This window comes from Danio rerio, chromosome 4 (genome assembly GCF_049306965.1).
Source record: "Danio rerio strain Tuebingen ecotype United States chromosome 4, GRCz12tu, whole genome shotgun sequence".
Lineage (NCBI taxonomy): Eukaryota > Metazoa > Chordata > Actinopteri > Cypriniformes > Danionidae > Danio > Danio rerio.
In genome coordinates, this window is record NC_133179.1 from 41,695,341 (window position 1) to 41,839,519 (window position 144,179).

The 144,179-nt window shown below is 38.1% G+C and overlaps 4 protein-coding genes, 3 long non-coding RNA genes and 9 other non-coding genes across 25 annotated transcripts in view; 11 read left to right on the top strand and 5 right to left on the bottom strand.

The window, feature by feature from the left end:
* Nucleotides 1-3,067: 3,067 nt before the first annotated feature.
* LOC108183675 (NACHT, LRR and PYD domains-containing protein 3) lies at nt 3,068-37,914 on the top strand. 2 transcript variants are annotated; one of them, XM_068219912.2, is made up of 12 exons: nt 3,068-3,164; nt 3,338-3,445; nt 4,666-4,773; nt 4,910-4,964; nt 22,777-22,972; nt 23,059-24,835; nt 30,722-30,895; nt 31,016-31,189; nt 31,299-31,472; nt 33,783-33,956; nt 34,784-34,830; nt 35,847-37,914. In XM_068219912.2, the coding sequence occupies exons 1-12, from the start codon at nt 3,121-3,123 to the stop codon at nt 36,371-36,373; spliced, it is 3,558 nt and encodes a 1,185-aa protein (XP_068076013.1). In that variant the 5' UTR covers nt 3,068-3,120; the 3' UTR covers nt 36,374-37,914. The 2 variants fall into 2 exon arrangements, with proteins under 2 accessions (XP_068076013.1, XP_073803457.1); XM_073947356.1 differs by lacking the exons at nt 31,016-31,189; nt 31,299-31,472.
* Nucleotides 28,123-29,420, bottom strand: LOC141381739 (uncharacterized). Its single transcript, XR_012402389.1, has 3 exons — nt 29,196-29,420; nt 28,990-29,113; nt 28,123-28,900 (listed from the first exon to the last, which is right to left on the bottom strand). It is a non-coding gene; the product is annotated as an uncharacterized lncRNA (long non-coding RNA).
* An 11,199-nt stretch (nt 37,915-49,113) lies between the features above and the next one.
* Nucleotides 49,114-60,065, top strand: LOC103910556 (uncharacterized). Its single transcript, XR_660958.4, has 5 exons — nt 49,114-49,161; nt 49,857-50,003; nt 53,045-53,111; nt 53,970-54,120; nt 59,366-60,065. It is a non-coding gene; the product is annotated as an uncharacterized lncRNA (long non-coding RNA).
* A 12,915-nt stretch (nt 60,066-72,980) lies between these two features.
* On the top strand, nt 72,981-80,681 carry LOC141381709 (uncharacterized). Of its 5 annotated transcripts, none has more exons than XR_012402326.1 (5): nt 72,981-73,025; nt 74,595-74,675; nt 75,242-75,326; nt 76,422-79,617; nt 79,994-80,681. It is a non-coding gene; the product is annotated as an uncharacterized lncRNA (long non-coding RNA). The 5 variants fall into 5 exon arrangements; XR_012402323.1 differs by having other exon boundaries at nt 76,422-79,671; nt 79,994-80,183; XR_012402324.1 differs by having other exon boundaries at nt 76,422-79,671; nt 79,780-80,012.
* Nucleotides 80,682-93,397: 12,716 nt separating this feature from the next.
* On the bottom strand, nt 93,398-93,479 carry trnas-gcu (transfer RNA serine (anticodon GCU)). The gene has a single exon. It is a non-coding gene; the product is annotated as a tRNA-Ser (tRNA).
* Nucleotides 93,480-93,820: 341 nt separating this feature from the next.
* trnas-gcu (transfer RNA serine (anticodon GCU)) lies at nt 93,821-93,902 on the bottom strand. The gene has a single exon. It is a non-coding gene; the product is annotated as a tRNA-Ser (tRNA).
* Nucleotides 93,903-95,725: 1,823 nt separating this feature from the next.
* Nucleotides 95,726-95,798, top strand: trnak-uuu (transfer RNA lysine (anticodon UUU)). The gene has a single exon. It is a non-coding gene; the product is annotated as a tRNA-Lys (tRNA).
* Nucleotides 95,799-95,913: 115 nt separating this feature from the next.
* Nucleotides 95,914-95,995, top strand: trnas-cga (transfer RNA serine (anticodon CGA)). The gene has a single exon. It is a non-coding gene; the product is annotated as a tRNA-Ser (tRNA).
* An 11,602-nt stretch (nt 95,996-107,597) lies between these two features.
* On the bottom strand, nt 107,598-118,366 carry LOC137487296 (uncharacterized). Of its 2 annotated transcripts, none has more exons than XM_068219936.2 (3): nt 118,311-118,366; nt 117,833-117,982; nt 107,598-109,538 (listed from the first exon to the last, which is right to left on the bottom strand). In XM_068219936.2, the coding sequence occupies exons 2-3, from the start codon at nt 117,915-117,917 to the stop codon at nt 108,418-108,420; spliced, it is 1,206 nt and encodes a 401-aa protein (XP_068076037.1). In that variant the 5' UTR covers nt 117,918-117,982; nt 118,311-118,366; the 3' UTR covers nt 107,598-108,417. The 2 variants fall into 2 exon arrangements, with proteins under 2 accessions (XP_068076037.1, XP_073803824.1); XM_073947723.1 differs by having other exon boundaries at nt 118,261-118,366.
* Nucleotides 118,367-121,373: 3,007 nt separating this feature from the next.
* Nucleotides 121,374-133,405, top strand: LOC137490933 (uncharacterized). 4 transcript variants are annotated; one of them, XM_073947765.1, is made up of 3 exons: nt 121,374-121,520; nt 122,556-122,708; nt 130,741-133,405. In XM_073947765.1, the coding sequence occupies exons 2-3, from the start codon at nt 122,624-122,626 to the stop codon at nt 131,787-131,789; spliced, it is 1,134 nt and encodes a 377-aa protein (XP_073803866.1). In that variant the 5' UTR covers nt 121,374-121,520; nt 122,556-122,623; the 3' UTR covers nt 131,790-133,405. The 4 variants fall into 4 exon arrangements, with proteins under 4 accessions (XP_073803866.1, XP_073803865.1, XP_073803864.1 ...); XM_073947764.1 differs by having other exon boundaries at nt 122,559-122,708; XM_073947763.1 differs by lacking the exon at nt 121,374-121,520 and adding an exon at nt 121,927-121,980.
* A 4,185-nt stretch (nt 133,406-137,590) lies between these two features.
* On the top strand, nt 137,591-137,663 carry trnaa-agc (transfer RNA alanine (anticodon AGC)). The gene has a single exon. It is a non-coding gene; the product is annotated as a tRNA-Ala (tRNA).
* An 83-nt stretch (nt 137,664-137,746) lies between these two features.
* Nucleotides 137,747-137,819, top strand: trnav-cac (transfer RNA valine (anticodon CAC)). Its single transcript has one exon. It is a non-coding gene; the product is annotated as a tRNA-Val (tRNA).
* Nucleotides 137,820-138,595: 776 nt separating this feature from the next.
* trnal-cag (transfer RNA leucine (anticodon CAG)) lies at nt 138,596-138,678 on the bottom strand. Its single transcript has one exon. It is a non-coding gene; the product is annotated as a tRNA-Leu (tRNA).
* A 1,327-nt stretch (nt 138,679-140,005) lies between these two features.
* On the top strand, nt 140,006-140,078 carry trnav-aac (transfer RNA valine (anticodon AAC)). Its single transcript has one exon. It is a non-coding gene; the product is annotated as a tRNA-Val (tRNA).
* Nucleotides 140,079-140,183: 105 nt separating this feature from the next.
* Nucleotides 140,184-140,256, top strand: trnav-uac (transfer RNA valine (anticodon UAC)). The gene has a single exon. It is a non-coding gene; the product is annotated as a tRNA-Val (tRNA).
* A 2,438-nt stretch (nt 140,257-142,694) lies between these two features.
* Nucleotides 142,695-144,179, top strand: part of LOC110439475 (uncharacterized) — a 3,276-nt gene continuing 1,791 nt past the window's right edge. The window contains exon 1 of the mRNA XM_073949078.1: nt 142,695-142,880. Within this exon, the coding sequence (XP_073805179.1) occupies nt 142,701-142,880 (180 nt within the window). The 5' untranslated portion in view covers nt 142,695-142,700. The remainder of the gene's footprint in view (nt 142,881-144,179) is intronic.

Consider the following 144,179-nt stretch of genomic DNA (forward strand, 5'->3'; position numbering starts at 1 on the left):
TCTGGATTTCAAAACACGCTGGAACTCCCTATTCTTGATGGTGGAAAGATTTTTAGAGCAGTACCATCCAGGCAGCATCACTTGACCAACGACTCAGGAAGACAATGGAGAAAGACAAGTGATAGAAAAAAAAAGATCAGTTCATGGTTATGAAACAATGAACAGTAAAAGTAGTTTTTAGTAAAATAGTGATAACAGTAAAAATAGCCTTCGGGCTAATTCTGGTGCATTGGCAGAAATGCTAATAAATGTACACGTCCCTGCCAAATAAACAAATAAATTATTCTTATCTTAATATTTTATTTTGTGCCTCAGACTGGAAAGACTCACAAATGATGACTTTCAGAAAGCAGAGGATTTTATTAAAAACATGAAGCTTTTGTACACCTTAACCCTCTGTGTATCCAGTGAGAAGTCTCCCACATGTGGCCAAAATCTTCCCATACTGGCTAAGCTGGAGGAGCATTTTAAATTGGCTGAAGAGGAGACTATGTTCATCAGTTTGAAAGTGAAAGTCTGGGAAGATCTGGAGAAACGATATCAGTTATTTTTCATTTTCATTAAGTGCTTATGCTTATAAAAAAGAAAGGCATATCAAATAATTTAACTATAAAACATTAATTAGTTTGTCATCTATGCTATGTTACAGTTTCTACAACAAAGTATTGCTGTTATTATGTGCGACATCATTTCTCCAGCTTCTAATGGAGCACAACTTTGAGGAAGAATCTGAAGATAGATTGGATGACAATCAGGAGGATGAGTCACTGAATACAGAGGAACATGTAAGTAGTATTGAAATGCTTATATATATATATATATATATATATATATATATATATATATATATATATATATATATATATATATATATATTTATATATAAAATAAATACATTTTGAAACAAGTTAAGTTTGTCTCTTTTTGCCAGTCTCCATATCACAAGATATGTGCCAAGAAGTCAGCCCTGGAAGAGCTGTTTGAGAATGAGGACTGAGAATTACTTAAGGCAACATCAAGAAGTGATCCCGTCACCGTAGCTGAACAGGCCCATAATGAGATTACAATCTACCAAGGTCTACCTTCAATCTCATCAGGACAAGACCCTGTAGCTTAGTGGTGGGGAAAGAGGGACAGTCTTCCCATATTGTCTGCTCTTTCAAACACATACCTTTGTGTGCAGGCCTCATCTACACCTTCTGAGAGGGGTTTTTTCCTGTGCAGGCCATGCAATAAGTCAGGAAAGGTGTCGTATTTTGCCAGAAAAGGCAAATAGCGTGATATTTCTGCAAAAAAAACTACCAAAAATTGAAGCAGTTAAGTTATTGTTGCTGGGTTAGGTGGCATATTTGTTGTTGTGTTTTGCATTTACTTATGTATTTATACATACTTTAAACTTTTAATTTAATGTTCAATTTTAAACATTCAACTTTTTGTTGAATAAAATTGTGTTTTTCTTGAGTCATCCTCATCCACCATCATTTTGTGGCTTTTGTGAGGTAGAGGGGGTTGTTGTTGTTGCGCGCGTACTGTACAGCGGGGGTGGGGGGTGGGGTTGAGCGTGCGTACTCAAGAGCGGTGTTGTTGCGCGCCTACTGAAGGGCGGGACGGAGGGTGTGTCGCGTCACGGGGGCACTTTTGATCATTTTGGAAGGGCACTTTCTATCCAAGACTAAAAAGGGCATGTGCACTGCACAGGTTGAGCCCTATGTGTGCACGTGCCTGATAGTGAGTATAGACTATTAAAATAAGAGTTTGAAAACACCTTCAGAAATAGACAGATAATACATGTACATTCAAATTATGTGTTGCAAAGAATAAGTAAATGACAAACTACAACATTTTAACTGAATGTAATACTGTTTAATGGTTTTCTTGATTTTTCCTCTGTTTCAACATTATTCATTTGTGTGAGCTGTTTTTCTTCACTGTGATCTTCAGTTATTTTGTTCAGTTAGTTCCAGTTTTGCCTTTGGTACTGAGTAATCTATTGTATAAACACACTCATTGAATATTAATGCATCCTATAGAAAATAGTAATAATAATAATAATAATAAAATAACAGAGAGATCTGTATGAGGTGTACTCATTTATATAGAAATCTGTAATCTTATTTATAGGTTTAACATTTTTCAAACTATTCTTCAGAAACCTCTCAGATTTCATCTTAAATACCTTCTCTAAATTCTTAAATACTTCCTTTAACACACTCGTGCTCAGAGAAACTGCACAGGTATCTTCAGCTCCAGTGGTTTGTGTGTTGACTTCAGAACACACATACAGTCTGAAGAATCTCATGAATATTCATGTCAGTGTCACTCTGTGGAGCCAATAATATTTCAGGATATACCTGTAGATCACATAGGTGTGTTTTATTGAAGTGAAGGAGTCAAAGAGCTCAGAATGTGTTCCTGCTGCACAAGAGCGTCTGTACTTCTGCATGTGAGTTTAACACTTCTACATTACGCTGGTTTGTGGAGATGATGAAGGGTTTATATGTGTGAGTGTGATTTAAATGTCTGATCCTGAAGATCAAATCCTCAAACACAGATTAAACACTGAGTCAAACACGCTCATTTAAACACTGTCTAAAAGCTTTATTTTTAATCCCTTTAAAGTGTTTGTTCTCTTCTATATCAGACTGACTCAATAGTGTCCAATAATTCAGCATTAAATATAACTCTAAACATTCAGAACCACGACCTTCAGTTGAACAGGAAGAAAAGCTGCTGAAAAACAACAAGCTGACGATCCTTAAACAACACTGCATTTAACCTTTGACCGTCAGAGTAACTCATTAACCGAATAGCCTCTTTAGTAGAGAGACATTTTAATACTCACTAAATCAACAATTGGCTGAACCTGAACTTCTCTTGATAAACTCTATATAACATGCATTTACCTTAAATCAAATGTGAAACAGCTGAGATGTCAGATCAGGGTTAAACCAACTACATTCATGTTAAGGACTATATATATATATATATATATATATATATATATATATATATATATATATATATATATATATATATATATATATATATGTATGTATGTATGTATGTATGATTGTTTCCTGAAAGCTCTGCTAATGTCTGCATTGGTGTTTTAGCTGCAGTATGGCAGAGGAGCGAGTAAAGGACTCTCTCTCAGAGAAACACAGGTATTGACTTTGTTTTTACACCATTATTTCAACATGGCAACAGACAGATCTTCAGTCAACTATTAGTCTGTGCTGAATTAAACTGAACAAACTCATATTTGTCTGATAATCTCTTGTAAATGAGACTGAAGTTTGTCCTGCAGTTTATTCCTCTGGTGTGTTTGTGTGTTCAGTGTGAGATCAGGATCACGTGTGTCCAGCTCTGTGTCTCTGAAGAGTGACCACTCAAAAGATGGTCGTCCTCCAAACTTCAGAGAGAAAACACCATCATCAGTCAAAAGGTATTTAGTGTTTTACATTATTGGTCACACATGGACTGTATTGAACATGTTATTGTGAACCAACAATCCAGAAAATAGAGTCATTAGTAAATGAATCAGTTGTTTGGATGAATCAAATGACTCAATGACTTTTGGTGAATTAAGACATTTACAGACACCTAGTGATGGTTTTAGTTTCTTATTCAGAGTATCTTTTAGACAGGCAAGGGGACAAAACAGAAGCAATCAATCATAATCAAGAGTAATCCACAAAGAGTAATCCAATATCCAGACAGCTAACAATAAACACAGAAGATTAAAACACAAACCAGCGAAACATGCTCTGAATGTACATGAACGAGTAACACACCGCTAATCCACAAGAGTACTCCAGTAAACAGAGCTGATGGCTGATTTTGGAGCGCTGCTTCATGAAGCTTCAATACCTTTACATTTATTTTGTTGTAAATCAGTGGATCAGAGCATTTGACAGATCTATTGACAGCTCAGTTTCGCCAGTTCTAGAAAATGTTTGGTCGTCCCACACATCTTCTATTAAAGGATTGTGGGGCCACTGTGCTCTTAGAAACCTTTATTGCAGCAGAAATGTTTCTGTACCCTTGGCCAGATCTGTGCCTTGCCACAATTCAGTCTCTGAGCTCTTCAGGCAGTTCCTCTGACCTCATGATTCTCATTGGCTCTGAGATGCATTGTGAGCTGTAAGCTCTTATATATACAGGTGTGTGGCTTTAATCAAGTCCAATCAGTGTAATCAAACACAGCTGGACTCAACTGACGGTGAAGAACCATCTCAAGGAGGATCAGAAGAAATGGACAGCAGCTGAGCTCACAGCAAAGAGTCTGAACCATGTGATATTTCAGCTTTTCTTTATTAATAAATCTTCAAAAACGTCTACAGTTCAGTGTTATTCTGTCAGTATGGGCTGCTGTGTGGACATTAATGAGGAAACAATGAACTTAAATGATTTTAGCAAATGGCTGCAATAGAACAAAGAGTGGGTCTGAATACTTTCTGTACGCACTGTAAGTCTAATCTGTTTAACAGACCTGATCAGCCTGACCTTGAGCTAAGAGTTACTTTGTGCTAGTTTTGTGCCGGGTGTGAAATGTTTTTTTTTTTTTTTTTCCAGTGATTTTGTTTTCTCTCAGTTTTAATACACCTTTAAAGGAGACTGAAGTATCTCCTGCAGTTTATTCCACTGGTGTGTTTGTGTGTTCAGTGTGAGATCAGGATCACGTGTGTCCAGCTCTGTGTCTCTGAAGAGTGACTGCTCAAAAGGTGGTCCTTCTCCAGACCTCAGAGAGAAAACACCATCATCTGCCAGAAGGTATATTGTGTTTCACATTATTGATCACACATGGATTGTTTCAGGCATATTATTGTGAACCAACAATTCAGTAAAGATAATTGTTTCTGAATAAATCAGTTTTGTGAATGACTCAATGACTTTGACTCATTTACAGACACCTAGTGGCAGATTTAGTTTCTTATTCAGACAATCTCCAGTGGATCTTCCAGGTAGGAAAAACTCATTTAGATTCATATTTTAATTGTAAATATAACACACAAAATGTTTACTGGAAAATATCCTGCTTCTGCAACACATTTCATTTGTAACTGTTATTTTTGACGTAATTAAAGATGTTAAGAATTAAGAAGTATTTGTCAAGTGAGGAATAATTGACTGTAGTTCATTAAATTACTCAAAAATTGTTCACTCCTGTGATGCACGTAAAGTCGCCATTACACATTTAGCGTGTATTATTTTCTAATAATTCAACAGACCAGAGTGGATTATTCTGCAATTTTTAATAGATGTCTGAACAATGATAGCCAGACCAAAAAAAAGCTAAATTTAAGCTTATAAACCTAAAAATCTAATAAACATCTTACTATAGTCCAGAACTAGACTAGACATCAAATACACAGATTAGACAGATTCACACTGCTGCATATCTGATGACTACATTTACATTTAGTCATTTAGCAGACGCTTTTATCCAAAGCCACTTACAGATGAGGACAAGGAAAGTGATTTCTTCCCTCTTTGGGATGGAACCACGAGGCGACGTTCATTCACAGAACGCAAGTTTGTGAAGGGCACATAGATCTGCAGAAGTGAGAGCAGATAAGAAGGAGCAAAGCCAGAAGTCACTTTGTAGGCAAACATCAGAGCTTTGAATTTGATGCAAGCAGCAACTGGCAGCCAGTGCAAACGGATGAGTAGCGGAGTGACATGTGCTCGTTTAGGTTCATTGAAGACCACTCGTGCTGCTGCGTTCTGGAGCAGTTGAAGAGGCTTGATAGAGTTAGCTGGAAGCCCAGCTAGTAGAGAGTTGCAGTAATCCAGTTTGGAGAGAACAAGAGCTTGAACAAGGAGTTGAGCTGCATGTTCAGATAAGAAGGTTCGGATCTTTCTGATGTTATAGAGTGCGAATCTGCACAATCGAGCAGTTCTAGAAATGTGATCAGAGAAGTTTAGTTGGTCATCAATCGTTACTCCAAGGCTTTTCACCATTTTGGATGCAGTAATGGTTGCCCCATCCATCTGGATTGAAAAGTTATGGTGTAGAGTCGGGTTGGCAGAAACTACATGCATTTCCGTTTTTGCGAGGTTCAGCTGAAGATGATGATCTTTCATTGTCAGGAAATATGGAGACCCAAGCGCAAGGGAGAAGTTCAAAGGATTAATTGAACAGAAATAAATCAACAATTCTGAACTCCTGGGCAGTAAGAAAACAGTCACTCCAAAATAACACAGGCAGTCTGAAATCGACCCTCCTCTGGGCGTTGTAGGACTGATCAAACTCAAAAGACCCTCTTGGGTTAGCAGTAGAAAAGTAGGGACAGACCTCAGGGAGCCGAGAAGATGAGACCTCACCCGATCGTGGACTGTGGGCAGAGCAGAGGTGAGCCAGAGCACAGGTGAACGGATGATAAGTGGTAGAATAAACAACGCAGGACTAGACGAGACGGATAGTAAATGTGTAGATATCTTGAACAGAGAGAACCAGTTGCACACGTAGCTCTTAGAACACAGAATAAATTAACAAGCACAGAATGAGGGAGAAGGGGAGACTAAATAGCTACAATAATCAGGGAGAACAGGTGAGAGGAATGGGGATGGGGAAACAAGCAAATTGATAACAGGTGAAACTGCATACAAATAATAATACACAAGAGGGAGACAGAGAAGTCACAAAAAACCCTGACAGTATTCCCCCCTCTCAAGAAGCGCCTCCTGGCGCACCAGAGGAGAAAGACTGGCGAGAGCGAAGGAAGTCATCGATGAGCGAGCAGTCCAGGATGTCCCGAGACGGTATCCAGCTTCTCTCCTCAGGACCATATCCCTCCCAATCAACCAGAAACTGCTGACCACGACCCGGGCGCCTTACATCAAGCAACCTCCGTACCTTGTAGATAGGGGGACTATCGACGACAATGGGGGGAGAGGGGGAGGGAGGGAAACTATAGGAAGAGTGAAAAACGGGTTTGATACAGGATACATGAAAAACTGGGTGGATGCGTTGCAAATAGGATGGTAGTTTAAGACGGATAGCTGCTGGATTAATGATCTTATTGATAGTGAACGGACCAATAAAGCGAGGTACCAATTTACGTGACGGGGCTTTAAGGGGAAGATTACGAGTGGAAAGCCAAACCTTTTGCCCACAGACGTAACGAGGGGCATGAGTGCGGCGGCGATTGGCAGAGCGTCGAATACGTTCACCGGAGCAGCGGAGTGCGGACACCGTACTCTCCCAAGTGCGCCAACAGCGTTGTATAAACGCTTGAACCGAAGGAACAGCGGTCTCTATTTCCTGAGTAGGGAAAAGAGGCGGTTGATAACCGAGACAACAAGAAAATGGTGATAAACTGGTAGACGAGGACGGTAGCGAATTATGCACGTACTCAGCCCACGGCAATTGTTCACACCACGAAGAGGGGTTACGAGCGGCAAGACAACGAAGTATTCGGCCTAGATCTTGATTAGCTCTTTCGGTCTGGCCATTAGTCTGGGGATGATACCCTGACGATAGACTAACAGAGGCCCCAAACTTGTCTGCAAAACTCTCTCCAGAATTGTGATGTGAATTGCGAACCGCATTCGGATAGAACAGTGGTTCCCAACCTTTTTCTTAGGGGCCCCCCCATGAACATATACAAACATTGGAGCCCCCCCCCATTTAAATACACGCACACACACCCATATGTACTATATATATATATATATATATATATATATATATATATATATATATATATATATATATATATATATATATATATTAGGGATGTGCGGAGCAGCCGGTATTTGTATTTGTTGAGGGGGGAAAAGTATTTGTATTTGTATTTGTATTCGAGTAAAATTTAAAATGGCGCAAAAATATATATATTTTCTATTACACTTCTAATTTACGTTATAGTGAAAGTATTGTTTAATTATACCCATTATATAAATTATAGATATGCAATATTGGCTGTTGTTTTTGAACATGTGATAAGAAATGTCATTGAAAAGAAAATAACATAGAAGCCATTATCTCATCCATGGTTAAACCAACAACTAATAAAATACCATTGTGAATATTATGAACCCCACCACCACCACCGTTCTTGTTGAAGGACACTGAATAGACAGAATAAAAACAAATAATACTTCAAAAAACTGTTCTTCTTCTGAAAGAACTTCTTTCCAATGGACAGAATTCCAAAAACTAATATTAACTAAATAAATCTAAATAAAACCCTGCCCGGGAGATCTGGCAGAACAAAAGTATTCTATATAATACTAAAAGATACAGCCCTGCTATTATCATCTGCCAGCCACAAAAAAAGACACAAAGTTTGTTTGTTTGTTTTTTTTATGTTTGAAACTGACTTGCTGGGGCAGAATGTGGCTGTGTTGATGCTTTTAGGATGCTTTTAGTGCATGTGATAATACATTACATAGAAGGTTGCGCGGTGCTCTGTTCAGTGAGAAGCGCTCTCTATGGCAAGCCTTTTTAGCATTTAAATCTTTGTTTTGACTCCATAAATATATTAGAGATATCTCTAATTATATTTTAACTAGTCATAATTATAATTCCACTACTCAGAATGACAATTAGACATATCTGCAATTACAATTGTACTAGTACGAAATCAGATGAATTTTGACTAGTAACAATTGTAATTGATATCTCTGAGTTTTTACTAGTCATAATACATTTAGAGATATCTTTAATTTATCATATTTAGAGATATTTACAAATATATTTGAAGATATCTCTAATTAATTTACTAAAAGTCTAATTACAGTTGTAGATATCTTAAATTGGATTTTTGACTAGTCAAAATTCATTTGGAGATATCTCTAATTACAATTGTGACTAGTCAACTTATTTAGAGATATCTGCAAATATTTTTCAATGGAAGTCAATGGAGGAATATGACTAGCCTATCAAAATATGTTTGCAGATATTTCCAATCTGACTAGTCGAATTATAATTATGACAAGTCAAAATATAATTAGAGATATCTCTAAATATATTTATGGATAGTCCGAACAAGGTTTAAATGCTAAAACGGCTTGCCATACGCTCTCACCCAGTAGCACAGTGGAGAGTTCTCTAGTTGTATCGAGAACTCACACCCAAGCTCCTCGTAACTGTCCATCGGGTAAGCTCTTTGTCACCAGACCTTTACGCGCTGCTGTCCTCCGTTGGGGACACACTTCTAAATTAACGGCTCATCCAGGCATTAGGAGGACGTTAACGGGTCTATGGGCATTAACCCGGGTCTAACGGGTTAACGGGCAGTAACGGGTCTCCCCCCGTCAAAAGGCAATACCGTTATTCTCACTGTCGTTGATCGCTTTTCTAAAGCGGCCCACTTTACCGTTGCCCAAACTCCCTTCCACCCGTGAAACAGCGCAAGTTATTATTAACAACGTGTTCAGAATTCACGGGTTACTTGTTGATGTTCTATCCCAGTGGTTCCCAACCTGGGGTCCGCTGACGTGCAGTGAGAGGTTTGCGTCTTTAATAAACTACGGCAGTTTGCGATCAATGAACAGTAAGAATGATTAATAAATCCATATGAAACAACCACTTAAAAGTCACGTCTCGCTTTCAGTTTCGTGCTTTGGCGCGTTTTGTCTCTCTCTCTCTCTCTCTCTCTCTCTCTCTCTCTTTCTCACTCATGCGGACATGCACTGTGCTCATGAGGAAACGCTGCTTTTTGATATAGTGCTTTTCTTGCTCCCGAATACAAATAATTTTTCAAGTATTTGTTCGAATCAAGTATTTGTAAAAACACGCTATTCGTGCCTTTCCGAATACCATATTCGGGTTCGGCTCCACCCTTAATATATATATATATATATATATATTGTCACGGGGAGAAGAATCACACAACAAGTGAGAGCTCATATAAGTGCCCCGGAGGGTGGTTTATTTACAAAAGGTTCTTCCAGTGGTGAATTTAGGTTGGTGGCTTGTGTGCTCTTTGTGCTCCTTTCCCAGTGTGACAGTGGATTATTGAAGTGCCTCTGTGGTTCCGGTAGGTTCTCAGCTGCTGTCTGGGAAAATAGAGAGAGAGCGAGTTAGTGCTTGTTCTCCTGGAGAGACTTCTCCCCGTTCTGCTGTGTTGCTGCAGTTTAAATGCAAGCCGGCTGATGGGCTGCAGCTGGGGCCGATCAGTCTGAGTTGAGGGCTTGCAGGTGTTTTTCCTTAGTTTCCTGGGCGACGCTGATGATCCTTTGGGACGCTCGTCACATTCCCCCCCCCTAAGCGTCGTCCTGGTCCGAGGGGTGATGTGAGCCAGTAGGGGTAATTTAGGGGTTGGGAGGGGAATGACCCCTGACAGACCTGCAAAAGCTGCCCAGACCCGAGAGAGGCCATCTGCATTGGCGTTAGCGGCTCCAGCCCGATGACGTACCACAAAATGGAAGTCCTGGAGAGCGAGGAACCACCGAGTCACCCTGGCGTTAGTATCTTTGGCCCGGGCCATCCATTGTAGGGGAGCGTGGTCAGTGACAAGGGTAAAGCTGCGGCCCAGGAGGTAATATCGCAGCTCCAGAACTGCCCATTTTATGGCCAGAGCTTCTTTCTCCACTGTTGCGTAGTTCTTCTCGGCTGGGAGCAGCTTCCTGCTAATATACAAGATTGGGTGTTCCTCACCTTCCTGTATCTGGGACAGGACTGCTCCTAGTCCTGTGTCCGAAGCATCAGTTTGCAGCAGGAAGGGGCAGGCGAAGTCCGGGGCCCGAAGAACTGGCTCAGATGTCAGTGCCATTTTTACTTTGTGTAGTGCCTCTTCTGCAGCAGTCGTCCAACAGATCTTCTCAGGCTGCCCCTTCCTGGTCAGGTCTGTAAGGGGGGCGGCTAGAGAGGCAAAGTTAGGTATGAAGCATCGATAATATCCCGCCAACCCCAAAAAGGCTCGTACCTGGGTTTTTGTTTCCGGCTTTGGTGCATTACGAATTGCTTCCACCTTCTTTTCTTGGGGCTGGATTAGCCCTCGTCCCACCCGAAAACCCAGATATTTGGCTTCATGGAGCGCAAGGTGGCATTTGCGGGGGTTGGCGGTGAGTCCAGCCCTTCTGAGTTCTGACAGCACTCTCCGCAGGCGATCTAGATGGTCTTCCCATGTCTCAGAATGAATGACAACATCATCCAGGTATGCGGCAGCATAGGCTTGGTGAGGGCGAAGGACAATATCCATGAGCCGCTGGAAGGTGGCGGGAGCTCCATGCAGGCCGAAGGGAAGGGTCCGGTATTGCCAGTGGCCACTAGGGGTAGAGAAGGCGGTCTTGGCTTTGGCTTCCTCAGATAGGGGTACTTGCCAATAACCTTTGGTTAGGTCCAGGGTTGAGATGTACCGGGCCCTTCCCAGGCGATCCAGCAGCTCATCCACCCGAGGCATGGGATATCCGTCAAACTCTGAGATCTCATTGAGCCTTCGGAAGTCATTGCAGAAGCGGAGAGTGCCGTCAGACTTTGGTACCATTACGATTGGGCTGGACCATGGACTGCGTGACGGCTCAATCACCCCTAACTTCAGCATTTGTTCTACTTCCTCTTCAATAGCCTGCCGACGAGCTTCAGGGACCCGGTAAGGCCGTTGTCGAATGATGTTGCCAGCTGGAGTGTGGATATCATGCTTGATAATGTTCGTCCAACCCGGGAGTACTGAGAACACATCAGAGAACTGACTGACCAGGTGATGGAGCTCTCCCTTTTGGATAGCCGAGAGGTGAGGGTTGACATCTACAACCACGGGATCGGAGGTGGCGAGGGCTGCGAGTTGGTCCCTGGTACCCACCCATTTTTTTAGAAGATTGATGTGATACAGTTGGTCAGCTCTTCTTTTTCCAGGTTGCCTCACCCGATATGTGACTGGCCCAATTTTTTCCAGAATGGTGAAGGGGCCTTGCCAGGTGGCAAGAAACTTGCAGGCAGCATTCGGGATCAGGACCATCACTCGATCTCCGGGCTGGAACTCCCGTGGTTGGGCTGCCCGGTCATAGTGGCGCTGTTGGGCTTGTTGGGCTTTGACCAGATGCTCCCGGACTAACGGCATGACCCGGTCGATCTTCTCCCTCATCTGTCTCACATGCTCAACTATGGACCGATGGGCTGCCGGCTGCTGCTCCCAGGCTTCCTTAGCCACATCTAGAAGGCCCCGGGGCTGACGGCCAAAAAGGAGTTCGAAGGGGGTGAAGCCAGTTGAGGACTGGGGCACTTCTCGTATGCCGAAGAGGACATAGGGCAGCATGAGATCCCAGTCACGTTTGTCTTCAGCCACTACTTTCCTTAGCATTTGTTTTAGCGTTTGGTTGAATCGTTCGACCAACCCATCTGTCTGTGGGTGGTACACTGTGGTCCTTAACTGCTTCACCTTCAGTAGTCGGCAGAGGTCAGCCATTAACCGAGACATAAAGGGGGTACCCTGGTCAGTCAATATCTCTGCTGGGATACCGACCCGGCTTGACAGGAGGAAGAGCTCCTGGGCAATGGCTTTAGAAGTGGCTTTCCTGAGGGGGATTGCTTCTGGATACCGGGTGGCATAATCAACGATCACCAGAATATGCTCATGTCCCCGGGCCGACTTTGGCAACGGCCCAACCAGGTCCATCCCGATTCGCTCAAAGGGCACCTCAATGATGGGTAATGGGATCAGCGGGCTAGGGGGAGGCTTTCTGGGCGAGGTCACCTGGCAGGTGGGGCAGGCTTGACAGAATCGTTTTATATCAGCTTCCAGACCCGGCCAGTGGAAGCGATCCCGGATCCGCTGTGTGGTGTTCTCAACTCCAAGGTGACCGGCCATCGGGTGGGAGTGAGCCAGGTCCATCACAGTTTCTGTCTTGGCACGGGGCACCACAAGTAGCTGTTTCACCTCCCCCCTTCGCTGTGCGACGCAGTACAACAGGCCATTTTGAACTACAAAGTGCGGGAGAGGATGGGGTGATGGTTGAGTGTCTTGGCCCTCAATGACACGCACCTGGGTCCAACAATGTTTCAGCCGGTCATCATCCCGTTGTTCCTTAGCAAAGGAGCCCCCTCCCGTTACCTGCTGGAACACATCATAGAACAGATTAGAAGATTGGGGAGGGGGCTTACCGTCTCTCCCGCTGTCTGTGGCTACCAGTGCAGGCCGCTGATGAGGTCCTCGGCTGGCTCTCCATCTTCGGCGGCTTACTTGAAGGCTGGCAGGCTGCATTGTGGTCGCAAGCAGGCGGTCAAACCCCGGCCAGTCTCTTCCGATAAGGGCTGGGACCGGGAGGTCCTCCACAAGTCCCACCTCAATAGACCAAGCCCCCGGGGCTGCAGAGATTGTCACCCGTCGAGCCGGAACTTGTCGGGTGTCCCCATGGACACAGGTGATGGGAAGGAATGTTTTTGTGTTTCTACGTGGGGGTAGGAGATGAGTTTGAACCAGACTTACTGCACTGCCTGAGTCAAGAAGGGCCCGAAGCGGTTTTCCATTGACCTTGATGTCGGCCTCAGGAGCTCCATATGGTGGGTCACTGTGAACAATACAGCCTGCCAACCATCCTCGCCCAGGCTGCGGGGGATCCGCAGATGGCATAGGCTCATCTCGTGGAGAGGGTGCTGCTGGCCTGTTGACTGGTCGTGAGGGACCCTCTGGTGTGCGTCGCTCCTGGACCACCCTCCGGGGGAACGGCACCATCCGCTCCCCTCCATCACGTTGTTGGGTTGCATCCGCCAATTCGATGGCCTCCACCAGGTCCAGTGAGGTTACGGGGTTCCTCATACCGACCGCCCGTCGGTGTGAGCGAGGGAGAGCTCGAAGCACGCGATCCACAATCACACGTTCCGCTACCTGTTCCGCTGTGGGACTGCCCTCCAACAACCAGTGGTGTGCCAATCGTGTGAGTTCTGCTATCTGGGCACGGGCTGGTGCTCGGGGTTTATACTCCCATTCAAAGAAACCCTGGGCTGCACAGATTGAGGACAATCCCAACCGGCTCAGGATTTCTCTCTTTACATCTGAATACCTCTCTGCTGAGGCCGTAGGGAGAGAGAAGTAAGCACGTTGGGCCTCGCCGGTTAACAGGGGGGCCAACACCTGAGCCCAGTCCTCGGGTGGCCATCCTTCACGATGGGCTGTGTTTTCAAACATTTGCAGAAAAGCTTCCACGTCATCGTAAGGAGTGAGCTTTGGCAGTATTTTTGTGGCCTGGGCACGGGGGTCTGGTAGCGGAATGCTTTGGGCGGCAGCGGCATGGAAAGCAGCGAGTTCCTGCTCAGTATTGCCTTGGCGTGTGGCAAGGTGCTCCACAATTTGTTGTTGGCGGATGCTAACCTCAGTGAGACGTTGGAGAATCTCTTCCATACTGGGAGGGGACCGGGGGCCGTTCACCTGAAGATTATAGAGAAAAGCAACCAAAATAAATAAATATAATTCTAAATAAATAACTAAATAAATTGTAGGAGCCACACTAATGAATCACCAAAACTGGAAAAAAAAAAAAAAAAAAAAAAATTTATTTTTTTTTATTTTTTTTTTTATAAATACTCCTAATAATAATTATGGTGTGGGGTAGGAGATCGCTTATCTGTGATTCTTCTCTGTAATTGCCCGCATTCTCCACCAGATGTCACGGGGAGAAGAATCACACAACAAGTGAGAGCTCATATAAGTGCCCCGGAGGGTGGTTTATTTACAAAAGGTTCTTCCAGTGGTGAATTTAGGTTGGTGGCTTGTGTGCTCTTTGTGCTCCTTTCCCAGTGTGACAGTGGATTATTGAAGTGCCTCTGTGGTTCCGGTAGGTTCTCAGCTGCTGTCTGGGAAAATAGAGAGAGAGCGAGTTAGTGCTTGTTCTCCTGGAGAGACTTCTCCCCGTTCTGCTGTGTTGCTGCAGTTTAAATGCAAGCCGGCTGATGGGCTGCAGCTGGGGCCGATCAGTCTGAGTTGAGGGCTTGCAGGTGTTTTTCCTTAGTTTCCTGGGCGACGCTGATGATCCTTTGGGACGCTCGTCACAATATATATATATATATATATATATACTGTATGTGTGTGTTTGTGAAATATTGATATATAATATGTATAGAAAATATAAATTAATCAGTTTTAACTTGTCTTGGCCATCAATAAAACCAAAATTTAGGTAGGCTTTGTCATACTGTCTAATCTTTTTCTTCGCCTATAAAGAATCCCTGCATTTACGTTTCTTTGCCGATTTTGTTTTGATTTTGCCTTTACGACACATTGACAAGCACATTGCGTGAGTGAGCTAAATTTAAATAATTATTTAAAGTTATTCATTTTAATTATTTTTACTATTATGTTGTAATTTTAAGCATGTGTTTTGATATATATATATATATATATATATATATATATATATATATATATATATATATATATATATATATTTTTTTTTTTTTTTTTTGTACTTAAAAATACATATATAATAGTAGGGCTGCTCGATTTTGTGAAAAATCATAATCACGATTATTTTGGTCATAATTGTAATCACGATTATTCAAAACGATTATCAGTTAAAGTCAATATTATTAGCGCTCTTGAGAATTTTTTTATTTTTATTTTTTATAAATATTTCCCAAATTATGTTTAACAGAACAAGGAATTTTTTTACAGTATTTCCTATAATATTTTTTCTTCTAGGCTTATTTGTTTTATTTTAGCTAGAATAAAAGCAGGTTTAAATATTTTGAAACCAATTTAAGGTCAATATTATTAGCCCCCTTAAGCAATAAATATTTTTGATTGTCTGCATAAAAAACTACTGTTATACAATGACTTGCCTTATTACCCTAATTAAGCCTTTGAATTGCACTTTAATCTGAATGCTTGTATTTTGACCTGTCATCATAGCAAAGATAAAAGAAATCAGTAATTAGAAATGAGATATTAAAACTATTATGTTCAGAAATAAGTAAAAAAAAAAAAACTTCTTTCCATGAAACAGAAATTGGGAGGAAAAGGGTTGCTAATATTCAGGAGGGCTAATAATTCTGACTTCAAGTGTATACATACAGTTATTTTCCACCCTGCAAAGGAAAGAGAAATAAATACAATAGAACAAAAATATTAAACAAACTGTGCTTTAAGCATATTCACTGTAAGAAAAACACAGCAGTCCTTCAGTCAAGACTAGTGAGGGATTTTCTCGTTGTTTGATTAATAATCATTAAAACAGGCGGCAGCAGGAATATTTCTCGCTGTCTCTTTAGTTTCTCTTTCACGTGTCTTTTGATCCTCAACTCGTTTATTACACAAATGATGGTTAATATAAATAATCACTAAACATCGTGTTTTGACACCTATTTGACCGTTAAAGCGCTCACGTTAATGACTTTAGATGTCTGCGCTCCTCTGCTCGTCTCAGTGTGCGAATGAGAGCGAATGCTTCTGGCTGCGTGTGCGTGCTGCACACACACATAAGCACGCGCTCGTTCGCGCTTTTAAGACCAACAGTGTACAACTGGAAAGGTGGCGGTATATGAGGCAATAATCATTTATCTCGATTAATGCTTTTTTTTATAATCGTTTGAAATCGGATTTTCGATTAATTGTACAGCCCTATATAATAGTGGAGCATTTTTATGCTTTTTTCTACCTCAACACTTATCCTCTCCCGCGCCCCCCTTGTGAACTCTGGACCCAGGTTGGGAACCACTGGGATAGAACATCAACAGGTAACCCGTGAATTCTGAACACGTTGTTAATAATAACTTGCGCTGTACCACGGGTGGAAGGGAGTTTGGGCAACGGTAAAGTGGGCCGCTTTAGAAAAGCGATCAACGACAGTGAGAATAACGGTATTGCCTTTTGACGGGGGGAGACCCGTTACTGCCCGTTAACCCGTTAGACCCGGGTTAATGCCCATAGACCCGTTAACGTCCTCCTAATGCCTGGATGAGCCGTTAATTTAGAAGTGTGTCCCCAACGGAGGACAGCAGCGCGTAAAGGTCTGGTGACAAAGAGCTTACCCGATGGACAGTTACGAGGAGCTTGGGTGTGAGTTCTCGATACCCCAGGATACGGCCCCTACTACCATATCAACAGGTATGATGGGTTCGGAGAGAGGTTTATTTTCTAAAACCGCAAATTGACGGGAGAGTGCATTCGGTTTGATATTCTTGGTGCCCGGGCGATAAGAAATGGTGAAATTGAACCGATTAAAAAATAGTGCCCAACGAGCTTGACGTGCGTTAAGCCTTTTCACAGATCGAATATATTGAAGGTTGCGGTGATCCGTCCATACAATAAACGGGATAGAGGCACCCTCAAGCCAGTGACACCATTCTCCGGGCGCGAGACGGATGGCAGAAGTTCGAGATTACCGACATCATAGTTGCGCTCAGCCGGAGTGAGACGATGCGAAAAGAAAGCGCACGGGTGAACCTTTTTATCTTCCGCGGAGCGCTGGGAAAGTACGGCGCCTACACCTACATCGGAGGCGTCAACCTCCACTATGAATTGTCTCTCGGGATCAGGGGTGATGAGAATAGGGGCGGATGCGAACATCCTTTTGAGACGGTCGAACGCCTGTTGTGCAGAATCAGACCATTCTTAACGAGTTTTGGCCGATGTAAGTGCCGTGAGAGGAGCAGTGATCTGGCTAAAGTTACGAATAAAAGTTGGAAAATCCTGAGAAACGCTTGAGAGCGACGCAAGACTCGGGCTAATCCGTAACGCCGCGAAGCTTAGCGGGGTCCATAATAACGCCCTTATCCAAGATTATATACCCGAGAAATGGGACAGAGCGAGTATGAAAATCACACTTTTCTGACTCGATGAAAAGACGGTTCTCCAACAGACGTTGGAGCACACGGCGTACATGCTGGATGTGAGTAGGCAAATCTGGCAAAAAAATGAGGATGTCATCTAAATAGACGAAGACAAAAATATTGAGCATATCACGAAGTACGTCATTTATGAGTGCCTGAAATACAGCGGGAGCGTTTACCAGCCCGAAGGGAAGAACCCGGTATTCAAAGTGACCGAAGGGTGTATTAAACGCCGATTTCCACTCGTCTCCAGCCTTAATTCGCACAAGGTGATAAGTATTGCGCAAGTCTAATTTGGTGAAAATGCGAGCCCCTTGAGGGATATCGAAGGCAGTCGACATAAGCGGTAATGGGTACTTGTTCTTAATAGTGATCTCATTAAGTCCGCAGTAGTCAATGCATGGGCGTTAAGAGCCATCTTTCTTTTTGACAAAAAAGAAACCAGCACTGGCTGGAGAGGATGACGGAACTATAGTACCCGCGGCTAGAGACTCGGATAAATATTTATCGAGCGCCTCTCTCTCGGGTGCGGATAAGGCGAAGAGACATCCCCGAGGAGGAGTGGTACCTGGGAGGAGATCAATACTGCAGTCATATGGTCTTTGAGGAGGAAGAGCTTCGGCCCGGGACTTACTGAAGACCGCTCGCAGATCGTGGTAAACTTCAGGAACACCTGATAAATCTACAGGCTCCTCCTGTAACACAGAGGGAAAGGAGACGGGAGACACAGCAGATACAAGACAATTTGCATGACAGAACAGATTCCATGAGACAATAGATCCCTTAATCCAGTCTATTTGAAGATTATGTTTAACTAGCCAAGAATGGCCCAAAACTATAGGTGTAGAAGGGGAACAAATAACAAAAAAGGTTAAAGGCTCTCGATGATTGCCAGAAACATGTAAACTCACTGGAAAGGTTGAGTGAAATACTCTAGACAAGACATGGCCATTTAGGGCATACACAGTGGGCGGGTCCCTAAGAGGCTGGAGTGGAACTTTATGTTTTGCAGCAAAAGACTCATCTATGAAACTTTCCTCCGCGCCGGAATCCAGCAGCGCAGAGCAGGAAACTGAGGACCCCTCCCAGCAAGGTGTAATAGGTAACAAGGTCCTAGTCGGAGCGTTAGGGGACTGTGTAGAAGCGTTCACCATGAGGTCCCGACTCACTGGCGAGTGTTGGCTTTTACTGGGCACATGGAGAAAAGATGCCCAGAACCTCCGTTGTCTCTCGGAGGGAGACAGGTGAACCCCTCCCACCTCCATGGGAACTGAGGAGGAAGCGCGCCTCTCGAGAGGTTTGGAGTCCTGCGCTGAGGAAACCCCTCTGACGTCAGTGTGTGGAAAGCGAGCGCGTCTACGCATCGCCAGGCGCTTGTCCATCCGGATGGAGAGCTCAATCAGAGAGTCCAGGTCAGCGGGAAGATCGTGAGCGTAGAGTTCATCCTTTAACAGAGCGCTCAACCCATCCAGGAAGCGAGCAGAAAAGGCGGCTTCGTTTTACCCGCAAGTAGTGGAGAGGGTGCAAAACTCAATCGCATAATCGGTTACGGGGCGGTGACCCTGGCGGAGAGTGGATAGAAGACGTGATGCTTCCCGACCATGAACCGAACGATCAAAGACCTCAAGCATCTCTTCTTTAAAGGCGTCAAAGTGAGTACAAATCTCCGACTCGGCTTCCCACAAAGAGGTTCCCCATTTCCTCGCTCTGCCCGACAGGAGAGAGATGACGTATGCGACACGGGCTCGATCCTCAGCATACGTATAGGGCTGCAGGGTAAACACAACCTCACATTGGGTTGAAAAAGCACGGCACTGTGTTGGCTCACCCGCGTAAGTGGATGGATTATTGACCCTCGGCTCTGAGGAAAGGCGGGCCGGCTGTGGGGATCCCGGGTTGTGACGTAGCGTGTGAATTTGACTGGATAGGTCCGCTACTTGCGCGGCCAGGCTCTCTACAGCGTGTCTTGCAGCGCTGAGCTCTTCGGCGTGTCTGCCCAACATCGCTCCTTGATGTTCGACCACAGAGCGGATTGGAGACTCTTTCGCTGGGTCCATGGTTGGCTTGTTAATTCTGTCAGGAAATATGGAGACCCAAGCGCAAGGGAGAAGTTCAAAGGATTTATTGAACAGAAATAAATCAACAATTATAACAGGTGAAACTGCATACAAATAATAATACACAAGAGGGAGACAGAGAAGTCACAAAAAAACCCGACATTCATCCAGTGTGAAATGTCCAACAGGCAGGCTGAGATGCGAGCTGGAACCGAGGGATCATCAGGAAGAAAAGAGAGGTATAGCTGGGTATCATCAGCACAGCAGTGGTAGGAGAATCCATGTCTCTGGATGACTGGTCCTAGAGATGACGTGTAGATGGAGAAGTGAAGTGGCCCAAGAACAGAGCCTTGAGGTACCCCAGTGTTTAGATGCTGTAGGTTGGACACTTCTCCTCTCCAAGACACCCTGAATGACCTGTCAGAGAGGTAAGATCTGAACTAGAGATGCGCGGATGGGCTATTATTTCATCCGCAACCGCATGACAAAATTCATCATCCGTCCGCCATCCATCCGCAGTAACATTTTTGACCAATTTTTAAAACCGCACCCGCCCGCCATCTTCTGATTGGGCTCTTTATTTGAATGGCTTATTCCTTTTTTTTATTAAATGAATGTTTCTTTATTGATCATTATAGAATGACTTTAATGTAGACATGCAATTAATCCAAACGTGCAAGTCATTAATTGACGACGCTTTGAAGTTACGCTAAAGATACGAGGAAGTGTCTTTTCACTTGGTTCGATTCCTCGGTCCTTCAGTCTTTTTGCGTCCTTCCCTCGTAACGTTATCCCGGTGGGGTGGAAACACGAGGAAAGAAAGCAAGGAAAGGAAACGAGGATGCACAAATAAGAAATGAGAACCACCCGAGCTCTCAGAATATCAGCAGTAAACTCCGTCTCCAATCGGCGCACAGGGACAAAAATAAATAAATAGCCTAAATTAAACGCACTGTACTGTACAACTTTTTTTTTTTTTTATTGTAGCCTAATAGAAAACGCATTGACGCATCATTTCAACATGCTGCTATTTAGCCTACTACTAAATGCCTATTTCACTTAATTTTTTTGTAAATAGATAGAATAATAAGTCATTTACATTATAGCCTAATAATGTTTACATTTGTAGTTGTCCATAGCAACCCCAAAAACGTACCTGCTTGCCTTGCACATCTAATTAAATGGGCACAGTTTTTCGACTACTTTTTATTTTTTGCTGTGGATGTTATTGATCTGAAATCGGAAACAACACAGTTCTGCGACACAGATGAACCTTTATTGATATCTCTATCAGACAATACCTATTTTATATGCCAAAAGAAACAACAGGCAGTAAAAAAAAATATTAACATAAATATCTTAATGTAGGCATAGGCTATAGTCGCATGCTTTGGCAAACAGTTGAAAATTTTTTAATAAAATCGTCATATCGTGCCTAAGCCTTGTAGGCTCAGTCACCCCCACAATTAGAAATTAAATTAGAAAAATAGATATGCCATCCCTCTTTGAGCGAACCTGACCAGGCTAAAGTGCATGTATGACAAGTGCCCCAATAACCATGGACTTAGGATCACCCCCATTCCCCTCAAACTTGAAGCATAACGAAATAGGCTACTACGCCATTAAATTTGCGACAAAGAAATTCTGGCAAAATAACCTTAGCCTCGGAACGTCAAAGCGAGGCCAACATGTCTAGAATAGAATAGGCTAAACCAATATGAACGTAAAATCAACTGACCGAACTCAAAAGCTTATATTGAACATATGTGTAGCCTAAATAACATAGGCTAATTGGTTTAATATGCCTGACTTTAGGTCTAGTTTGATTTTTTCTTGGCACAATGCAGGAATAAAATAGCATCTGTGTCAGGATTCAGACGGGAGCGCCTGCATAGCCACTGCGCCCTGCTGCACTGAAGGAGCGCTCGCTCGCAGCACTTGTTGCTAAAATGCATAGAATTCTCTTGGAAAGGTGCTGTAGTCGGGGGAATGCCTGGCCTTATTTCTCCCAAAAGGAAAGTAGATTTTCCTCTGCTGATCCGTCTATACAGAAGTTTGTAGAGGAATACTTCTGTACACTTCATCCAGAATTAGTGTATCCGATTCCCCCTCCCATTCTGTGAAGTCAGTAGGCTTTTTCGTTGGTGCGCCAGCTATGAATATAAAAACAGTACAACCGCCCGCCACCCGCCCGAATTTAATTAAAATATTATTTTTTCGTAACGTCATCCGCCCGATCCGCGGTTTATCCGCGGAGTCCGCGGCTATAACCGCCAACCGCGCATCTCTAATCTGAACCATTGTATAACAGTACCCGCAACGCCCAGTGACTCCAGCGTAGAAAGCAGGATCTGGTGGTTGACAGTGTCAAAAGCAGCTGATAAGTCCAGCAAGATGAGGACTGATGATTTTGAGTCTGCTTTAGCCAATCTGAGATCCTCCACGACCGAGAGCAGGGCAGTCTCAGTTGAGTGGCCTTTCTTAAAGCCGGATTGCTTGTTGTCCATGAGATTGTCTAGTTGTCTAGAGACTAGTCTAGTTTTGGGCTGTTGTTAAACATCTATTTGACTTATTATAAATATAAATTTAATAATTGAAATCTGTTTGCTGGGATGCTGATGTTCCCATAGCTAAAGCCGCCATGCTGTGTTCCAGACATTTGTCAGGTTTTTGTCCTCAAACTTCTCCTGTGTGTGAAACTAGTTTCTTACAAATCCAAAGCTTTCTGTGTGTTTTGATGTGATGTTTGACTGTGAAATAACTGGAATCATTCAGTGTAGAGATATGGAACTGTCATGTGCTCAAAACCTGCCAAATCTGCTTTAGCTGTGTGTTTATCTGAAAATAACAATACCATACAAAGTTTATCAGCCAATCAGAATCAAGCGTGAAAACAGACTCATATTATAATGTCTTTTTTTCTTTATTGAGTAGTTTTTGGACGTACAACTGTATGTTAATGAATGTTTTATTCAAACAGTGATCTTCTCTTTTCTTCAATTATAGAATCTTGAGAGCAAAATGTTCAGATTTCTGAAGAATCAATTGGAAAACTTTAGGAAAATCTTACAACACAAAAACAGACAAGAGTTTATAAAGGAGTTTAATGAGAACAGAAGTGGAATCACAGAAGCAGCTCTTGATCTCACACTCTTTTTCCTGAGAGAGATGAAGCAAGATAAAGCTGCTGACACTCTTGAGGGTAAGACCTCTGTCAAGAATCTGTCAGACTGTCACTTACAAATAAGTCAAGACTAAACCTATCAGTTTCTTTGCTCCTGTGTTTAGGCGAGCTGTTCTTCATTAATCACTTTAAATGTAGCCTGAAGAAGAAATATCAAAGTGTGTTTGAAGGAATTGCTCAGCAAGGAGCCTCCACACTTCTGAATAACATCTACACAGATGTCTACATCACTCAGGGTGCGAGTGAACAGGTCAACACTGAACATGAGATCAGACAGATTGAAGCTGCTTCCAGACGTCATCAGTCACTAGAGATACAGGTTAAATGCAAACATTTGTTTAAAGCAGCTGAACAAGACGAGCAGATCAGAACTGTCCTGACAAAAGGAGTTGCTGGCATCGGGAAATCAGTCTCTGTGCAAAAGTTTGTTCTGGATTGGGCTGAAGGAAAAGAAAATCAAGACATCAGCTTCATATTTCCTCTTCCATTCAGAGAGATGAACTTAAAGGAGAAAGAAAGACAAAGTTTAAAAGACCTCATAACTCAGTTTTTCCCAGAGACTAAAGGACTGAACCTTACACGAAGCACACGATTCAAAGTCCTGTTCATCCTTGATGGATTGGATGAATGTCGTCTTCCTCTAAACTTTGCTGGTAATGAGACGTGTCGTGATGTATCTTCAGCAGTCTCTCTGGATGTCCTCCTGACGAACCTCATCAAGGGAAATCTGCTTCCTTCTGCTCTCATCTGGATCACCAGCAGACCAGCAGCTGCCAGTAAGATTCCTGCTGACTGTATCGACCGGCTGACAGAGATACGAGGATTCAATGATGCCCAAAAGGAGGAGTACTTCAGAAAGAGACTCACAGATCAGAATCAGGCCACAGAAATCATTGATCACATTAAACAGTCAAAGAGTCTCTTTATTATGTGCCACATCCCAGTCTTCTGCTGGATTTCAGCCACTGTCCTCCAGAACATACTGAAACTGAAACACAGGGCTCATGCTGAAACACTGCAGGAATCTTCCAAGACTCTGACACAGATGTACACACACTTTCTCCGCTTTCAGATCCAGCAGAGCAGAAGAAAGTATGATGGAGAAAACACAGCAGATGTCTCCTGGGATCCAAAGCTCATCCTTTCACTGGGGAAACTGGCCTTCCAGCAGCTGGAAAGAAACAATGTGATCTTCTATGAGAGCGATCTGAAAGACTGTGGCATTGACGTCTATAAGGCATCGGTGTACTCAGGCATGTGTACCCAGATCTTTAAGGAGGAGACGGGAATCATTCTTGGTACCATGTACTGCTTTCTTCACTTGAGCATTCAGGAGTTCATTGCAGCCCTTTATCAACATCTGATTCTAGACAGAGACAAGAAGCATGGATTGTTTTTACAGATAAGCAAAAATAAAGTCATGACAGATTTCCTGAAGACTGCAGTGGACAAGGCTCTGGAAAGTGAGAATGGACATCTGGATCTTTACCTTCGCTTCCTTCTCGGTCTGTCTCTCCAGTGTAATCACCAACTCTTACGAGGCCTGTTGACACAGCAGGATGACAGAGACCAGAGCAAAGAGGAAATAATTGCCTACATCAAGCAGAAACTTGAAGGGAATCTGTCTCCAGAGAGATCCATCAATCTGTTCTACTGTCTGAATGAACTGAACGACCAAACTCTGCTGAAAGAGATTCAGTCTCACCTCAGTAGAGGACGTCTGTCATCTGCTCGCCTTTCACCTGCCCAGTGGTCTGCTCTGGTCTTTGTGTTGTTGACCTCAGAGGAGGAGCTGGAGGAGTTTGAGCTTCAGAAATTCCAGAGATCAGACGAGTGTCTCATCAGACTATCAGCAGTCATCAAAACCTCCAAAAGAGCTCTGTAAGTCAACGTCCTTCTTTAATCTAAGAAGTAGACATTTCCTGAATTTAAATAATACAGTATATTATGTTATTGGTCATGAGATTTAGGTCATGACCGAAAGGACAAGATTTTGGATACAAGCAGCCAAAATGAGTTTGCTTCGCAGGGTTGCAGAGCGCACCCTTATAGACAGGGTCTGGAGCTCTGCCATATGGGAGGAGCTCAGAGTAGAGCCACTGCTCCTCCACATCGACAATTCAATTCATCTTTATTTCTATAGCACTTTAACAATGTAGATTGCGTCAAAGCAGCTTTACATAGAAGATCATAGTACATTGAAACAGTGTCAGTTCAGTTTTGTGTTGAAGTTCAGTTCAGTTCAGTGTGGTTTACTTTTCACTGCTGAGAGTTCAAACACTGAAGAGCAGAAGTCAACTGAGAGGCTTGGGCATCTGTCCCACCGGGAGGAGGTTTCGGCGAAGACCCAGGACACGCTGGAGGGACTATGTCTCTTAGCTGGCCTGGGAATGCCTCAGGATCCACCCGGAGGAGCTGGTGCAAGTGTTTGGGGAGAGGAAAGTCTAGGGTTCTCTCCTAAGACTGCTGCCCCTACGACCCGGCCATGGATAAGCGGATGAAAATAAGAAATGACATGACATCATGTTAATGAACATGAACAATATTGATATCAACTAAACTTCAAAATACATTAATAATTGTTCATTATGTAATGTTTTAGTGCTTTTTAAATAACATTCAGATTCATGTTTTGGCAGTGGTTGTTAAAGGGATAGTTTACCCAAAAAGTGAATTTACTAATTCTTACTCACTCTTTATGTATGTAAACCTTTCTAAAACTTTGTTTTCTCCTGTTGAACATAAAAGAAGATAATTTGAAGAAAGCTGAAACCTGTAACCATTGACTTACACACCAGTTGTTTTTCCTACCATGTAGGTCAATAGCTAATGGTGTTTAGCTGTCATAAAAAGACATTGGGAAGATTGCCAAGGCAGGGACTACTGGACAGTAAACCAGGGCAGATCCTGTGGATCAGGGCTTTTATCTCAAAGGTTTTAGAGAGGATTGTGTCTGTACAGCTGAATGATTTCATGTTTAATAATGTTTTTGATAAATATCAGTCAGTTTAGAGTTGGTCATAGCACAGAGTCCACTCTATAGTGGGTTTTTTAATGATGTCCTGCTGGAGGTTGGTTCAGGTAGCCTTGTTCTTCTTCTATTATTGGATCTCACTGCTGCTTTTGATACAGTGGATCATGACATCCTCATTGATCATCTTAGAAAACACGCTGGTATCCAGGGTCTAGCCTTGAACTGGTTCTCTTCATATCTGAAGTATAGAACTACAACAGTCAGTTTGGGCAACTCTTGTTCTTGTCATTCAGTTAATGTGTGGGGGTTCTGCAGGGCTCGATATTGGGTCCAGTTTTGTTTTCCCTTTCCTTATTTCCATTGGGAATTTTTTTGAAAAGCATGGCATAAATTGCCATCTATATGCTGCTGACTCTCAAATCTACTTCCCCAAAAGATCTGAGGATCAATCCTCCCTTCAGGCTTTGTTAAATTGTTTGGCTGATATGAGAGATTGGAGAACTCAGCTGCCAGGCTTTTAACAGGCACAGAAAAGGAGAGCACATTACACCTGTACTGTTTTTTCTACACTGGCTGCCAATTCAGTACAAAGTACTGCTCTATGTTTTTAAATCCCTCCATGGCCCCTGAGTATATTTCTGAGCTAATTAATATACACCAACCCGTGAGATCTCTTCACACTAAGGATCGACTCTATTTGCAAGTTTCTCGATCACGCTTGATATGTGGAGGTGATAGAGCTTTTTCAGTAGCAGCTTTAAGACTTTGAGCCGATCTTCCACTCTCCTTAAGAACTTCTCCAACTCTTGAGTCTTTTCAGAGGTCAATGAAACACTTATTTTCTTCAGCTTTTACTCGTGTGTTGTGAGCAGATGTATTTGGTTTCTTGTATGTTTGCTTGTATTCTGTGGTTTATGTACAGCACTTTGGTAGCCATTGTGGTTGATTAAAAGTGCTCTAGAAATTAATTGAGTTGATCAGAATAAACAGCAGGAGCACAGAGCTATAGTGGAGCTAGTGAAACCCTCCATGATGATGCGAGCCCACCTTTCTGGAGGTTTCAAACACCTCTAGACTGCCTGGATGTCCTTAAAGGGGGGTCTAGAGTGTGTTTTTAAGGCTTGGTTGTGTTGATAGAATGCAATGCGATGTGTGCTCATGCTTCACTTGTAGAAAATCAGCTTATTTTTCATATATCTGAGTTTGACTATATACAGCTACTCAGCTAACATGAAGAACAATGTCATATGTCTTAGTTCCTCTGAAAGGCCCGTCCTCAAGAGGCTCTGATTGGTCAGCTAATGTATTGTGCTGTGATTTGCAGATCGGCTCCACGTCACCAGGAAAAGTGTCACGGCTCTACAAGCACGCACTTTTGCACTGTGTAAATCCTATCACTCAGAGTAGCTGTTAGCCGTATCAGTGTGAGCCTGAATGAGACAGAAAATTACACAGAGGACACAGCTGAAGCTCACGCCAGCTCTCTAAAATATCATCTGACAAGAATCTGTCACACATATTCAGAATAAGCATGTGTAAGTCATATGAAACATTCTCATATCTTTAGAGTGTTAGTTATCTGAGATGTGGAAGGCAGGGAAAGCGTCCGCATAGAGAGACTCTGCATTTTTTTGCACTGAATTTTTAGCTGAATTGTTAGCAGTGCCAAACAGCATTTCCCGTTGTTGACATCCTTGTTTATGTCCTCGCTACAAGATACCGTTAGCGCTAGAAACTGTGTCCTATGTACTAGAGAAGATTGAAACTGCTGTACTTGAGACAACTGAAATGGTGGACATGGCTGTGTGGCAGGAGGCAATATGGGGGGGGGGGGGGGGGGGGGGGGGGGAAGAGTAGGGATTGACAATTTATCCACAAAGCAAATCCGACTACGCCACCTGAGAGGTTTTCTCCCAGGAAATAGAAATTGGCTTAAACCTTACTCTTAGGCCACACAGGTTCAGTTCTCATATGGATAGGCAAGAGACGTGGGTATAGTATAAAAGTACAAAATTTATTTTCAGAATTTGTGGCAGATTAAAATGGTCACATTACATTCTCTGAACATTTTGCCAGCACCTCCCTCCAACACAACTGCAGTAAAATAAAATAAAAAAAGAAAACAACAACGTTATTACAAAGTAAATATGAAAATGAAATTAACCGGGGAAATAAATTGAATAAACTAACTTACAGGGCTGAGGTCACACATGGGGGGGGGGGAATCACCAGTGCTCCGTTGTGTTCAAAAAGCACACTTCCACACACACACACCACACTAGATCCACACACTCCACACTTCCCAAACCGTCCACAGCAAAAATGTCAAGTGCAGTGACACCACCACCACCTCAAGATCCTGCACCCATGGGACCTCAGTTCCTGCAAGGAAAATCAAAATCAATATACGGGATAAATTATACAAGAGTAAAACAAACAACAAACCAAACACAAGAAAAGAAAAACCAAATACAGCTTCTGTAGTTTCGCTATAGAAAAGCAAGATTCACACAGAACACAAAACTCACTCTTTTGCACACCGAATCACACAACCAAACAGAACAAAAATCACAAATTATATAACAGTAGCAATAGGAGATAGTAGTAGCAGGTCGTAGTAACAACAGCAATAAATAGAGCAGGTAACAGTTAGTCGTAGCAGTTAGCAGTAACTGCAACAGTAGAGTAGCAGCAAGCAGATAGTTAGCGGATAGCAGTAGCAGCTAGTAGTAACTGCAGCAGTAAATGTAGCAGCAGCAGATAGTAGTAGCGGGTAGCAGTAGCAGCTAGTAGTAACTGCAGCAGTAAATGTAGCAGCAGCAGATAGTAGAAGCAGGCAGCAGTAGTAAACAACAGGAGTAGTTCTTTCCCCTAGAGATCTCAGGATAGCAGAATCTTTCAAACACAACCGGAGTAATGTTACAGATGCTAGATCTTTATTTATAAATCGCCCAGGACAGAGAGGGAGAATCCTACAAGAGATATGCACATGCAAAAACGGTTACTGTTTGCAAAATCACACGCTAGCATTCCCCTTTAAATCTCTACATAAGAAACTTACCAAGCCGGGAGTAGTACACTCATGTATTACGAATTAGTCATCTCCATTTATGCTACAAGCGAGCTGAATGGGTGGCAGTCATTAACTCCATGGCAACCAACAGGAAAACCAACGAAAAACCAGGCTAAAAATGAAACCACGATGATTAATCCAAACGTTAATCGAAAGAGAGAGAGAGAGAGAGAGACACACAACCGCTAACATACCTGAAACAGATGTCAACAAACGCGGAACAAGAAAGGCGGGGCTGGAGGTGACACATCACCTAACACAGCCAACCGGCTCTAAAATAGGCAGCACTGGCCCCTGATTGGTTGTTATCAACATCAATCACTACCACTTATCCTATACACGGTCACAGCTGGATAAGGCTGAGAAACTGCAGGCAAGATTACAGGGCAGACAGTCCTGATCACTGACATGGAGGAATCTTTAGAAACAAAAACACACAAGCAGCAAACTACAATGAATATATTTATATATATCTTCTTTATTTCTGTCACATATGCATCTTTCACTTTATTCTGAAAAATGCTTTGAGATGCAACTTTTAAGATGCTACAGAAGATTATTGTCATTAGTTTGTTTGTTAAATAATAATAAATTATTTCAAAAATTCCTGTTTTGCAGTGTTAGGTGTTACATAAAGAGTTGGGCTATTGGAACATCTGAATGAAGCCATTTGTGTTTTATAGTGTTACGGTTATTTTAAGATGGAAACGCTAGGGTTAAAACAACATTTAAAAACTTATGACTCTTTATGAATGGTGGCGGCAATGGAGCAGACAAACAACCAAATTATGTTAAAATAAGTGTTTATTTTACAAAGTGGAAAAAAAGATAAAGTATATACAAAATAAAGAAAACAAGAATAAATGGTTGTAATAAAGGGGAGGAGGAACAAAAGTGGCGCCAAAGAAAAGAAAATAATATAACAAAACACAACTCTAACTAGAACCCACAATCTCTATACTATCTAATAAAAGAAAGAGAAAGAAAAGTTTTCACGCCCTATCTAAACTACACTTCTAAACACAAACGTAAACAAAACTCACAATTAGTGGCGCACACTTCTAAACTAGTGTGTATAATACATTGGTATCTCCTACGTGTAGCAACATGTAGGTCACGTGACATCTACCCTGTTCCTCGAATCCCACTGATGTCGTATATCTGGTAATCAGAGAGAAAACACAATTAGAACACTTTTAAAGATCGATTTCAGCACAAATGATTATAACACACATAACACAAGAAACTGTCACATAATCCAGCCATCCAGCAAAACACACAGTCAACCAACATAGCAAACACACAACAGTGAGCAAGCAAAAAGCAAGCTAGCTTTCGACTGCACCGGCTTCCTTTAAAAGTGGGGAAGTCTGCTTGTGATTGGACAATGATGATGTCATCGCAAATGGTAATGATGACTGGCATCTAGCTTGGCCAATAGGCAGATGAGCTGGGCGGACCTAAAGAAAATGATAGGTAGAGAAGGAGGGAGAGAGAAAAAAAATACAAACAAACACAGGCACAGATACTGAGCCGTAACAATATTTTACACAGGCACAGATACTGAGCCGTAACAATAGACATAAATACTATTTAAAGCTAAAATCAGCAGATGTGCTCACTAATTAGTGAAGTTAAACCAGTCACTACAGTCAGATGTGCTTCAGACTATCAAACACACCAGATTAACACATACATATTGTGTTTGTCCTCTACACAGGCTACAGTGCTGTAAACTTACTGTTCGGTCCTGTGAGAGTTTGTCTTCAGTTCTACAATCCTCAAACTGTGTGCTGAGAGAGCTGGACCTGAGTAACAATGACCTGCAGGATTCAGGAGTGAAGAAGCTCTCTGATGGACTGAAGAGTCAACACTGTAAACTAGAAACACTGAGGTCTGAGTTTAAACACCTGATTGATTGATTGATTGATTGATTGATTGATTTTTTGTTTTGTTACATCAGACAGATCACATTAACAGTGTGTTTTTAGTAATGTGTGTTCTTCTTTCTCAGATTGATGACGTGTAAACTCACTGCCGATTCTTGTGAGAGTTTGTCTTCAGCTCTACAATCCTCAAACTGTGTGCTGAGAGAGCTGGACCTGAGTAACAATGACCTGCCGGATTCAGGAGTGAAGCTTCTCTCTGATGGACTGAAGAGTCAACACTGTACACTGGAGACACTGAGGTCTGAGTTTAAACACCTGCTTGATTGATTGATTGATTGATTTTTTGTTTTGTTTTGACTGATCACATTAACAGTGTGGTTTTTAGTAATGTGTGTTCTTCTTTCTCAGATTGGCCACGTGTAATCTCACTGTTCAGTGTTGTGAGAGTTTGTCTTCAGCTCTAAAATCCTCGAACTGTGTGCTGAGAGAGCTGGACCTGAGTAACAATGACCTGCAGGATTCAGGAGTGAAGCTTCTCTCTGATGGACTGAAGAGTCAACACTGTAAACTGGACACACTGAGGTAAATGATTCTCCACTCTACAATAACTACAGTCAGACAGTTTCATATTAGAGCTCTTCATGCTTGAACATGTTGACTCTGGGTGATACTAAACCCCAGATAACAGGAATTATAGTTTATCAGTAATTGTGTTTCACACTGCTCATACTATACCTGTAGTTAACCCTCAGGAGTCTGAGGTGATTTTGGGACCCCTGAGATGTTTTGACATGCCCTGATTCAGCTACTTATTACTCAGAACTGTGTTTCATTTGTGTTCAGCACAAACTGAGCTACAATAATATGTGAGAAATATTGATGTACATGCTTGTGTTTTTTTTTCTAAATAAATATTATGTGTGGTTAGTAGGTTTTGGAGAAACAAATGTAGCTGAAATAAGATCCATAAACCAGACTGAATGTGCCTGAAGCGTTTAGAGTAAGCAGTCTTGTAGACTAGAATATTTACTGCACAATTATGTGAAAATTATCCTGTTCTCTCATTCAGAGAAAACATTACAATGATCTACATATTGTTAAGGTTGTTTTGGGTGATCTCAGCTGTATGTGTGAGTGACAATGCTCATGAATAATTCACACCTGAGAGACAACAGACACTCCCCCACTCCCCCACAGTGTACAGCAATGTCCATCTGCAGAAGCTAGCCCAAACTCAATGCTTGTTGTATTACTGCTGTTTGACCATGTAAACACTCTGGGTGAACAATATACAGTGCTCAGCATATATAAGTACACCCCTCACTGATCTCTCTTTTACATTCATATTTTAATAGGAAGCTCTAAAGTATTATATTTGTGCATATACAATAGATTAGCCAAATCTGGAGCTCATCTAACAAAATAACTTATGATAACGGTCCAAAAACAAATACAACCAAATCTATGTGTTATAGAAAAATATTAAATACAAATTTAAAAATCAAGAGAAGCAAAACATTTACAGATTTAGTGTAAAAACTAGCACCCTCAAATGTATGTGTTATAGAAAAAATATTAAATACAAATAAAAAAAGAGGAAAAATTAAGAGAAGCAAAACAATGGAAAGATTCAGCTGAAATTTTGTAGGGTTTTTGCAATATTTAGCTTGAATTTAATTGTATTATCTTTCAATTTTGAAATGTGTTTGCTGACTTAAATATGATTGTCATAAATAAATCTGTTTAATAAATGTGTTCTGTTTAAATGCAGCAGAATACACTGCCTATATTGACTGAGAAATGGAGGAAAGTCTTGGTTTTCAGAATGGGCTGTCCTCCATTATGCTGAGCGCTGTATGTGACTTATACAGCCGCACATATAATATATATTTGAAATGGTGTAAAACGTGTTCGCCAAACTCTCTTGTGCATTAATCCAGCATTTAATAATCATTTCAGAATGAGTCTGAGACACTGAAGTAGAGGAATGACAAACGCTTTAAACACAAGAATAAATCAGATTTAAACATGAAAAACAATTAATGTAAATCTAAATCATATTTAAAGACCTTTAATATAGATTTCACTAATAGTTGCAGTCTTAGTTCACTGTTTGAAAACTTTACCAGGTTGTGTTATACCAGTGGTAATCCAGTTTCAGAGCAGAACAGTGGATCTGGAGGTGTGAAAGCAGCAGAGTTAAACGCTAAAGTGAAGCTGTTTTGTGTCCTGCTGAAGGTTTGAGCTGCTCTCATATTTGTGCAGTTTCAGTTTCTTGAAAACAAATAAAAGTCTCATGATAAAGTGTGTGAAATAATCCTGATTACTCGCTCATCTAAAACAATATCTGGTAAAGGCTGAATGTGAAGGAGAGTCAGCAGTCATGAATATTGATCAGGTGTTTCTCTCCTGACAGAATAAAAGTCCCCTAATGGAGCATCAGTGTGAATGTGACTGTGGATCAGGTGATGAACACATGAAGAGAGCGGCTTTGTGTTTGTCTGAGCTCATTTAGTTTTAGTCCACAACAGAATCACAATATAAATGATGAAATCAGCTCATTTCCTGTTGTGTTTTATACATGACTTTAAGATGATCTTCTGAGCTCAAGTGTGTCTTCTTTCTCCTCACAGCAGACTTTACAGCTTGATGTGGTGTATTATGAACAATGTCTTTGCTCTGTACACTTCTACAGATGATGTCGAGTCCTTGTTGAGTGTGTGAGTGTGTGTGTTTGCTGATGCGAGGGCTCGATCAATAAGGAGAGCTGATCAGGATGTGTGTGTTCATCACTGCTGTTGACATGAGCAGAAACAGCAGTCAGCATCTTCACAACACAAAGAGATGTGTGATTGTCCAACTGTGTGATGTGGACTATTGCTGTGTTTGTAGATTGTCTGGCTGTATGGTGACAGAGGAAGGCTGTGGTTTTCTGTCTTCAGCTCTGACTTCAAACCCCTCACACCTGAGAGAGCTGGATCTGAGCTACAATCATCCAGGAGATTCAGGAGTCAAGCTGCTCTCTGAACAACTGGAGGATCCAAACTACACACTGGACAAACTCAAGTATGTGGAGCAGCACTGGCCTTGTGCTTTTACACTGAATGGCTTTAAAAAGACACTAGAAAGCTCTTTTGTGATCAGCTTCAGTTTTCTGTGAGGGTTATGGGGTGAGGACAGACAGAAGATACAGCTTGTAGAGTATTCCAGTCATGTCTATGAAGAGCAAATCATTGAGTGTGAAATGAATCTCCTCTGTAAATGTTGGAGTGTATTGGCTCAGTTACAGTGACATTAAGCGGGACACACTGTACAGTTTCAGCATTTGAGCTGAGCAGAGAAACTTCTTCCTCCATTTCTGCTGAAGAATCCTACAATATCAGGTCAGGAATAGGGTTGGGGATTGAAGATGGATTCAGATTCTGGAATCAGACACTTGGATTAATGTTCAGACTCTTGTTCTAAAATCAACATCTGGAGTCCTCTTCTCTGTGCACACATGTGTATTTTTCACTTGCTAATCTGTCAGGAACTTGGGCGCTGGCGTGCAGCTTTAATAATCTGAACATAGTTTAGAGATGGACTGCAACATGTGCTCAAATGCTGCATGTGCTAAAGAACGATGGCAAAGCTAAGTGTGATCACTGTAAGAAATGAATGTTGCAGCAGGGTGTCTCCATCAACATGAGCAGTATCTGCGCTCGCTTCACCAACAGCAGAGGAAAAGAACTCACTGTGTTACATTCATTGTGCATCCCGGCTCAACCAACAAGTGTTGTGTGTTTTAGCTCAAGAGTTTGGAGCGTGTAGCTGAGCAGCTCAGTGCTAGCTTTAGCTTATTAGCTGAGGGGGAAACTAAACAGCTCATTCTCTCCATCTGTGTGTGTTTACAGTCTGGATCATGGAGGACACACGAGGATTACAGCAGGACCACGCAAATGTAGGACTACACACACACACGCACACATTCTCTCTCTCTTACACACACACACACTCACATACACACACACATGCACACACACACACACACACACTCTCACACATGCACACGCACACACACACATACACGCGCACACACACACACACGCTCACACATGCTCACAGCAGTGAACATGCACACAAACAAACACACACTCAAATAGACACATACACTCTCTCTCTCACACACACACACACACGCTCTCTCTCTCTTACACATAGATACAGACACGCTCTCCCACACTCACGCACACACATACATACACATGCGCAAACACACACATACACACACACAAGCTCTCTCTTTTACACACACTGTCTCTCTCTCACTCACACACACACAGACACACACACACAAACAGACAATCACACATGGGCACACACAGTCACATTTCACATTTTAGGTGCTTTATTGGCATGACAAATAACTGTACATTCGTATTGCCAAAGCAGTGCAGCGTCGCTGCGTACAGACAAGACAGTGCAAAAAGGACAGTAGTGCAAACAAATATGAACATAGAATATAATATAGAAATAAAGAAAAGAAATGTAAAAAAAAATAGATTAATAAAAATAACAATATATCAGTAAAACTAAAAATATTAATAAAAATAAAAATAGATTAATGGTAATTTGTGAAACAGGATAAAGGTAATGACAGTGATAAAAACAGTAAGTCCACGAGTAAAGAGTTCCAGTTGTGTGTTGGAGACAGTGGAGCGGATCATTGTGAGCGGATCACAGTCTCTCTCTCAAACACAGACACACGTATACACACACACACACACACACACATACTCTCTCACACACACACTTTCTCTCTCTCTCTCTCTCACTCTCTCTCACACGCACACTCTCTCTTTCTCTCTCCCACACACACACACACACACTTTCTCTCTCACACACACACTCTCTCTCTTTCTCTTTCACACACACACACACACCTGTGGTTATAAATGTGTGTGTTCTTGTGTTCAGATGTCTGTTTACTCACTCTGGATCCAAACACAGCAAACACTGAACTCAGACTGTCTGAGAAGAACAGAGAGGTGAAGAGTGTGAGAGTGAATCAGCCGTATCCTGATCATCCAGACAGATTTGAGGATCATCTTCAGGTGTTGTGCAGAGAGAGTGTGTGTGGACGCTGTTACTGGGAGATTAACTGGAGTGGAGATTATTATACGTGTATATCAGTGTCATATAAGAGCATCAGGAGGAAGGGAAGACGTGTTGAGTGTGAGTTTGGATTTAATGCTCAGTCCTGGAGTTTGCTCTGCTCTTCCTCCAGTTTCACATTCAGACACAATAACCGAGACACTGCTCTCCCAGTGAAGCCGCTCAGCAGGAGAATAGGAGTGTTTGTGGATCACAGTGCAGGAACTCTGATCTTCTACAACATCTATAGAGACACAATGAGCCTCATCCACTCAGTCCAGACCACATTCACTGAGCCGCTCTGCCCTGGGTTTGGGTTTAGTTCTGGATCATCAGTGAAACTGCGCTGAAGACTGACGAGAGATTTACCCAGAATCCTCTGCAGGAGAAGTCAGCAGCATTGTGTATGTGTGTGTGTGTGTGTGTGTAATAGAGAGAAAGAGTTTGTTTGTGTGTGTGTGTGAGACAGAATGTGTTTTGTTTGTGTGTGTGTGTGTGTGCCTGTCTGTGTGTGTGTGTGTAAGTAAGAGAGAGTGTGTGTTTTGTGTGTGTGTCAGAGAGAGAGAGAGAGAGAGAGACTGTGTGTGTGTGTGTAAGTGTGAGAGTGTCTGAGTGAGTGTGTGTGTGAGAGAGAGTGTGTGTGAGAGTGTGTACTTGCTTATGTCCAAAATGAGGACTTTCGCCAGAGTACACACCAGTAAAATGAGGCCCACCTTGACAAATGAGGACTTTTTCTTGATCCTCATTTGTCTGACCATATAGCAGTATTCAGCATGCTTCAAAATGGTGTCCTGGCTTAAAATCTCACTTGTCCTCAAAATACACTTTTACATCTAAGTGTACTTTTGTATCTAAGTGTGTATCCCCCCACCCCAAAAGTGTGCATAACACAGCGCCCTCTAGGAGAACTGCAATGACGCAATGATACACACTTTTAGGATCTGGCCAATCAGAAAGATACAAGGAGGATGTCACGCCCCCTATTGATCTGACGAATCAGAGGCGAAGTGCGAAATAATAAAGATGGCGGCAGCAAGGAACTATGGTTACTTCACAGAATAAAAGAGACAGTATAAATAAAATTGTACTTTATTTAGTATTTAAATGAAAATGACCAAACTGCGTCAAGAAAGCCTTATATTTGGTGTCCTTAAGCACGGTACTTTATTCTAGATTTAAATCGTACTGTTTCTGCGCAGATCGCGTTGTATCCCCGAGGGAACGGACAACACAGAAGTACAGTATGTAACTTAGTTTAGGCTGTACAGTAGCAGATCCGAGGAATACTGTGGCATAAAAGCGCGAAACGGCCCGCGAGAGCGACACGCAACAGAATCAAACGTTTTCCTGGTTTGTGTGTTCTTTGAACTGTCTGTCTGTCCTACACTGTCAGCGACCGCACCGCGCACCTTCCCCGCCCGCAGCTACGCTCCCTCCGGCTACAAAGAGCTCAGCTGCCCGGGAACGAAAGGAGGAGAGGAGCTCCGAGTCCAACCGGGAGGAAATTAGGCGGAATATTATATATATAATTTGATGTATATCCGTGTATAATAAATGGTATCATCACTTGTAAACTTTTTGTATACATGTTTAACTTTTTTTCCAGAGTTCTGTTTATCTAAATAACATGTTAATAAGTATTTGTTTAAGTTAAGAAAGCTAAAATGCCAGGTTTAAATCATTTATAAAGAATAAAAAGTGTATTGTTTATATTTCCTTTGCACTGAGATTTATATATATATTATAAATAGTATGAGTGAATTAAATTTCTTATTGAGTAATTTAATTACATTTTAGATAAAGATGAATATAATCAGTGATGGGAGTATAGTCCAAAATAATCAGTTAACTTACTGTAACGAAATCACAAAGTGAATATATATTTTTTCTAAAACTTAAAAAATGTAAAAATAAAATAAATAAAAAATACTTCAAGCCTGTTTATTTCATTCAAATGTAAACAATGAATTAAGACATTTGCCAGTTCTGTGTATAATATATAGTTAAATCACTTGGAAACTTTTTATATGTTCAACTTTTTCCAGAGTTCTGTTTGTTATCTAAATAACATGTTGATAATAAAGTATTTGTTTAAGTTAGGAAAGCTAAAAGGCCAGGTTTAAATTATATTTAAAGAATAAAAAGTGTTTGATTTATATTTCCTATGCACTGAGATTTATAGAGATTCTGATAGTATTGAGTGAAGTGATTACGTTTCTTCTTGAGTAAATTAATTACATTTTAGATATGGTAGAAAAGCAATTTACAGCCTTTTTTAACTGCTCAGACACTAAACGTGAAAACTGACACAGACTCACTGAAACTCTTCACTCTTACCTTATTAACACCAATTCTACAAAACTACAAGTCCATTGCTGTAGTGTATTTGTGGATATTTGTTTGTGTGTTTAGTTACTAGTTTCAAGAAATATTGATAAGTATTCTGGAAGAGCTGTAAATACAACTTTAATGTTGTAGTAATTCATTACTTTTTTTAAATCGTTTACCCAACACTGATAATAATAATGTATTAATACTACATGCATTTTATATTTTTCAGCCAAATTCTCAATGGAATAAAGCCATGGTCTTTCTGTAATAACTTAAGTTCAGGCAGTTTCAGACACTCTTTACACAAAAGTCTAAACAGATGTGTGCCCACTATAACAGATTTGAACTGTGATGCTCTTGTTACAAAACACCAAACAGAAAGAGTGTCAGTTTAAAAAAAAATAAAACACTTGGAATGATACGATAGCTGTATGAATGTGTGCCAGTTCTGTATTATTTTTTTCACAGGTGCATGTGCAAAATATGAGCCAGAATAGACACAGGTGTTACAAATTTAGATATGAACAATGGCGACAACCTGAAAAGAGGGAAGGAAAAGAAGGAGGAGAAGGAGGATGAAAGAGCCTGATCAGCCTGGTCAGAGGGTAGGCCTCAGACTGAGCTCTGTATGAAGACAGTCAGTCTCTCATTGACAGAAGTTTCAGTTGCCTTACTTTGCATTCACTGTTTCTATTAAACTTGTGCTTTTTGCATAATGAGAGTGCTGAATACACCGATATTGTGATTTCACCTAGTGGAACATGTTCTTGGATCAACATTTCACATGTGTGAAACTCTTCCTGGAAGGCTACAGGTCACAGTTCAGCTTTACTTCAATGAAACACCCCTGATCAAACTAATTGAGTCCTCCAGGCTTGTTTGAAACAGACATTATAATAGATAGCTAGATGCCCCATTAACAAGCCTTGATATCACTTTTATGAACTTGAAAAGTAGAACTTTATTATAACTAATTCAATGTTTGGTACAACAACTATACCGTTTTTCCATGAAGAGCTTTTACTGTGGGACAGCTATTTAGAGCCGTTTATACACTATATGCATTACAAAAAACTAAACTCATAACAAAATTAATTATGGGATGTCGATCTCTGCTCTGTCCACTTTTTTGATGTGGAAAATTCAACTCTACAGTTTAACAAAGTGACTTTTACTGATATTTCAGTATTTGAATAATAAAGTGTATAAGAAATAATATCTAGAGAAATATGTCTGTAAAATAACAGGAAATGTACTGGCAGCTTATTACAAGCTAGTTTAAATTGGATATACAACACCTACCCAGACAATAGATCACTTTAAACCAGGGGTGTCCAGACGTGGTTATGGAGGGCCATAATCCTGCCAGGAAGTTTCTTTTTTTGACACCATAAAATTATAATCAGTTAAGAAAATACACTGTTCTTATATTTTATATCAGGCAAAACAGCAGCTCCTCTGTTCAGTTGCCTCTGTTTATAGCGCAGTCATAACCGGATTAACCTCGTTGACTTATCGGAACAACAGACTGAAGCGGACCATGAGGCGTTTAGCTTTCTATTATAATGTCTATGGTTTGAAACCTAAAGGTTTGTTGAAGCAGGCTGGGAACTAAACTGTGCAGGGTTGTGGCCCTCCAGGAACTGAGTTTGACACCCTTGACCTGTTGAACCTGGAACAACATTTCTATTAGTCAATCAGATTGATGAATAAGTTCACATTTTATGTTAAGGTTGATTTACATTGAGGGTTACATGCTTCTACATCATTGTTATATGACTAATCATCCTCTCTGATATTGAGAATAATTTACAGTTATGGCTTGGTTTATGCCGACAAGAAGTTGTCTAACAGCAAGAAGGTCGCTGGTTCGAGTGTCATCTGGGCCAGTTGGCATTTCTGTGTGGAGTTTGCATGTTCTCCCCGTGTCGGCGTAGGTTTCCTCCACAGTCCAAACCCATGCGCTATAGTGGAACTGATCAACTACATTAGCAGTAGTGTATTAGTGTGAGTGAAAATGATGGGCCCACTGTATGAAACATTTGTCAGAGTAGTTAGAGGTTCATTCTGCTGTGGCGACCCCTGATAAATTAGTAACTATGCTGAAGGACAGTGAGTGAGTGAGTGAGTGAGTGAGAGAGTAAGGTTTAGGGGTAGGTATTATGCAGTGGCGTAGCAAATGGGCCCGCTGTATGAAACATGCCAGAGTAGTTAGCGGTTCATTCCGCTGTGGCGACCCCTGATAAATCAGTAACTATGCTGAAGGATAGTGAGTGAGTGTGTGAGTTAGGTTTAGCGGTAGGGATTAGGCAGTGGCGTAGCAAATGGGCCTGCTGTATAAAACATGCCAGAGTAGTTAGCGGTTCATTCTGCTGTGGTGACCCCTTATAAATCAGTAACTATGCTGAAGGACAGTGAGTGAGTGAGTGAGTCAGTGAGAGAGTGAGGTTTAGGGGTAGGGATTATGCAGTGGCGTAGCGGATGGGCCCGCTGTGTGAAACATATGCCAGAGTAGTTAGCGGTTCATTCTGCTGTGGCGACCCCTGATAAATCAGTAACTATGCTGAAGGACAGTGAGTGAGTGAGTGAGTGAGTGAGTGAGTGAGGTTTAGGGGTAGGGATTAGGCAGTGACGTAGCGGATGGGCCCGCTGTGTGAAACATATGCCAGAGTAGTTAGCGGTTCATTCTGCTGTGGTGACCCCTGATAAATCAGTAACTATGCTGAAGGATAGTGAGTGAGTGAGTGAGGTTTAGGGGTAGGGATTAAGCAGTGGTGTAGCGGATGGGCCCGCTGTATAAAACATGTCAGAGTAGTTAGTGGTTCATTCTGCTGTGGCGACCCCTGATAAATCAGTAACTATGCTGAAGGATACTGAGTGAGTGAGTGAGTGAGTGAGGTTTAGGGGTAGGGATTAGGCAGTGACGTAGCGCATGGGCCCGCTGTGTGAAACATATGCCAGAGTAGTTAGCGGTTCATTCTGCTGTGGTGACCCATGATAAATCAGTAACTATGCTGAAGGATAGTGAGTGAGTGAGTGAGGTTTAAGGGTAGGGATTAGGCAGTGGCGTAGCAAATGGGCCCGCTGTATAAAACATGTCAGAGTAGTTAGTGGTTCATTCCTCTGTGGCGACCCCTGATAAATCAGTAACTATGCTGAAGGACAGTGAGTGAGTGAGTGAGTGAATGAGTGAGTGAGTGAGGTTTAGGGGTAGGGATTAGGCAGTGGCGTAGCGGATGGGCCCGCTGTATGAAACATGCCAGAGTAGTTAGCGGTTCATTCTGCTGTGGCGACCCCTGATTAATTAGTAACTATGCTGAAGGATAGTTAGTGAGTGAGGTTTAGGGGTAGGGATTAGGCAGTGGCGTAGCAAATGGGCCCACTGTATGAAACATGCCAGAGTAGTTAGAGGTTCATTTCGCTGTGGCGACCCCTGATAAATCAGTAACTATGCTGAAGGATAGTGAGTGAGTGAGGTTTAGGGGTAGGGATTAGGCAGTGACGTAGCGGATGGGCCCGCTGTGTGAAACATATGCCAGAGTAGTTAGCGGTTCATTCTGCTGTGGTGACCCATGATAAATCAGTAACTATGCTGAAGGATAGTGAGTGAGTGAGTGAGTGAGTGAGTGAGTGAGGTTTAGGGGTAGGGATTAGGCAGTGACGTAGCGGATGGGCCCGCTGTGTGAAACATATGCCAGAGTAGTTAGCGGTTCATTCTGCTGTGGTGACCCATGATAAATCAGTAACTATGCTGAAGGATAGTGAGTGAGTGAGTGAGGTTTAGGGGTAGGGATTAGGCAGTGGCGTAGCAAATGGGCCCGCTGTATAAAACATGTCAGAGTAGTTAGTGGTTCATTCCGCTGTGGCGACCCCTGATAAATCAGTAACTATGCTGAAGGACAGTGAGTGAGTGAGTGAGTGAGTGAGTGAGGTTTAGGGGTAGGGATTAGGCAGTGGCGTAGCGGATGGGCCCGCTGTATGAAACATGCCAGAGTAGTTAGCGGTTCATTCTGCTGTGGCGACCCCTGATTAATTAGTAACTATGCTGAAGGATAGTTAGTGAGTGAGGTTTAGGGGTAGGGATTAGGCAGTGGCGTAGCAAATGGGCCCACTGTATGAAACATGCCAGAGTAGTTAGAGGTTCATTTCGCTGTGGCGACCCCTGATAAATCAGTAACTATGCTGAAGGATAGTGAGTGAGTGAGTGAGGTTTAGGGGTAGGGATTAGGCAATGGCGTAGCGGATGGGCCCGCTGTAGGAAACATATGCCAGAGTAGTTAGCGGTTAATACTGCTGTGGCGACCCCTGATAAATCAATAACTATGCTGAAGGATACTGAGTGAGTGAGTGAGTGAGTGAGTTACTAGAGAATGATTTTATCACTGGTGATACTGTGTCAAACCAGTTCTGGAAGCTCAAATTAGTTCGATCAGATGTGTTTAGAGGTTAAATTGAGGGTCTGCTGTCCCCTCACTTTTATTTACTTAAAAAACCTTTAATAAAAATGTGTATGTGATCTATCAAGCATGTAGTTTGTATTTCATTTTTTTACTATATAAGTTGACAGTTCATTCCGCTGTGGCATCCCCATGAATGAATGTATGAATGAATATATATAGTAAAAAAGAAATACAAACTACATGCTTGATAGATCAGGAATCCCTGTTTTTATATCAGTTGTTTATTATTAATAAATAAATAGATAATAAATAAAGAAATGTATTAATTTGTTTGGAGATTTAAGTGCACCATCAAAGAAATCGGATTTTCTAAAAAAAGTCAAATGAAAAGAGCATGTTTAATGTGAAACAAATATGTGAAAACTTCAACACGTGGATGCATACATTTAGCAAACTCCAAGTTGAAGTGTGTTAACTGCTTGCAGTTCCCCTCCCCCACCCCTCTGTTCGTGTGTATGTGTGTGTGTGTGTCTTGAGCACCCATCCCCCACTGTCAACTCACAGACGCCTCATGAGTGCTGCCCTGGGGTAGACACTATGGGCCTACTCACACTATGCCATCCGTACCGTGCCCAGGCCCGTTTCCCGGATCGTTTGAGAAGTGTGAGTGCGCTGAATCGGGCTCAAGCACGGTTCACTTGGCCGGCCCTGGCCCGGTTGGAAGAGGTGTGCCTGAGTGCGGTACACTTGGGCTTTGGCGCGGTACGCTTGTGTGTGAGCGCGAAACGCGCCAAAGCCCGAAACCGAAAGCGAGACGTGACTTTTAAGGGACTGTTTGATATGGATTTATTAATCATTCTTACTGTTCAGTGATCGCAAACTGCCGTAGTTTATTAAAGACGCAAACTCCTCCCAGCACGCCAGCTGCGCGCCTTCAGCAGACCTCCTCATTCCTGCAGCACGAGAGCTTTGATTGTTTATGAGCGCCAAAAGTGGCGGATCTGTACGGCGAAATATCTGACTGCGTGTCCCCGCATCCCTAAGGACTGTTTGGCGAAATATTTGACTGCATGTCACTGCATAACAAACGACTGAAACGATATAACTAGAGAAATCTTCACTGTGCTGCTGAGTGAAAGCGTATGGCAAGCCGTTTTAACATTTAAACCTTGTTCTGACTATCCATAAATATATTTAGAGAGATAATTATATTTTGACTAGTCATAATTATAATTCGACTTGTCAGAATAACAATTAGAGATATCTGCAATTACAATTGTACTAGTACGAAATCAGATTGGAGATATCTGCAAATATATTATGAATAGTCATATTCCTTTATTGACTTCCATTGAAAAATATTTGCAGATATCTCTAACTGAGTTTTGACTCGTCAAAAATCCAATTCAAGATATCTACAACTGTAATTCAACTATTAGTAAATTAATTAGAGATATCTTCAAATATATTTGTAAATATCTCTAAATATTACGAATTAAAGACATCTCCAAATGTATGACTAGTAAAAACTCAGTTAGAGATATCTCTAATTACAATTGTGACTAGTCAAAACTCATTTAGAGATATCTGCAAATATTTTTCAATGGAAGTCAATAGAGGAATATGACTAGTCATAATATATTTGCAGATATCTCCAATCTGATTTCGTACTAGTACAATTGCAATTGCAGATATCTCTAATTGTTATTCTGACTAGTCGAATTATAATTATGACTAGTCAAAATATAATTAGAGATATCTCTTAAATATATTTATGGAGTCAGAACAAAGATTTAAATGCTAAAAAGGCTTGCCATAGAGACCGCTTCTGAACAGCGCAGCAGCGATGACGTAAGCGTGCCGAGGCCCGATATGGTGTGAGCGCGGGCCGTCGGGGGAGACGGGAGGGGGGACAAGCGTGCTTTGGCCCGGTTCGAGGCAACTGTACCTAGTGTGAGTACGGCCTATGACTATGATGATGACGACAATAATATAAAGTTAGTTTGTTAACGTAATTCAAGTCTACAACACCTATCAGGTTTCCCCTCACTTTTATTTACTTAAGAAATATATGTGTATATATATATATATATATATATATATATATATATATATATATATATATATACATATATATATATATATATACATATATATATATATATATATATATATATATATATATATATATATATATATATATATATATTTATTATATAATTATTTTTTATTATATATATATTTATTTATTTACTTATTTGGAGATTAAATTAAAGTGCACCATAATCAAAGAAAATCAGGTTTTCTAAAAAAAAGTCAAATGAAAAGAGCATGTTCAACATAAAACAATATGTGAACACTTCAACACGTGGATGCATACATTTTGCAAACTCCAAGTTGAACCTGCTGCAGTTTCCCTCCTCCACCCCTCCCCCACCCCTCTGTTCGTGTGTATGTGTGTGTGTGTGTGTTAAGCACACATCCCCACAGCGCCTCATTCAACTTTTTTTTTTTTTTTTTTTTTGAAAACAATGAACTAATTTATCTATTTAGAAAATGAGGTAGTTTCTGTTATTGGATCTTCTCCGTGTTGTTATAATTATGTCCTTCCTCATCAATACCTCTATCATTACTGATGATATTATAGTAGACTACAGTGCAACAATTACATTAACGATTAAGATGGTCATGCTAGCCCTGACATACGCTACAGCAGTAGCACCAAGCGTAAAACGGAAAACCTTCTCGAGAAGACACTTACAAACTTAAAAACACTATGGCTCAGAACCGTGCAACCGCACATAGCCAACATAACATGAATCAACTTATCTACTAGTGCAAATGCTCCTGATAGCTGCATTAAAAACTCCCTGAAAACCACTGCTTCAAGATGCCGGTGCAGAGTGGCCTGATCTAGGTGGAAAAAACCTGTTATATTCCTCGGGAGTGGGTCGAGGGGTCGGCGGCAGTCCCAGTAGATTTTCCAGTTGATGAAGAAGTGGACTGAGTATGCCTCTGCCGTACTCCATCTGTGGATCGAGCGGGTGAATATCCTCCTGCTGGAGGTCCTGGGTTGAATAATCCGGACCCTGGGTGCCCCACCGAGTAGGAGCGTTGTTGACCTGGTTGAGCTCCGTGGCCTGCGGCCGGCCCAGCTCGGACCAACTCAGACCCTAAATGAGCCTGTCCGCCAGCATTTGCAGGATCTCGACCGTCATCATCATAAAACCACTGTGCAGACGACATGGTGGAGTTAAGTGAGTCATGGGCCATATCTGTGCTATCAGCATACATCGGTGTGTTGAGACTAACATAGGCCGGAGGTTGTTCAGCTCGGGGTGTGGCAGGTGCTGACTGATTATTGGCAGGCAGCTGATCTCTGTTAGGGTCAGTGAGTGCACCTCCCTCAGACGCACCTTCGTCCTCGCTGGTGGAGGACTGTGGGTGTGACGTCCACTTCTGACTCACCATCTCAGATGACAATTTATTTCCAGATTGGTCAACTAATCGACCATCAACAAGTGAGTATTTAGGCTGTCGTAATGGACTCGGAGACGGAATGGGCTGTGCCGGTGTAGACGATAACCCAGGTGGTGGTCCTAACACGACTGTCTCTAATTTGGGCCCATGATGATTTGCTGGTCCTGCCGCGGATTTAGCTGGTGATGCTGTAATTACTGGAGGCTGCGTTGATGCCGATACTTGCGGGCCAAACACCTCGTCTTCCTGTTCTGTCAAGGCCCCAAGTCCAGGGTGAGTTTGGTCTGCGCTAGTTGCCTTCGCCTGTGCCATTCGCTCTCTCTCCCTCTCTCGCTCTCTCTCGTCAATTCCCGCTCGCATGAGTTCAAGTCGCTCAAGGAGCTGTCTTTGTCCAGGAGTTAATGTACGGGTCGGCTGAGGAGCTGGCTCTTGGCTGGCCATCTGATACTCATTTCCGGAGTCCCCATCAGATTGCGTAGCACTTCGATCACATCTACTATGACCAGAGCCGCGACCGTCATCGCCTGACCTGTCTCCGTCTTGACGCCTGTGATGTCTATGACCTCTTCCTGCCCCCGCATTTCCTCCATCATCATCATCATCATCATCGTCCGATGAATCAGCAGCGTTGCCGTATCGGGGGTGTCCCGGGCGTCGTCGTCGACGAGGTCTTGGGGGAGGAGCATCTGGGTGCCCATCCATATTCGCGAGTCCTCCCAGGTTGGCCGGATACAATGCAACCTGGTCTGTCATAGCTGCTTGCATTCTCACCTCTGCATCCGACATTGGACGCTCAACATCAAGCGCTTCCCTACCGCGAGCTGTAACATAGCCTGCAATCAGCTTGTTCCAGACGTCCACACGGAGTCGGTCGTTTTGGAAGCCCTGATACCGGCCTAGAGACTCGTCTCCTAGAGCGATTAAAAGCCTCCCGCAGAACGCAGCTAGATGTCTGAATTGGTTCGCTCTAACGTGCTCAAGGTTATGACGAAATCCATAATAGGGATTATTGCCCACCCTTCTCATAGCAAGCCCTGCGTTGTCCCACTGATCCGGGTACATTCGCTGAATTAAAATCCACGGGAAAGCAGGGTTCTCATGTATGGCTCGCGCTATCACGTCTAGGGACGTAAGTCCTGAACCGGCAGCTTGTGCAAGTACAACACGGACCCTCAATGCATGCTGGGGAATGTAAGTCAGCCATCTTCGAATTATGGCTGGCATAACAGTATCATCTACATACTGCCCGAAGTTTGTCCATGTCAGCTGAATATCTCCTGCTGTTAAAGCTTCCCCTGCGTAGGGCATCACCGGTGTCAGCTCGGCTACCACTCTGGTTACTTTTGCTGCCGACATATTCCCTCTAACTGAGAAGGATACAAGAGTCAAAATGATTGCCCCAACAGCCACCTCTTTGGCACGATGTTCCTGAAGCATAAACGCCATTAGGTGCAGGAACCGAAGTTTTCCAGCCAGCGTCACTCTATTGCGCCATGTTGACAGCTGCTGATCCCAGAGATCAGCTCCGCGAGGAGCGTTCGGACCAGCGCGTCGTATGGCTTCTAGCCCATCTGCGAACCAGAAGGCATCCCGCAAGGCTTGCACATTGTCTAAGAGACGCGCAACCTCTGCCTGTGCCTCAGCAGGTCTCATAATAACACGAACTGGAAGATGAGGCACCATGGTCTCCATTACCAGCTGTTGTTTGCGCAAATCCGCTCGATTATGCTTTAGGTAACAGATGAAGCTAGCGGTGGTTAGTGTTAGGACGTCCATCTGATGTTGTGCCATTACCTGGAGGGTGAAGGGTGCTACGTCAAGGTGTCGCAGCATAGACTTTAGGTTCCGCCCAGCACCGCCTATAGCGTCAAAAATCATCGGGTTATCTGCAGGTGCGATAACGACTCTGCCGTGTTGATGTGGGGTGAGAGGGTCATGATGTTGTCCTTCCCAAGCTGTCCGAATGTAGCCCGCGCGTGGCACTCTCACTCGCAAATCCGCCATCAGGTCCAGCATCCGATCGGTGAACTCATCGTCTGCGTTCTGCCAATTGCGTGGACGCCGCGCACCAGACCCTGGCTGCTGCTGTTGGTGCTGCCCACCATCGCGCGACCCTGCAAACTGGGGTCCTGGACCACCGCGTGATCCTGTAGGCAATGACATGATATTCTGTCAAGCCACAACTAAACACACATAAAGAAGCAATGAAGAAAGAAAAAGATGTGTGTTAAAACATTAGATGGTTTGTCTCCGTTGTTTTTAATTAATAACTGGCACCCTGATACAACAACACACTTGTAAACTCAGCGAACATGACCTGGAACTGACAGGTGACTTGAACTGGATGACATGCATCTAATCAGATAACAACATGATCAAATGGAGCGCTGGAGCGTATCTTTCACCGCTCTGCACCGGCCTTGCGGCAGTCCAGTAAAGCAAGCAGTCGCACGCAATCGAAGCCATCCGAAATTGGGAGATCTGATCGCAGATGACTGTAGGATGTACATATCCGCATAAGGACCACTTGGTGTGCTCGTTGCATGTCCAATCCCCGGGGGTTCGGACCACCGGGCTATCGGTTCACCATCGAGACGCCGATGAGGTGGTGCTAGACCACTGCCTGCAAACAGGCCTGAGGAGATCGCAAATCTAGTCCGCACCCATGGCCGTGCTTCTGCACATGTGATCAATAAGGTCATCAGCCTCAAGAACAACTCCATGGTTCAGTACAACGTCGTAATAGAGATTAATGCGCTTGGCGGCAGACAGAATCAACAAGCGAAGAAATGTAAACATGATTTTGGATATTCTCCCGCGCCTCATTCAACTCATGAACGCGCGGCATTTGCAAACACGTGCTACTGACGCAATCAATTGGAGACGCCTTTTCCCGCGAACTCATCTCATCTCTCCTGAAAGAGCAGGTAATTCAATTTATATATTTAAATGCATAATTACTGCTTACACGACAAAACATTGCCTTTGTAAGATGTATGTTTAGTGCTTATATTCCTTTGTCGATTATATTTGTTGAAATGTATTTAATAGCAATGTTAGCTGTATACTGTTTAACACACTACATTTCTGTTGATCAAAATAGTGCTTGCGTGTGCTTGTGTGGTTGCCCCAAAAATAAAATCTTTATTTTTTGTTTAATTTGGTGATTATTTTAAATTACTTTAAGTAAATACGTCTTTTAATGATGATAATTAGCTTGCCCAAACGCACAGAACATTATATAACGTCTTTATTATATCAAAGTATATATAATTTTGAGGTGTGTAAAGTTACAAAAACATGAAAATGGTTCATGTGGGTCTAGCCCTGTTTTCAGTCTAAATAACAATGTATTTATAGCTTTGTTTAACGAATATAGGAAAATTAATCTTGGATGTGATTTACATCCTACCTATTCTGTTTTTAATTACATTATGATTTAATTTCAGATTTAAATTTTTAGATTTTAGATAGAAGTACATTACTAGATGTATGTGAAATCATTTGAGTTCAGCAGAACAATAAACAATATATAAAATGTATTATGCTATTATTATTATTATTATTATTATTATGTTATTTATTAGCATAATATAATTTATTATATTTATTTTTCGTAAAGTCTTTATAGGAAACATGCCCTTTGTCTTCATGCTGGGATTAAGAAAAAACAGAAAGCGTAAAATACCTCAAGAGGATGCAGAACATTATATTTGTTGTAAAAGTGACAAACCAGGACTGCAAGTGCAATTCATCAACAAATACAAAGGTAAGTTATACTTACAAACACTCTCTCTCTGTCTATATCTCTCTATGCAGATGTTCAGTGGTTCAATATAGAATGATAATGAACATGTACAATATTGACATCATGGGAACTCAAAATACATTGAATAATTATTTATTATGTAAACTTTTACCATTCTTTTTAAGAAAATCCATGTTGTGTTGCAGTGGTATTGTTAACAGTGCAACATTCTAAGAGACTTAATTGTTTTTCAATAATATTTTCAAGTTCATCTGGCCTACTACAGGTTGAAAAATTAACTGAAACTGTTACTAAAATTCAAAATATTTATAGGTCAGTTGTACTGTACGTTAACTCTGTGCAAGAAGGCTTCAATAGTAAACATTAGTTAATTAAAGTTATTGGTAAAGTTTAATGTTAATCTTAGGTGATGATAATTTCTTAATGCTGATGTATGTGTTAAAATTATAGTAATCTGATTACAATCGTTTTACTAAAGTCAGTCATTTTACTAAATGGGAATAATAACTAATAATATTCAGTTGTATTATTTTATCCTTTATAAGCACAGTAACTGTAATGAATCTGGCTTTTTTCTCACCGTTGACTTTAATCCATTAATTTATTTTAAAGTGTTACCTGTTGTACTTTATCATACTTTTTTAATTAAATTGGGTTGAAACATTTATTAACTCTGAACATGTATATACAACAAAGCACTACATTTATTATTTTTGCTATTATAATTGTTAAAGTAACCAATGCAAACCATACACACACTTAAATTAGTTTTTAATGTATCTGTAATGTTGTAAAATATTTTACAGATTACCAGACTTTTAATTTTCAGCCAGGCACTCCAATGGCTTCCAATGACATCTTTCCATTTCAAAATTGTCACGTTTAAGATCTGATTTCTTTAAAAATCAGTAATCTTCACTACCTGTTATATATATGATATAAAGTGGGTTTCAGATCGGACAAGAAGCACTGCATTAAAGTCCATTTCCCCCCACCATGTCTTCAAAATATGACAGTTTTTTTACCCTGTATTTTGGTTGTTGCTAGATCAGATATGGTTGCAGCCGAAAGTTAACGAAAACTATTTATATTATTTCTTAAATTTCACATTTGTTGTATTTTATTAACGTCTATCCCCACCCCAACCCTAAATCCAACTGTCACAGTAACGTAAAAACAGTAGTTGTATTGAGTATTATTTATGCTGCTATCTATTAAAATACCCAATAAATTTTATTTTTTAAAGCCTACCTCCACCCCAACCTTAAACCCAACCGTCACAGTACTGTAAAAATATTCATTATTGTTATACATTCATTCATTCATTTTCTTTTCAGCTTAGTCCTTTTATTAATCTGGGGTCGCCACAGCAGAATGAACCGCCAACTATTCCAGCATATGTTTTACACAGCGGATGCCCTTCCAGCTGCAACCCATCACTAAGAAACCCATACACATTCATTCACACTCATACACTTCAGACAATTTTTATCTTACCCAGTTCACCTGTACCACATGTCTTTGAACTGTGGGGGAAACCGGAGCACCCCGAGGAAACCCACGCGAATGCAGGGAGAACATGCAAACTCCACACAGAAACACCAGCTGACCCAGCTGAGGCTTGAACTAGCGACCTTCTTGTTGTGAGGCGACAGCACTACCTACTGTGCCACCGCGTCGCCTATTATACAGTCGCCTATTATACAGTATTATACAGATACCTATCATAAAAATGCTGCTATATGGATGTGCATAGCACATACCAGCCGGCCACGTATTCGATTTAGACTTTACCCAGTATTTTCAATGGAATTTCTGCGCTAGCCTTTTGCTGTACTGACGGCGCTAGTGGTTATACCATCGTTCATCTAATTTTACGCTTGAACAACTAAATGAATGCTTTAGTCTGTTTAACTGAATGTATTGTAATTACATTACAACATTGATGTTGTACAAACAACCTTGTGAAATTGAAAATACCCACATTAAGCTATCACCGGAAGTTTATCGTTGGCTTTAAAACTCTAGCTGTGCAGAGAGCCCGTTGTGCATAAACAATTTTGTTCCAAATCCCCGTTAATATCTAATCTTTGTGCTAACAAACAATAGCGAACACAGTTGGGCAAGTTACTTCCAAAATGTAATGCATTACAGTGTATATATATATATATATATATATATATATATATATATATATATATATATATATATATTAAAAGTTACTGCCATTTCTTTTTTTGTAATTGGTTACATGACAATATTAATATCTCAGAAATGCATTACACTACTTTTGTATTACTTTTAGGTTACTTTAACCAAAATACCCACAGAAGTACGACTCTAATGAATTAAAGTATTAATTTTCAATAGTATGTCTATGTTTTCAAATACATTTAGCTATATATTGTAATTATTCAGAGAAAATTTTGTCTGAGTCTGACAACAGCCAGTGCTCCACACAGAGATCTGATCATTTATTTGACATATTTTCTTTTAAATATATATTCATAGTGCTTCATCTTTTACACATTTATATATATGACTGTGTAACCTTAATCACTTCTGGGGATGGGGACTTAAAAGGTAGCAATTTTATTTTATCCAATAAATGCATTGATAATATCCACAGATTTTTAAATAGTCAATCAAATGAACTTAAACTATTAAAATTGCAACAAACATTTGTTTTGGCCCAAACTACAAAAACAAACAAATTTAAAACTAGTTTAAACACACTGGTTTAATCATCTATACATGTCATTATAACTATATTGTATAAATATTATTTCAAAGGCCTACATCATGCTAACAATCAAAAACTGAATGACATGACATAACAGGCGATTGCCCTTTGAGTGCACCTGAAAAGACATTAATGACACTTCTCATAAAGCTTGAGAAGCATACAGGACAAGTAGAACAATTAGTTCAAATAAAAACACAAAAGTCTGTAGAATTTAATGCAAACTTTAAAAATGCAATTATGTACCAATGATAATTAATTTTCAACAAACTGCAGCTAATGAACGTCTTTTGTTTAGGAGAATGAGTTTTCACCACTGAAGCTTTATTCAGAGGCGATTTTGTTCTTGAGTACAAGTTTGGGTGGTGAGTATGATTAGCCGAAAGGTTATTAAATATGTTTAGATGTGGTTAAATAAATGAGCAAATAAGCAAACATAACACTGCCGTGCCCCTATGCCAGGGATCACCAAACTTGTTCTTGGAGGTCTGGTGTTCTGCTGATTTTAGCTCTAACCCAAATCAAACACACCTGAACAAGCTAAACAAGGTCTTACAAGGTATACTTGAAACACCCAGGCAGGAGTGTTTAGGCAAGTTGGAGCTAAACCCTGCAGGACACTGGACCTCCAGAAATAAGATTGGTGACCCCTGGCCTATGCTATAGTATCATGATCGGTGATCTCAAAGGTGGATGATATGAAAATTGTGTATCACCCAACAATAATGTCCAAGCACTGCACAACTCTGTACAAGTTCGACCCACGCATATGCAAGGCAGGCAATTCTGTAATCTATCAGCTTAAATATATCGGCCATATTTTGATATCAGACTGATGACCATAACATTAAAAAAATAGCATTTATTGGCTGATATCGATATGGCCGATAATATATTATGCGTCTCAAAATTTAAGTATTTCTGATTCTGATCATTCTGATTACAATCAGTTGCCATATTTGATTGCAATTTCATTAAAAATGTTCCTCACAGACATAAAAAATATTTTACAGGAATTGAGAAGTGAAATGTAAATTAACACTTCTAATCAAATCTGTAGTTTTAGTGAAATAATTAGCAAGTTTTAAAATAGAATTCATTCTCGATACTATTGTTAACACCTCTTTGAAGATGGTCACAGAAAAAAAAATAGTACATCTTAAATGTATAAACTTTAAAAATTGTTTGTATTTTATGCTTAGTGATTGTTTTATGTTTTTCAGCATGGATGCATCGAAAGAAGATGGGTCTTTAGGGAGACTTGTAAATGATGACCACAAAGCTCCTAACTGCAAAATAAAAATCATATCTTTGCTGTGTGCAACATACTTCCAGGAGAAGATATAACCTACAATTATGGAGATTCTGGTTATGGTGAGTAGGGGTCAGTAGTATGAGTCTACAGAAATCAGTAGGTTCACTTACCAATTGTCTATATTATGAAACATAAAATTCAACCATAATTATACGGATGCTTTATTCTGTAATATTGACAGTCAAAATAGCAATACTGACTGACATGTATAAGTAGAAAGTCTGGTCAGAAGGAATATACAGGGTTTCCGCGGGGTCTTAAAAAGTCTAAAATTAAAAAAATCGAAATTTAAGGCCTTCAAAAGTCCTAAATTCACTATTCTAAGTCTTAAATATTTTTGCACAGGTCTTATTTTTGCGATGTCCATGTAACGCTACATCTAAAACTCATTTAAATTCTTTTTTTGTTGTTGTTGCTAGGTTTTCAGGGTGTTGTAGTTCTTTATTTCACTAGTCCAATTGTAATTTGCGTTATTACAACTACAAATAAGACCGACATGCCCTATACCGACAATTGCCAATCAGCTTTCTGTTATTGAACTCAGTGCACGCGGTAAATGTGATGTCATCACTGTGTTTATGGAGTTCCGCCCGCCGCGACATGATTTTGGCTGGCAGAGCTCACAAAATCTTTTTTCAGTTCGTGCGGTGCCGCATTTGATTTGAATTAAATATGAAACACTTTGAAGAGATTTTGTCTGAAACAGGTATGACTGTACACACATAGGGCTGGACAATAATTCGATATCAATATATATCGCGATAGATTTTTTCAATAACAGTGATGATTTTTAAACCCATTTCCGGTATTTCGATATACATTTGCATACGTCTGTTTTATTATAGATAAGATCTTATACCTTGTATCATTTGTCACTGAATGACTTTTCGTGCTCAGAATGAGCGTGATGTCACTTGCGTGATGACGTACATCACAGACACGCTGCCACTGCCAGCGCTCAGAAGTTAGTTAAGCTGCTCCGTTGCAGAATGCTACAAAATGTGTGCCCTGAATACTGATGTGAATGAACAAGCTTCCACAACTAAGAATGCAGACAAATTAGTTGATGAGAGAGGAAAGACGAATGCAGTGGTGTGGAAGTGATTCAGCTTTTTAAGTTTCGATAAACGTATAGTTTCGGTGCTCTGCAAAATGTGCGGTAGAGTGGTGCAGAGTCTGCCGACTAACAGCGGAAACACATCAAATCTGTTCCACCCGATAGAACATACTCAGAGTCAGAAGCAATGACAGAAGATGAGGCATCATTTAAGTTTAAGTCAACCTGTCGCCTCACCATCCACCTTCCCGACACAGATGGCTATGAGGCGCCGTGTACGATCTAAATAAAACTTTGCTTATCAACACAAGCATATAAATTACTCGCATATAAACCTATACTATGTTCAAAACATGTATGAAACTTGCGCATATATAAACTTGATGCATGCATACACCCATTAGGTCTGGACAATGATTCGATATCAATATATATCGCTATAGAATTGTTTTCAGTAACGTGATATGAGTTTTAAACTCATTTCCGGTATTTCGATATAAATTTGCATATATATATATATATATTTATAAGATCTCATAGATTGCATTAGGGATGTAACGGTATCAGAATTTCACGGTACGGTAATACCTCGGTATGAATGTCACGGTACAGTATTTATTGAATCATTTACAGGAAAAACAAAACTTATGAAAATACTCCAAAAAAGTGCCAAAAGTGTCAATGACATACAAATTAGCCATCTATCTGTAAGCTTTGAAACAGGAACTTCAATTTTAATAACAAAAAAATATTAAACAATGTAAAAAAAATAAAGTTTCAATTTAGTATTGTTGAAAACTCATCACATTCAACATTTAATCACTCACTTAGATAGAGATGGGTTTTGAGGAAAATGATCATATAACTATAATCTGGTAAAAGCTGGTATCTCTGAGTATTTACAATGTCCCCTGCAACAGAAAAAAACCCCTCTCATTTGGGACTGAGGTTTCTAGGAGAGAGATATGACTTGGCCCAGGTTGACAGCAGTGGGTGACGTTGTGCATTGTCTTTCCCCCACTTGAGAGAACAAGCCGTGAGTGAAATTGAGATCTCTTTGCGGTACAAGTCAATGTCTGCATCAATCTGAACAGTGTGCTGTGTTTCTGCAGTCCCCATGACTGTTTTTAGTCGTTTTCCCCGACTTGCAGGCACGTGCACACATAGGGCTCAACCTGTGCAGTGCACATGCCCTTTTTAGTCTTGGATAGAAAGTGCCCTTCCAAAATGATCAAAAGTGCCCCCGCGACGCGACACACCCTCCGTCCCACCCTTCAGTAGGTGCGCAACAACACCGCTCTTGAGTATGCGCGCTCAACCCCCCCTCCCCGCTTTACAGTACGCGCGCGACAACACAGCTGATCAGAACACGCGCGACAACACCGCAATTCAGTACGCGCACGACAACACCGCTATTCAGTACGCGCGCGGCGACAACACCCGCTTTATGTTCGATCATTTCCAGCTCTTTTTCATCCCCGCTTCTAGCAGCACACTTCATTTCCGCATTACTGGATCTGTAGCGACAACAGACCGCAAAGAATGTTGGCAACCCCTGGGCTGATGGGAATTGTAGTTTCCACTACCTCCCGTTCGCTTCATTCGCCTGAGCAAATTTTCTCAGAAGACCTATAGTTTTATCGAGTCATGCGACTATGCTAATATCGGAAAAAAATTAATATTGCGGTATGACGGTATTTGCAATACCGTTACATCCCTAGATTGCATCATTTGTCACTGAATGACGGTCAGTGCTCAGCCATCAGAAAGAGCATGATGTACGTCATCACGCATGTGACATCACAGACACGCTGCCATCGCTTAGCACAGCAGTTGGTTAGCTCCGTCGCAGAAAGTTTGCCCTGAAGTGTGCCCTGAATACAGATGTGAATGAACAAGCTATATATATATATATACAGGGCTTTACATTAACTTTTTTGATCACCAGCCACTGTGGCTAGTAGATTTCCAACATTACTAGCCACTCTGCATTTTCACTATCCACAATTTTGTTGTTGGAAAAATATATTTTATATGCATAAGTTTGACGTTGACATGCTAAAATTACTGGATTTAAATTTTGTGTTATGTCCACATGTGTCCTCAATCATTTCACTTTTTGTGTGTCGAGTATGAGCTTGCTCAATGAGCATGAGCAAAGGAGTCATGGTTTCATTGTGTTTGCACGACTAGCATGACTTTTTTTAGAGCTCAAAATTAACGATTTACCAAATTTATCTCTATAACCATACAAAACAATAATTATTTCTTAGACACAAATTTTTAATGTGTCAAAACAAGCAAAATATAGCTGTATACTATACTTTTTATTTAATAAAACATTTCTTAAAAAAGAAAGAAAAGCAATTGACTTTAAAAAAATAACTATTGTCATGTATCAAAAATATTTACAGTAATCTGTCGTGGCTAATGATCATCCTCTCATTTGGTTTTCACTTGCTTTCTTCTGCTTATGTGATCACAATTATTTTACTTCTTGATTCTAAGATCACATTTGCACGCATATTGGGTCATCCTTATATTGTCGAACCCTGCTTTTAGGAAAACTACAAAATTGAAAAAAAATTATTTTCAACCAGCCAAAGTGGCTTGTGGGAGTGACTGTCTAACACGCCAAAGCTGAAATCTACCTGAATTTGGCGTGTTGGCGGGTGTTAATGTAAAGCCCTGTGTATATATGTATATATATGTCTGTTTGTAAAGGCTAAATACAAAAAAGAGAGTTAACATTTTAAAAAGTGAACAAATAATTTTTTTTTTTACTTTTTTATCAAAAGAAAAGTTATAAGAGCCTGGAGGTATTATAGACTTTGCAAATTCAGTTTGCAGATATTTGTAGGTACAGACATCTATTGTGTGCGTTCTTGGCAGTTTTTTAATGTCTTTTTAATATTGTCCATATCGATATCGGAATTATATCATATCGACCAAAAGTTAAGAAGTATATCGTGATATAAATTTTTGTCATATCATCCAGCCCTATACACACATCTTCTTTATGATCAGTCCATGCGTGATCATAGGGAGAAGTAGAACCAGATGACCAATACTTTTTGGCTAGAAATTGCAAAAGCAGTGGGAAAGGAGGACAGTTTTTGTAAAAGTTTGGAAAAACCTGAGGGATAAGTTTCTTTAAAAAAAGAGGCCATGCAAAAGTGTAGACCCAGTTGGTTTTAATATTACAGAATGTTTTTCCATCATTCATAGGTTTTACACTGATGTATAGACCTATATTACAATTTCGAATTTAAAACAATTTACAAGTTACAAACTAAAATTAAGTAACAAAATTTTGCCTAATTACCCTAACCTGCAAAGTTCACCTAATTAACCTAATTAGGCTTTTAAATGTCACTTAAAGCTATTTTTTGAAGTGTCTTCAAAAATATCTAGTCAAATATTATTTACTGTCATCATGACAAACAGAAAATAAATCAGTTATTAGAGATGAGTTATTAAAACTATTATGATTGAAATGTGTTGAAAAAAAATCTGCTCTCCATTAAACGGGAATTGGGGAAAAATAAACAGGGGGGCTAATAATTCTGACTTCAACTGGAAAGGAATATATATATATATATGTATCAGTTTACAGTATATTGATGCCCAATTTCTAGGCTTTATTGGTGATAACTAAACTAGTCAGAAAGTGTTGTGTGAATTGTTGAGTGGGCAAAATAAAAAATAAAAAACCTCAATATTTTTAGTGAGTGTACTTGTTTTCTGTTTTTATTTCTGCCTTAATAAAAAATATAATTTTAGAGCAACACAAGATCTGTTGCCATTAATATTTAACTTTAATGGGTAGAACTGTCTGAGATATGAACAAAAGCATGTGATGCATCATTTAGATAAAAAATGTATTTAAAAAATCTTGAATGGTTATAAAAATCTTTATAATTAATTATAAAATAATTAAAAACGATTATCCTGAATGATATTAATGATATGACCTAGTTCCAGAAGCTTTTTACTTCTCTGTTTGTTTGTCTATTTTACTGTCTGTTTCTTCTTCTTCTGATCTCTTTATGTGTATGCATGTTTTTGATATTGCGATATAGGTCCTTAATTTAATACTTAATGGTCTTAAAAAGGTCTTAATAAGTCTTAAATTTGACATTATGATATCTGCAGAAACCCTGAATATAGAAAAAGAAGAATATACTTGTTCTGTCTTGACAAATATTTCTGATTTCGATATTCTCTGTTTTTTTTCTGACATCCAGTCCCATAATGCTTCTGTCTCCTCACCTGCTTTGGACAACGTGAAGAATAGTGATCCTCACAAACAAACTGAGCCACAACAGTCAGACAAAGCAAGAAGATCAGGGAATAAGACGGTAACCCTTTCATTCAGGCACCAGGTAGCCTATCTAGTGATATTTGCTGCTAAGTGAACAGGGCAGACTAACCAGAACAAGGTAAGACAGACCCTTTGGCAGGTTTATTTAAAATGTAATCTAGTTCTAACTATTTAACATCATACAATTGTGTCTTAAAGCAATTTATTTAAAGATGAAAGGATAGCTCAATTATGTATTTTCACATGCCAGATATTCTGGAGTTAATTCATACAGTATGACCAATAGTACACATACAGATTTTACTATAAAAGATTGGTTAATTACTGGCAAGTGATAGTTGGACTGCATAGTTAATCGTAAAAAGATGGCGATCTCAATTCGAACCCCTGAACGTCGATGCGCGAACGACATTTAAATGACCATATTGCAGTTTGGAGTTATGTTTACTACAAGATAGGGTTGTGCCGATGGACACTAGTGTTGTGTATCGATGATAGGGAGAGATATCACCGAGAGCTGAGGCCTGACTATTTTAAAGATGATGTTTGGCTCATTTCACATTTATGTAGACCTATTACATGTGTTAAATTCATTTTTAAATAAAAGACTTATTATTAATATTATCTTGTTGTTGATGTTATTCTTATCAGAATTAATAATCAAATAACTGTAATTTGTCCAGCTTTAGCTGTGTCCGTCAGCATTGCCTAACCGACACTTCAGACTGCAGCAGCAATCATTTAAATTGAAAATTGCCTGCTCAAAGGAAAAAAAATACAATGATTTTAAAATTGCAAGGCGAGTATTACCTATATTCACAATTTTTACCAAAATCAGCATGTCAAAAAGAATTTATTTCCCATTCTTTGCATATCAAGTTAATATGCAACTTCACTGTTACTTAAAAATAATAGGCTAAATAACAAAACAGGATTTAATTAACAAACAAGTTATAGGTGCAGTAGGTGATCTGCCAAAATGCTAACCGGTTGGCATAATATCTTTGAAACACAGTCCCTCCCCTGCCATCCAAAGCCACGTCTCTGAAACACGAATGCTCATCGTAAAGATGGCAGTGGACAACCCACTAGATCATGTCATTCACCATTTAGAAATGTAGCTAGTGTTTAGCCGGTGGCGTGCAGGAATTACACTTATTACTAAACCATACTTGCATGCTATTTCACATGAATATTCAGAGTAGTGGTGAACAATATAAAGAGCGCATCACTGGCTGTCATTGTTCAGAAATGACCCAAGTAGGCTAGGCTGAATAGCTCTATTTACTGATGTTTTGTTGTTAAACTAAATATAAATCTACTTTATCAACGCTGTAAAAGGACCTTATGAAGCTGAAAATAGTCGCATCAATCTATCACGGGGAGATTTCAGTGGCTGAACAACACTTCTGTGCAGATAACCCATTCATAACAACACAATCTACATCAGCTCTGCGTGACTAAAAGAGTTTAACACAGAACATGACCAGCCTAACAGAAATACTTCAGTCATGGTATTATTTTTCTTCCAGCGTGCAAAACTCACTCCAATATTGATTCAGGAGTTTAACAGGTTTTTATTCAGCATTTGATTTGCAACTGTGACTGCTCGTCTGCACATAAACGCGCGGCGCACATGCACGCATCCACAGGCAAATGGTGAATCTGCATGAAGAGATGCCCAGTGGTTCAAATCTACATTTGCTGACAGTTTGACCTGCTTATCAGAATTATGGGAATTGTCAGCCCGACAATATTTAATTGGATGAACATGTTTTAGTTTTATGCCTTACCCAGAATATAAAAATACATATAAACACATTTAGATCATTTTCTTTAATCTTTACTTTTGGACTGTGAAGAGACTTTCAACCAGCACAACAACACATGATTCTGAAGATGATCACCTACTGCAGCTTTAAATAGACTTAAAAAAATAAAATAAAACCAAAAATGAAAACTTTAGAAATGAAAGTGGCTCAGATGTTCTGGAATAAATGGTGTTGCAGTAATGCACAATTGTTGGTCACCTGAGACTCCTTTTATAACAGCACTCTCACAAGATTATCTCTTGCTTTCACAAAACGTTTTTTATCTTTTGTTTATATTTGTTACTAATAGCCTATTTTAGTTTTGCCTACGGGTAAAGGAAGCCTATGGACTTTTTAAATTTGTTTTTAGTGCATATATTTACTGATTTGTCAAATACCCAGAATATACAGGGTGTCCGCGGGGGTTGTGAAAGTTAGTAAATGAAATTAGTCAAAATTAAGGGCATTAAAAAGTATTGAAAAGTAGTTAATGTCATCTGACGAGGTATTACATTTTCGAGCTCAAGATAAATTTTTAGATTTTTAGATACATTTTCAGTTTGTGTTGAGTGCAGGCCTTTATTCTAAAATTTGCGTGGATTTATTTAAATGTTGAGAGTAGGACCGGAGCGATATCGTGAGGTGGTATGGTAACTTGGCAACAAAGCCGCAACGTCAACACACCAGGGCTCGAAATTGTGACTATTCTGGTTGCATATGCGCCCAAAAATTAAGCTATGCAACCTCATAATATATTTGGGAGCCGTCAATCACTTAAGGCTTTCCGCTGTCAGATGACAGGGAGCTTTTGTGACTGCAGAAATTGCAAACGCCTGAAGAGTGAAAAGTACACAGGTTTGCAAATCCCACCTAAAGTTACAAATAATAGCACAGATGACCATGTATATCATGTGGTGAATGTTGATCCACCTACCGAGATTAAGTGTTTTCGGAGAAGGTGGCCGAATCTGGATGCGTTGCATTCACTGCGTGTTCAGCGCAAATGTCCGCTAAATGTCAAATCTAATACTGTACACATCATCGCCAAAGAAGCAGGCCTTCTAAGTTTACACTGAAACTGCAGCTCATAACAAAGAACCGCATTGCGCTGTTGGTCATCGCGAGAATCCTGCTCTGCCTGCTCATTTATTGGTCGGCTGACTCGCCTGCTTTATTCCACAAACACAGAAAAATGTAAATCAGCTCATAACTAGTGTGAGCATTTACAATGACACAAACCAAAATCAAAACTTTCAAAGAGTGGCAGAAGTGAGACTTTTTTTTTGAGATGTATATTCTTTTTCTATTTAATTACTGATGACTGTTTGCAGCTTTCAGCCTTGAATTGAATGATTTATTATAATCTTTTGTTTGTTTTGTAGTAGAAATAATATTCATTAAATTAACTTGCATATAAAAAAACATATATTGTTTGATGTAAACTATACATTTATTCTTCATGAAGTAACAGTAGGACTTTATATAGCAGAAAACCCACATTCAAGGCAGCATGATAATGACAAATGTAATTCTTTGTAAGTATTATTGTCATCATTGATTCAGCACGATTGTCTAACCGTGCTGAGAACGGTTTGTAATTGTGCCGCACTGATCTAGGCTCAGTGGAGAAACAACCGTAACCGTACTGAACTGTTCTTAGAAGAGCGGCTATTGATATTAATGACATGCATAACATTGATTAAAAACTATGAACAAAGGCCCATTGTGACATCTAGATTAATCCCTCTGCTTTACTTAAATGTATATGTTATCTGCAATATGTTATGGCATTTAGAAAGATTTAATTTACGCCACTACAGTTGCAGCTCTAAGTCGTGCTGGTATTACATTTTTTTTGAAGGTATTAAAAAAGGTAGTAAAAGGTATTAAATTCAACTTAAGAAGTTCTGTATATACCCTGAAATAAATATGTTTGTTTTATTTGTGTTTAATTCGATGGAATGATAAACATGGACATGGGTGTTATTCAAAACATGACCTATTTATTTTTAAATATATTATATTTATATATTTAATATATTTAATTGTTTAAACCATATTACATAAATTTACAACTACTATTTTACCATTTGTTTTGGCTTTAGTTATTAAACAGATTATTAATAAATAATCAAAGAACATTTTACTGAGCTCAGTCAATAGTTTTGTCTGTAGGTCTAGTCAAAAATCTAATACATTTAGAGCCATGGCTGCAACAAGTCGGCAACACTGTGTCTAAAATGAAACTCTCTTATCAGAAAACAATTAACACAATTATTCCAAGCACAACATTGTGTTAGATTTTAGCAAATACAAATGTAAGCTTGTTGATTATCACTTATGTGACTATGATCAGACCTGCCGCACTCAACTGAACAAAACATGGACAAATAAAACTCTATCACAGAGAAATAGTCATCCGCGGGGGTCCTTCTCTCATCTAAACAGGACATTAATGCATCTTTGTTTCTTATGTGTGTATCATTGTAGGTGTCCCCAAAGGTGTGTGTGTGTATCACCAGAGTCTTCAAAGTGTAGCTAAAGCAGTGTGTGTGTATCACCAGTGTCCCCAAAGGTGCGTGTGTGTGTATCACCGGTGTCCCCAAAGGTGTGTGTGTGTGTATTACCAGAGTCCTCAAAGTGTAGCTAAAGCAGTGTGTGTGTATCACCAGTGTCCCCAAAGGTGTGTGTGTATGTCACCAGAGTCCTCAAAGTGTAGCTAAAGCAGTGTGTGTGTATCACCAGTGTCCCCAAAGGTGTGTGTGTATGTCACCAGAGTCCTCAAAGTGTAGCTAAAGCAGTGTGTGTATCACCAGTGTCCCCAAAGGTGTGTGTGTATGTCACCAGAGTCCTCAAAGTGTAGCTAAAGCAGTGTGTGTGTGTGTATCACCAGTGTACCCAAAGGTGTGTTTGTGTATTACCCGAGTCCTCAAAGTGTAGCTAAAGCAGTGTGTGTATCACCAGTGTCCCCAAATGTATGTGTGTATCACCAGAGTCCTCAAAGTGTAGCTAAAGCAGTGTGTGTGTATCACCAGTGTCCCCAAAGGTGTGTGTGTATGTCACCAGAGTCCTCAAAGTGTAGCTAAAGCAGTGTGTGTGTATCACCAGTGTCCCCAAAGGTGTGTGTGTATGTCACCAGAGTCCTCAAAGTGTAGCTAAAGCAGTGTGTGTGTATCAACTGAGTCCCCAAAGGTATGTGTGTATCACCAGAGTCCTCAAAGTGTAGCTAAAGCAGTGTGTGTGTATCACCAAGGTCCCCAAAGGTATGTGTGTATCAACTGAATCCCCAAAGGTAGGCGTGTGTGTATCACAAGAGTCCTCAAAGTGTAGCTAAAGCAGTGTGTGTGTGTATCAACAGAGTCCTCAAATGTGTGTATTTCCACTGTAGTCTAAACTAAATTAATTATAGACACTCCTATTTCAACTGATCATTTGTATAAAGACTTTCACAGTAATTGTTTTCACTGAGAAACGTGTCTTATGGCGCATGTAAGTAGTTAGTGTATATGAATTTGAACTTCACAACCCTTGTTTTATACAGTATGGGTTTTAGTGTGAATGTATTTGAGGTTTACTATATTAACCATCATATGACTTATCAGTAGAGTTTCATCACTTCTCATATCAGTGGATATTAATGTGTCCATTGAGCTTCATAAACTCACTGTAAGGTCATCCATTTACTTCTCCCTTACTGTTTTTTTAAAATTAGTTTGTATGTATTATTCTGCTAACATGCTGTCTGTCACATACTATTTATGAGAGAAATATGTAATTTCATGAACAATACTTGACACCAAATGACCTTCTGACACCAGATTGAGTTATTTGTGAAGGAAAAAATTTAATTGTCTATTTTCAGTGATCTTATTTACTTTATCATATGTCTCTCTGCACTAACATTATTATAATTATTAATAATATTATATTAGAAATATTCAGATAACTGAGTCCTTAAAGTATACTTTAACCTGAGTTTGTGTATAACTGCGGTCCTCAAAGTGTGACTATACCGGAGTTTGTGTATATGTCCCCAAAGGTGAGTTATAAAATACTGTCCTCATTTTGAAGGTAATTTGTCAGGTCTTTATAGAAGTATTTTTTTGCAAATATCAACTGATATTCATAATAAGCACATTTTTAGTAGTGCAGTCATGTCTTTCTTTTGTCTCTAGACCCTTCAGAAAGGGTAGTCCCCAAAGGTAGGGTGTTGAGTCATGTGTCCTCATTGGTTTGTTAGGTAAGTATGTGTGTGTGTGTGTGTGTGTGTGTGTGTGTGTTATAAGCTGATGTTTGTGTACTAACTGTAGGACAATCTGTGTGTGTTTACAGTCTGGATCATGGAGGACAGACGAGGATTACAGCAGGACCACGCAAATGTAGGACTACACACACGCACACACACACAAACACTCTCTCAAACACACACACACGCATGCACACACTCACACAATCAGACACACACTTACACACACACACACGCACACACACACACCGTCTCTCACACGCACAGACACACACACTCACTCTCACACACACAAACACACACACCCTCTCTCTCTCACACACGCACACGCTCACACACAATCAGACATACACACACACTCGCACACATGCATGCACCCTCTCTTACACACACACACACTTCCTCTCTCTCTCACGCTCACTTACACACACACACACACCCACAGCAGTGATCACATGCACACACACACCCTCCCCCTTTCTCTCTCTCACACACACACACACACACACTCCCCTTCTCTCTCTCTCTCTCACACACACACACACACACAGCTGTGATTGTAAATGTGTGTGTTCTTGTGTTCAGATGTCTGTTTCCTCACTCTGGATCCAAACACAGCAAACACTCAACTCATTCTGTCTGAGGAGAACAGAGAGGTGAAGTGTGTGAGAGAGAATCAGCCGTATCCTGATCATCCACACAGATTTGATGGTTATGTTTATCCTCAGGTGTTGTGCAGAGAGAGTGTGTGTGGACGCTGTTACTGGGAGATTGACTGGAGTGGAGATTATAGTGTGTGTATATCAGTGTCATATAAGAGCATCAGGAGGAAGGGAAGAGGTGTTGAGTGTATGTTTGGAGGTAATGCTCAGTCCTGGAGTTTGATCTGTGATTCCTCCAGATTCATATTCAGGCACAATAACACAGACACTGATCTCCCAGTGAAGCCACTCAGCAGGAGAATAGGAGTGTTTGTGGATCACAGTGCAGGAACTCTGATCTTCTACAACATCTATAGAGACACAATGAGCCTCATCCACTCAGTCCAGACCACATTCACTGAGCCGCTCTGTGCTGGGTTCTGGCTTAATTATGGATCATCAGTGAAACTGAGCTGAAGACTGACGAGAGATTTACCCAGAATCCTCTGGAGGAGCAGTCAGCAGCAGTGTGTGTGTGTGCGTATAAGAGTCTGTATGTGTGTGTGTGTGTGTGTGTATAAGAGTCTGTATGTGTGTGTGTGTGTGAGTGTGTGTGTGCGTATAAGAGTCTGTATGTGTGTGTGTGTGTGTATAAGAGTCTGTGTGTGTGTGTGTGTGTGTATAAGAGTCTGTATGTCTGTGTGTGTGTGTGTGTGTGTGTGTGTGTGTGTGAGAGAGAAAGTGCGCGTTTGTGTCTGTATGTGTGCATGAGAGTTTCTATGTTTGTGTGTGAGAGGGAGTTTCTATTTGTGTGTGTTTGTGTGTGTGTGTGTGTGTGCGTGCACGACAGACAGTGTGTGTGTGTCCATGTGCATGCGTGTGTGTGCGTGTTTTTTTTGTGTGTGTGTGTGTTCACTGTTATGTGCGTGTGTGTGTGCGTGTTTTTGTGTGTATGTGTGTGAGTGTGTGTGTGCGTGTGTGAGAGAGAGAGAACGTGTGTGTGTGTATGTGTTCACTGTTGTGCGTGCGTGCGTGCGTGTGAGCGCGTGTGTGTGAGTGTGTGTGTGCGCGTGTGTGTGTTTGTGTGTGTGCGTGTGTGTGTTTGCGTGTGTGTGTTTGTGTGCGCGTGTGTGTATTTGTGTTTGTTTGTGTGTGTGTGTGCGCGTGTGTGTGTATGAGAGAGAGTGTGTGTGTGTGTGTGTGAGAGAGAATGTGTGTGTGTGCGTGTGTGTGTGTGTTTGTGCGTGTGCGTGCTTGTGTTCGTGTGTGTGTGCATGTGTGCGCGTGTGTGTGCATGTGTGTGTGCGTGTGTGTTTGTGCGTGTGTGTGCGTGTGCGTGTGTGAGAGAACGTGTGTGTGTGTGTATGTGTTCACTGTTATGTGTGTGTGTGCGAGTGCGTGTGTGTGTGTGTATGTGTGCGTGTGTGTGTGTGTGTGTGTGTGTGTGTGTGCGTGCATGTGTTCACTGTTATGTGTGCGTGCGTGCGTGCGTGTGTGTGTGTGTGTGTGTGTGTGTGTGTGCGTGTGTGTGCGTACGTGCGTGTGTGTGTGTGTGTGTGTGTCTCAGTCTTCATCAGTGTCATCATTGATGTTGATGAAGTGTCCTCCAGGATGCTGCTGTGTTCAGATCAGCTCATTCTTGTCTACAGATTGATCTTCTTCATTGTTTCTCTGTTGTTTGAGCACAAATAATAAAAGTCAATGTCAAATCCACTGCTGATATTAGAATGTGATGATGAACATGGAAATGTCTGAATCCTGTCTGAATCTCTGTCAAATCTTGAATCAACTGTAGAGAAATCCAGCAGCTCAATGAATAAAGGAGAAATAAAGTGTCACGTTTGTTTCTGCTCTTCTGATCTTCTTCTTCGTCATGATTTGACTTGAACTGAACAATAAAAACACATTTCAAGAGTTCACACTTAGCTCATGATTTATACATAGCTTGTTTGGCATGCTGTCCCGGGAGAGAGCCCTGAGCTCAAGGGATCCTCGAGCCCAGGGCTCCCCCCCTTTTGCAGGGCGAGTGGAGATTGAGCTCAGGTCTATCTCAAACTCCCCCGCTGCTGAGGCCAAGGCAAACTTCCTGAGAGTAAGACATTATAAAAAAGGTTTAGGCTTGTTTTATCTATAATATAGAGCACATTTGGATGGTGGGAGGAAACCGGGGAACCCGGGGGAAACCCACGCGGACACGGGGAGAACATGCAAACTTCACACAGAAATACCAGATGGCTCAGCGAGGACCCAACACCATTGGTATTCTTGCTGTGAGGCAACAGTGCTAGTCACTGGGCCACCGTGCCGCCCATTCTGGATAAAGGAGTAAGAAGGGGAGGAGGGGGGTTCTTCCAGACGAAGATAGTTGTAGAAAGGAAATGAGGATATATATATAGTGATTTGGGATCCTTTGATTGGAGGATCTTAATTAGTTAATGTGGACCAGCTGGGTAAATCATGAGCACATGCTCCTCTCGAAATTAGTTTAAAACTAAACTTCACTTCAAGAGTTCACACTTAGCTCATGATTTATACATAGCTTGTTTGGCATGCTGTCCCGGGAGAGAGCCCTGAGCTCAAGGGATCCTCGAGCCCAGGGCTCCCCCCCTTTTGCAAGGCGATTGGAGATTGAGCTCAGGTCTATCTCAAACTCCCCAAAAAGCCAATGATAAGAGCTCGGGACAGCAGCCGCGTGTTTACACAGGAACTCCCCAAAGTGCAAAGAAAAAGTGCTATATCAGGCTGCTGGATATATATGTGAAGAACTGATAAAAAGTGGGGGGAAAGCTTTCTAGGGAGTGTGTGAAGGGCAGGGTGGGTTTGGTGGCTAAGAAATACAGTTAGGAAGTCTAAGGAAGTCTGAGTGGCTTAGAGGGTGGGTGGAGACTCGTGTGTAAATTGGGGCTTAAATGGGCCCTCTACGGGAGTCAGTGCTTAAGAGAAGGTTTGTGAGATGCAATAATGAAGGGTGTGGAGCTGGCTGTTTAAGAGGAGGGAAGTGATTTGGTAGCGGAAGCATAAAAAGCTGTTGGGGGTAAACAAAGGAGAGAAGCTGGAGGAAACAATGCTATATAAATTACTGTATGGAATATACAACTGCTATGCAGCAGAAGCACTCAATGCTGGCATGTTGCTAGAAACTGGCAGGGAGAAAGAGAGGGGAAGGAAGCTGGTATTAACACAGATTTAATATATTAACAATAAAATAAAAACATGAAACATTAAGGAAATACTATGCATAATAAAATGCAGTAAGCAGCGGAAGCACTTAGCGCTGGCAGAAGAAAAACAGCTTTAATAGGGACCTCGCACCTTGGCTCACCGCCGCCCGGTGGCCTCAGGATGACAGAGAACAGTGAACAATAACAATTTAAGCCGATATATACAAAAAACCTGAGAAATCCACAGATTTATGCCAAACTTCCTCCTGTCAGCAGGTGGCGCTATGACTGTGACTCAGTATTGTCATGTAGATGTCTTCAGGAGAATAATTTTATCAACCATGTGAAGATTCAAGCAGTTCTGACATTGTGTGGCTGAGTTATAAGCCAAACTACCTGTTGCCAGCAGGTGGCGCTATGACTGTGACTCAATATTGCCATGTAGATGTGTTCAGGAGAGGACTTTTATCAACCCTGTGAAGTTTCAGGCTGATTGGACATTGTGTGGCTGAGTTATAAGCAAAACTACCTGTTGCCAGCAGGTGGCGCTATGACTGTGACTCAATATTGCCATGTAGATGTGTTCAGGAGAGGACTTTTATCAACCCTGTGAAGTTTCAGGCTGATTGGACATTGTGTGGCTGAGTTATAAGCAAAACTACCTGTTGCCAGCAGGTGGCGCTATGACTGTGACTCAATATTGCCATGTAGATGTGTTCAGGAGAGGACTTTTATCAACCCTGTGAAGTTTCAGGCTGATTGGACATTGTGTGGCTGAGTTATAAGCAAAACTATCTTCTGTCACTAGGTGGCGCTATGACTGACTCAATATTGGCATTTAGATGTCTTCAGGAGAGGAATTTAATCTACCATGTGAGGTTTCAGGCAGATCAGACATTGTGTGGTTGAGTTATAAGGACTTCCTTTTTCATGGCGAAGCGTTGAGGTTTGTCTCACCACCACATTGACATTTATTATTTTATGATTTCTTATTATGACATTTTATCAAGATTTAAGATTTATTTTAAGTTTAGATGCACATTCTGCTAATTTAAGATGATAAAAACAAATGCATTCATTGCAACTGTTGTAGGACAGAGGAGTATGTGACTTAAAATACATCCCCCAAATGTCATTGAAAATCCATACTAATCTGTTTTTCATGTAGTGTAGAAAGTCACATTGCTGGTTTTAGACTACTGGACTGGTTACTTAGTACCATAAAAAAATATTTAAAAATTATACATACATATACAATTTTTACACTCCCCACAAATCTCTCATTTACATGAATATTTTCTATAAGATGCTTTACATTATTAAATTTGTGCATATATATACATTAGATTAGTCAGCCCTGAAGCCAAATCTGGAGCTAATCTAACAAAATAACTTATGATAATGGTTCAAAAATTAGTAGCTCAAATTTATATGATAGGGAAAAATATTAAATATTTTTATAAAAATAACAAAAATCAAGAGAAACAAAAAATATAGACAATTTAGTTGAAATTTTGTAGTTTGTAAATTTGTTTGCAATATTTTGCATGAATTTATATGTATTATCTTTCCATTTCTAAAGATGTTTTGTGACTAAAATATTATTTAAATAAATTTATCTGTTTCATAAATCTGTTTTGTTAAAATGCACTAACATAAATTAACCATATTCACAAAAAAAATGAAGAAAAATGTTCATTTTCAAAATGGGATGTATATATATTATATAAATATATATATATATATATATATATATATATATATATATATATATATATATATATATATATATATATATATWTTTTTTTTTTTTTTTTTTTTTTTCACAGAAAAACAAGTATTTTTTTTTTTGTACAACTTATTTTTTATGTTTAAGTATTTCCCCCCACTTTTAGTTTGTGTGATTTTAGTCTAGGGTTGGGACAACAATGTGTGTTTAAGAAATGTTTAGTGTTGTTATAAGAGTTAAATAAAAAGGCACTAAATTTTCAGGAGTGATGTTTTGTATGATTATTTATGTCAATGTATCTGCATTTAGACATAAGATTTTTTAGGGGCAGTCAAACAAACATTAATAAACTTTGTAGAATAAATATTGACTGTTGTTTATTTATGTGAGTTACAATCATAGACCTGCACATTTTTAAGTAGATATAAAAATATATGACTATTAAAGTACAGTTACATTCATTCTTTGTTGTAATAATAACAGTACCTTAAAATAAAGAATAAAAACTTTTATTATACAGAATCCAGTTTAAAGAGCTTAGTTTTACTAGTTTGTTAGCAAAGCAATATTTATGCAGTGTCACATCCGAGGAACTGAGTGTCTTTGAAAATATTATGTGCAGTTTACAGTTTAAGAATAAAAGCATATTTATTTAAAATTTAGTTAGCAAAAATTGTATAAAAACAAATTATTGTTTGGGCCTTAAATGGAAAAGTTTCTTTGGTCAGAGTTTCTTTTGTCAAAGTTTCTTTGGTCAGAGTTTCTTTTTGATTAGGCAGGGTCCACAGCCCCACACCCCTGCTGTTTTGAAACTCAAACACATCAGTGTAAATGGGGCCTGGGATTTTCACAGATAAAACCAAAGGTGTGATAAAACACTTAAGTTGTGTGCAGGTGGATCAAACCCATTCCCACACCTCTCCAATTAAGCACAAAAACTTGAGTTTGAATCAAACAATGTCTTTGTAAATTTTCCCTTCAGATTGTGAATCATGAATTACCCAAATTCTTATTTTGTATAGTTTTAATGTCAAGGTATTTGCATTTGGACATAAGATAAGTATTTATTTTCAAGAGCAGTTAAACTAACATTAATAAAGTTTGCAAATGAAAATATTGATTATTGTTTATTCATGTGAGTTAATTCATTCGTTAATTTTAAGCAACTGTTTGGTAAACTGTTGTTGAAACATGTACAAAAGGAATGTAAACCTGATTTTTTGGTCATTTGATAAATGCTTTGGGCATTTTTTAAGTTGATATATATAATTTTACTTTATTTCTTTGTCCATTGTAATAATAAAAACAGTATACTTTTATCAGTATACTTAATTGTCATTCAAACTGTGAGCTTTCATATATCAGTTTAAATAGGTTATTTATAATTAGCTGGTAGTACTGCAACATCTGAATCTGCGTCAAATCTGAGGAATTTCATTTGAATGTCTGTGAAATTATGATGTGGAGTATTAAGTTTTTTTTTTTTTTTTGAGTACAGAAGTATTTATTTAATTTCTTTTAAGAATACAAAATTATGTAAAATGTTGGCCCTACAATCCAAAAATTATATATATATATATATATATATATATATATATATATATATATATATATATATATATATATATATATATACACAGTTTAAGTCAGAATTATTAGCCCTGCTGAATTATTAGCCCCCTTTTTATGTTTTCCACAAATTTCCGTTTAACGGAGAAAAGGATTCAACACATTACTAATCATAATAGTTTTAATAACTCATTTCTACTTCAATATCCAATAACTGATCTATTTTATTTTCGTCATGATGACAGTAAATAATATTAGACTAGATATTTTTCATTGGCTTTCAGTAGTAGCTTTTTTGTGGGCGGGAATGACCTTATGGGCTGACCTGTGAATGAGAGGTGTGCTATTGGCATTTAAATTGGACTGTAAATAGACAGTGTTACATTGTGTCACGAGCACTAAACTGGAGCTTAAGCACACACACAGGTAAGATTTTTTTTTTATATCAGTGAATGTGGGCAGAATGTACATTGTTTTACATTTTGTTTCATGAGACCTACATGTTAGTAAAATAAGTGTCACATTTCTAGCCTATCTTTATGCTCAAGACTTAAGTGGTTAGTTGTGGATAAACAGTTTGTTGTGCTGATTTTTGATGTGAGTGGCTGTTTGAACAAAGAAAGAAAGTTCATTATGATAGAAATGTTATACAAAGCTTTATCTGTTTGGAGAAAAAAAGTCTTTATGGTTGGAAAAAAAAACATTGTGCAGGTTTAAGTTATAAAACATTTTTGTTTTAGATCAGTATTATTGATTTCCTTTTTTTTCCTTTGTTGGCTATAAGACAAACATTTTTCAGCCTATAGTTAAGCTGTAAATAGTGCTTTAAGTAGAAAATTAGTATTTTGCAAAACAACTAGACAAATATTATGTATACTGTCATCATGTTAAAGACAAAATAAATCAGTTATTATGAAAGAGTTATTGCAAATGTTAATTTTTAAAATGTAAAAAAAGTTAAAGTGGCAGTTCACCAAAAAATGTAAATGGTCTTACTATTTACTTTTACATTAAAAGTAAATAGTATAAGATTTTTTTTTCAGTTGAACACTGAATAATTATAAAGAAAGTTGTAAAAGGTAAAAAGACTAAATCTGTTGCATTATATTAAATATATTTAATATGACATTATTTTTGTTTGTGTTGACGTTTGTTAATTGTCTATAATTTTGCTGTAATTTGTTTTTATTATTTTATGGAAAAGGTTTGTTTTTGAGGAATGTAGCTACTGATATACAGATTGTTGTAGGTAGCTTATAATGTATGTATTGTGGGATTGGTCAGATGGACTGACAATGTGTGAATAGTGTATTTTTTGGAATTTATATACGCTGGTTAAAAGGCTTGATCATTGGATTTTATATAAATCAATTATAGATTGAGATAAAATTGTAATGCAAAGTACCAATGTAGTTTCAGAAAATGCACTGATAGTAAGATCCTTTTGTGCTTTTTTTTACATTTAAGAATTTTTGTGGTTTTGATTATTTGAAAGGCTGTGAGGGGTCAGTGTAAACTGTTGAATGAAAGACTTTGTGATGTGATGTGATTTTTCCTGTTTGATATTGTGCATTGAATGTGACTGCTTGAATGAAGAATAATGCTTGTCAGTCAATGAGCAATTGTTGTTTTTATTTTAAACTCTCATTATTGAACTTTTAAAGTTTTTGAATATACAGGTTTGCTAAATTAAAACAGTTAAGTTGGTAATTAAAGGTTGCATATTGTTCTTTTTCTATTGTTTTTATTGTAATTTGTTAATTGAATTAAATATATTTGTTGGAGTGACTTAATGTGTTTGTCTGATAACAATTATTTCATAGTTATTTAAACAGTAAATAATATGAATAAAATGCAAAATAATAAAACAGGGGGCATTGTAATTTCAATGGGAATGAAGAATATGAAACTGTTGTTCAAGTTTTCTGTTGTATGCATGCTTGTTTGCACACTACGATTAAAGTGAACATTGTTATTTTGTGTTTCTTTTTCAAGGATCATTTAACGAACAAGGCAATTACTTTAAGACTCTCTGAGAATTTCAGAGCAAAACAAAACAATTTTGTGGGAATCAAAGTAAGTTTGTAATTGTTATTTAATACCTCGTCACCTTAGAATTATAAGGTTCTAGCTGACATTTTTGTCAAAATTGAGTTATTGACATTTTCTTATTAAATGACAACTTATTTACATTATGGAATGTTTTTTATAAGTTTTTACTTTAAGACTTTTTGAAAAAAAAAAAACAATTGTTACATACATACTGTTTGCTGTGGAACGCAAAAAATTTTGAAGCTCAATATTTTAAAATTATTGACAGAACCTTACAATTCCAAGGTGACGATCTAGTTATTCAAGTTGTTTTCAGTTAAAATTTATTTGATTGTTTGTTTTTCTCAGTAATATATTACAGATTTTGTATATGTTCATGTCTGTCTAAAACATTTATTAGAATTTTAAAAAGTAAATAAATTTAATAAAAGAAAAGTAATAAAATTGCAAATTATAAAAATAACAAGTAATATTTTTGGGCAACTACCTGAAAATCATGAGCTTTGCTGTAATTGTGTTTTCATGTTTTTTGTATACACTATGACACTAATGAACTATATATATATATATATGTTTTTTTCTATTTACAGTTCTTCACATAATTAAACAATCGAGGCACCTACATATTGCAAGGCCCTCTGAGAATTTCTGCAAAGAATTTTGGTGGGAAGCAAAGTAAGTTGTTATTTGTTGATAACATTGAAAATTAAATGCAGTAACACTTTATTATAATTGAAAACTATGAATCATTTGTTAAGCATTAGCAAATTGTTAATTCATTATTTGTTAAGCATTAACTTAACATTATTAGATATTTGTAAGCAGTACTACAAATATTCTTGACTTATAAATATGTATAACATGTATATTGTGCTTAATGACTATTTTCATAGGTTGGTTATTTAAGTTTTCATTAAACACACAAATTAAGTATTTCATTATTTACAAACTAGTTATTTAAGAATAGTTGGTGGTTTTTAAAGATAATTGAAAACTATTCAAATTAAAATGTATATTTTTATAATGCAGGGATATAGTATTAGTTACAGCAACAATATAATATTCATTCATTTTCTTTTCGGGTTAGTCCCTTTATTAATCTGGGGTCGCAACAGGGTAATGAAACGACAACTTAATCAGCATATGTTTTACACAGCAAATGCTCTTGCAGCTGCAACCCATTACTGGGAAAAACAATATAATAATTTAACAATATATTATGATACAACATTTCAGTTTTATTTGGCAATGTTTAAACTGTAAACTGATTTTATTTTAGATTGCAAAGATTTATTATTCATTTGATACAGTTTCATTTGTGTATTTTGAAATGAATAGAAACAAATAAAGTTGTTTATTTTATTTTTTCCTGTTTAGAATATAACTGAACCTTTAATTGTCATTTATAATAAATTTATAAAGCATAAATAGTCCTCACTTTAGATTAGATCACAAAAGTGGATGAAGTTGATCTAAAAAAGCATTTATTAACATGCAAAGTAACTTTTAATATATGGCTGAATAATAAGATATAATAATGTTTATTTGAATATTTTATTAATTATTTACGTAAGCATTTTCAATGATCTTGAAAACACCAAGTACGCTTTAATAACTAGTTTGTATATAATGCAATATTTAATTCAGTAAAAAAAAATCATTAACAAAAGTATGAAAACACAGTCAAGCACTTATACAAGCACTTTTAAGTCAGAAATACAACTGTATTTTAAAACCTGTTACTAACTACTGTTGCTTTTTTCCTTTCAGGATGCCGAGAAAAAAGGGTTTTCGCATGCGGCGCACACCAAACAGCATCAAAAGTAAGAGCGATGCTAAAGTTTGTGTATGTTCAGAAACACTGCAGCGGCCTGTTGTTGTTGGTAGTGATGTAAGAGATGCACCGTTGAGTTGTGATGTGCATTCATTGACTGGATATTGTGCTGTGGCTGCAATCAAACATGTGATTGCTCCTGTTTGTACTTGGGTACAAACAGATGTTGATGACATTTGTGTGGAAGGAAGTAAGTTAGCCACATATGTAGCTGAGACAAGTCAGAAAACAGACTGTAGAGAGAGAGTTGTGCACTTTGATAGAACAGCACAATGTGTTTGGCAGAAAGTGGAAATTAGAAATTGGTTTACCAGAGTACAGAGGTTTTGAAATGTTAGAAGATGAGGCTGTAATGTATGAAAAGCTGCAAGAATATTTGTTGAGGGATGGAATGTGTTTCCTAAACCTTAATAGTGCAGTTAGCATCATTATTCATCACAACAATTATTTTGTGATGGCTGATTTTGGCATACGCGATATGTTTGGATTGGCATCTAATATTGGCACGCCTGTGGTTGTTTTTAACACATGCCTAAATGATCTGATGGTTCATATCAGAAATCTTAGAAGCTCTTTAGATGCACAGTGGTATGCTGTTAGTAGCATTTCTGTAAAAGCAGCCCAAGAGGATCATGATCAACAGACAAGCAGTTCTGTCAGATGTGAAGGTGTCAGTGCTGGATGTAAAGATGCAACTGGGTGTGAGGATGCCACTTCTGTCAGCACTGAAAACAGTTTAAGAGGATCATTTCACCAGGGCAATGAGCAATTTAAATACAGAGGAGTCCAGTGTATGGCAATAGCTTTAGTAAGCCTAGCAAAGCATACAGTGGATAGTGTCTTTTCATGGCAGAGCAAAGACCTTGACAAAGTTGTAGTGTTAGGAGATGAGTTGTACACAGGATTGCGAGAGACCAATAGGATTAGCCACTCGTCAAATCTGTTGTGCGTCCCTGATTTGCCAAAGGAGTCTACTATTGATGGAGAAAGTTTTTTGTTTGAATATGGTAATTTTGTCAGTGGTGATGTAGATGTTGTTGATGGTGAATTTATTGAGAGTGGTGCTTACAGCAGTCTTTCAAGTGGATTGGAAAACATGTTTTCACAGTATGACAGGTGTCTTCTGACATTGTGTAGCAGTACATGTGCAATCATTTCTCACAATGGACAGTATGCGCTGGTTGATTCTCATGCACGAAGTGCTCTTGGTATGGTTGATGGAAATGGAAAAAGTGTTGTTTTATATTTTTCCACTCTTACAGACTTGTTCAGTCACATTTGCCTTTTATCTAAAGGGCTCAGTAAAAAGCAAAAACCTTTTGAAATAGCTGGTGTTCATGTCACCATTGGAAGAATGGCAGAGAATTGTAAAGGCTCTGACAAAACAGTTGAAATGAAGTTTGATGAGGATTCTGGAAGCGATCTAGTAGTGAACAATGATGCAAGAACCAAGCATAACATTTCAGCAAGCAATAGTTCTTCAAAGAAAGTAAAACGATTTGATGTTCGTGAAGTTAATTCAGATGTTGAATTTGTTCGTGATATTAAAAAGAACAATATGATGTTCAGTCCTATTTGTCAACATGTTTGTCAAACTTTGTGTAGCCGTTTAAAGGTGGATTGTGAAAAAGTAAATGTTCCAGTATTTTCCCATGTTGGCTTATTAGGAGTTCCATGTAAAAATGAGAGTATTGTGGCTGATGGGAACTGTTTTTTAGAGCTATTTCCCAAGCGGTTATTGGTACACAAAAGTATCACAGAAAAATTCGGCTTGCTGTTGTGCTGCATTTAGAAAAGAATATTGAAAAATATAGAAATATTTTACGAAGAGAATATTCATCTGTGTCAGAGTATATTAACAGGTCCAAAATGAGATTTGTTAATAGCTGGGCTACGGAGGTTGAAATACAAGCAACAGCAGATTATTTAGGAATTGATGTATTCACATTTTATGATTGTCACTGGTTGAAATACAGTTGCAATGGTAAGCTTATTTCAAAACATAGCATTTACTTAGAAAACTGTAATGAAAACCACTATGAGACTGTAGTTTGTGTTAATGAGCCTGAAGTACAAAGTTGTTATGGACACTGCAAAATCAGTACGTGTTTCACTGAAGGATACAGTGTTAGAGCAAAGATTACGGACAAAAATAATGTTCTCACTTTAAAAAACAAGAAAGAGCTTATTGATAGGGAAACACTGTTCATGACCGAACAACAATCGCATCACATCTTAAAAGCAATGCACAATAACATTTGCTGTGAACTGGGAATGGTGCAAGATTCTGATGCTAAAGTTGTGGAAAATTCAGGTCAGATGACATTTAATCCTCTGTCTACAGAAGCTGCACAAACATTATGTGACAAATTACATTTGAATTTTGAAAAAGAAAATATACAAGTACCAACTGTTTATGGATCTTTGGGTGTTGTTTGTAAGACAGATAAAGTTGTAAAGGATGGTAATAGTTTTTTCAGAGCAGTAGCCAGATTTATTAGTGGTTCTGAAAAGAGCCATCAGAAAATTAGACTTGCTGTTGTGAAGTATATGGAAAATCATAGTAAAGAACACAGTAACTTAGTAGGAAATGATTTTGCATCAATGTCAGAATATATTTTAAAGTCACACATGCAATATGTTGGATATTGTGCTTCAGACATAGAATTTCAATGTACAGCAAATGCTTTAGGTGTGAATTTGTTTATATTTGATGGGGGAAAATGGGTAAAGTACAGTTGCACAAGTATAATGCTGGAAAGTGGTGGAATTTATTTAAAACACTGTGAGAATAATCATTTTGAGCCCGTAATTTGTGTCAAACATGCTGATAAGAATGTTTGTTTCGATTTGTGCAAAGTGGATAGTTTGCTTGAGACACAGTATATGAGTAGGGAAATATCTAAAACACAAACAGGGATTGTGATTTCAAATAACAAATATTGTATTTCTAATTATTCTAAAAAGAAATTGTCCTTGCAAAAAAACTTTAAATATCAGGAAAATGTGTTGTATAGAGAAAAGGCAAAGGTAATGCTCAAAAGTAGGTATCAAACAAATGTTTTACATAAGGAAAAGAAAAAGAATGCTAGTATAAGAAAGTATGGTCAAAATTTGTTGCATAAAGAGAAGGTAAAGTGCATGAGCACAAAAAAGTATAGAGTCAATATGTTGCATAAAGAGAAGGTGAAAAACATGAGCATAATCAAATATAGAGTCAATATGTTGCATAAAGAGAAGGTGAAAAACATGAGCATAATCAAATATAGAGTCAATATGTTGCATAAAGAGAAGGTGAAAAACATGAGCATAATCAAATATAGAGTCAATATGTTGCATAAAGAGAAGGTGAAAAACATGAGCATAATCAAATATAGAGTCAATATGTTGCATAAAGAGAAGGTGAAGAACAAGAGCATGAGCAAATATAGAGACAATATGTTGCATAAAGAGAAGGTGAAGAACATGAGCATAATCAAATATAGAGACAATGTTGCATAAAGAGAAGGTGAAGAACATGAGCATAATCAAATATAGAGACAATTGGTTACACAGGAAAAAAGTAAAGGAAATGAGTAAAAGGAAATATAGGTTAAATCAGCTGCACAGACAGAATGTAAAATCTATCAGTAAAATAATATATCATGAAAAAACTGAGCACAAAAAACATGTTAAAGCAAGTATGAAACTTAAAAGGCAACAAATAAAAAAAAGGCAGAACAATTTGACTTTGTTATGCAGCGTTTTTTGGATTTGATAAAAGATGGGCCAGACTTTGTGTGTTGTGTTTGTCAGCGATTGTTGTTTCGACATCAGGTTTTGCATTGTAACCGGGAATATTATGACAGAAAAGCTATAGGCTCAATTTATGATATATGCATAACTGAGGAATATTTACACAAATGTGATAATACCTGTGTAAAGCCCTGTCAGTGGTTGAATTCACACAGAGGCAAGCTATGGATTTGTTATACATGTCATTATAAGATTAACAGAGGTGAAATTCCACCTGAATGTGCAACAAACAAGTTGAAAGTTCATCCTGTTCCAGAAGAATTGTCTTGTTTGAATAGTTTAGAACAACATTTGATTGCATTACATATACCGTTTATGAAAATGCTAGCATTACCAAAAGGAGGGCAAAATGGTGTCCATGGTCCAGTAACCTGAGTTCCTGCAAATATTGTGCAAACTTCTAACTTGCTGCCCCTTTCTAGTATGGAAGGATCTTTGTTGCCAGTAAAATTAAAACGCAAGTTAACTTATAAAGGTCATTATAAATATCAGTTTGTTGACACTATGCACATAAGACAAGCATTGAAATGTTTAAAACAGATAAATGTGCATTACAAAGAATTTAATGAAGTTTGGCTGAATGAGTTTTGTAGGGAACAAGACGATAATGTTATAGTTCAGGAGAGTGATACACATGCAGAAGGTAATGAAGCATCTCTTGATAATGGAGAAGATGAGCTCTTGCATGACAGACAAGAACATTGCATGTTCCAGGACACATGTCTCATGCCTGTTGACATTGGTCAAGAAGCACTAGATCAGTATTTTGACGATATAGTGAATCTGGCGCCAGCAGAAGGGAATAATCCTGTTAAATTACTTTCTGATTTTGCAAATGAAGCCAAATGCTTCCCAGTATTATTTCCACTTAGATGTAATACATACCGTGAAAGTCGAGACCAACGTTTGACGTTGTCCAGGTACTTTAACAACCGAATTTTGCATGCTGATGGTCGGTTTGCACAAAATGTTGAATATATATTTTTTGATCAGTACATGTCTGAGGTCGAACAGGTAGTGTCAAATGTGTCAATTGCATTGTGTAAGGGATTGAGCGGTTGTATATCTCAAAAAGTTAATGAAGATTTATTAAACAATGAGGAATCTTTAAAGAAACTCTTAGAATTTGATGATGGGTTTCGTTTCCTGAAACCTATTCGAGGTACCCCAGCTTTTTGGCAGACAGCACAACGTGACCTTTTGGCTTGTGTTCGTCAGCTTGGTATCCCAACTTGGTTTTGTTCATTTTCTTCTGCTGATATGCGGTGGAACAATCTTCTTTATAGTATTTTGAAACAGGAAGGTAGAACACAGACCCTTGAAGAATTACAACGGGCAAATAGATGTGAGCTGTTGCGCCGCAATCCTGTCACTGCAGCAAGAATGTTTGATTTTCGGTGGCATTGTTTAAGGGAAGTACTTATGTCTGCATCCCATCCAATAGGTAAAATTAAGGATTATTTTTACAGAGTTGAATTTCAGCAGCGTGGTTCACCTTATGTCCATTGCCTATTTTGGATTGAGAATGCCCCAGTGATTGATAAAAATACAGATGAAGAGGTATAATTCAATTTATAGATAAATATGTAACTTGTGAATTACCACAGGATGATACATTGTTGGATACAGTAAAAACTGTGCAACATCATTCAAAACGACATTCCAAAACTTGCCGAAAGAAAAATACTATTTGTCGTTTTAATTTTCCTTGGCCAGCATTTACACGAACATTTATATGTCGAGGTAAAAGTGATACAAAGAAAAAGTGTAAATGTAAGGTAGATAAGAAGGTAGATAATTTAACAAAAAAATGTGCATGTGCAAATGAAGGTCCAGTAGAGTTTAAAATGAAGCAAGAACAGGCAGATGACATTTTATTAGCCATCAAGAAGGCTCTTTCAGATGAGAATTGCAACTTTAAAAGTGTGGAACATTTATTTAAACATCTGAGTATAAATCAAGCAACTTTTGAGCGTGCATACAAAACTTTTAGTCGTAATACACAAGTTGTGTTGAAAAGACAAGTTAATGAGGCATAGATCAATCAATATAGCAAGCCGCTGTTAAAATGCTGGAATGTGAATTTAGACATACAGTATGTTGTAGATGCATATGCTTGTGTTGTTTATATAATTTCCTACATATCAAAGTCAGAAAGGGAGATAGGATTGTTGTTGAGTAATGCCCAAAGGGAAGCACGTAAAGATGGAAATGTTAGTGCAAAAGAGGCACTGAAAAATTTAGGCAGTGCTTATTTACATAACAGAGATGTGTGTGCTCAAGAATCAGTATATAGGTTAACAAACATACATCTGAAGGAGTGTTCCAGGAAAGTTGTGTTTGTTCCAACAGGCGATTATATCATTAAAATGAGCCTTCCTTTAAATGTGTTAAGAAATAAAGCAAAATCAAATAGCCTAACAACAAAAGACATGTGGATGACAAGCATAGTAGATCGCTATAAGAATAGACCAGATGATTTAAATGATATATGTATGGCAACATTTGCATCAGAATATCGCATTAAGTAAAAATGAAAAATCCCAAAGTTCACTTAAATTGAAGAATGGTTGTGGTTTTATCACTAAAAGAACACGAACACAGCCTGCAGTGGTTCGTTATGTGCGTTTTTCTGAGGAAAAAAATCCAGAAGCATTTTTTCAAAGTATTCTGCAGTTGTTTTTGCCATACCGTGTAGATTTGCAGCTAAAGCCACCAAACTGTAATACATTTGAAGAGTTTTACAGAAATGGTCATGTGACATTTAATGATGGCTCAAGTCATTCAGTCAAGTCAGTTGTAGATTTAAACAGAAAGAACTTTGAAATGGAGGCAGATGAATTGGACAATGTAGAAGTTGTAATTATTAGTACTGGTGTAATAGAAGATGGCTGGTGTGAGTTGTGCCCAGAGCAAGAGTTAGAGCGTTTACTTTGCATTGATGAAATGAAAGACAAATTACAGAAAGTGGAAGAACATGAGGAACATATTCCAGATTTAGCATCAGAAGGAAATCAGAAGGTTGCACATTTGGAAAAGAAAAATAACATAATGTGTAGAAGAGATGGCTTGGCCTTAATAAGATCTTTAAACGAAACACAGTTATCTATTTTTTATGAAATAAGACAATGGTGTTTGGTAAGGTAATGGGCAAAAATCCCAGCCCATTACATTTATTTATTACTGGTGGTGCAGGGACAGGAAAAAGCCATTTGAGGATACTGTCTACAGTGTGTCGTCATCCTGATAATATTAGTGTTTTGTTAACTGTTCCTACTGGAATTGCAGCATGTAATTTGCATGCAGCAACCATTCACAACACATTTAGCATTGGGAAAGATGTTCGATTACCATACACCCCTTTAGGTGAAGAGAAGCTTAATTGTCTGCGTGCTAAATATTGTGATCTACAGATTTTAATAATTGATGAAATATCAATGGTTGATCACAATTTATTAGCTTATATTTATGGCAGACTTAGGCAGATTAAACAAACTGGTGACTTCTCCCCCTTCGGGAACACAAGCATCATTGCTGTTGGAGATTTTTTTCAGTTACCGCCAGTGAGAGGGAAACCCCTGTATGTTGATGACGTGCTAGGTATTAACCTGTGGTCTTCTCTTTTTTTAATTGTAGAATTGAAGACAATAGTTAGACAGAAAGATGAAACATTTGCAAAGTTATTAAATAGAATACGAATTCGAACAAAAGTGACACCAATGTTAAAGACTGACATTGATATTTTGAAAAAATGTGAAACAGGCGAAGTCAGCACAGCTCTGCATATTTATCCTACAAACAAACAAGTAAATGAACATAACCTTCAGCAGCTATTTAAATCTTGTCCTGAACATTTTGAGATAGATGCTCAAGATTTTGGACATAATAACAAGACAGGTAAACTTGAGTTGAAAAGTGGCCATCATGCCAAATCTTTTAATACATGCTTAGAAGAAACACTGTTTTTAGGAGATGGTGCTCATGTAATGCTATGTAAAAATGTAGATGTAATAGACGGCCTGGTTAATGGGGTGTGTGGCGAATGTAGTTTTTCCTAGCGATAACAACAAGTTCCCTCAAACAGTATACGTAAAGTTTGATGACATTCAGGTTGGCGCACAAAGAAGAAAATGCTCTGGATTTGCTTCTGCAGTTGAAATAGGTTCTGTAGGTATCAAACCAGAAGAGGAAAGAGTAAACAGTAAAGGTGTATTGCGACGACAATTTCCTCTAAAACTTGCTTGGGCTTGTACAGTACACAAAGTACAAGGAATTAGTGTTGATAATGCAGTAGTCTCTCTTAAAAAGATATTTGCACCTGGACAGGCATATGTTGCTTTAAGCCGTGTTAGATCTGTGTCAGGTTTGATTATTGAAGATTTTAAAGAAAAGGCTATATACTGTAAAGACAGCATTAAGGATGCAATTCAAAGCATGCCTAAATTCTTTATTGGAAATACATCATACCCTAAAGTGGATACCCAACCATTCAGTATATTTTTAATGAATGTACAAAATTTAAAACAACATTTAGCAGATTTGGTTTTTCGTACTCAGCATTTGCAGGCTGATTGCATTGCTGTTACTGAAACATGGTTACCTGCAGATACCTTATCAGAAGCTGTACACATTGATGAGTACAGTTTTCATAGTCAACCACGAAGTTTCTTACCATTCCAGTATTCCAATATTAACAGAATTACAAACTCAACAACATGGTGGTGTTGGAATTTATTTATCAAACAAGTTGTCAATTAATATCATCCAGATACCAAAAGTGAATTTAGAATGTGTTGTATGTAACTGTATTACATACAACATATTAACAGCAGTTATTTATCGGCCACCAACATATCCCATGTCTCTGTTTAAAGGAAATCTTGGTAAATTACTGGACTTTCTAGAACCCATAAACAGTACGATTGTTGTCTTGGGAGATTTCAATGACAACATATTTAAATCATCAACTATTTGCAAATTTATGACAGAAAGAGGGTTTGTTCAACATGTCACACAAACCACAACAGAAAAAGACTCATTAATTGATCATGTATATGTAAAAACAGCATATTACAATGTTGAAGCAATTGTGCTTCCGACACATTTTAGTGATCATGAGGGTATTTTATGTTCTTTAACACCTAATACTTTTAATGTTGATGAGGGAGAATTTGATCAGTTGTTGGATTAGCTGTTCTGCTTTATTAAGCAGATAAGGCAGAAAGTGCATACAGAGTTGACTCTGCCGAGAAAATATTGCAGGTATTGCAGTGCTTCTTCACTGCAAGGTAGAAATGTTACAGGTTAAACGCATTTGTTAGACGTAGAAAGTAAACAGAAATTTACATCCTAGAAGTGCAAATTTAGCTTTTACAGTTATGATTTTTTTTTCCTGCATTGCAACAACATGTTTACATTTCAACATTTAATCATTCTTGCCTCAATTAGTACTTATTTTAAATTGCACCATTTGTGTTATTAATTTATATATATATATATATATATATATATATATATATATATATATATATATATATATATATATATATATATATATATAAAATTATTCTGTAAAAATACTGACTAGCACTCAACATTGAAACATATTTGAAACTAAAAGCCCAGTGTAATATTTATATTTGGCACCTTGTCTTTAAAATTATCAGTGTAAAATTAGGTAACAACTAAGATTTGAATATACTATTACATACAAAATAATTTTTAGAAGTTATTTTGCACTTAAGAGAGTAAAAAAATATGGAGCACTAGTTTGACAGACAGTTGACACAAAATGTTATGAAATTAATTTATGAATTATTATTATGAAGTAGATATTTTGCACTTAAAAAATTTAAGATAATTACTTGACAGACATAATAAGACAATTATTTTCCTAAGATTTGGACATAACATTATACAAAATAATCAACCATTGAATATAATATTATATAAAATTGCTTTATATATTTTGTATAGACAAAATCTATATTTAAATATAGCATTATATCTAAACATTTTTATGAACAATATTTTGCACCAAAAAAGCAAAAGACACTGGTAATGGTACTCCTGGTTTACTGGGATGGGGTTCAATTCCCTGCAGTGTCCTTGCTTGTTGTAACAACTACATACATTATATTATTATTGTTACTACATTTATAATGAATGGGATTACAAATTTAATAGTTTGGATCACATTACAATGCGATTTTAAAAAAAAAAACCCATCTCTGGGAAACATCCACACAAACACACACTCATACACTACGGACAATTTAGCCTACCCAATTCACATGTACCACATGTCTTTGGACGGTGAGGGAAACTGGAGCACCCGGAGGAAACCCAAGTGAAGACAGGGAGAAGATGCAAACTTCACACAGAAACGCCAACTGAGCCAAAGTTCGACCCAGCAACCTTCTTGCTGCGAGACGACAGCACTACCTACAGCACCACTGCCTCGCCCACCACTGAATATATATTTTTAAATACAATTTTTAATACTAAGTTGTTCAACAACATCATGTAAAAATCATTTTTGCTACTGTTGCTAATAATGCTAAATATATAAGTTTACCATCATAAACTTGAATTAAAACAACATATTATTATGTTTAAATTTTTGCACATGCACTCAATGTGTGATATATTACACTTGCAGAGATGGCAAGGAAGTGACACAAATAGAGTTATAAAATAACATACAAACATGTTTTGTACATATTATAAATATGAAAAAAATATTGCCATCAATTTAGCTAAACAAGCAATATGGTGAGCAGACAGTGAACTGAACATAAATGATTTATTGTCAACTTTCATTTATTGACTTCCAGCAAAAATAAATTAGTCTGACAAATATAAAATAACACCACAATGTTGCTGATTTGTAGCAAACTTGCTTCTCACAGTAGGTGACGCTGTTACTGTAACTGAACTTTGGCATACAATTATTTTTAGGAGAAGAGTATTATCAAACGTGAACTCTGAGGCAGATAGGACATTGTGTGGTTGACTGAATGAAAGATGACTGAAAGGGCACGTAATAAAGTGTATAAACGGCACTATTGAACTATTTTCCTCATGCAATTTTGAAATCTATAAAACAGTGGGTCACATTAATGTAAGCTGACAAATTAAAAAGAATGCCACATTACTGATTTATGCCAAAAATCCTTCTGTCAGCAGGTGGCGCTATGACTGTGACTCAAGATGGGCATGTAGATGTCTTGAAGAGAGGAATTTAATCAACGATGTTAATTTTTAGGAAGATCAGACATTGTGTGGCAGAGATATATGCCAAACTACCTTTTGCCAGCAGGTGGTGCTATAACAGACTCAATATTGTTGTGTGGATGTGTTCAGGAGATGACTATTATCCACCATGTGAAGTTCCAGGCTGATCGGACATTCCATGGCTGAGTTATAAGCCAAACTACTTTCTGCCAGCAGGTGGCACTATGACAGACATAATATTATTATGTAGATGTGTTCAGGAGAGGACTTTTATCCACCATGTGAAGTTTCAGGCAGATCGGACATTGTGTGGTTGAGTTATAAGCCAAAATTATCTCTGTCACTAGGCGGCGTTATGACTGACTCAATATTGGCATGTATATGTGTTCAGGAGAGGACTTTTATCAACCATGTAAAGTTTCAGGCTGATCGGACAATGTGTGGATAAGTTATAAGGACTTCCCGTTCCATGGCGAAGCGTTGAGGTTTGTCATGCCGCCACGGACATGCCCCTCTGCAAAAACTCTAGATCTTCACAATATATCATCGCTAGAGCTTTCAGATGACACTACCCAATTTTGGTGCTGATACGATAAAATTTGTGGGAGGAGTTTGTTACAGTGTAAATCATGTCATTTCCTGTGACCAGCAGGTGGCGCTATAACTGTATCTGGATATCGGCATGTAAACGTGTTCAGGTCAGGACTCTTATCAAACGTGTGAATTTTGAGGCAGATCGGATAATGCATGCCTGAGTTATAGCGACTTTCTGTTTTGTGGCGAATTCAAAGTTTGCGAGGCCGCCACGGACACGCCCATCGGCGAAAACTCTAAAGCTTCGCAGTTTAACATCGCCAAGGCCTTTAGATGACAAAACCTAAATTTGGTGTTGATCGGATAAAATCCCTAGGAGGAGTTCGTTAAAATACAAAGCCTGGAAATGGCAAAACGCTACTTTTCCATCGCAGGAAGTTAAAAATATCTGACTTCCTGTTGGGTTTGAGTTATGGCTCCAAGAGACTTTTTTGTATGTTTTGGCATGTTTGAAGTGTGTGCCAATTTTCGTGCATGTGCGTTATTTGTAGATTGGGGGCTCGTCCATTTAATTTTAATAGGTGGCGCTGTCGAGTCATTTTGCCACGCCCACTTCCGAAACCCATAACAAATGTAAATTTTCGCCACTTCTGAGGCGTGTGCCGCCCGGTGGCCTCAGGAGGACAGAGAACAGCGAACAATATTAATTTAAGCCGATATATATATATATAAAAAACTTGACAAATTACACATTTATGCAAAACTTCCTCCTGTCAGCAGGTGGCGCTATGACTGTGCCTCAAGATTGGCATGTAGATGCCTTCAGTAGAGGAATCTTATCAACCATGTGAATTTTCAGGCAGATCGGACATTGTTTGGCTGAGTTATATGTATTTTCCTGTTGCCAGCAGGTGGCGCTATAACCGTGACTCGATATTGGTATGTAGATGTCTTCAGGAGAGGATTTTAATCAACCATGTAAATTTTTAGACAAGTGAGACAATGTGCTGCTGAGGTATAAGCCAAACTTCCTGTTGCCAGCAGGTGGCGCTATGACTGACTCAATATTGCAATGTGGATGTCTTCAGGAGAGGAATTTAATCAACCATGTGAAGTTTCAGGCAGATCAGACATTATTTGGCTGAGTTATAAGCCAAACTACCTTCTGCCAGCAGGTGGCGCTATGACTGACTCAATAATGTTATGTGGTTGTGTTCAGGGGATGACTTTTATCAACCATGTGAAGTTTCAGACTGATTGGACATTGTGTGGTTGAGTTATAAGGACTTCCTGTTCCATGGCGAAACGTTGAGGTTTGTCATGCCGCCACGGACACGCCCCTCTGCAAAAACTCTAGATCTTCACAATATATCATCGCTAGGGCTTTCACATGACACCACCTAAATTTGGTGTTGATACGATACAATTTGTGGGAGGAGTTTGCTACAGTGTAAAACATTTCATTTCCTGTCACCAGCAGGTGGCGCTATAACTGTATCTGGACATCAACATGTAAACGTGCTCAGGTCAGGACTCTTATCAAACGTGTGAACTTTGAGGCAGATTGGATAATGCATGCCTGAGTTATAATGACTTCCTGTTTTGTGGCGAGTTGTCAAAGTTTACGAGGCCGCCACGGACACGTATATTTCCTCCAATTCTCCCATTCCCTCTTTTTGACTATTTTCTAACATTTTTAAATCCATTACTGGTTGAGGCAGAACCCACAGAGGTACAGCAGGTAGTCTGGGAGATATACTTAACTCTTTAAATGTTCACTTCCTCTACTAAATCTTCCACTATCCACCCAAAACTGTTACATTCACTTTTTCCATACTCCTAGCATTTCTGTAATACCTTAGTTGTAGGGTGAGACTCCTCCTGCTCCATTAGATTAACCCAATAAACTGCCGTTAACTGTTTCCTCCTGAAACTAAGAGGCATTTCTCCTACTTCAACTTGAAGTGCTGACACAGGTGATGATCGGATCGCCCCACAACAAATCCTTAATGACTTTCTAACTTCTCTAGATGAGTCTTTGCTGCTCAACTGTACACAGCCGTAATCCAACACTGATCTAATCAGTGTAAAATATATACTTTTTAAAGCCAATCTGTCTGCCCCCCAGACCTGCCCAGCTACACATCTCATTATGTTCAGAACCTTTTTGCATTTATCTTCCATCCTTTAATGTTCATTCCATGCAAGTCTATGATCTAGCCACATACCTAAAAAAATCTTATTTTTGATACCCGTTCTAGCTGTTAATTATATTATTTTAACTTCAAATTTGTTCCTTTACTTTTTTTTGTAAACAAGACCACTTGCGTTTTTTCACTGAAAACTTGACACCCCATTTAAATGACCACTCTTCAACCTTGTTTAATGACTCTTGCATTTTCCTCATAATATAATCTATATCTCATCCCCTAAACCACAAAGCTCCATCATCCGCAAACGAAGACCTACTTATCCCCCATCTACTTTCTCAAATACATCATTAATCATTATAATGAAAAGCAACGGGCTTATGGAACTCCCTTCAGGGGTACCATTCTCTGTCAATTGTTTTGGTGTTATAAATTCTCCTACTTTTACCTTAATTGATCTCGCTTGCAAAAATGTTTTAAGCCAACTAAACAATCTCCCTTCTCCACCCATATTTTCCATCACGCCATACCATATCATAGGCCTTTTCAATATCAAAAAATACTGCTCCCACTGATTCTTTATTCATTAATGCTTTTCTTATTTCTGTCTCCAAACATACCACTGGATCCATAGTCCCCAAAATTGCTTCTCTCCATACCTTGTTGTAAATATCTAACATAATATTCAAAGCCTTGTCACTTAAATGTTTAATTATAGTGTAAATTACTTTATCTAAACCAGGGGAAAATTCTTTTACTCTGTTTGTAACTCTTTATAGTTCTGCCATTTCCAACGGAACATCCAAAACACTGCCTGTTTCTTCTTTCCGTTGCTTTATCATAGGTTTACTTTATAACACCTCCTCCCTGATCCTTACTCTATCCTCACACAAATTTCTAGAGGAGTTTACTTTGGTGAATGCTTCTCTTAGCATCATAGCCTTTTCTCTGTCATTCACCACCATCACGTTTCCTTCTTTGAGCACAGGAATTTCCACATCTTTTCTAATTCCTCTCATTTTTTAAATCATATTACATATTTCCTCTTCTGGTGTACTTCTTCCTATTTTGTTACAAAATTCCTTCCAGTATTCTTTTTTGTTTTCCTTAATACTCTAACTTCTGCTTGAACAGCTTTATATTCCATTAAACTTTGAAAGTTATGTGAATTTCTCATTTTTTTTAATCCCTTTTTCTTTTTATGACTTCTCTGCATTTCTCATTCCACCAAGGCACTATCTTCCTCTCCCTTCCCCCTTACTCTTTAGAATATATTGTTCTGCTGCCTCCATAATTATTGCTACTACTCTGTTGTTTATTTCATCATTGTCAGATATCTCCATTTAATCCAGTGTTTTTAACCCTTCTTCACTAACTGGCATAAATTCTTCCCAGTTTGCTTTTTCATAAATTCATCTCCCACCAATCTTGGCACAAGACTGAGTGTGTGAGCTGCTTATATGAGTGAGTTTGGTTCATCAGTGTGATGTGCTGCAGGTGTGTCTGGCAATCAGTGTTTGTGCATGACGTCATGGTTTGAAGTCCGGTGACGGTGACCTCTGCTGGCCAGCGAGGGGAATGACTGGGACCGAGTCAGTGACATTACAGGTCAGCTGCATCTTGTGTTAACCATACTCCTAAGTATTTAAGGGAGTTTAGTTTACAATTAATATTTAATTTATGTTAAAGTTTATTGTTTGGTTGTAGCCAAATTATAAAATTTGAGTTTTTTGTATATTTAATTTGTACCCAGAGAGTTGTCCAAACCTTTCAAGAACAAGTAGCAGACTAGAAAGTGATTCATCTGGATTGGAGATATACTAGCACATCATCCGCATATAGAGCAATTTTATGGTCTACCTTATTAATGTTAATCCCTGCAATTGATTTTTCTTCTCTAATTGCCTGGGCTAGAGGTTCAATGTACATGGCAAACATCAGGGGAGAGAGGGGACAACCCTGCCTAGTTCCTTTTTCTAGTTTTATCTTTTTTGAAAGACAACCATTTATTTTTATCCAAGCCTCTGGGTTTAAATATCTACATTGAAAGCTTCTAACTGTATTTTTGGTAATCGAACTATCAAACATTAAATAAATATTCCCAATTTACACAGTCAAAAGCTTTCTCTGCATCTAGGCTAACTAAAATTGCTTTAATACGATCTTTTTTAATTTGTCGTATTGCATGAAGTGTCCTTCCTATATTATCTTGAGTCTGCCGTCCTCTAATAAACCCTGTTGGATCTATGTCTATCAAATCAGGTAAAAATGTTTCAAGTCTCTTGGCTAAAATAAAGGCAAATAATGTATAGTCTACATTTAAAACAGACACAGGTCTAAATGAACTACAAAGAGTTTTATCCTTCCCCTCTTTAGGTATGACTGAGATAATTGCTTCCCTCCAAGAAGGGGGAATTTCTGCCTCTTTAAGTGTCCAATTAAATGATGATATAAGAAGAGGTGAGATCTCTTTTTTAAATATTTTCAACCATTCAGAAGGTAGACCATCATTGCCGGGTGTTTTATTATTTTTAAGATTATTTATAGCTTTATCTAATTCCTCCTCTGTAATTTCTTTTGTTAGGAGACTATTTTGTTCTCGTCCAATACAGGGAAGATCAAGAGAATCCAAAAAAGCTTTAATTGATGTATTATTTACCTGTGTCTGTTGTGAGTATAAAGATTTATAATAGGTTTCAAATGCCTCTTTAATTTTATCCAGACTATACAATATTTTTCCTGAGTTGGGGTCCTTTATCTTATGAATTGAAACCTTTTGTTGTTGTTTTTTAAGTTTCCATGCTAGCCTTTTTGTTGCTTTTGGTCCCGTTTCATAAAAGGCTTGTTTTTAGAATTGTAATTTTTCCTCTATGTCCTCGCTTAATTTTGGCTTTGAATTCCCCTTTTTAGGTTTTGCCCCATTCATTTTGAAGTCGTCTAGTGCAAAGCTCACTTGAATTGGTAAAAGTATGAGGGCTTTTTGAACACATTGACCGGGAGAGTACGTTCTATGCTGCCATCTTACCGCTCACCCAACCGGAGGTCCTGGACTATGGCATTTATGTATGTATTTGCAGCTATTTTCAGTAAAGGTGAAATTAAAGTTTGCAACAACATCCTTCAAAACGCTAAGAGGGTGCGAGTAAAAAAAACTTACAAGAAAGCACCAGGCTCTGTCAAATGCCAGAGTGCAAAAGCGACAAGGATGGGATTCAAACCCACGCATGCAGAGCACAATGGATTAGCAGTCCATCACCTTAACCACTCGGCCACCTTGTCACATACTTTCCTTTCTTGTATGATGAATGCTGGACTGTGGCACATAATTGTATATGTATGTTTCTGCAACTATTTTCAATAAGATGACTTTCAGTTTTGCCGTATGAACGACAGAGCATATGAACGACAAGAATGGGATTCAATAGATTCAGCTACCTCGTCATGTATGTACTCAATTTCCTGATGGGGGCTGGACTATGGCATTTCTGTATGTATTTGCAGCTATTTTCAGTAAAGATGACATTAAATTTTGCAACAACATCCTTCAAAACGCTAAGAGGGTGCAAGTAAAATAACTTCAAAAGAAGCACCAGGCTCTCTCAAATGCCGGATAATACAAGCAACAAGGATGGAATTCGAACCCACGCGTGCAGAGCACAATGGATTAGCAGTCCATCACCTTAACCACTCGGCCACCTCATCACATCTTTACCCCCTTCTCTGGTGGAGGCTGGACTGTATTTGTATATGTATGTTTCTGCAACTATTTTTCGGTAAGATGACTTTCAGTTTTTCCATATGAACGACGGAGGATATGAACGACAAGAATGGGATTCAATGGACTCGGCCACCTCGTCATTACTGATGGGGGCTGGACTATGGCATTTCTGTATGTATTTGCAACTATTTTCAGTAAAGATGACATAAAATTTTGCAACAACATCCTTCAAAACGATAAGAGCGTGCGAGTAAAACACCTTCCACAGAAGCACCGGCCTCTTTCAAACGCCAGAACAAATGAGCGACAAGGATGGGAAATGCCAACTGACCCAGCTGAGGCTTGAATCGGCATTTTTCTTGCTGTAAGGCGATTGTGCTACCCACTGTGGCATAGCGTCACCGACATTGAAATGAAATGTTACATTTTATATTGTTGAAAAAGATATCAATATTAAAAAATGTCTATATTAAATGTGAAATATATTTATTTGTTTACATATAGTTGGTGAAACACTTTTCGGTGTTTATTAAACTCATCTGGTCATCGTCTGTTTCTTTTAAAGTCTTTAAATTTAATATTAAGCCTTGAAGGACAAATACTTAATTTAATTCATAGGGCATATAATTAAATAAATATGATTCAATAATTCATGTAAAGCATACAATGTCATAAATATTAACATATTAATTAAATAAAACTAACATCTGCACTGGGAAAAAAAAATATTTAGCCCAGCTTTGTAAGCTTAATTTGAACAAGAAAAATATTCATCCTAAAACATGAAATAAATTTTATAGATACCAAAATTTTACTTTCTCAAGTATCAACATATTGTTACAACACCAACTTATACATTTTTTATTGTATTTCTTAAAAAGTAAAGCTTCAATGAATGATCTGGCAGATAGAACCTCATAATTCCAAGTAGAAAATGACTTCAGAATGAGAAGGTTTTATCTGCATTTACCGTGTTTTTTTACTCCAATTTGTAAGTGCAAAGTAACTTTGTCATGACAGAGACCCTAAGAGTTCTCTAAATGCAAATGATCAATGTATGAAAGAGAAATGCTAAACACATATTGTTTGATATATGGAATGCAAAAACTTTTAAGCTTAATATCACAAAGTCATTCAGAACGCAGATAGAACCTTATAATTCTAAGGTGACGATTTGCCAAACCTATTTTACACAATCTCATTTCGCTTAATGAACAGTTTTGTCTTAAAATGTAATCAAAATTCTCTAAAACGGGACTTTTCCACCAAGCTCTCAAATTTTGCCATATTTCCTTCTTTTCGATATTGGGATATAATCTTTTCCAGTACTCTTCTGCTTTGGGTGTAACAAACACGTCTTTAGATAAGCAAGAATAAAACATTTTCAGTATACCATCTTTGAAAGCATATTGATTTTCTTTAAAGTTAATCACCCTTCCTTCATCGCTGTGCATTTCCAATTTATTCTCTATCTTTGACAAGAGTTATTGAAAATCAATTTACTAACTTGAAAAAAAATAGACCGAAAGAATAAAAAAAATTATAGAAAACAACAGAAAGACCTTCTGCAGTTGCTATTGATCTATTTAATGTCTCCTACATGACATGGAGTCCAAAATATTGTGTTGTACTGATGTCTACACCTACAACAACCATAAACCCAACCTCAAAGTAACCTGTCATGTTTTAGCAACATCTACACCAACCACAAGCCTAAACCCCACCTCACGGTAAACTTTTGTGTACCCTAAAGGTCTGCACCGACCACAACCCTTAACCTTGACTACTTAAAAAGCTTAGCCATGGAGCCTGGATAGCTTAGTCGGTAGAGCATCAGACTTTTAATCTGAGGTTCCAGGGTTCAAGTCCCTGTTTGGGCATATAAGACCCTTTTTGTGGAGCCACAGCTTTTGCGGTTGAGCAATCGCTTGCCGGAAGTTTCATCTGGATGCACCACACCACACGTGTGCTAGCCATGAGGACATGGCAGTACATGTAGTTGTGGCCGAGTGGTTAAGGCGATGGACTCGAAATCCATTGGGGTCTCCCCACGCAGGTTCGAGTCCTGCTGACTACGTGCTGGCAGTGCGCAGTATTTTAATTTGCGACCTTCCTTGATTGTTAACAAGTCCATTGTTTCTTGTGAAAATGGATGTGATGGTAGGGAAAAGCCACAAAAATAAATCGGCAGCCATGGTACCTAACTGCCCTGGAGGCCCTCCATTTTCAAAGACATTTGACAGAGAGTGAAGGTCCAGTGGTTGTCCCATAGCTTGCCGTGATCGTATAGTGGTTAGTACTCTGCGTTGTGGCCGCAGCAACTCCAGTTTGAATCCGGGTCACAGCAGATTTTTCAAGGTGATATTGGCATTGGACTCTGTGTTGCCATCTGTAATCTCCAGCCTCCTTTTAGTGCAGGCTGTGCTAATGGCACGTCCTGAATGTTTACGTTTCCTAAAGTGTGGAAGACCAGGGATTCGATATGAGGAACAGGACCTTTGATGCCAGCACGCTGTGTAGATAAGCATTGATCAAGTCAGGCTTCTAAGGCATGGAAGGAATCTTTTCAATTGTTAAGTCTCCATTCATTGCCACAACAACAGTAACCCCTTCTGCAGTTGCTATTGATCCATTTAATGTCTCCTACATGACATGGAGTAAAACTATTTTTTTTTACTGATGTCTGCACCTACAACAACCATTAACCCAACCTCACAGTAACCTGTTGTGTTTTAGCAACATCTACAACAACCACAAGCCTAAACCCCACGTCACGGTAAATTTTTGTGTACCGTAAAGGTCTGCGCCGACCACAACTCTAAACCTTGCCAACTATAGAAACATTGCCATGGAGCCCGGATGGCTCAGTCAGTAGAGCATCAGAATTTCAATCTAAGGGTACAGAGTTCAAGTCCCCGTTTGGACCCTTATAAGACACTTTTTGTGGAGCCACAGCTTTTGCGGTTGAGCAATCGCTTGCCGAAAGTTTCATCTGGATGCACAACACGTGTACTAGCCATGAGGACATGGCAGTAAATGTAGTCGTAGCTGAGTTGTTTAGGCGATGGAAACCTGTTGGGGACTCCCCGCTTAAAGCAAGAAGCTTCTTCTCAACCATTTACCCCAGTATGCAGAAAGTTTATAGGCTTGTTGTCTCAAGTTAAATGTCAGTACTTCCATGTCATACACCTCTTTAACAATATCATACCATTCGCCTACAGATGGAGGATCTTCCTTTAGCATTTTTTTTGTAATGGCCTTTTTGCTAGTTGTTAGTAGTGTGTTAAGAAGATACACATAATTTTATGGTATTTCTGCAAAGTAAATTCCCAGGTACATAGTTTTAAAATTACATACCAGATTCAATCTCACTATTGCATTTATCTCTTTATTTAAATCTTGTGTATAATATTACAGTCCCTAAATATGTGGAAATGATCTGCCAATACAATTTTACATTTTCTCCAGCATTCACCATTTTTTGATCTCTACTTTGAAAGTATTTTATTTTAGGTGATATAAAGAACCTGATAACATTTCTCCAAATAAATCCCCTCCATTAATCGGAATTAATTGTGATCATTTGTGTTTCCCAAAGAGTCAATCATTCCTCATTTGTTAGTATTAATTTGGCTACCCTTTCCCATTTATGTTTTGTATACATTATTGAGTGTTTCTTTGTTAATGTCAGATAGGAATAAAGTCTTGATACTAGTTTTTTTATCAACCTTCTTTTTGTAAGCATCTATAAATACCTGCACTAGTGTTGTTTTTATGTCTTCAGAATCTCTTATGCTTTTATTGAAGTAGTGTCTAACTCAGAGGTGTGGACTCGAGTCATGTGACTTGGACTCGAGTCAGACTCGAGTCATGAATTTGATGACTTTAGACTCGACTTGACAAAATATAAAAAGACTTGCAACTCGACTTGGACTTGAACATAAATGACTTGGACTTTGACTAGGACTTGCCCCTATTGACTTGTAAAGACTTGCTGCTTCCCATGAAAAGCCCAACGATAAAAAAGTATGTTGACATGGACCGCTCTCTCTCTCTCCCCGTTTATGTGTGCGTGTGTGACAGCATGCGCGCGCGTGTGTGTGAGCATGCGCGCTTTCGGCTTGACGTCCAATCAAAGCACGGTAGATTGTTTTGATTCGACAGTATCCAACGTGACTACTATGAGGCGCCGGAGTGGACAAAAGTCAAGCGAACGCAGAGAGAATTTGAATTTGAACTTGAGATCGAGCCAATACTCGCGTGCCAATACTCGCTCTCTCTCTCTCTCACATACAACATACACCTCTCTCTCTCTCTCTCTCTCTCTCTCTCTCTCTCTCGTGCATTCAGTCTCTTTGCGTTCGCTTGACTTTTGTTTACGATGGCGTCTCATACCTTTAGTGCTTTTGCTCTCACGGGATCCTCCTGTTAAACTGACCCTTCGCTAAGCCACGCCCAAAAACCGCCACCCACCAATCGCGGCTTACCAATCGTAGCTACGGGCAGAGGCTCTGTCAAGCTTTCGAGCGAGGGAAACAAGCCAAATCGTTGCGCAATTGGATTGTGAAAATCTGACACCCGCTATCCTAAAAGTTTGGACTGGGTGGTGGGATTTTTTCCCTTTTCAAAACCAAAGCCCAAGAGGAGAAATGCCAGCGTGGATCAAGCTGTGTGAGGGGCGGTAAAGGAGTTAAGCTAAGTTGGTTTTGTTTTCGATATTCACATTCAATGATAGGTGGTAATAACTCACACTCCTCTTATCCTAAACAGATCTAAACTGTGTTTCTTTTAAAAAAAAAAACAAAAAAAAAAAAACAAAGCAGGTTATGCTTCCCAGCGGTCTTTTTCTTTTTTTCCACTCGATATTATGAGCCAGGGCTCGACAATAAGGACTGCCCGATGGCCCGGGGCCAGCGTGCGAGACACTCGGGCCAGTGTACAAAATGTTACTGGCTCGATCGGGCCAGCTGCTGCCTTTTTGCCTGCCAGATCGAGCCAGAGCTGCGTGCTGCGACTGTCTGTCAATTGTGTGCAAATACAATCTTACGGTGCTTTCACACATAGACGTTTGTTTCGGAATCTGTCTCGTTTCACCCGTTAGCGCGTTTTTTTAGCATATATCCAGCAGTTGCGCTCGCTTCCGCTCCAAATCAATCAGTCCAAGATCGCCTGAATGAGACGCGGTCTCTGTCCTATTGAGCAGATCGATTGTAGCGAGAAAACAAAACAATGCAACGAACTAACGACCCAGGCTATATCACAGTGTACTATGATCGTGTAATAGCCATATATACGGCTATATGAAGAGGGAATGATGAGCAGGGCGAGATGTCATTATTACCGGTAAATGCGAAAGTGAAAGCATGCTGAAATATTACCGAGAGCTGTTTGTCCAGCCTGATCTCGGTTTATCCGTCAGGAAAATTGACCGAAATTACTATCTGTTAATTTTTCCATATTTTAATCGTATAATATGTTGTATTAGGCCTGTTGTTTTGTTCATTTCCGCACTGACAGCTCGAAAGAAAGATTTACATTGATCTGATGCAGTCTCGGTTCATCTGCTATGTCTCTCTATAATTTAAGCCTAAAATACAGAATTATAGTCAACGTTTCTTTAATAGATTGATTAATTCAATTGATCGATTTCTACAAAACCTGACAATTGAAATGAGGCTCTGTATATATGAGAAAGTCTGACCTCGATTTGTATTTGGTGACGATGTCTGTGGGTTGTTAAAATTAAAGTGCACATTTTCACTTATAAAATATTCTATACACAATACACAAAAGTTTGGGGTCAGTGTGATTAAATATGTTAAAACAAGCTTCTTCTGCTCACCAGGGCTGCAATTATTTAATCATAAATACAAATTGTGAAATGCTGCACTATAAAATAACTGTTCAAAAGTAGTTTATCATTTAATTTATTCATTTATTCCAGTGATTTTAAAGATGAGATTTCAGCTTCATTACTCCAGTCACATGATCCTTCAGAAATCACTAATATTAATTATTATTATATTTATTAATGGTAATGATAATGTTAATGTTAATTAATGATAATGTCTGGAGTAATTATTTTATTTGAAACTAAATACAATAACAAAGCAGTTATTTAAAATTTTAATAAATATTTAACAATTACACCTTTTTTACATTTATAAATATAGCCTTGATGAACTGAATAGTTTTCCTTAAACATTTTAAAAATTACCGTAAATATATATACAGATTTATTAGCCCCCTTTTGTTTTTTGTTTTTTGTTTTTAAAATATTTCCTAAATGATGTTTAACAAAGCAAAGAAATGTTGATATTTTGTCTGATAATATTTTTTCCTCTGAACAAAATCTTATTTGTTTTATTTTGGCTAGAATAAAAACATTTTTTTAACCATTTTAAGGTAAAATTTATTAGCCTCTTAAGCTAATTGTTTTTCAGACTGTCTACAGAACAAACCATCATTATACAATAACTAGCCTAATTACCCTAACCTGCCTAGTTAACCTAATTACCCTAGTTAAGCCTTTAAATGTCACTTTAAGCTGTATAGAAGTGTCTTGAAGAATATCTAGTAAAATATTATTTACAGTCATCATGACAAAGATAAAATAAATCAGTTATTAGAGATGAGTTATTAAAACTATTATGTTTAGAAATGTGCTGAGAAAATCTGTTCTCTGTGAAATAGAAATTGGGGAAAAAAATAAACAGGGGTGCTAATAATTTAGGGGGACTAATAATTCTGAAATCAACTGTGTGTGTGTGTGTGTGTGTGTGTGTATACACACACACACACACACACACGCACATTCAAATAGCGATTAACTTCTTTTTTTTTTTTTTGGTGGGGCCAGTGAAAATTTGGGCTGGGCAAGTAAAAATCAGAACCACTGGCCCGATCGGGCCAGTAGAAAAAATCCTTAGCATTGAACCCTGTGAGCACTGCTTAGTTTAAACCCTCGCTATTGTAACGCATATAAATACATACACTAATATTTGCTGGTAGGAAAAATCTATTTGTTCACTTCTGTTATTTATACTTTAATGTGCATTTCAATTTTTTTCTTCCACTTAACTGCAAATTTTAATAAAAACTGGATAAAGAGCACACAAACATGCTGACAGTAATAGGTACTGTACACTGTTATGGGTCAATGATGCTAATATTCGGCACAAATCTATCAGTTTCTTAGGTTATTAGATTATTTTATAATTTCACCTCTCCTGCTGTGCATGAACTATGCTGTTGAATGTTCAGCGTATGAGGTGGCTAGGCTAATCTTGCTTCAATTTTGATAAAATTATTTTCTAATCAGTTGCTATTATGTTGTGAATATACCCCTGTAATGTATACTGCAGTCCTCTTTTGTCTGGCTTTCTCAGATATCTCACCTGTTTGCCAAAAATGACTAATTAAATCCTTGGGAATGTCTGACACCAGCGCATACACACTGTAATAGATGTGCCAGGCATGAAAGCTTGACAGGCGTAGCAACAGTAACTAAGGAGGGCGAGGCTTAGCGAAGGGTTATTCCAAGAATGTTGATATGGTTTCTTTCTTGCTTTACTATTTATTAACAATACACAAAAAACTAAAAGGTTAAGGTAAATTCTTTAATAAATTCTAGTGTTTTTGAGTATTATACTTGTTGTATACTTGTATTATACTTATGTTTTAGGCTAGTATTATTTACGACTTGTTAATTAATGCTTCATAATACAGTAGTATTACCAATAGTGAACAGATAAAATAATACAAAGTGTAGTTTTACTACAGTAAAGTGTAGTGATTTGTAGTATAAAATACCCTATATTGTAAAATAATACAGCACTGGGTAATTTGTTTATATTACACTTGTGTTACCATAGCAACTATAGTATTACCACAACTGATCAATTGAAGTTCTTTACTGTAGTAGGCTACTGTTCAAAACACAGTACATGCCAATATACGTGTTCAGGGGCCCTGTGGCACAGCTTTCCTCAAAATGAAGAGGATGACATGGAAAATGTCCTCCACAATCTCATCAGTAAAGTGGAAGCCAGCAGACACTAGTTTACTTTATTTTAGCTGCCATGATAAAATTGATAGTGAGATTTATTTGAAGAGTGAATAGTACAGTAGGCTATAATACCTTATCAAGTGTTTCCTTATTTTTATCACAGTTACATTTCCGCTTGCATTAGTTTTTGTTTAAATGCTTTTAAAATAAAATGTATTCTTTACATCCAACATCTATTCCAGAGGTGCCTTATAGTGGTGTAAACCCCTTTACAAGGGGTGTTACCCCTGTGTAAACTCTAGCCACCCCTGTGGCCAACCCGATATGATTTTGCTGTTGACATTATTTATTTAAATCTACTTACATAAATGCAATACAATGCAATATTTCAATAAATAAATAGCAGCCACTAAATTATTGTGGATTGATTGGTGCCACTGACGTAGCTGGCCTCTTCTGGCCCCCCTTAAGCAAATTTTCAGGGGGGCACCACTGGTCTATTCTCTGTCTTTAAGTGTTTGAAACTGAAAATATCTCATCATATAAAACAACCAAAAATGTTATGGTTTATTAGATTAAACATTTAATATATAAGTCTATTTTAGTATTTTGGTTATTGTTATTAAACAGTGCAGCAATATGAATCATATCAAAAAGCATGAAAGGAAGAGGGAACACGACACAAAATGTGAGTTTGCATATAATCTCTGAGAGCGCTCAAGAAAATTTGTGTGTGAGCAGTGCATATTTGAGAGCGAGAGAAAATTTGAGAAGTCGCAATCAGTTTTGTCCACAAACAGAGGAAATCCGTGCACGAGCATCACACAAGGTAGAGCAAAGCTCTTCAACGTTATGTGAAGAAAACAACTTTATTGTTTGTATGAAGTAGCCTACTTCATTAACAATATGTGCTACCATTTTACATTGCTGCTAGACAGATTTGCAACTCCATCTCTTTAGCACACACGAGATTCAATTGACAAAATTCCAATTTCACTCAATTTAACTTTGCAGCATATACAGGAGTTGGTCTACTGCTACCACATTGAGGTTATGTAATTTTGGTTAATCACAAGTTGATCACCGAAGACATAACATAGCACAACTAAACTTAATGAATATGACAGCAGTAGACCTGCAATTTCTGTGTGATGTGAGGCAAAATGGAGTCTTTTTTTGGTGGAACTCGTTCTTGTGCATTATGCTGTGGAGACGAGACGCAGCACTGTTCAGTACTTTTTCAGAAAATTGCATTTGTATTTTTATATATCTAAGCAATGTTCTTTAATAAAAAAAGGTTTGTTTAATTAATACAGATCTTACAACCATACCTAATCTGTATATATTTTATTTTTCTGTTAAAAAGACTCGAAAAGACTCGAAAATCAAACTGCAGGACTTTGGACTTGACTTGAGACTTGTTGCCTTTGACTCGGGACTTGACTCGGGACTTGCCTGTCTTGACTCGGGACTTGACTCGGGACTTGAGGGCAATGAATTGAGACTTACTTGTGACTTGCCAAACAATGACTTGGTCCCACCTCTGGTCTAACTTGAAGGTAACGGAAAAAGTCTTGTTTATCTAAGTTATATATATTGGAAAGTTGTTGAAATTTTTTTTAACTCATTATCAGTAGTGTTGAGACAGAATGATGTTATGGCCTACAAACTCCATTGTTTAAATCTTAGATCTAGTTTTGCTGGTTTAAATTGAATATCATGTTCAACCCCTCTTAATATCTTAGCTTGTTTTTCACATTTAGGATTCTTTAATTCTTTGTACCAAATTTCTAAAGAGCTCTTTGTCAGGGAATTCAATTTATGCAATTCTGTATGTTAGAAGTTTCTATCTCCTAATAATTATTGGAGATAGTGGATTAGTAATTGTTTAAATTCTTTCCACTTTGCACAGTATTTGTCATTGCACCAACAAACTGTGTCTAAGCTGTGCTGCCTTACAATAAACATCTAATGATGTTTTCCGTTCCAAATGAAGCGAGACACTAGTTTTTTCCATTCATCAAATTGGCTTTTTGGTTTCTCCACTGGTAAAGCTTTAAAGAGAAAAAGTGGGCATGATAATATATTCATCTTTATTATCTCTATTCGATTATATAGATCTAAAGATAGAAAGGGCCATCTGTTCAAATGCTTTATTATAGTTTCTGTAATGGGAAAGTCATTTATTTGTATAGATATCTGATAGGTCTGCAGAGATTTGAACTCCCAAGATATCTGATAGAAGGTATGTTCCATTTAAATGCATAATCCTTGTGTATTTTATCATCTGGGTTATAGTTGCATTAAAGAGTTTGTGTTTTAAGTAAATTTAATCTATATCCTGAATGTAATCCAAATTTGTCAAGAGAATGCATCACCTTAGGTGAACTAAATTCTAGGTATGTAAGAAACAGAAACACATCATCAGCATATAAACAAATTTTATGTTCTACATCTTTAATTTTCACTCCCCTTATTTCTGCATAATCTCTGATTAGTTGTGCCAATGGTATAACAAATAATGCAAATAAGGAAGGACTTAATGGGCACCCTTGTCGACATCCTCTAATATAATATGTTCTGAAAATATCCACAGTTATTTTAATTCTAGCTGTAGGAGTTTAATATAAAGATTTAAAAAATGTTTAGTGTCATTCTCAAATCCAAATCGTTGCAGAACTAAATATAAAAAATCCCAACTCATCGAAAGCTTCTTCTGCGTCTAGGCTACTCAGAAGAGTGCTAATCTTGTTTTGAGCTATATAATCTAATACGTGAAGGGCTCGCCATATATTATCATATGTTTGTCTTTGTTTTATAAAACCTGTTTGATAAGTATCTATTAGGTCTGAAAGAATATCCTATAATCGTTTAGCTAATATAGATGCATAGGGCCCTATCATACTCCCGGCGTAATGTGGCACAAGACGCCAAGCAATTGCTATTTGCTACTTTCACCTCGGCGCAAGGGTCATTTTGAGGCATTGCGCCAAACTGTTTAAACAGGAAATGCATTTGCGCTCGTATGTGCGCCTATAGGCATTCTGGTCTAAAAAAGCAGGCGTGTTTTGGTGCGTTGCTATTTTGAGAAACTGTAAATAGTCTGTTCTTTAGATCAGAACAAAGTTGGTCTATTGTTTGGCGCAAAGTGTGCCTGGCTTACACACTACACACAAGATGCAGAGCAATACGCAAATATCATTACATATGAAAAAGATATTAAGGATATATATATATAGGATATAAATATAAATGATTAAATTATTACAAAACATATTAATTTCTAGCCTACATATATTTTAAAAACCACTGCCTTCAGCCTTTCTTCATCTCGAGAGGCTTTTTCAGTTCATTTAATTTGCTTTTGTATAATGTTATTATTATTAGCAGTATTATTTATTATATCCATATTTATATTTGTTTGATTAAAAACAAGCTTAGATTTGTCCACCTGTCAGGTTTTAGGTCGTATGGGGCACAGCAGGTGTATTTGGAAATAACTCAGTTTTTTGAACACACTTGATTATCAATGTTAATTTATTCGTTTGCTGGAAATTAGAACTGAATTTAGAAATAGTTTTAAAACAAATGTTTGCGCTTAACAAACAAAATGAATTATTTATAGGCTAATTGATGTCTGAGCGTAAAGGTTTCCCTATCCACGAGAGCAAAAGCGAAAGTGAACTTACTTAACGTCATGTAAATAGCAAATGCGCTCATGACGCGACGCAACTGGCTCTTAAAGGTAATGGGAGATGAGTCGCTGATTGGTTTATTCTCAAAACACACCTATAACTCATTAAGAAAATAAACTCAACCCTTTTAGACCATGCGCCATGGCGCAAAAACGGATTTTCCCATCCTTAAATTAGCAAGTATGGATTCCGACACGCCCTCAAATATTTTATTGAGTTCCACTTTAACTTCTTTGATATTATTAAAAATATCTGGATATTTACCATATTTAGTCTCTAAATCTTCAAGTTGTATATTTAGATTATTTATGCAATTCCATTTTTTTCTTGATCCCCACATTATAAGTTTACCATGCATAACAGCTTTAGCTGCGTCCCATCGATACTAGGTGACACCTCTGCATTATTATTATTATGTTTTAAATATTCTAATAGTTCTTTTTAAACATATTCTACACACGTTAAATCATTCAAATGATTGTTTAAATTGCCAAAATGTCTTACTTGGTTTATTGTCCAGGTACACTCTTAAACATACTCCTGCATGGTCTGAGATGTCCCTTGTTCCAATTTTAGTCTTTTATTTTATGTTGATCTGACCCAAACATAAAAAAACAAAAAAAAAAAAAACAATTCTAGAATGAGACATGTGGGCAGAAGAGAAGAAAGTATATTCTTTTTTTAAGAGGGTATATGTCTCTTCATACATCTATCGAGCCTAATTATTTCATCAAATATCTTATTTGTCTAGTTTCTTGACTAGAAGATGAGTCCAATTTAGGCTGAAGTTGTACATTCCAGTCTCCCTTACAGATCAACGTACCTGATGTCTCCTTGGCTATAACACTTAATATTTTTTTGAAAAATGCTTTGTCTTTTTCAGGTGGTCTATATATACTAACTAATGTAACTTTGTATTGGTCGATAGTTTCTTTAATTAGGTTATATCGCCTTTCTTTATCAGTAATCTTAGAAATTAATTGGAAGTTGATTTTATTTGAGATCAATGTCATTACTCCTCGTTTACGACCAATATTATTTGAGGAAAAAAAAAAACTAAATCCCATTGTTTCTGATTTCCTATGTTCTGTACCAGAAAGATGCGTCTCTTGCCAGAAGATTATCTGTTGGTTTTCTCTTTTAATTTTAGCCACAGGTTTGCTTCTTTTAATCGGATTTAGTAACCCATTAATATTCAAAGTAATTACTCTATATTTCTGTTTTTGCATAATCAGATGTTTTTGCGAAGATCACTGTGATCGGAACATGAAAAACACAAACATGAATATCTTGAACCACATAAAAAAACATTACGAAAAAGATCTCCAAACCTTGAAGTCTTAAATAACTTCTTAATGTGAGGGGAAAGCCTTCCTTCTTTAAAAAGCCCTTTCTTGCTGTGCCTATTGTTATTTAAATATGGTTTAGGTTATCATATATGACGTAAAAAGGAAGATTAATACCAGTGTGTATAGGAGCTCTCTTTCTCAGCTTCTTAAGCTGCCCCGAATGAGTGAAACTCTAGGTTTGGGTATCGTTTGGTTTTTCGATACCAGTGCTAAATTGATACTTTTAAAACGATACCGGTGCCAAAACGGTGCCTGAATCAACACTTTTTAGCCACAAAATGATGGTGGACGACTCTTCAAAAATATTTTATTTGACAAATGATTTTTTTCAAAATAATTTTAATAGAACAATATAATTACAGTTTAAAGTAAACATCAATTCATATTGTATTACATTAATACATTTCATTTGATCATTTGTTGGTTAGCATGAATTTAAGATTTGCATTATGAAATTACATTAGCTTACTATTTACCTGTGGGGGGCGGGCAGGGGCCACATACTTTTAGGAGCACATTTTAACATGTATATCACAAAATACTTAAAACATTATTGGAAGTCATTTGTTTTCATCCATCACTCTGCAGTCTTCATAAACAAGATAATTAAATAACTTAAACTCAAAATAATCTTCCTTGTTCATTTATTTGACAAGTAACATTGTACTGGTGTAGGAGAACACATTTCTAACATTCAAGTACATCAAGGCACATTGCTGCACCTGTAAACTTTAACAGGCCTACAGTTGAAGTCGATTCATTTTGCCCTCCCATTCATTTAAAATAATGTTTTTGAAAACTTTTAGTGTTTCCTAAAACATAAATATTCTGGAGTCATAATAAGTCCTATTTCTTATTGTTTATTTCATGAATAAAAGCCGTTTGTAATAAAAATAAATAAATAAAAATAAGGTCAGTATTATTAGCCTCCTTAAGAAATATTTACTATATATTTTTGATTTACACAACAAATCAGTTACAAAATAATTTGACTAATTATTTTAACTTTCGTAGTGAACTGATAAGTCTAAATTACACTTTAATCTAAATAAAAGACTATAAAATACTTAAAAAGACTTTGTCTGAATACTGTCTTGCAAAATAACTAGTAAAATGTTCTGCACTGACTGTCAGCATAAAAAAGTAGCGTTAGATATTAGAAACGAGTCAGTTAAACTATTGTGTTTAAAAATGTGTTGTAAATAAATCATGTGTTCAAGACAGAAATCAAAAATGAATGAAGTCAAAACTAAACGAGTTGAATATTAAATGTTTAGTGATGCTGTGACAACACCTATATGTGCCTTTTTTCATGCAACCCTCACGTCCATGCCGCAGCACCGAAATTCATACGCTGATTTAATACCGGTGCATACCGGTTACCATGGTACCGGTGCTATAATGGCACCGGGTTTCGGTAACAAACCCTAGAACACACTGATCATGTCTACAGTTTATCTCCAGCGTGAATCCTCTCATGTGTTTTCAGGGTTTCTGAGCGAGTAAACCTCTTACTGCAATGTGAACACTTGTACGGTTTATCTCCAGTGTGAATCCTCTGGTGCCGTTTCAAATCTGCAGCTGTAATAAAAGTCTTCTCACACTCCAAGCACATATACTCTCTCACACCAGTGTGGATTTTCATGTGTTGTTTAAGGTGTGATGATGTGCTGAAACTCTTCCCACATTGAGAGCATGTGAATGGTTTCTCTCCAGTGTGGATCCTCATGTGTAGATTAAGATTTGATGAGTGGATGAAACTCTTCCCACACTGAGGGCATGTGAATGGTTTCTCTCCAGTGTGGATCATCATGTGTTGATTAAGGGATGATGAGTGGCTGAAACTCTTCCCACACTGAGTGCAAGTGAATGGTTTTTCTCCGGTATGGATCCTCATATGTCTATAAAGCGACGAAGATTTGCTGAAACTCTTCCCACACTGAGTGCATGTGAATGGTTTTTCTCCAGTGTGGATCATCATGTGCTTTTTAAGGTGTGATGAGCAGTTAAAACTCTTCCCACACTGAGCGCATGTGAATGGTTTCTCTCCAGTGTGGATCCTCATGTGTTTTTTGAGGTATGATGAATCGTAGAAACTCTTCCCACACTGAGTGCATGTGAATGGTTTTTCTCCGGTGTGGATCTTCATGTGTTTATAAAGCGACGATGATTTGCTAAAACTCTTCCCACACTGAGGGCATGTTAATGGTTTCTCTCCAGTGTGGATCCTCATGTGTAGATTAAGGAATGATGAGTGGTTGAAACTCTTCCCACAATGAGTGCAAGTCAATGGTATTTCTCCAGTGTGGATCTTCATGTGTCTATAAAGCGACGATGATTTGCTAAAACTCTTCCCACACTGAGTGCATGTGAATGGTTTCTCTCCAGTGTGGATCCTCATGTGAGTCTTTAATTTGCTTTTGCTTGCCAAACTCTTTCCACACTGAGTGCAGGTAAAACAACTCTTGTCTCTCACTTTTAACACACCATCAGTCTCTAAATGAGTTTTGTCCTCAATTTTGACATGATGTTCCTCCTCTTTACTCTCCTCGTAGTCTTTAATTAGGTCTGAAATAGAAATAAGTTTACTTTTTAGTAAATCATAAAACTCAGTGAAAAGGAAGTGAAAACATTGGCTACACAAATCTTAATTTTGATGCACATTAAATGTAAAGACAAAGCAGATCATATTTAGATTGATCTTGTCATATTAACCTCCTGTCCATTACACAGATACACATTTAAGCAGATTCTTATATGATTATTCCCAGATTAATTTTTGTCATATTGATGAGACATAAATTTGAAAGCTGTAAATGGCCAGTTTCTATCTGTATATATTCATAATCACAACAAAACAATTTGTTTTTGTAAAACTTGTAAAGCCAATAGGGAATGCTTTTTCATTCTGTGCCTGACTGGTAAACCTGTTAAAAAAACAGCTGAATCTCTGCTAATATTTGCCTCATAGACATATATGACACATGTATAATATCTGCATAAAGCTTTAAATCTGCACCTTTAAATGACAAATGTTCTAGAGGTATGTAATCTGTAACAAATGCAAAGCAGAAATCTAACACTTAACTGTTTCAGATCATCAAACAAATGTAAATATTAGTCAAAGATAACACAATTAAACACATTGTGCAGTTTTTAAATCAAGGTTTTTATTCTTAAATTGAAGACAAAATACTGAACTACACTGACTTGTGTGAAAAAAGAAATTCCCATTAGAACAATTTTAATTTATCACACCTGCTTCAAGTTCTCTAGCCACACCCAGACCTGATTACTACCACACACGTTCGCAATCAAGAAATCACCAAAATAGGACCTGTCTGACAAAGTGAAGTAGACCAAAAAAAGCCTCAAAGCTAGATATCATGCCAAAATCTAAAGACCTTTAAACACAAATGAGAAAGAAAATACGTGTGTCACGAGTTAAAAAAAAAGAGTGAGCTCAAATGCAAGTCTTTATTGAGAAGCGAGTCTTGGAAAAACCAAAAGTCAAAGTAAACACCAGGTCGGGTGAGCGCTGAGGAAGTGCCGTAGGAAAAAACAACCAGACACTCACTCACTGGTGGTCTTGGAAACATACAGGGTGAGTAACAAAATAATATGCACACAAATGATCGATAACATACTGACAAACGTGAAGGGGAATGATGTGGTATAAACAGGAAAAAAAGGGAAACGAGAGCTCCTGTGACTGCATATAAAAGCAGATGACAAGAGATAATCTGTAATACAGATCAAAGCCCCTTTCACACAGTGATACCGGTAAATATGCGGAAAATTTCCGGAACGACTTTACCGGTATATTCAAAAAAGCGCTGTTCACACAGGCGAGGACGTTACGGAAATTTTCCAGAAAAGACCTTTCAAAAATCCATTCCAAAATACCGGTAAATTCTGACATCATTTACCACAAATGAGCCTTAAACGGCTGCGCTTGTATTTGTAAACATTTTACTACATTACAAACTCTGTGGATGATCAATATTGTAAACAATACAGTATTGTGAACAATTCTTCGAACAACTTCGAAGAAAACATATGGAGGATCACTTTGGCATGTCGAGATGTTCATAATATGTGCGTGTGCTGGCTCTCACAGGCTGTTTCACAGGCACACGCTAAGCGTGAAGGTAAACAAACAGCGGCTTATCATAAGCATCTCATCGATGATTATTTACACAGTTGGCATTAAGAAGAACATATAAACATTATCTGACTAACTTCTAACTAAATGCGTCTGACTGTTCTGATTGGCTAAAGCAGGTGTCTCACGTCAGCACGTTCTAGACGTGCACGCGTTCTTTCCGGCAATCTTCCTTCTGCATTCACACAGCGCAGCATTCCGGCAAATTACCGGGAATGTTACAACTTCTCTTTCTGAAAAATAGCCAGAACGAATTTACCGGTATTTTCAAAAAGGACCTGTTCACACATACAACCTTTCCAGAAAATTGCCGGTAATTTTCCGGAAAGGTCTGCATGTGTGAAAGGGGCTCAAGAGAAGAGAGCCAAAGAGTAAGGTATCAAAGGAGGATGTCACATCAAAGATTCAAGAGTTACCACTCAGTGGGTTATGTCACAAGACTCGCGTCACTTTATTGTGGCTTTGAGGCTCAATGGGATTCTAATTACTGGCCAAAGTTATATAAAATTACACTTTATTACAATATATATGTTGAATATAAATAATTATAATATGCATTATATAATATTAAATTAAATTACATGGGGGCCATGGGGGGTGGTTCGTTCGAACAACCCGAAACCCCCTGGCTACGGGCATGGCACAGTGATCTGTGTCATTACAAGGGCTTTTCCCACAGCTGGTGGAGAACACGAGAGTTCGGTTTGTGTTCAGTGTAGTGCATACATTTTCATTGTTTTCACTGTAAAATCCTCACTGTGTGCGCAGATTAAAGAGACATTTATGCAGAATGCATCTTTGCACCTAAAAACGTCAAACGCAGCACCAAGAACAGATTAAAACAGTTGTTATGTGAACTTGATGTAAAAAAGCCTGCAATGCTTGCACCGCCTTTGTGCTCTACTTATTGGCTCACTGCTCTACAACTGAATGCAAATGATTGGTTAATATCAGCTGTCAATCACTCAGTCAATGCCTTCTGCTTTCAGATGATACAACTGCGAAAATGTGAAGCGCTGAAGATGAGAGAATAAAAATAACATACAGATTTACCTAAAGATAATAATAATGGCGCATCTTATTAGTGATCATGTGCTGAGTGTTAATCCACCATTTACACTTTTCCAAGAGTGGATAAAAGACTTCTAGTGGCTTCAAGTCCGCAGGTAACAGTGTTTGGCGCTGAATCTACACATTTAAGCGCGAGAGGTATTGTATAATCCTTCATTTAATCCTCACGATGCTGTCAGCCATGCAAGCAGCAGCTATATGTAACATTTAACACAGCTCATGAAAAGACTGTTATTGCTATTACGATGACATGCAAATAATAAGTTATATATCAATATAAATGTGGGGCGGGGCGATGGATCGTGATGCCGGCTCAGCATCGTGAAGTTTGTCGGCCATCAGCGATGGACAATGTCATGTAAAAAAAATAATACAATTGATCAGCTACAATCAACATCATCTTCCGAAGAGCTTCATAAGAAAATACTTATTCTGCAAGCGGAATGACTCCTTGAGGATCTCCACATAAGATCACGCCAGATTCATTATGAACATGGTGAACGAGCTGGCAGGTTATTGTGTTACTAACTGAAAAAATCCTCAGCAGCTGGTGTTATAGCAGCAGTTAGTAAGGATGATGGCAGTATTATTACTGACAAACAGGGTATTAGTGATCAATTTAAAAAACTTCTATAAAACTCTTTACAACTCTGAGGTAAACTAAATTGAATGTATTGAGAGCTTTTTTAATTATTAAGAATTACCATACCTCTGTGATTCAGATCAGTTGACAAAAGAAGGAATTTTAACGTTTGTCCTTTTCTTTCTGAATGTGTCACAGAATGTGTCCCGCGTTTGTCAGCTTCTCACAGGACCGGGTTTCCAAAGCTTGTCAATAATCAATCGCATGTTATTATTATCAGCTCAAGAAGTTTGTTATTTCAAATAGAGACGCGCGGCGAGCACAAGGAAGAAAGCGAAACCACTCGGGCTTCAGACCGGCTCGTAAAAAACTACGCGGCACAGGGTAAATCTGCTCTTCTCCATGGCTTTGTGGCTGTTTATCAAGACGACGACAGGGTTTGTTTGAGCCCGGATCGACCATGGCTGCATATGTATATAATTCCGCTGTAATCTCTCGCTGTGTATTTCAAACATGGCGGGTCCTTTTTTAAGATTCTGGCTTGTGTCTACGAATGATGTATCTCTGTAAACCAATAGCGTTCAGCTGCACGTCTAGCTCTGCCATTTAGGGCCTACTCACACTATGCCATCCGTACCATGCCCAGGCCCGTTTCCCGGATTTCCCGGATTTTCCCGGTTTGAGAAGTGTGAGTGCGGTGAATCGGGCTCAAGCACGGTTCACTTGGCCGGCCCTGGCCCGGTTGGAAGAGGTGTGCCCTAGCGCGGGTCACTTGGGCTTTGGCACGGTACGCTTGTGTGTGAGTGCAAAACGCGCCAAAGCCCGAAACTGAAAGCGAGACGTGACTTTTAAGGGGCTGTTACATATGGATTTATTAATCATTCTTACTGTTCAGTGAACGCAAACTGCCGTAGTTTATTACAGACGAGAACTCCTCGAAGCACGACAGCTGCGTGGCTTCAGCAGACCTCCTCATTCCTGCAGCACGAGAGCTTTATGATTGTTTATGAGCGCCAAAAGTGGCGAATCTGTTTGGCGAAATATCTGACTGCGTGTCACAGCATCCCTAAGGACTGTTTGGCGAAATATTCGACTGCATGTCACAGCATAACTAACGACTGAAACGATATAACTAGAGAAATCTCCACTGTGCTGTTGAGTGAGAGAGCGCTTCTCACTGAACAGCGCAGCAGCGATGACGTAAGTGTGCCGAGGCCTGTTTGTGGTGTGAGTGCGGGCCGTCGGGGGAGACGGGAGGGGGACAAGCGCTTTGGCCCGGTTCGAGGCAGCTGTATCTAGTGTGAGTACGGCCTTAGTGTTTGGGACCTTTTCGAAAGGGTGCCAAAAAAGTGGTATGGTACGGTTTGGTTCGGTACGCCTTTTGACAGTGGAAATGGCCATAAAAGCGTACCAAACCGAACCACTCAGTGGAAACGGGACATAAAAGCTTGATTAGCTAGTCCAGGTGTGTCTGATTGGGGTTGGAACTAAACTTTGCAGAACACTGGCCCTCCAGGACCAAGTTTGCACATGCCTGCTCTAGAGGAACGAGACAGGGCTGCCCTCTGTCCCCTCTGCTCTTTGACGTTGTCATCAAACCTCCTGTAACCAATTTAAGGAACTCAGATGGCTTGCAAGGAATTTTCAGAGAGGGACATGAACATAAGTTTCTGCTATATGCGGATGATCTACTTTTTTCTGTCAAATCCAGATACATGCATTCCAAAAGCTCTTACAATCATTTCAGAATTTGCAAATGTTTCTTGAGACAAAGTCAATCTAGCAAAAAATCTCCTTTTCCCTTTCAATGATAGAGCACAGCAAATGTCTACCCAAACCTTTCCATTTTAAGCAAGTCCTGATAAATTTGTATATCTTGGTGTGAGTGTGACACGTAAATATAAGGATTTGTTTAATAATAATTTTAAATGACGTTAGACAAAGTCAAACGAGACATGACGCACTGGTCAACCTTTCCTTTATCTTTGGCTGGGAAGATCTATTCCATTAAACTGATAATACTACCAAGATTTCTGTTTCTATTTCAGACTGTGTCTGTTTGTATTGCCAAGATTATAGATTTCAGCAGTCCAATTTTGGTTTAGGAAGGGAGTTAACTGTGTTAAAGACCTGTTTAAAGATGGCATATTTATCTCATTTAACAGTTAAGAACAGACATTTAGATTCCCCAGTCTAATTCTTTTAGGTACCCTCAGGTCCATAGTTTCATTAAAAAACACTTCTGTCCTTCACTGAACCAACCAGAAGCATGCTGGATAGATGAATTGGTAAATATGGACCCATATCAAAGGGGTATGATTTCCATGTTATATGAAGTGATCCAAAGAACTGCCCTCTCCTTCCCTAAACCATATAAATCAGAAATGGGAAGACGAACTGGGACTAGAAATATCAGATACAGCCTGGCAATATGCCATAGAACTGGTACACTCATCTTCTGTATGTGACTCAGATTCATCTTGTCCCAGATGTGGTTTGGAACGAGCAGATCAGTCATATGTTCTGGGGATGCCCTAAATTATATAGATTTTGGGCCAATATTTTTAGACATCTAAATGTAATAAAGATATGGATCCTAATCATTTGACCTCAAATTTTGGTACAGTGACAAAAGAAATGTACCTGTCAGCTAATCACATAGAAATCATGTGAAATGTGAATTAAATTTAATTACAAAACTAACCCTAACACTAACGAGCAAACGAGTGAAAACGAGGAGTGAAAAATCGCACGTCTCCCTCCCGGTCCTCAAATAAGTTGCACACCTTTCTCACCCCCGGATCCCTTCTCGCTCTTCAGACACGTCACACACTGTCTGCATTAGTTTCAAAAACAGATTTCTTAACGATTTAAAACGGCATCTTTGGATATCTTTTTTGCTGATAATACTGTTGTCCTGAAACACTTAAAACAAAACCTTTAAAAAAAACTCACATATACCAAAGGAATGGTACAGCAGAACATTTTGGCAGTTTTAAAAAAATCAACTTTTTTCTAACCGCAGTATACCTTGTAAACTGTTGTCGTCACATGCCTAAGCAGCAAAACACTGTTTTTAGGATCTAAAAATTCTTTTTTTTTTAAGTCTCAAGCAAAAAGGATTTGAATGTCGCCGCCTGCTGGTACATGAAGAATATGTTCAATACTGAAGAATTTTACACTCAAATGTTTGCATATCATCAGCATGCTGTAATCCATTTCTTAAGCAGCAAAAGTCATTTTTAGACTAGTTTGTTGGCCAGTTGTAGTCAGTGCAATGCTAAGCGTTATTGTTTCACTATAATTTGTTCATTTTGTTTCACGTCGTCCCACAGCAACATCATATAGTTAAGAATACTGTACAATGTTTAAGATCAATTTATTATTTTAGTGTCAATTTCATTCAGCAAGTTTAAAATTGGGGGCATCCATGTTTTTTGACATACTTTAAACCAGGGTTTCTGCAGGTTTCACCAAGTTAAATTTAGGAATTTTAAAGATTTTTTAAGATCATTATGACTGACATTTTAGACCAGGGGTCACCAAACTTGTTCCTGGAGGGCCGGTGTCCTGCAGATTTAAGCTCCAACCCTAATCAAACACACCTGAACAAGCTAATCAAGGTCTTACTAGATATACTTGAAACACCCAGGCAGGTGTATTGAGGCAAGTTAGAGCTAAAATCTGCAGGGACACGGGCCCTCCTGGACCGAGATTGGTGACCCCTGTTTTAGACTCATAAAGGGCTAAAGGCTAAGGAATTTTTCAAATGGCTAAGATAGAAAAGATTTTATTTTGCCCGATGAAAAAATATCATAATTTAATTATACAATAATAAATAATATTTTTAAAAATTATATTTTAGATATTTTTTAGCAAAAGATTTAAAATTCTGTGTAGCAACAAGTAAGCTTTACTTGTATCCATACACTTTTTTTCCTAAGTAAACTCTCTTTAAAATTAATAAATAAATAAATGAACAAATGCTTTAAACGTTTCAAAACCTATAATAAACAAAATATATGCACAACAATCTGTCTAGGTTGATGTCCTCAGCAGTAATGGAGCACGTTTAAACAAATGTTATTGTAAGTAAATATTTAAACCATTATGATAAATAGAGTTAAAAAGACCTTTTTGAATGAAAAGTTTTATTGAGATGGGTTGTTGGTGATTGTAGATTGAAAATTTAGATTTTGGAATTTAAGGCACCGCAGAAACCCTGTTTAAAAGCAATAGCCCGGTAATTAGCTATTATAATGATGTAATTCTAACTCAGATACTATCTGTGAGAACTAGTAACAACTACTAGAAACAAGTTTAAACCCATAAAGAAGTTGATGAAAAAATTGTGATCAACGTGACATATGCAAATGAAAAGTAAAAGTCAACACTATCACCGTAATAGCAGATATCTTCTATGAGAATACTGTAGGTCAAATATCGTCAGCTCATTTGAACTTTAATTTATTGTTTTTGTTTATTTTATATAGCGCCAGCGCTCAAGGACGCTTTACCAACAGCAGGAGAACAAGAAAAACAATAACCTTAAAAAGGTAGAGAAAATGGGAGACTAATAATACATTAAAAGATTGACAAAAGACACGAGAACAAGTGACAAAAGAAATAGAAGTAAAGTTGGTTTTATATTCACACATTCGGAATTTCCCCTTAATAATATAATTTCATAAAAGTATTATTTGCAAACTCTAAATAGTAAAATCATATTAGCAGCCAATGACTATCAAAGTACAACATTGTTCACAGTCAAATAAACAGTGTTAATGTTGTTTTCAAGTCACACTTGCATGCTAATTCCAATCGAATATTCAAAATAACATGGTAAACAATATATAGACTGCTAAATGAACGAATGTGCGAATATAAAACCAACTTTACCTCTATACAAAAGAAACTCATTCCTGTCTTTCAATGACTGCTTTTGTGCGTTTAGGAGAACTAGGCAGCACACTCAGGGCTGCAAGATGGATTTAATTTAGTAGCCTATTCTTAATATTAAAATATATCAGTATGAAAACCAACCTGTTTGATCCAGCAGATCTTCCTGTTTGACTGTGAATGTCTCTTCAATCTTCACATCTTCACTCTCCTCTTTAATAAACGCCATCTTTATAACAGTGTGTAGATCAGTCGCTTCAGCAGGAGTTTTTCTCTGCGTTTGGACACTTTATCCTGTTTAAAATAAACAAAACAATGAACAGAAACAAAATAATTTCTCTTCAACACTTGCTTCAATGGTTTCTTTATTTGAGAGTAATTAACAAAAAGAAATCAGGTGAAACATTTAATTTAAACACTTATTATACACTTTTCTGTTGTTTTATTCAAACAACAGCCTTCAGTTACTGAGAATAAAATAGTACTACTAAAATACTAAAATAGTTGTATAAAGGGTTAAAATAATATTTCCAACAGCAGGAACATAATATAGCATCGTATAAAAAACTTACAACTTTAGAAGTTTAAATCAGTTTATATCTGTAAACGTTTTAAATCAAACCTTTCTCCAGTTGAATCACTGCGACGAAGCGGCGCTGCCTGATGACGTCACGCGCCACGGCAAAATAAAAGTCTTTTTTGTTTAACTTTTTTGCCACTATGTTGCAGTCATGACTTATTGATACATTTCTCCCATGGTTTTCACTTTACACTTTGTCTGCTCTCTCTCTCACAAACCTTAAATCTAAACATTTTCTTAACTTTTTTTAATCCACTTTATAATGACTTGTATATCTACAACACTTTCTATTAATATCTGAGTCCAAATCTCATCCTCATAATTATGACCTCTTCTATTTCTACAACTTCATAGGCCTATATAGGGTTTCTTTTTTCACATGAATTGTTGTCTCTTATTATCTGTGTTCCACGTTTCCTGCCATTCTTTAGCAATATCTGTAGTAATATTTAATTTACCTTTACTTACATAAGCATTAAAGGGGTAGTTCACATAAAAATTACAATTCTGTCATTTACTCATCCTCTACTAATTTCAAAACTGTTTCTGCTGAATGCAAATAAAGAGAATACAGGGGCAAAAAACAGCCACTGTATGGTTCAACAGTTCCTGTGGACTTGGGGGAAACCAGAGAGGAAACCTGGAGGAAACTCATGCGAACATGGGGAGAACACACAAACAAAAATGTCAACTGACCCAGCTGAGGCTCAAATCAACAACCTTCTTACTGTGAGGCGATCAGTGCTATCTACTGCACCACTGTGATGCCTCACATGTATAATTATTTGAGGTATTAAACTGGTATTGGATAAGAACTTCGCTTACAAATAGTTGTTATTTTTAAAATGTGTGAAAAAGCACCATTCAGATGTAGCGACTGTATTGATCTGGGCAATCAAGCGTGTATTGTTATAGACACTATGCTTATTTGTCTTAAGAGATGTTAGGCAGGTCCTGTTCATGTAATATGTTCATGTAATAGTCTATCAAGTTGGTATTGGCATGAACAGCTATACCTGTCAACGTGTTTCTTATATGTTAAACGGTCCTATTCAGTTAATAATCAGGCAGCTATTAATAAAGATGACCGCAGACAATGATGAGCCATTTATTTAAATGACTATGTGACGCAGATATTTAAAATTCATTGTTGCAAACAAGTTACAGGAGTAAGTACAGTTGTTGTTGTATGTGATGTCCACCACTGTAATTACACCATAGTGAAAAAAGAAGTCTGAGAAATGCTGTAGTTGGTGTAGGTGGAGCAGGTTAATCACGTTAAAAGTTATGCATTGTGTAGATATGAAAGTGAACTCTTGTCGTTGAATTATTCTGTATAAACTGCCTATACAATAAATTTACTAGTGATGTAATTATTTTCTAATTATAAATATTTAGATGCATCACAGTATGTGATAGCTTTACTGTGTTAAAAGGAAAAGGTTTTGTCAGAGTATCTTATATATGCTTCTGTGAATGTCTATGCATATTTGTGTGCACAACCACAAGTAATAAATAGAGAGAAAAACATCTTTAATACATACCAGGTGAATAAGAGGCTTTTGGGAAAGCTGAGCTGCTTACACATGTTCTGTTCAACTAAAAAACAAAGGAAAGAAAACAAAATTGGCACAGAAACAAGTTACATTTTGATAGTTACAATTTATAAACATAAAGTGTTTACAGTCTTCCAGAAGCCAGTAATAAGCTGCATGTGCTTTAAGATACATAAAGGACTCTAAACTCACACAAAGAACAAGTTCAGTAATAAATAAATGACGAAAACTCTGCTAATAGTTAGCTCATGTCAATATATTGACTGAACTTAACACAAATAAAACCTCAATGTGAAGTTTATAAATTGTTCCTTTCAACGAATGATAATATATCACAGTATAATAGTATACATCTTCTATAACTATTATATAAGTGAATGTAGTTGTGTGTATTGAGACATCGGTATGGATTGAGTTTTCAATGCTCATTTGCATCTTTACACAAAGACTTCAGCCAAGAGACTCTGAGAAACTTCTACAAAAACAACACATAACTCTTGCATTACCTTTTAACCAGGCTTGGGAAAAAAAAATAAAATGTGTTTCAAATCAAAATACCTCAACATACCTGTATCAACATTAACTACAAAATGCAGCAGCCACAATAAAAAAAAAAGCTTCAATTAATAGTCCTATAAAACAACAGCAACAAAACAAATGAAGATGGCTAAAGTCAACTTATTTTCCCAATACAACATTATTTCTCTGTAAAAACTGGTTTGTAAAGCAACTGAACCTCTCATCCTCCACAGTAATGTGTCTCCCAGACCCAGACGTCGGCTCTGCATCAGTTAACCACCAGAGGCCGACAAAGCACTTCATAAGCACTTTATCTCTCGTTCCCATAAAAAGAATCCGGCAACAAATTTGGTTTAGAATAAGTTTTTTCGCGTGCATAATAAATTAAACAAACGCGACATACATGTTTATTGCGTCGGTCGGTCCAGCTTTAAATAGCCTTCATTAATGCATTAAAACTGACCCAAATGCATACAATATATGATTTCAATTCATTATAATATAATTTTATTTTTAATAATGAAAACTTTTTTTCCCTCGGTGTAAACTGCTGTTTGCTTTTTTTATTGTGGCTTTTTCTAAAACATTTTTTTCCCAGTGCAAGTTAAAATCAAGTTCTGTATTTCGGCTGTTTAAGGTCTCCCTTTGCATTGAACTTTGAACTTTTTACATTCAGAGATGTTGTTTATTTTCACACAGCTAAATTACACATCAACTAAAGTTTAAAATGTGATATTGCAGTGGATCACCAATTTAACTATAAAATGCAGCAGCCAAAATAAAAAAGCTTCCATCAAAAGTCAACTTATTTTCCCAATACATCTTTATTTCTCTTTAAAGCTATGGTTCGTATAGCTGCTAAACTTCCCATCCTCTGCAGTAATGTGTTTTGAGTCTTCACTGTTGCCCACTGCTCATTGCATCTTTATACCAGCATTAATGGGGGCCAATTGAGTATTAACCAATCACATGCCAGATCAAGTAGGTCAGCAGGGTTGTATCTATATTCTGCGTTCTTAACAGAAACTTCATTGGCTTATTTAGCTATAAGAGAACAACTTTGGAGGACAAACTACGATTGTTGGTTCCTACATTGAGATTATTACCAACAACAACATACAAAGAAAAACCGACTGATGCCATTTCTCATCCCACTTCTTCATTGAAGACTGGAAAGGTGAGTTGCACATTCTGAATTTACACTCAAATAATATCTGAATGCTGACATTATAAAATGTAAAATCTAAACATGTGCATGCATTGTTCAACAGTGTATTAAGTTTTTCAGTCATTTTTAAAAGCTTTTTTACAACTATTTAGTTATGTGTTTGTTTGTTTTGGTTTGGTTATAAATATTGATTTTATCCTGACAAATGGACTGTAGCCCAAATAAGTTTCAACCTATTACGTATATAAATTTATATAAAAATTTGATGTTTCCCCATTCATTACAAATACAAAACAAAAAGCAGATAAATTATAAAGTGGAAAATGAGGGAGAAATGTATCGATAAGTCATGACTCATATAAGAGTGAGTAGGGGGAAAAAGCTAAACAAAAAAAGACTTTTATTGTGGCATGGTGGTGTGACGTCATAAGGCTGCGCCGCTCCCACACTGTGATTCAACTGGAGAAAGGTTTGTTTTAAAGCTTGTACACAGATGTAAACCAACTGATTAAAATTTCAGTGTGTTCATTTAATGTTAGATGTACCTGCTGTTGACAATATTATTTTAACCCTTTATACAAAGAACTACTATTTTACTCACTGTAAGGTCTATTGTTTGAATAAGATAGGATAAACTTTATTTGTCCCGAGAGGAAATTCTTGTCTTGTGCAAATAAGTGCTACAACGTTGCTGTAAGCAGACAATAAAATAAATCAAACAAACTAAACAATTAAGAACATACCTAAAAAAAGATTGAATAAAGCAACAGTAAAGTGTGTGATAAGTGTTTTAGTGAAGGTTTAATTTATTAAATAGCATAATGTCATTCTATTCGAAGTATACATCAATAAAATTAGAAAAATGGAGTTCTACTTTACATCGGCTGATTTGTGGCTTTTGTTGCTTGCTCAGACTTACATAATTTCTGTTTGTTAATGACTCATATAAAGAAACTGTTGAAGCAAGTGTTGAAATTATCTTGTTTTTGTTCATTGTTTTATTAATTTTAAACAGGACATTTTTATTGTTTTGTTAATTTTAAGCAGGATAAAGTGTCCAAACGCAGAGAAAAACTCCTGCTGAAGCGACTGATCTCCACACTGTTATAAAGATGGCGTTTATTAAAGAGGAGAGTGAAGATGTGAAGATTGAAGAAACATTCACAGTCAAACAGGAAGATCTGCAGGAACAAACAGGTTGGTTTTCATTCTCAAACACCAACTCAGTCATTTGATCCTCATTCAGATATATTTTAATTATAATAATACTAAATTAAATCCATCTTGCAGCCCTGAGTGTGCTGCCTAGTTCTCCTAAATGCACATAAGCAGTCATTGAAAGACAGGAATGAGTTTCTTTCGTCACTTGTTCTTGTGTCTTTTGTCATTATTTCAAGTATTATTAGTCTCCCATTTTCTCTTCCTTCTTAAGGTTATTGCTTTTTCTTGTTCTACTACTGTTTGTAAAGCTTCCTTGAACACTGGCACTATATAAAATAAACAAAAACCATAAATTAAAAACGTTTAACTGAGCTGACGATATTTGACCTTCAGTATTCTCACAGTGTTGCAGTGATAGTGTTAGCTTGGTACTTTCCACTTGCATATGTCCCATTGATCCCAATTCCCCTTTTTTAATTTACTTCATGGGATTAAACTTGTTTCTAGTTGTTACTAGTTCTCACAGATAGTATCTGAATTAGAATTACATCATTATCATAATAACTAATTACCAGCGCTATTGTGTTTAAACAGGGTTTCCACGGAGTCTTAAAATGTCTTAAATTCCAAAATCAAATTTTAGGCCTTAAAAGTCTTAAATTTACTAAAATTGTGTTGTAGGTCTTTAATCTTTTTTAAACAAGTGTTCATTTTCCTTTGTTTATATTGTGTTAACCAGTCTGGCCAAAACCTATACAATCACCAACAATCCATCTCAATAAAACTTTAAACTTTTTTATTCAAAAAGATCATTTTAACTCTATTTCTCATAATGGATTAAGTATTTTCCTTACAATATCATTTGTTTAAACGTGCTCCATGTATTTACTGCTGAGGACATCGACCTGGACAGATTGTTGTGCATAGATTTAATTTGTTATAGTTTTTAAAACATTTGTAAAAAAAATTTTATTTTAAAGAAAGTTTATTTTGGAAAAATGTGTGTGGATACAAGTAGAGCTTGCTTTTTTACACATTTAAAATCTTTTACTAAGAAATATTCAAAATAATAATATAATATTTTTTTTATTATAATATTTTTTTGATAGGACAAATACAAAATCTGGGCCATTTGAAAAATTCTTTAGTCTTTTATGAGTCTAAAATTTCATTCATAATGGTCATAAAAGTCTTAAATTTAACTTGGTGAAACCTGCAGAGACCCTGGTTTAAGGTATGTCAGAAAACATGGATGCCCCAATTTTAAACATGCTGAATGAAATTGACACTAAAATAATTAATCATTATAAAACATTGTACAGTATTCTGAACTATATGATGTGATGGGACGACGTGAGACAAAACAAACAAATAATAGTGGAACAATAATGTTTAGCAATACCAGTGGTGGATTTAGGCATGGGCAATGTGGGCGATCGCTCAGGGTGGGATTTTCCTGGGGGCGGCAAAAAAAAATGTCCCCTAGTGAAAGCATTTAGATACAATTACTTTATGCAAATGTATTCATTAAGAGTGGCAATCTCAAAATAAAGACATTAGGGGCCATTTACATTTGGCATTTTTTGCACGTGCGAGTTTGTTATTCTCAATGTGCAACTGAAACATCGCTTGTGAAAGCAAACTGATGCATGTGTACAGAAAACCAGCAACTCACACATGCTCCTGTGTGAATCCCGGTTGTTTGCATGCACGCCGAAAAAATAAGCGTCGCTCATGCGCCATGAAACTGAATTAACAGCCTTTTGTGCAGAAGTGTCAGCACACAGCGAGTTTTGCATAGTTTATGTAAAGTGTATGTAATTTAACGATGGTGTTACTTTCACTAAGCATGGCTATAAAGCAGAAAGGAGGGATAAAGAGTCAGGGAGGTACACTGTAAAAAATTGCTGTTAAAAAACGGTCAGATTCTACGGTAAAATAATGTTTTTTCACTAAAACAGTAATATTCTGTTAAAAACAGTGCTTTCTGGGTAACATTTTTGTTTTCGAGAAAGTAACCAACTGCAGAAAACTGTGAGCTAACAGAGTTCAGATTCGATGTTTTGAAGTCTGTGTTTGAAATCACGCTTTGTGTCCTTGTTCACTATTCCATACACTAGTTAACTAATATGGTTCACCTGACAGTTTTAATGAACACTAATGAGTGAATTCAGACACTGATGAACACCTGCTGTTAATAATTACAATTACTGAAGAAAAGAAACACAAACAGTGACTTGAGTTACAACATTAAATAAAATCAAATAAAATAAAACACCTTCAGTCTCAGCAGAGGATCATTAAACAACTCTACAAACAACAGCAGACACACTTATTACTGACTGATTTGACTTCCATACTATTCTCATTGAGATCCAACAGGAATTAAGGTGTTTTTTGTGTCACCGTAATGGGGCTGGTTTAGTTGGGCTCTTCACCTTTAAACTTATTAAATCAGACTCTCCAATTACTATAATAAAGAGTTAACAAAGTGCTTGTACTATAGCAATAAAGTTGGGAAGTCAATAAATAGAGAAATCTATTTGTCTGAAATTAGTTCTGATAAATGTTTTGGTATAAATCTGGAAGAAGGGCCACATGCAATAGATTTTATGCTTAATTGCAGGTATTAATTTAATTAATGAGAAGTGGAATCAGAAAAGATACCTCCATAAATACTTAACAGTTAAGAAATAACATACAAAAACAGTTCATCTATGCCAAATACACACTCAGACCTAATGAATCTGACCTTGTATCTCAACAATGGTAACAATTCAAATGTTTCATGCTGCAATGCATGCTGGGAGTGGCACGGTACAAATATCCCAGCATGCATTGCGGTGTAAATAAATTTTGTATGATGGTCTCACAGTTTTCTTTATTTGTTTTTGATTCTGCTGTTGTTTATGTTTAGACTTTCAGTTGCCTGTTTGTGAGTTAAACTGGTAATTTTGTTAGTTGTCACCATTATTGAGGTTCATATGCTGATTATTGATGCCTCTCTGAGTGCAATTTACACCATAGAGCAGTGTTATTGTCCAAGATATTCTTAAAAACTTCCAGAAATCATTGCCATTTATAGACATATAATGTAAAACAAAAGATTTAACATTGAATAGCAGCAGTAAATTTTATTATACTGAATTAGAACAGACTCTGCCATTTAATAGCAACATGAACATCACCAGATCTTATTTAGGTTTTTGGCTGGCTTGCCACAACAAAGGAGCTTTTCAAACAAAGTTCTTAACAATTGCAGCAGCAAATATATATAAATGTTAAAAATGACAGGGCTAAGAGCCCAACTAAAGCAAACTCTGTTCTCCATGATGGTGACGTAAAACTTTCACTTTTTTTTCTCAAGAAGAACTTTAGTAGATGTTATACAAAAATACATGTATTAAGTAATAAGTGTAGCTGGTGATGATGTTTGTAGAGTTGTTTAATCATCCGCTGATCATTTAAATTATTTAATCATTTGTTGTTCTTCAGGTTATTTCATTATAAAGCTGTGACTAAAGTTTTGTATGTTCTGTTCTTGTTTTTTTCCTTCAGTATTTCTTCATTTATTCATTGTTAATCCTCAATTATCATTTAATTAGTCAGTTAATTAATGAATTTACTTCAGCTTTGCTCCATGTTTCTTGAACACTCAGTAGTGTGGACACTTCAATTAAAACTGAAGTATATGCTCTGGGGTTTAAAGGGTTAAAGTTGTGAGAGGTAAAAACACAGTGTAAAATGTATTTTAACAGTAATATACTGTCAATTTAAACTACGGAAGTAGACTGTAAAAAAACAGTAGATTGCTGGCAACCACAGCTGCCAGTAGATTACCGTTAAAACAAGGAAAAAACAGTATTTTACTGTAAAACCTGAAGCTAATTTCTTCTGTGTGTCACCGTTGTGGAGGAGAGTAGAGCCAGTGTATGAGTTAAAGATGAACAATGAACTGCTGATGTTATTCTGCATGTTTCTCTATTTATAGACAGCGGCTGTTTAGTTGCTGATGCAGTCAGAATCTCTCTGGTGATTCCAGATTTACATGTATGTGTGCTGTTGTGAAAAATAAGACATTAGAATTAAAACGAACTTATCTAATTAACTAAAATAAGTTATCATTATGATTATGCTTCTAAGCATATATAGCACATTACTTCATAGACTCATTCAGCTGTTGGCCAATTTGAGGCAGTTGCTTTCAGTGAGCAGAATGAGTTCACTTGAGTATTGTGTAAATCAATGTAGTCCATGTATTTTTACATCAACATACTGTAAAATAACAGTACATTGCTGGCAACTGCAGCTGCCAGTATTTTACTGTTTTTTAACGGGACAATTTTTAACAGTGTAAGACAGGTCTAAAGGTCTAAGACAAAAGATAATTTGGTAACACTTTACAATAATAACTACACACTATAAACCATTTATTATGCATTAGCAAATACTGAATTCATTATTTGTTTAGCATTATCTGTTTAGCATTAACTCTAAATTAATAAGTGTTATTAAACAGTTTTTAACTGCAGCTACATATGCTGTATTCCAGACTTACAACGACATTTATAATTTGCTTAATAATTATACTTTCATACTTTGTTAAGGATTAATTTCCTATTACTAAATTAAGTATGGGGATTGAAGTGCAATGTTCATGATAAGTGGGGGCGGAGGGGGCCAGAATCACGGTGGCAGCAGGTCAGATGACTGTCAGGCCAAGGGGAAATGTCCCTATGTCTCCCTATGGCCAGTTCGCCCTCGAGTTTTACTGTTTTCTATTGTTTATTATTCCTGGTCATTTCTCCAATAATTGTAAGTTCTAAAACAATAGCATAAAAGATCAGGGGCCTCATGTACGAAGACTTGCGTGGAAATCTTACTAAAACATTGCGTACGCACAAAGCTGTAAATGTGCGTACGCAGAAAAAAATTCAGATGTATGAAACACTGGGTACGCCGAATCTCACGCATATTCTTTTGTACATCTGAATGAACGTGAAACTGAGCGCAACATGCACGAGCACAAAACCCCTCCCTGCCTCCTCCCCCGTATGAATATGCTAATGACTATGCTAATGTCAAAACCCAACGAAAAAGCAATGGCAAAAGCAAGCAAAAAGAGAAACTTTGAACAGAATGTGAAATGGAGGTGCTGCTTTCGGAGGTAGACCGGAGAAAAGCGGTGTTATTTGCAAGTTTGTTCTCCGGAATTAACAACAAAAGAAAAAAAATAGAGTGGGAGAGTTTAGCTGATACGGTTAACACAGTTGGGTCTGAACATTGCACTGAGTGCATTTAAAAAAGAAATAGTGTGGTTTATATCTGTAAAATGTTGCAGTACCCTTCGCAGTCTCAGTGGCGCACCTCATAAGAAGCATATGATCATGTACTGACACGTTCGAGCATAAACTCGGCTCGAATCCAGCGTCTGATGAATTCATTCTTCTTTTTTTTCCCCGCTACATATCAGATTTTGCCCACTATTTATCACGAGAAAGACAAGTAGGAATCATCAATAAGTTTGTGCATCATATTTTATTTGCACATTTATTGAATGGAAATGTTTCTGATTCACGCATGCAAATTTATCTTCACATAGTGTCTTTATAGCAATGTGCGTGCAGTAGATAGCTCAGATTACATTGGGAAAACAGGCGACCGCTGCAAATTGTGCTTTAATGTTTAGCTGGTCAACTGTATGGTTTGGAAATCTTACATACCTACTATATGAACCCGTCTCATACAGCTGCCATTGCAAGGATCAGACACTTTGTAGAGAATAATTTAACACAACTGCCTCTAGGAGTCGCCAATGGAAATGAAACAGACACGCACAAAAAATGTGCGTACGCCTGCCAGAAAGCTGCCGTGAACCTGCGCAAATTCCCACGTTCAGTTCATTGTTAGTAAATCCAAACGTGAGCGATTCTGAGCGTGAAACCTGGCGTACGCAAAGTTTTTGTGCGTACGCAGCGTTGATACATGAGGCCCCAGGTCACTGCTATGATATGATTTACAATTTATGTATGTCACTGTTTGTCATTGTGCTCTGTTTATTCTGAGAGCTGAGGCTGAGTATTCGAGAGCTTTTAACTCTTGAAATTATTAACTCCGCGTCATTCTAACACTGGATAAACAGAATCCTGTGTTATCTGTAATCTCCTTTCACACTGTTCATGCTATACCTGATGTTCATTAACAGACGTTTCACAATCACAAGCCCCAGGTTAACATTGTAATTTGTATATTTATGTTGTCAATGTCCATGACTAGACAAACAGCAGGTCACCTTTTTAGATGGCATTTCTTGTCGGGTTAACAATATCTGCAAATTAGGAGAAATACTAGCCTTTTAGAAAGAAGCTATTAATATACCAATACCTAAACCAGGAAAAGATCATTAAACTATTTATCGTCCAATAGCACTTACCAGTTGCCTTTGCAAAACAATGGAATGAATGATTAATGATCGATTGGTGTGGATTTAAAAAAAACCCAGAAGATTAATAAATATCAGTGTGGGTTTAGAAGAGGGAAAAGTACTCTTTGCCATCTTATACGATTAGAATCTTTTGTACGAGATGGTTTTATTAAAAAAAAGAACACATGCAAGCAGTTTTTTTTTTTTTAAATCCGGAAAAGGCCTTTGACACTACCAGGAGGTATGGTATTTTAAAAGATTTACACGAGATGGGTGTTTGAGGAAATTTGCCTAATTTTATTGCAAATTTATTTTATTCAAGAGAGTTTTTCGTGTGCGTATGAAAACTATATTATCTGAATATATGAGCATATATAGCATATATGAGAATCAGGAGTGCCCCAAGAAAGTATACTATCAGTAACACTATTTAGTATTAAAATTAACAATATTGTAAATGTTAATGGGAATAATATATTTTGTAGTTTATATGTAGATGATTTATGTATTTGTTATAAAGGGAAAAATATGTGTACAATCAAGAGACAAATTTAAATATGTATAAATAAAATATATGACTGGTCAGTTTTAAATGGTTTTAATTTTTCTAAATAAAATAACTGTATGCATGCATTTTTGTTTTTTAAGATCTATGCATTTAGATCAGGAGCTTTTTTAGATAGAGAAACTATACAAGTTGTGAAAAAGGTAAAGTTCCTAAGAATGAGTTTTGACAATAAGTAGTGTTTTATTCCTCATATTAAAGTATTAAAGTATTAAAGTAGATGTTTTAAAACAATTAATGTATGAACTTAATCTTAAAAAGGTAAAATAAATAAATAAATTAGGACCTCTGTAATGAAATCCAAGACTTTGTATAATAATTCAAGGCTATTAAAGCCTTAATTTAAGATTATCAAATTTAAGACTTTTTCAATGCTTTTAATTGTACTCTGATTAGGTTTTGCATATAAATACTTGCGCTTGACACATTTGTTTCAGACTGTTATTTGACTATTACATTCTAAATGATGTAAATTCTAGTACATCGTTTTTTTAACTGTACCTTTAGAACCTTATAACAGCACTAAAAGCAGCATCAAAACAGTCTCCTTATAGTCATTCCACCTCTTCACGGAGATTGTCAGACTAATCTGGTGTATTAAAAAACTATTTTGGGTTCTAGAACTGAACAATAATGGTGTTCCTGATGCTGGACATCCACTGGCACTAGATCCTCATCAATTTAAGAGTAAATCTCCCTTCTTTGCCATCCTCTGATGTGTTTAGGTTTTGCCGCAAAATTAAATTTTGCTGTAGAACGCGCAATGCGTACGTAAAGAACCTGACTGATATTCTACCGGAACCATGTCAGCAGAGTTTGTGCATATCCATAAACTATAACTTCTATGTTAAGCGGCTTTGAAACAATTTACATTGTAAAAGCAGTAGATAAATGAAGATTAATTGAACTGAATCTGATTAAATGTGTACACGTTAATGGACCAAACACAATATGATCTGATTTATTTTACACTTAATGTGCATCAAAATTACAGTGTGTGTAGACAATGTTTCCAGTGTCTTTTCACTTTTCATGAGAGTTTTTAAGACTTGATAACAACTAGTGTTTTTTTTTTCCAGACCTAATTGAAGAGAATGAGGACAGTAAAGAGGAACATCATGTCAACATTGAGGAAAAAACTCATTTACAGACTGATGATATTTTGAAAAGGAGAGACAAGAATAGTTTCACCTGCACTCAGTGTGGAAAGAGTTTTGAAAGAAAAGGCAATCTTAAGATTCACATGAGGATCCACACTGGAGAGAAACCATTCACATGCACTCAGTGTGGGAAGAGTTTCAACCAATCATCAAATCTTAATCTACACATGAGAATCCACACTGGAGAGAAACCATTCACATGCCCTCAGTGTGGGAAGAGTTTCAACGCCTTATCACACCTTAATCAACACATGATGATTCACACTAGAAAGAAACCATTCAAATGCACTCAATGTGGGAAAAGTTTTAACCGCTCATCAGACCTTCATCAACATATGAGGATCCACACTGGAGAGAAACCATTCACATGCAACCAGTGTGAGAAGAGTTTTAACTGCTCATCAAACCTTTATAAACACATGAAAATCCACACTGGAGAGAAACCATTCACATGCAACCAGTGTGGGAAGAGTTTTAACTTTTCATCAAACCTTCATCGACACATGAGGATCCACACTGGAGAGAAACCATTCACATGCACTCAGTGTGGGAAGAGTTTTAACATTTCATCAAACTTTCATCAACACATGAGGATCCACACTGGAGAGAAACCATTCACATGCAACCAGTGTGGGAAGAGTTTTAACTGCTTATCACACCTTAATCAACACATGATAATCCACACTAGAAATAAACCATTCAAATGCACTCAATGTGGAAAAAGTTTTAGCCGCTCATCAGACCTTTATAAACACATGAGAATCCACACTGGAGAGAAACCATTCACATGCAGTCAGTGTGGGAAGTGTTTTAACTTTTCTTCAAACCTTAATCGACACATGAGGATACACACTGGAGAGAAATCATTCACATGCACTCAGCGTGGGAAGAGTTTCAGCCAATCATCACACCTTAATCAACACATCATGAGCCACACTGAAGAGAAACCATTTAATCATTTTGTCTAATCATCTTGTTTAATCCCACCCCTTTTGGCAGTGGCGTACAACAGAATTTCGCATACTCAATAGTGATGGGAAGTTCGGATCATTTTTCTGACTCGGATCTTTGAGTCTCGTTCATCGAGATGAACAAATCTTTTCTCAAGTCATTTTGTTCATTTGGTTCAATTTGCCAAAATATTATTAAAATGTTACGAACTGCTTCAAAAACACATCTACAACTAGCCCAGAAGGTTCATCACACAACAAATAAGTCATAAATAGATTATAAGAAGAAGAAAATAATAATTCAATGTTTACCTGCTCTTTTGTCTATAGGTATTGTTGTCTGTTTGCTCAGCTCACCTCTTCATGTCTTCAAATGTCAGTGGTGCGTTCACGTTACAATGACAGTCACATATAATCTTAACCAATGTAAACAGTCTGAGCCAATAGGAGCCATGATAATTATTTTACCTTTCGAGTCTTCTGGTTCTTGAGTCGTTCGTTCATCATGTGACAGAATAACTCAAACCAGAGGACTCGAGAGTTGAATAAATCAATTCTTTTTTTTTTTTTGGCTCTAAACGCATATGATTGGCCGGTGATGAACGAATGACTCAAACCCGAGGACTCGAGAGGTGAACAGATCAATTCTTTTTCTGGCTCTAAATGCATATGATTGGCATATAAATGCATATGTTAGGCTGTAGTCTTTCATGTGGTGAACGAACGACTCGATAGAGGACTCGAAAAATGAACTAATCTTGTCTCGCACTACACATCGTGCACATGAGCGAATTAATGAATCTTTTAGTTAATCCGAGTCATTCATTCATTTTGTCACATAACATGAAAGAAAGCATAAGAGATGAGTTATTTAATAAATCAAATAATCTTTGTGAATAGTTTTGTAACATGATGCTGCCAGCATTAGACACTTAAACACTGTTTATGTGTTGTTTATTGTTTTATTATTATTATTTTACCAGAAAAGCTTTTATAACAAATCAGATTACTTTATAAATCACAACAATAAAATAAGCAAAAGAAAAACAAAATAGTGCACATCAAGCTAGGCTTTTTAATAAATAAAAACAAGTAAGCTTTAAATTAAATAACACGTTTGTGCCATTAAAGCTTTATATCAAATGTGACAACTCTTCCCAGTAGATGTTTTTATAAAACAGCAATTTAAGTGAAAGATATTATAAATAAAAAACAAAAGCCACAGAGCATAATGAGCTTAACAACTTGACTTGAGAATACAACAGTGCATTTTTAAAAAAATAAAATAAAATTAAATAAGCTTTAAAACAATACTGTGTGGCTTTACTTGTTGGACTTGGCTTAAGGTTTGTTAGCATTTAATAACACAAGCTCTGAACCTTTAATAGGCTGAGTCTGTTTCTTCTTGTGTCATTAGTTGTTGGTCGCAGGATAAAAGATGCTAAATGAGTAAATGCAAATGCAAACTTTATACAAATATTAGACCAATATATAAAGTCTGCATAGAAAAACTTTATTAAACAAAAAAGGGGGTATAAATGAACAAATTACAAATCACTTGTAATTGTAGAATTTATTAATTTATAACCTAGCTTAGTGTTTGTTTTCTGATAGCAAGCCAGCAAATAGACAAATCAATATATATATATATATATATATATATATATATATATATATATATATATATATATATATATATATATACTAGATATAAACCACATATCCAGTAGAAAAAAAGTAACAATAACTTAGTGACAATAGGACAGAACTTTTTTATTTGTTAGAAAATGCTTTTTAGGTACACATTGTTTGATGATTTTATAAAAAGTTTAAAATATCATCATATGATGCAACAAAAATTCAGTTTTACATAAATATTATTGACTGAGGTTCTCGTTGCAGTGTACAGTGAAACTACAGTTTAAGATCAGATATGCACATAATAATGTAAGGATGGCTATATCTCTCCATAATATTAAAATCTGCAAACTGTTACGGAACTCCACACGAGACAAGACCGTGAGAATGGTCAGTCACTAAAACAATAAACTTTCTAATTTGAGAAGAAGATCAGCTAGAAAACCAGTTGTTCAGGTTGTCTCGATCATGCATCCTGAGCCCCCTTCTTTGCCCTGGACTTTACCTTCTCCACCAGAGCAGCTCACTCACATTTCACACCGAATCTTTAAGTTTTAATATGGTGTATCTTGTGGCTTTATATTCATGCTTGGTGTGATTTTAAATGTCTCTGTGTGATTGGTAAAGTGGTCTTAATTTCACTGTAATATTTTACAATCTCCTTTATATCAGTTAATTTGGGTTTTGACTTTGAAAAGATCTTTGCCAGATGCTCCACTCCAGGCAAAATGGTCTTCGCATCAACTCATGACCAGGCAAGAGTCTTGGTGAAGCTTTTATTGTCTTGAATTTATGATGATTTGAGTATTTAGGCAAAGGGTGCAGAAGTGTCCGTGGGATCCTGTAGACAGGATACCCCATTGCAGGTTGTGAGTCTTTGAGCTCTGCATCAGGACTTATATGCTGCAATGTATTTCTACATGTTCAGGTATTCCTCTTTAACTCTTCAATGTATATTTGAGTAATTGATGTTGTACAATCTTGATTGGCTTATTTTGTTTAATTATGTGAACTGCAATGGAAAATCTTTTCCTGACAAATAAATGTAAAATTCTTGTTTAACTCTAATATCTCCTGAAATCATTTAAATGTAGTAGATTGTTTAGGCTGATGTTTCCGCAGCCTACAACCAGGATTAGTCATCTATTTAGGCACAATGGATGGAGCATGGGCACAGCATTGGAGACCTGTTGATTTCTGACAATCACTGATGATATAATCTAGGGGCTAAATCAAACTTTCTTTAAGTATGTGCAAGCATGGGGCGGCCTATTGTTACTTAAAGGAAATTAGCATATCTGCTAAGAATCGGAACTGGAGAAGATGTGTCCGTTTGCAGATGAAACTGCCCAGCCATACTGACTCTAAGCGACTTTGAGTAAACGATGAAACATTAATTGAATATAAGGATTTATAAGGGTAATCAATCTAAATTAGACCTAATCACAACCTATAAGGTAATCAGCTTGAATTAGATGAATCTAAATCTAAAATTATTATAAATTGGAGTCAGATTAAAATTCAGAGCTAAAAACAAATTAAAATAAATTTTAACGAACAAAAATATTTCTTTTCACATGTGCTAAAAGGTTTACACGCATTTAGCCTTCACCCATGCTGTTAGTTCCATCATGGGACTAATAGAAGGACCCTTACATGTGTGTGTATTTATATAGTTTATAACCATAATAGTTCTACAGTTTCTTCTATTTTACTTGTTGATTTCTATTTTATTTAAATAGTGTATTTATTTTGTTAAAAAGCCCATATTATGGGTTTTTGAAAATGCCCTTCCATGTAGTGTGTAACACAGCTCTAAGTGAAGTGAAATATCCAGCTAAGGCTTAAATCTGTAAGTGTACACTGTTTAAAACTGTTGATTCATCTATAAAAGAGTCGACTCATAGTTCTTCAAATGAGTCGTCTTGATAACGGGTCATTAGGTGTTTTGTGATGTTGTATCTACGAAACACAAGTAGTTGTGTGCGCAAACCTGGGAGATTTGAAACCTGCGGCCTCACCCACTAACACAGAAAAAAGCCACACACACACACACACACACGCGCCAGTCGAATGTGACGTCACACTGTGCAGATGGATATTATTGAGTCTCCATCCAAAGATGAAACCTCAGCATTAGCTCAGCCTTGAGCAGTTTGAGTGCTTCTGGAAACTTCATGCTTTAGACTGGGTGTATATTACATGCTTAATATTCAATTTTTAGACTGTGTGTGTGTGTGTGTGTGTGTGTGTGTGTGTGTGTGTGTGTGTGTAGGCCTATTATTATTTAAAATAAAATTAATTTAAAAATAAAAATGATTATATTATGTACAAAATATTATTCTTTATAATTATATCCAGTTCCCCTAAAACTTTGCTTAAATACCATATACATTTATTAAATAAATAAAACCAAAAACTAAATAACTGTTTGGCCTGACAAGTTTTCAGGACATATCAAATTTCAGCACAACACTAACTAATTAGTCTCACTCACACACACACACACACACACTTGTACACACTCTCACTAACACACTCACTCTTGTACATGCTCTCTCTCTCACACACACCTACATTCTATCTCAATTCAATTCAGAAATACTTTTTTAGCATGACTGTAAATGATACAATGTTGCCAACACAAACACATCGACATCTCACAGACACATGTACATGCTCTCACTCACAAAGATAAGCCCTCCCTCTCACACACACACACACACACACACACTTCTACATGCTTTCTCATAAACATGTACTGGCTCTCTCTCTTACACACACTACTACATGCTGTCTTTCACTCACACACACACAAACAAATGTGCATTTGATACTTATTTATATAATTTTATGTGCTCATTAGGCTTACGATAGGTGGTTGCATTGTAATTATTTGGTCATAAAGGTATTAATTGTTTTAAATAGTTTTTTTTAGCTAATAATGTTTGTGATGTCATACATGCTACAAAAGGCTTTTGAAGCTGACAAGACGTGGAGCAACCATGACCAGAGCGTTCCAGAGAAAAGGTGTCTCTCAAAATGCAGTGGCCCAGCTCGCTGCAATTGCAGAGCTGTACTTTGCGAACAGGGAGCAATTTAACAGAATCAGCTTCACACCAGGAAAATGAACAGAGTTCGCTCAAAAGTGTAGAGACCTCATTTTTGGAGATTTTTGCATAAAGGTTGTATCAATGAAAAGGAAGGGTTCTTTTGTATGTTTCTTTGTTCAATAATGCTCCGGTTTACTGTTGGTAAAATGTAGAAGCAAAAACCTACAGCACAATAAGCTTAGCCTATAATGACAAAAAAAAAAAAATATTGAAATCAAATGCAAAAACCTTTAAATTCCGATTAAATTCATTAATTTTCTTTTCAGCTTAGTCCCTTTATTAGTCTGGAGTTGCTACAATGGAATAACCCAAGAGCTTATCCAGCACCATCCATGTTTTACACAACAGATGCCCTTCCAGCTGCAATGCATCACTGGGAAACATCCAAACACACACATATATATATATTTGAGCCTACTCAATTTACCTGTACCACATGTCTTTGGATTTGTGGAGGAAACTAGAGCACCCAGAGGACACCCACACAAACACAGGGAGAACATGCAAACTCCACACAGAAATGCCACCTGACCTAGCTGAGGCTCAAGCCAACGACTTTCTCACTGTGAGGCGAACGTTCCACCCTCAGCGCCACCACATTGTTATTCTAAAATTAGTTTTTTTTCAGCCTACTGTTTGAAAGATAATGAAAAAATATTTGCCACAAAAATAGTTAAATTGCAGAGCTGAGACTTAAAATATATATATATACATTTTAGAAAAAAATGTATATGGTGGCTGCATGGTGGTGCAGTGGGTAGCATTTTCGCCTCACAGCAAGAAGGTCACTAGTTCGAGCCTAAGCTGGGTCAGTTGGTGTTTCTGTGTGGAGTTTGCATGTTCTCCCCATGTTCGTGTGGGTTTCCTCTGGGTGCTCTGGTTTCCCTGACAAATCCAAAAACATGTGATCAAGGACCTGTACAGCTGTGTCGGGCCCGGATTGTAAATTGGCCCTAATACCTGCAGGGAGCTTGTCACACTGAGTTGGCTTTGTCCGCTTGATTGACAAACGCGTACACCTTGTTTTATCCCTGCAGGCCTAACTTCGCTGGTGAGGGCGCCTGTGGGGTTTCTGTAGTGTAGTGGTCATCATGTTTGCCTAGCATGCGAAGGGTCATTGGTTCGAAACCGAGCAGAAACAGTGCTCTTGTTTTGTGCATCTGCCAGCAATGATCGTCAACAGGCACCCAATCAAAAATAGTTATCTGCTTGATTTGCCTGAAGGTTTCCGTAGTGTAGTGGTTATCACGTTCGCCTCACACGCGAAAGGTTCCCAGTTCTAAACTGGGCGTAAACAACCTCAGGCTTTTATGACAATTGTCATATCAGGCTTCTGTTGAGTACTGACGTTCACTGAAAACATTCTTTCTGCAGAGCGGTGTGAGGCTAGAAGTTTGAATTCAACTCAGTGTTTACCTCCCCTTTACGAAAAAGGGCTATTTATTCCAAGTAATTTGTTTGTGCTCAGAGAATTTAGTGCTGGAGTAGGAGTTTCGTTTTCTTTAGAGAGAGGGATATTCACCGGGGTTCGGGTGTACTCTGAAGAGATGGGTGTTAGCTGTCGTTTGAAGGACACCAGTGTATCCGTAATCCGAGTGGGAATGGGAAGGTGATTCCACCAGCGTAGAACATTGAATGAAAACATTGTGGAAAGTGACTATCCATCTCTCTGCGCTGGCACCACAACACAGTGCTCTCACCCTAACCGGAGGCTCCTGTGGTTATCACGATGGCTTTACAAGCGGTGGGTCTCCTGTTAGACACTGGGCGGAAACATTCAGATTTGCTTTTACGCACATTCTCTATTGGCTCTCTGCTTACTGGATGATCCACGATACAAGGGCATGGATCTGTCAAATGTCATGACTTGACGTTGTACGAGGATTTGACGAAAAAAATGCCCTGCAAACCTTAAAAAGCAACACCATCCCAGGACAATTCTTTTGATCCCCTTTCAGTGCACTTGCATTAAAGCCCGCGTGATGCGGCACTTTGTCAGTGTTACTGTATCATTCGGACATGGGGGCAGAGAGTTAAAGAATTCAGCCTGAGTGCACTGCCACAGGTTCAGTTTGTCAGAAGTGGGATTCGAACCCACGCCTCCAGGGGAAACTGCAACCTGAACGCAGCGCCTTAGACCGCTCGGCCATCCTGACATGCAAGCTTGGCAGGAGCTGTCTCCTGGGAGCCACACCACAGTACCGTGACATGGAATCTGGTGCTTCACAGCTTGCCCAGCTCCGGCTGTCCAGCTCATTGGCGCTGCAGGCAGCTAATCTGTGTTCGCCTCCTGGGGCTGCGCCTAGTTTCAATAGCCAACACTTGACAGCTGTCATTGCTTACAGCCACACCACCCTGAGGGGGCTATAGAGCAAACAGGAAGTGAGTTGGCAGCAGTAAGGAGAGAAAGGCTCTCCCCATTTTGTTTGTCTACCTTTTTGTTTATTGACCTTGAGTGTTTTTGTTTGTTTTCTTTTTGTCTTTAAAAACCACCTAACAGCAGCATTTTGCTGACTGAAGGGTGGTTATGTAGTGTGTTTTATTTTTAATCATGGACAGATTCCCCGGCAACGACATGGAAATGCAGGGACTTGCAAGAAAGGATAAAGAAAATGGGCTGGATAATAGACGAAGAGATAAAGAAAATGGACTTGACAACAGACAAAGAGATAAATAAAATGAAGAGCCCGGCCAACGAAGAGGTGAGAAAGGTAAGGATAAGCAAGAGGTACAAAGAAGAGTATGCACAAAGGAAGCAACAGTAACTGTAGAAGTAGAAAATGTAAAAGATGCAAGAAGATTTAATATAACCAAAGCAGTCACGGAGTTGATTGGAGAAGGAAGAATTCTGGCGGTGAGACCCAAACAAACAAAGGGAGTATGAAGTAACAACGGAGACTGAAGATGACACCGAAATTTTAATAGACAATGGATTGACAATTAAAGGAGTGAAATCTGAAGTACGGAGGTTACAAAACAGAGACTATGTTGTTTCGTTCAAGCATCTGCCTGTTTACCTAGCAGATGAAGAAATTTTAAGCAAGCTAGAGAGATGGGGAGTTTTCCCCATATCTAAAATTAAAAGAAGATTGTATCCTGGCACAAACATAGAAGATGGAACAAGGTTTGTAAAAAACTGATTTCCGGAAGAGATGGTCTCCTTACCATACAGTACCAAAATTGAGACGGCGGAAGGGCCACAGCACTTTAGAGTCATGCACACCAATCAGGTAAAAACCTGTCGACTATGCATGAGCTCAGAAAATGTGATGAAGGAACCCCCAGAATTCAGGTGCTTCAAATGTGACGAAAGGGGACATTTCGCAAGGACCTGTACAGCTGTGTCGGGCCCGGATTGTAAATTGGCCCTAATACCTGCAAGGAGCTTGTCACGCTGAGTTGGCTTTGTCTGCTCGATTGACCAGCGCGTACGCCTTGTTTTATCCTTGCATGCCTAACTTCGCTGGTGGAAGCTCTTGTGGGGTTTCTGTAGTGTAGTGGTTATCACGTTCGCCTAACACGCGAAAGGTCCTCGGTTCGAAACCGAGCAGAAACAGTGCTCTTCTTTTGGCGAGAAAATAATAGCATCCACTGCCGCACCAGCAATGATCGTCGACAGGCACCCAATCAAAATGGGGTTATCTGCTTGATTTGCCTGAAGGTTTCCGTAGTGTAGTGGTTATCACGTTCGCCTTACACGCGAAAGGTCCCCAGTTCGAAACTGGGCGGAAACAACCTCTGGCTTTTATGACAATTGTCAAATCAGGCTTCTGTTGAGTACTGACGTTCACTGAAAACATTCTTTCTGCACAGCGGTGTGAGGCTAGAAGTTTGAATTCAGCACAGTGTTTACCGCCCCTCGCGGTGTCGCAAACTTGCGTAGAATCTGATTTCTTTTAGCTTTGTGTTGTGCATGAGCAGGTGGCCAGTGCGTTTGCTGGCCCTTCACGGTGCAGACCGTACAAGACAGCTCTTTAAAAAAAGACTATAAATACTTGAAGCAGCACTGGCCTATTGGTTTCCGTAGTGTAGTGTTTATCATGTTTGCATTACACGCTAAAGGTCTCCTGTTCGAAACTGGGCGGAAGCATACAATTAGCAGACACTTTTGTCCAAAGCGACATACAATAGTGGAGGTATTCAACAAGACGAGGCAATGCATATGAAAAAGGGCTATTTATTCCAAGTAATTTGTTTGTGCTCAGAGAATTTAGTGCTGGAGTAGGAGTTTCGTTTTCTTTAGAGAGAGGGATATTCACCGGGGTTCGGGTGTACTCTGAAGAGATGGGTGTTAGCTGGCGTTTGAAGGACACTAGTGTATCCGTAATCCGAGTGGGAATGGGAAGGTGATTCCACCAGCGTAGAACATTGAATGAAAACATTGTGGAAAGTGACTTTCCGTCTCTCTGCGCTTGCACCACAAGACAGTGCTCTCACCCTAACCGGAGGCTCCTGTGTTTATCACGATGGCTTTACAAGCGGAGGGTCTCCTGTTAGAAACTGGGCGGAAACATTCAGATTTGCTTTTACGCACATTCTCAATTGGCTCTCTGCTCACTGGATAATCCACGATACAAGGGCATGGATCTGTCAAATGTCATGACTTGACGTTGTACGAGGATTTGACGAAAAAAATGCCCTGCAAACCTTAAAAAGCAATGCCATCCCAGGACAACTCTTTTGATCCCCTTTCAGTGCACTTACATTAAAGCCCGCGTGATGCGGCACTTTGTCAGTGTTACTGTATCATTCGGACATGGGGGCAGAGAGTTAAAGACTTCAGCCTGAGCGCACTGCCCAGGCTTGGTTTGTCAGAAGTGGGATTCGAACCCACACCTCCAGGGGAGACTGCGACCTGAACGCCAGCTGCCGAAGGATAGTCCGACAATATTTCACAAATGTTGAAGATGAGAGCCAATCGGAGCGATTCGCTCCAACATTGTAGCCAATCACGTTGCAGCGCTTCAACATTTGCAGCCAATCGCGGACCGGAATTCTCAACATTTTCAACATTTGACCAATCAGAGTCGAGACAATGTTGAAGCCGGGGGGGAGGAACCGTTCCAAGAATCACCGCTAGGTGTGCAGTCAAACAGGTTAGTCAGATGTCAATCAATTTTCCGAACTGAGCCGAAGGTACACGAAGGAATGACGCGGTCCTCTGGAGGCGGGTCAGAGGTCAAAAAAGTTCATTGACCATCAGTGATATTCAACGAACACCATCATTCGACAGAGCACAGCATCGTTTTGCTTACAGTAAAGGATTTTTTCCGATAGTGATTTCTTAAAAAAGGTAGGAAAAACTACACAATTGCACGAATTAATGTTTTAGTGTGTTGTATTTCAAATTTGGATACTTTAATTCAAAACCGTTTAATTTATAGGAGAAAAATGTCTGGAAAATCTCATGAAGCCATGTCAGACGCTGACTGAATTTCACGTCTGAAAAAGTTTGCCAGCACAGGAGTTTGGCCATCAAATGAGGGAAACAGGCCAGCTCCTCGACAAAAAAAGTGGCATGAGATTTATCAAAGGGTGTGTATTTCGTTTACATGATATAACGTTTGCTGAAATTTGCTTAACAGAGTAACGTTAACTTGTTAGGCTTCAGTACATTCAGTACAGTATCTGTGTAAAACATGTCATACTAGTTTTTAAATATTAAAGTGTTTTAAATTGCATGTATTTTGAGATATACGTCGAATAATTTAGTAAGTTTGACCGTTTATGAGAGAGATCTGAAAAGGTGGGGGAAGGGATTATGAGTACAGTATACAGCATGTGGTTTTAAGGCCTGAAATGTTCCTGTCCAGTTCCCCTTATTCTTCTTTTCGTTTTTGGAGGTACAAACTGTACGATTACATATTAGACAAATATTAAACACATTCTAGAAACAGTGGTAAATTAATTTACAGAGCTATTGTGTGCTTTATTAAGGGAGTCATTGAGTAAAAATTCTTATTTAGTTATATAAGTTTTTTGTATTGTATAAAATTATTTAATATATCTTTCATGATTTTTTCAGATTAAGAAATGCCCATTGCAATCTCGTGGGCAGAGGACTTTGCTTGGAGGTGTGCTGAAATGCACATGTGGTTTTCACACTCAAAAGGTACATTTTTGAGTCAATATGTGTTTATTTTTATTTACTAGAATGCCTTTCCTTTTTTATGATTATATGTATTTTTGTGATTATTTTCAGCATAGTACCGCTTCTGCTGCTCCAGCACAAACGGTGCAACAACCTGCCCCTACTGTACCTGCTCAGGAGGTGATGGAGACGAGACAACTTGAGGCCCAGCCCCAGCCCCCGTCTACTCCATCAGTGGCATCAAAGATTTCACCGCAATTGTCAATGGTAATTTTTTAAAAATCAAAAGAAATGACAATTTCAGTGTTTCAAGTGTTCAAGGTGTTCAAAGTTCAAACATAGGAGAGAAAAGAACAAAAAGCAATAAAAAAGTTGAGGTGTTGCTAGAGCCCTGCTTCTTTTCACACCTCTTGCACAGTGGGGGGTAGCAGACACTTGCTGATTGGTCGGTTTGAGTTTCTGTGATTGGATTAAATTACATGGTCAGGTCATGGTCAGGGTCACAGTTTTTAAAGCTACATTTTAACCTCTTGTCTTCAGATAATGATACATAATAAACACTAATAGTAAATACTTTGTTTTGATTTTAAGTGTAAGCTAAAATTTGTACTTTTTCTAAACAACGAGTCTGAGGTATTATCTTGAAAAAGTACTTATTTAAAAATATATATATATTTTTTTTTTGCTAACACAGGTATGATATTTTTTCTTCTGGGAGAAAGTCTTATTTGTTTTATTTCGAATACATTTTTCAAGGTCAATATTATGAGCCTCTTTAAGCTTTTTTTTTTTTTTTTTTTGGCATAGTCTACAAAACAAACCATCGTTATACAATAACTTGCCTAATTACCCTAACCTGCCTATTTAACCTAATTTACCTAGTTAAACCTTCAAATGTCACTTTAAGTGGTATAAAAGTGTCTTGAAGAATATCTAGTCAAATATTATTTACTGTCATCAGGGCAAAGATAAAATAAATCAGTTCTTAGGAATGAGTTATTAAAACTTTGATGTTTAAAAAAATGTGCTGAACAAATCTCTCCATTAAACAGAAATTGGTGGAAAAAAATAAAAAAGTGGGCTAAAAAATCAGACTTCAACTGTATATAACACATAGTGATGTTGTACTATACAATGTATGTTTTTGTTGAAATGCATGATGTAATAATAGTACAATAATACTGTATATAACATAATGCAATACTTTATTCCTTTGGTAGTAAAAAAAAATATTTGTTTGCATATTGCTCCTTGATCCAAATGTGTCACATTTATTTTCAATGAACCAGTTGTCTAATTAAATCTATTCTAACTTATATCTTATTTCTACCTGTAAAAGTAGCAGAGGGTGGTAGTAAAAAACAGCTTGAACTCGAAACACTGTAGAGAAATCAAACTGATTGTATAACTGACATATAGAAAGATAGTTTCTAATTGCTTGAAATTTAATGTGATATACACTAATGTTCAAAAAAAATTATTATTGTTAAAATATAAAAGCTTAATATTACTCATATTTTGCAAGAATTCTATTGTGTTTGATTTGCTCATAAATTAAGTAGATTT

What these genes read in the sequence shown, in the direction of transcription:
- LOC137490933 (XM_073947765.1), top strand. Translation starts at nt 122,624, where the DNA reads ATGGCGTTTATTAAAGAGGAGAGTGAAGATGTGAAGATTGAAGAAACA. An exon ending in AGATCTGCAGGAACAAACAG is followed by an intron (nt 122,709 to 130,740) that starts GTTGGTTTTCAT and finishes TTTTTTTTCCAG; the next exon opens with ACCTAATTGAAGAGAATGAG.
- LOC137487296 (XM_068219936.2), bottom strand. Translation starts at nt 117,917, where the DNA reads ATGGCGTTTATTAAAGAGGAGAGTGAAGATGTGAAGATTGAAGAGACA. An exon ending in AGATCTGCTGGATCAAACAG is followed by an intron (nt 109,539 to 117,832) that starts GTTGGTTTTCAT and finishes TTTCTATTTCAG; the next exon opens with ACCTAATTAAAGACTACGAG.
- LOC108183675 (XM_068219912.2), top strand. Translation starts at nt 3,121, where the DNA reads ATGGCAGAGGAGCGAGTAAAGGACTCTCTCTCAGAGAAACACAG. An exon ending in TCTCTCTCAGAGAAACACAG is followed by an intron (nt 3,165 to 3,337) that starts GTATTGACTTTG and finishes TTGTGTGTTCAG; the next exon opens with TGTGAGATCAGGATCACGTG. An exon ending in TGTACACTGGAGACACTGAG is followed by an intron (nt 31,190 to 31,298) that starts GTCTGAGTTTAA and finishes CTTCTTTCTCAG; the next exon opens with ATTGGCCACGTGTAATCTCA.